Consider the following 144,179-nt stretch of genomic DNA (forward strand, 5'->3'; position numbering starts at 1 on the left):
ATACACCTTCCTATTGCATTGTTGAATTTGATATCACCATCACTTTTCGTGTTCTATTCTACCTGTGTTTCTGATCATCATCAGCCTGACTACTCCCATTGCAGGACAAAGGCCTCTCCCATGTCACTGCAATTAACCCTGTCCTTTGCCAGCTGCGACCACCGTATCCCCGCAAACTTCTTAATCTCATCCGCCACCTAACCTTCTGCCGCCACCTTCTACACTTTCCTTCTCTTAGAATCCACTACGTTACCCTTAAGGACCATCGGTTATCTTCCCTTCGCATTACATGCCCTGCCCAAGCACATTTCTTCTTCTTGATTTCGACAATGTCATTAACCCTTGTTTGATCCCTGACCCGCTCTGCCCTCTTCATGTCTCTTAACGTAGCACCTGTTATTTTTCTTTCCATAGGTCGCTGAGCCGTCCTGAACTCTGTTCTATTCTGTCGTCCTTTCTTGTGCTGTTTTTCGCGTTGTAGCTGTGGGAGATCGTCACCAACTCGCCCAACAACTAGGTTTAGCCTCCACGTTTCTGCCCCATAGGTGAGTACCGGTAAGATACAGCTGTTGTACACTTTTCTTTTGGTAGCTGGAGGTTCTTGAGGAGTTGATATAAGGTAGAAGCCTTCTGGAGGAAGGAGGTGGTCGGAGAGTGGTCGTGGGTATAGTGGGCCCCTGTCAATGGCTTGTACTGGGTGGAGCCATCTGGTAGGTGCAAGTGGGTTTAGTTCGACTGCTGCGTGTGCTTCTGGCAGGTGAAGATGGGTGGAGTCCTTCTGGGAGGTGGAGCGGGGCGAAGAATGGAGGCGGCTGTGTGCGTGCACAGGGGCTCCTCTCATGGGCTTGTGCTGGGCGGACACTTCTGGAGGGTGCAGGTGGGTGAAGGTTCTGAAAGGTGGAGATGGGTGGTGAGTGGGTGTTTGAGTGGGTAGTGGGCATCTCTCGTAGCCTTCTGGTGTGAGAAGGTCTTCTCTAGTGTAGCAGAGTGTGGATGGTAGAGATTGGAGGGGCTTCTGAATGGTAGAGGCTTCATTCATTTACATTCACACGCCAATGTACGCTTCACTGCTTCGCTGTCACACGCCGACGCTTGGATTTTGCGGAATGGCACTACTAGAGCGATCGCAGTAAAAGCACATACCATGACGCTTTGTGTCGCTGTCTAAATTTTTCTTTGCACGTTGTATGCGTAAAACTAGTTCAAAAAAATTGACAGGAACTAAGGGGCTATTTAAGAGCTAAATACAATTTAGAGCATTTCATGTGTTCTGCCATTTTAAGTGCGAGCAAGCGAAAAATATCCGAAAACCAACAAGTGAGAAAATACTAGCTGAATGGTATTTAACCAACGTTTCGAGAACTCGGCATATGACATGAAGGTAGCTACGCACATAACGCTAGCGCAAAAGCAAGACATTAGCTGCGTCACTTTGAGGCCATGTCGCAAAAATGTGTGTGTTGAATTCAGGGCTGTTTAATTCTGGTCATGCGTCCCACACAGCTAAACACATTCCTCTTCAAAACTCTTTTCAAGCCAGAGAGAAGTCGCTCTTCCTCTTTGTTGAACAGCTCTTTGGATACGTAGCGAAGCGACTTGTCGTCGTCTCCGCTGAAAGACCTCGCTTCGAAGGTGGGAATCCCAAGGTTCGGGAGCGTGACGTGGTCAGCGCAGAGCCGAACTCTCCCGTCCCGGCGGTTACGGCGTACAACGAATCGAACGGTGAGGTCGGTTCCTTTCACGACCGTGTCGAATTCTCCGCCTACTTCTGCGAAAAGAAAGAGAAAAAAAAATATTCGTAGAGCTAGGCCTACCGACTCGGCGCATGAATCAGCGAAAGCTGTTATCGTTTTGCTTTAGCCATATAGACTTGCATTTTGGCGTGGGACTACGCTCAGGTTGCGCTTTAGTCCGCCGTCGTCATCCATACCCTCTTCCTTCCACTGTAGCCATCCTCTGGGTTCTTCCAAAGACTGCTACCTTCGCGCCTTCCTCCGCCCTCACCATAACCTAGCAACCTCCCCACCGTGACAAATGGTCACGAAATTATTTCACTAAGTATTGTCTTAGGGTTGGCGCTGTAGATTCCAAGGTATAATGTACAGCCATATGGTTAAGCCAATCTTATAACAGATCTCACTGTGAAAAATTACGGAGAGCACTTCAGACTGTCTAAGCGCAATGAATGCGAAATCTTATATGTGTCATCGTAGGCTACTAGCTATTTTTATTAATTAGTTATTACTAGTTAATAAGTGTTAAAAACGTCTGAAAGACCTTTCGGTTGAAGATCCTTACGGTATAAGCCTTTAGGTTGCAGGCCTTAAGGTCAAAGGCATTTAGAATAAAGGTCAAAGGCCGTCAAAGGCCTTTAGAGTGATGGTCCTCAGGCTGAAGCCGTTTGCGATAGAGGCCTTCAACCTTTAGGCCTTTACCGTAGCCTAAAAGATGTATTTACTCTAAAGGCCTTCACTCTGTAGGCCTTTGACCAAAAGAACACAGGGTGTTTATGTACACATCCAGCCTCTGTTGACTCTCTTACGGTTTCAGTGGAATCTGTGCTGATGACATCTGTGGAGTTTTCGGACAGCGCCACGTTTCGTTACCGATGAGCCATGCAATGCTTTCCCATTAAAATCTCAAGACGGTTACGAGTTTGCAACGCCAAGGACCCGGCGTACTTGGTTCGTCGCGAAGAAATGGAGAAATATGAGAGTTGGTACATTAGAGCGCGTGCTCTAACCGCTAGGTCAACGCAGCAATGGTCTAGTGGTTACAGCATCCGCCTCCTATTAGGAAGCTGCGGGAAATGCTGGGCTCATATGTGTAGGATATGCATTGTTACCGATGGCTGCCCGATGGTTCTGTTCATCCCGTGTGTAGCCGGCGGCGAGCTGGCGGAAGCCGACTTCAGAGGCGCAACATTTCAAAATGAACAAATAGCAGCTAATGCTGCAACCCCAGGCCACCACAGCGGAAGCCTAAGCGTTAAAACATAGGCCTTATATGCGGGAAGAACGGGAGGAGGTGATTGTTGCATTGTTAAGCGGTGGTGCTGTGCACCCACCGACCTCGGCGGGCTACGCGGACGAGCCACCGACGCTAGAATTTTTAGGAACGAGCTAAAAACAGCTAAATCTGTAAAAACATGAAAGTCAGCAGGACACTTTGGTCCGTCTCAATGTCCAAACCACTAGCATTCTTCATTTACTCTGGCCTGCCTTACCTCAAAACTGTCACCTAATGCATCTAGCATGAAGTGTAATAAGCTACAACTGACGCTGTTCACTATTATTGGTTTATTTTAGGCATAATAAATGATTACTCCTATACTCACTGTCCAAAGCGTTGGTTAAAAATTGCGTCTCGTACGCTAGGTAGGAACGTTTTCATTCTTTATTCTATGCCTTGAGTCTTCGAAATTTGTTTCTACTCTCCGCTAAAAACATTTCAGTGCCCTGTTCCACCTGGTACGAAATACGCAACCCACATTTTCTGCAAGGAGGGACGTCTAAAACTTAGAACGGGCAATTGACGAAAACTCAACAGCCTTTAAACGCAAGGTGGACAGAAGAGTGACCAACGCCAGCGCTGGTGTTGTCCATTGTTTTGTTGTCTTGTGCTTAAAGGCTGTGCTGAAGCCAAGTAACGAAAGGCGGATGCTGGGCATTCAGTCTTGGCATGCAGCCCATGTCCAACATTCTTGGACACAAATTTTGAATATTGTAAAACTGTAAGGTACTGATATAGAAATATTGAAGATAATGGTCCACTCTCCCGATATAAATCAAATCTTCGTTTTATAGTGTTTGCATCGCTCGAATAGAGCAGTTAAGACTGCCATAGAAAACCAGTGGGGAATGCTTTTGACGATAGCAAAAACGTTAATAGCAAAAAAAAATCGAAGCCCTGATCTGCGGATATATCGATTTTTACAGTGAAATCCTACAAAAAATTGCGCTCATAAACAGTTTCCCGCTCAAAAATGATTTCGCCCAGAATTAGAGAGTTTTAGAATAACGTATGAGCGCTTACGTACGCTATACGCAAGCATTTAGCGGGAGGTGACTGTGGAAGTCGCAAGAGCAATTTTAGTTTACCGTACAACCCACCGTTGATAGATCCTTTATATACGGTGGTACAACCGCCCGAACGCAACGATAGCCAAGGCTGCTGTGGCGCCATCATCTGGTGTTATAATGTGAAAACATTTTCTGTCGTATTTATCGCGCTTAGCCAAGGCATTGGCCAAGCTGATCCAAGTCGTATCATGTAGATAGCCGGTTGCATGGCGTCCCCGATGAGTCGCGCACTGCGCAGTCGAGGCAGGGCCTAGGTTTTTTTTTTAATTTTTTTAGGTAACCGAACCAAGCAAGGTTTATTTAAGAACGTCATGGTACGTACTGGCATTCTTTCGGACCGCTACTGTCCTACAGCCGGAACGGCTACTTTTGGCAAGGCTTATGACTACCTTGGCATAAAAATCCAAATCAAGCCAATCCACAGTCGGCGGTGTTTTGTTAGGGTTAGGAACGGCGGAATCGTTACACAGAATCCAAAATAGGGCAAGTTTATCACGCATTCGTTCTGCTTTCGGCGAGAGGAGGCAAAGCGAATACCCACGTTCCATTTAAGGGCAATGAATATGCTCAAAAACCCAATAACATGACATTTTCTCTCCGAAGCGGGCGACGTGGGCGCCGCCATGTGGACAACGCTATTTTTTCCTGGCGTACGCAAGAGCACGCACGCTAAATTAGAAAAATAGCGCACGTAACGTTAACGTACGTAAGACATCGATTTCAAATAGCGTTTGGCGCATGCGCTGTACGACTGACGCTATTTTATAGCGTACGCTATGCCTTTGCGTATGTCTACGTACGCTATACTAAAACTCTTTATTGATGGGTACGCTATTTAAAAATGAACAGAGATTTCAGTGGGTTCAGAAAATAAGACTATGAAACGTTTGGTTTGATTTTATAAAATTAACATCCTAAAGCGACCCAGGCTTTGAGCGGCGCCGTAATGGAAAATTTCGACCACCTTCGTTGCTTTAACGTTCACTGATACCGAACAGTGTTAGGACCCCTAGTATCTCACATCCACTGAAATGCGAAAGACGTGGATTCGATCCGAGCTGCGGTGTTAACCGTATGAAACCAAACAAAACGTTCCGTAACCCTATTTGCTGAACCCGTTCAGACATATGGAGGTTACAATAGAGCGATTACCTGCGTTTCCATCATTACCATGGCGGGCGCCGAGCTTCCACCAGAGAGTCGATAGCACGGCGGAGAGGGTGTACCTGGCTTCGACCGTATCCTTTCGGCCATGGAAGCAGTAGCGTTTGAAGCCCTTGGCATCGTGCCGCCCCACCTGGGTTACGTTGAACTTCCAGGCCGTGGTATTGGCGTAATCGTACCCGCTGACTCTGCCGCTCACGCCGGGAAGCAGGATTTTTCCGGGCGACTGTTGTCTGACCATCTCGAGCAAATCCATCACGGTCAGGTCGCCGACTGGTGGCCAGTCTGGGAACGGAGCACAGCCATCATCGCGATTGAACTCAATGTAGAAGAAAGCGCTCACGTTGCGAACTCCGGTTACCATAAACTGAGGTTCTATGCCATCCGTATCCATTCTCAATCTAGGAGACTGATCACTGGCCATCTGTCGTGCTCATAACGGGCCCTGCCTAAGACCTGCATGTCTTGAGATGTTTGCTTGTGTGTTCCAATTTTTTTTATTTTGAAATGAATTAATTCAAGCGCACAAGAACACATACACAAGAAGAGGAAACACACAGGACAGGCGCTAAAGAAGTTTTCGGCCTGCCAAACAGTATCCCCTCGGCCATACAGACTAGGCCAGGGCCAGGCCACTTCCCAGGTGCAAGTCTCTTGCACAAAGTGCTTGGTGGACCCCTCACCAGAGACTGCTCTTGTACCAATTTAGGTTTGGTCATCCTCTGGCTCGAAAGCCCTCCCATCGAGCGTGGTGTACCGGTCAACTACTGCCACCCCGTTGGGCGTGAGTGGGTCCAACCCACACACGACCAACGGTGTGGCAGTAGTTGACCGGTCCGCCACGCTCGATGGGAGGCCAACCCAAACACAGTTCCAACTTCCGCGCTGTTTTATGCGAAGCATACTACTTTAGCTACCACTTCAGCCCTTCACCGTGGTTATGCGCCTCCAAATCACGTGATACATGACGTCACACCACGTGACACGATGACGTCACGACAGTAGAGAAACGGGGGCCCACCTCGCGCCGTCGCTGTGGTTGTGCGCCTCCATCATCATCATCATCAAAACGTTTATTTCCACCGAAATGAGACTCCTTTTTGGACCCCCCGGCACGCAGGCCTAAGGGAGCCCTACTTAGGAGCCTCGCAAACTAAGGTCTGGTGAAGACACATTGTCTCTTCACGGCCTCAGCCGCCAGGCGGATGGCTTGCAATTACGTGACACGATGATGCCACACCACGTGACACGATGACGTCACGACAGTGGAGAAACGGGGCCCACCTCGCGCCGTCGCTGTGGTTGTGCGCCTCCAAATAACGTCATACATGACGTCACACCACGTGACACGATGACGTCACGACAGTGGAGAAACGGGGGCCCACCTCGCGCCGTCGCTGCGGTTGTGCGCCTCCAAATCACGTGATACATGACGTCACGACAGTGGAGAAACGGGGGCCCACCTCGCGCCGTCGCTGTGGTTGTGCGCCTCCAAATTACGCGACACGATGATGCTTCGCATTCTCCAGGCTTAACCAAGTTAAGCCTCAGCCTTTTTTTTCCGAAATTCATTTCTGCCCAAGAAAATTGAGTGACCTTAGTTTGGTGTAAGATGCGGACAAGCGCTTGCTGTCAAAGTCATGTTCTTATCCTTCTGCCTGTTGACGTCACAGCGCGCCTTTTTCTTTCCATCATTCGCGGTGCTCTTCCTAGCTTAGTCGATTTCTACATTTCAGATCGAGCTATAGGAGTACTGAACAGATTTGCCTGTCAGAGAATCATTTATTCTCTAGCACATCGAACTGTCATGCAAGTTCCGGATATGTTCAATCACAGCAGTAATAAAGACATCAGCGTTTACATTTGATGAATGTGAAGTAAAAGAGAAGCGTAATTGACCGCCAAAAGGTACGAAAAAACCTAAGAGCTTAAAGATAACTTGTTTCGTACACTGAAAAAGTGAATGAAGAAATAACGGGACGGTCAAACATCTGATATGGCAATTCTACGAAAGCAGCTGGATTTAGCCTGAATTATTACTTTGATGTTTTTACTCTAATCACTGCTCTTACCCTAAGCCAGTGCTTCGTACACGAGATAGAGGTTTAGTGAAAGGGGAGGGAGTTGGTGGTTGGGTAATGAGTGGTGCTTCTGGATGTTGGAGGCGGAAGTGTGAGCAGCCCCATAGGTGTGGAGGCGGGTGGAACTTCTGGAGGGAAGCTGGCTTTCACAGTCCATCTTCGAATTCGGTTTCGCCGTCGCCTAGATAACGGGGAAAGCCGGGCTAGTTGGTAGTTCGTACTTGCGTGTATACCGTAACCGCGCGAACGGCAAGGACGACGAAGGAAACAAACGGGACGGAGCGCGGAACTTCAACTGAATTTTGCTTCACAGACACGCCACATTCATACATTAGTCGTAAGCACACCTGAAACTAACAAACACCACAAAAAAAATACGATCGATTTGAGTAGTTAGGCCTAATGCGAATTAGGTGCGCTAGCTGTTTGGTTTCCACTTCGATTCCGGCGTTCGGATCCAGTCTTCATGGAAGGCAGTTTGTAAGGGATCGGTAGTGTACGCGGGGTCATCGGAACGCGGCTGGGGGCGCTCAAAGCGAAGCGTCTCCTTTCTTGGAACGCGGCCGCTCGCGAACGCGCCGGGAACTACGGGTGTCCCCCCGCCCAGCGTAACCGATTCGCGCACGTACTGGCACGAATGTGTATTTGTGTTTGTTTTTATTTTTATTTTGTGGTAGAGAGGGTGGTTTACCGTGTAGAAGCGGGAGGGCTCGCCATGCCCTTGAAGAGCCAATCATGTTAAGAGGGCAACATGATTGGAAGCTACCAAATGTGGGCCGGGCCTTTAGGGATTTAAAACCGGGCCCCGGAGCCGGAAGCGGGGTTCTGCGCTAAGGTCAGGTGCTATGCATCTTCGGCTATGCCGAGTAGGGGCCTCCCCTAGTATTTGCCAGTTCCGCCTTTTTGTTGTTTTGCATCTTTTTGCTCTTTAATTTGTCTCAAGTGCCTAAACTTGTATATGCAATGTAAATAGCTGTACATAAATTTCAAGTATTCGCCTCACCCCTGCATCTCAACTCATCGTGAGACCGTCTCTGATGGGGCACCCCTGGTGCGAAGATCAAGCTTCAGCCTTCAAGTTAAACCAACCGTCTCTGGTGGGGCACCTCTGGTGCAAGGAAAGAGAACCTGCGAAATTTACTGGCGCAGTCGACAGGATCCTGCGACGACAAGGCAACAGGTCAGCGTTCGAGAACGGACCTGCAGGGAGAGACAGCGGCAAGAACCACGGCAGTAGTGCAGCGACGCGAGACTGCGTCCGGTGAAGGAAAGCAGCGCGTCGAGAACTCGACGGTCACCGGCGGGTCGCAGCAAGTGACGACAATGTGCACAGGACCAGCGGCGTGCGACAGCTCATCGCAGCGTCCGGTGAAAGTGGCGGTGGACTGCGACGCCAAGGAGCTGGCAATGCGGATCGACACATCGAAACTGTGAGTTTCCTTCGTCGCATTGTTAGCATCTCTGTGCATGTGTGCGAGCCGGTAGGACAGTTGATGGGTACGGAAGGCGGTATGGAGAGTTATCCAAGCCGGCTCTCACTCGATGTGAGGTACCAGGTTGAGTTAGCGAAGGCGCGGTTAGCGGACCTTCAGGCTCAACTTGCGAAAGTAAATGGCGGAAAGGCGCTGCTTCGCGAGGAAGAACCTCAGGATGTTAAGTATGTCTTGAAGGTAATAGAAGCAAGACGCCAGCAGGTAGAGCTCGAGATCTCTAAGATCAAGGAGAGTAGAAGAGCCAGTGAATCAGCCAGGGAGAACTGCTCCAAGTCCCGAGAGGTGAGGCTGCCTGTGCCGGAAGACAAAGGATTATGCTTGTCATGCACAGGTCAGGGAAATAGCAGTGAGGACGCTGAAAGCAATCAGCTGGTATGCGGGACCGCTACTTTGTTAGGAAAGGCCGCAAAAGGTTCAGGAAGTGAAAACAGGATTCCTGAAAGACGCGGAAATATCACAACTTTTCCGCCACCGCGGGCGGCTAGCAAACAACAGGAGCAGCCAAATTCTCATGATCTAGGGCCAATCGAGACCAAGGTGCCCGTTAACAAACAGGACAGCGATATAATTCCTGCAGGCTCTATGAATGAGAGTGTGACCTCCGACACGGGGCTAGTGTCACGACGAAGTCTAACGTTGTCGCAACGGCAGACAGTGTCGGGCAGGCGGCAGGAAGTGCCTCGTAGCATTAGTGATGGCAGGAGCGTTCCATCCGAGGCAGAGAACGGAGGTGGGCCTGTTGCGCCTACCGGGCAGAGCGCCGCGCAGTTGTCGAACGCACCCGATGTATGTCCGATCAGGTCATCAGAGGACGGGGAAATGCGTGGCGACTTGCCAGAAGGCAAATTCAGGTCGAATGACTGCGAGGGGGCTCATGCAGCCTCAAACAATGCCACGAAGCCGGCAAGCGCCGATCAAGCACGGAGCGGCAATTTCAAGGTCTGCCCGTACAGTAAAGGTGAAAATGGCTTCAAGCGAGGCGAAGTAGCAGGAGGCAAGGGCGTGGCTTTCAAATTGAAAGTCGTTGCGAGGAACAGTACGTTCCGGGCTGCAGTACGTCAAATTAGGTGTAACAAAGCCGGCCGCACTGTTACAGTTGGACTGGGCAAGGGATATGTTCCTTATGCAGCACGCGGTCTGTACTGGCGCGCCGACGAGAGCTTGCCCTTAGGGGCGTCGCATGGTCCAGGTTTTGGACCTATCGAAGATCAGGTCGTTTTCGATCCTGGAGGGCAGCAACTTTTTAGTTATCGCCCCGTTGTGGCGCCAGCCTAATGAGCAGAGTGGCCATTAGGCGTTAATCGTGTCGATCGAGACACGTGTTGGCTCGAACGCACACAGGGACGCGCGGTGCGACCAAGGAGGCTCACGTGGCCGCTTACGGACCAATGAACGCTCCGGTTGCAAGTGTCTGTGTGCATGTGTGCCCATTCGCGAGGATGAGTGTGTACTTTGAGGTGGTGAATTGGGTGCAACCCACCAACTTGGACGCCGTGTTACGGCGCACGGTAGGCATGCCACTGTGTGTATTTTAGTGTGCAATTTGCTTATGTTTTCTTGGTGCCTTAAGCATTTTGCGTAATGTTGTGTTGGTGCCCGTGTGCATTATTTTGCTTTTGGTTTTGTTGGTGCCAGTGCTAGTGTAGCTGCGGTATGTCACCCACAGGGTGGTTTTGTGACCCGTACCGATCCCTTTGTTATAATTCTAAAAGTGGCATTTGAGCCCTTTGTAGAATCTTGGGAAGGGCGTGTAAGGGATCGGTAGTGTACGCGGGGTCATCGGAACGCGGCTGGGGGCGCTCAAAGCGAAGCGTCTCCTTTCTTGGAACGCGGCCGCTCGCGAACGCGCCCGGAACTACGGGTGTCACCCCGCCCCGCGTTACCGATTCGCGCACGTACTGGCACGAATGTGTATTTGTGTTTGTTTTTATTTTTATTTTGTGGTAGAGAGGGTGGTTTACCTTGTAGAAGCGGGAGGGCTCGCCATGCCCTTGAAGAGCCAATCATGTTAAGAGGGCAACATGATTGGAAGCTACCAAATGTGGGCCGGGCCTTTAGGGCTTTAAAACCGGGCCCCGGAGCCGGAAGCGGAGTCTGCGCTAAGGTCAGGTGCTTTGCATCTTCGGCTACGCCGAGTAGGGGCCTCCCCTAGTATTAGCCAGTTTCGCCTTTTTGTTGTTTGTCCTTTTGCTGTTTAATATGTCTCCAGTGCCTGAACTTGTATGCAATGTAAATAGCTGTACATAAATTTCAAGTATTCGCCTCACCCCTGCATCTCAACTCATCGTGAGACCGTCTCTGACGGGGCGCCCCTGGTGCGAAGATCAAGCTTCAGTCCAAGTTAAACCAACCGTCTCTGGCGGGGCACCTCTGGTGCAAGGAAAGAGAACCTGTGAAATTTACTCAGTTGTTCCGATAGCGATATTGGGTTAATGTCCATGTTTGCGGTATTCGCCACTCTCTTCATTCATAGATACCGGGGAGTCGTCCTATCATTTCTGGCGCAGTGGTGCAGCGGTCAAGCGATGTGCCACTGCCCTTCTATGGCAGGTGTTGTCGTCGGTGGGACGTGGGTTGCTTGGGTTGGGTTGCGATCCAGGTTTCTCGTGCTGAACAGCCTCTCATGATTAACTGAGCTGCTGCCTGACACACTGATTAGGCTACTATCCTGCCCACCCCTCGGTGAGCAGGTGAGCAGCCTGCCACAAAAACGTATTCAGACAAACAGACCAACCGACTAATCGGCAAACCGACAGACAACGGCTAAATGCAGGGAATGACCACTGCGGGCTGTGCAACAGTTTTTTCTTTCTTTTTCTCTGCCGACACTAACATATGTAAGTGCTAGCGCACTAAAACTGCCATGCCGGCGTGTGTGGAGCAGATTTCCAACTAGACATAGCCAGCATGGCAGTTTTTTGTGATTGTTTTTTGTTTGTTTCCAGGTATAATTACGACGAGTGTATAAAAGAGACGCGTCTGAAGTCAAACTCAGTAGAAGTTCAACGCTCCATCCTATCTGTTTCTTTCTTTGTCCCTTGCCAATCACTCGGTTACAACATGCGTAAAAGTGCGCCGTCGCATTTTCGCTCCGTCGCTGTATGGGCTTGTAGTGAATGGAGACATTGTGAATGGTGAAAAACGTGGATCCAAGTTGGGGGTGGATGAATGGGCAGCACCCTGTCTAAGGGTGCGCGGTGGGAAGGTGACTGATGCTACTCTGGGGTGGTGTCTTCATTCTCCGAAGACAGATAAACGCCACCGTTTTCGCACTGCGACATTGGTACTGCTCGCACGATAAAAAAAGGAAGCAGAAAAAAGTCAGTTCAGTAAGAAAACTGAGGAATATTTTTTGTACAGATATAAAAAGCAATCCACCTAAAACAAAATTTAAAATCCTAGAATCGTAGTAGTACACACATATCGCACAATAAGCTCAACTACACGCGCATTTATGGCAGTACTCACGCCTTTAACTTTTCTCCGCTCCCACGTGCTATACGTCTATGGAATGATCTTCCAAACTGCATTGCATCGCAGCGCAACCACGGCACGTTTCATAATCATCTGGTCAAACATTATATCGATAACACCTAGCACGTTTTCTTCTTTGCCCGAGTCATGCCTTGTTTTTTTTTGTTGTTTTTTTTTTCTTTTTTGTTTTTTTTTTGTCACACCCTGTTTATCAGCCCATTTGCCTTCCTGTGTATTTGCTCACGTTCTTTTTTTTCGTTACTATTATGTCGTATTTATATTCTATTTTTTTTATTCAATGTTTTTCTGCATGTATTTTGTACGGTCGTGATAATTTGTAATCAGCTTTTAGAACGTAACAGTGTTTGTTTCTACGCATTTTTGGTTTCTTCTAGCTACTGTTGCACATGTTTATTGCTCCCCCCTTACTCAATGCCTCCCTGGAGGCCTGTAAGGTACCTGTAAATAAATAAATAAATATCAGAACGTTATGGCGAAATATCCCCTGGTTTGGGCTCGAAAATGCATCACTGATTTAAACAACGAATTCGGGAAGGAATACTCTAGGTCGCAAAAGTCGTAACATAACACTTGTAGAAAAGAAACGAAAAAGCCTTGATAAATTTTGCGCGAGACTTACGAAGACGCATTTTCATTCAGAACGGCCAGATGTCAGCTGAAACTACGCCGTTTATTACAGGGCCTTTAAAAATAAAATGGATTGGCAAAAATCACTTCTGAGCCAGCTGGGAAATATAATTTATCTAAGAGTAAAATTCATCCCATCTGACACAATAAACGCTAAACGTCCCTGACGGGAGCCACAATTTTACATTCACACAGTACGAAGTTGACCACGTGAGTCATGCTACTCGAGCAAACGTTGCACCAAGCCTTGTGTATACAATATCTTTTTATTGATTTTATTAGCGAATTTTGGTATTTTCTTCAATTATGAGGACTTTCTAGTAATCACAGAAACGCCAAACAATTTTAAAGAAAGAAACGTGTGAAGAAGTTTAATTCAGTGACAGTCAGCTTCTCTTTTTTAGGAACGATATCGAAAATAAATTGCTACAAAATAGGACATATCATTTCCGTTAAAGCAACGGACTGCCTCAAAGGCATCATTTCGGGTTCATTCACAGCCCCTTTGCTACTCGGGACAAATGAGAATAAAACAATAATTCTATATGCAAGCTTGGACAAAAAAAAAACTTTACTATCATATCACTAGACTTCAAAATATCTTCAATATAGCTAAGTCAGAATTCATAAGCTTCTTAAAACTGCTCAATGTCCTCTTATTGGGAAGACGTAAGCAGTTATTTTACTTATTAAGAAAATAGTCGCCGATACAGAAGATGCAACAGTTCTTCTTCACTTGCTAGCCACTTCTCAAAGTGACCATTGTCAACTCGTGGAGAATAGCTTAAATTTATAATTTAGAGAATTACACTCCAACGTGAAGTTTGTCAGCCCTTTCAGATGATCTAACACCGACAGTGAAACTAAATTTTAGAAAATAACTTGATAAGAAAAAGCACATTCAGCGCTAAATTCTGTGAAAACACGTGCGGGTCGCAAAAAGCCTTGAATATAGCAAGAAAATGTTGCATCACCTACGTGGCACCACCGTTCAACTTATTCGTGAACACATGGGACGTGGCACACATTTGGCAGATTTTTTTATTATTATAATACCTCCCATACTCATCTTTTTCATTTTATTTATGAGATACGTTTTATCTACTTTGTGCTTTATGTATTTCATTGCGCGTTATAACGAGGCCAACGAGCTCATTTATTTTTTTTTCTTCCTTCATTGAGGCCTTTGCACGTGAGCGCACTTTTGAAGACTTAATGGTATATCACAAATGAAAAACGAAAACAATATCACACTAGTAGATCAGCCGCACAGAAAAGCTTCGACTCCCGGCAATAAACTGTCACACATACAACTCAAATTAACTTGCCCTGTTGAAAGTGAAGAGCCGCGTTTTCCAACTTTATACAGGTGCGATGTGTCAGCTAACAAAGAAGGAACTCGGGGTCCACACAGATATATAAAAATAGTTGCATACCCTATTGAAAATTTTTTTAGAAGTTTGAAAGGGTCAGCAATAAGATTAGGTCACATTTGGTCTTGTTTTATAGCATTAGCGTCCCAAAGTGACTCAGGTACTGAGGGACACCGTAGTGGAGTGCTCCGAGCAATTTCGACCTCCTGGGGTGCTTTAACGTGCACTGACATCATACAGTACAGGAAAGTCAAGGGTTCGATCCCGCCCGCGGCGGTGCATTTAGATGGAGGCGAAATGCTAAAGGCCCATGTACTGCGCGATGTCAGTGCACGTTAAGAACCCTGTAAGGTTAAAATTATCCGGAGCCCTCCACTACGGCGTTCCTCATAGCCTGAGTGAGTCGCCTTGAAACGTTAATGCTATAAAACCAAACCAAATGTGCCATGATCCTGTATGCAGACCCATTCAAACCTATACAGATTTTTCAACAGGGTGACGACAGTCACATATCTGTAAACAGCGTGATTGCGGCAAGCGCATGATGAAGCGGTGGTCCTGGGTTCAAACCCTAGACCGGAACGAATTTTGCATTAACTACGAAGTTTCCGTGGAAGCTGTTAGCTCTCCTTTTTAGCAGTATGGGTGCGTTTGGGTGGGTGCAAATGACTAATTTGCTCCCTCATTACAAATTTACTCCACCTTGGAGGATTCTCTTAGACAAATCACCAATGTACGTGAAATTCAATGTACCAGGAAAGATAAAGGTTGACTCTTTGTGTGCTGAATTACTCACTCCGGCATACTCGGGTCCTGGAGGAAACCACTGAGATGACCAGGCATATTGTCGCCCATGCTGTCGTGCCTCTAGCCATCTCTAAATGGAAAAAAAAAATTAGGGGGATACTTCAGTTTCGCCTCAAAGGTATGACGCAATAGTGTCAACGCAACGATTGCGTTAGCGGGTAAATGCCCATACTATATGCGGAAATGGCGGTAGGCCATGTGGCACTACCTGTTATAACGCTCATTTTCGAAATCGTCTAAAATAAGTTATGTTCAGAGCAGAAAACTGCGGAAAACGGAATCATTTGTCGGACCTAGAATATTTACAGCCTACGGGAAAAGAACCAGGCAGTATTACTTTCCATTTTTTTTCAGTCAGTTTTTATTACATCCAACAACTGTATCTGAAATAAAAGCTAATAAACAAGTAGGTTTAGGTTTATGGGGTTTAACGTCCCAAAGCGACTCAGGCTATGAGGGACGCCGTAGTGGAGGGCTCCGGAAATTTCGACCACCTGGGGTTCCTTAGCGTGCACTGACATCGCACAGTACACGGGCCTCTAGAATTTCTCCTCCAAAGAAATTCGAGCCGCCGCGGTCGGGATCGAACCCGCGTCTCTTGGGTCAGCAGCCGAGCACCATAACCACTGAGCCACCGCGGCGGCTAATAATAAAGAAGTAGATGAATGGATACTCATAATGTGCAATAGATAACTATTTGAACTATTTGGGCTACCTGTCTCGAGGAAAATTTCACCATTTTCCTTTTTAAAAAAATTTGAAAATAATATTTCATTCAACCGTTTTCTTCAATATACGAGTAGTAGTTTCTCCATTGCTTATTCTACTATATAGCTGCTGATTATGTGCATGGAAATTTAGTACGTGATTGAGGATTTGTGTGCATAGTGTAACACGATTACATAAGCGGAACATACCAAGAAGATGTATTAACTGTCGGCGTTGTGTGCGTTTGCAATGACAAGTATATGCTACAGATTTAAGGCGATCGTAATTTTGTAGATGATGTAGAGAAGATTCTGGGATGTTTACAAGAACGATATATAAAACCAATGTTTATGGGTGTGCGTTAATTGACGGAAGATGTAATTATGAGAGCTAAGTAGAGGATATTGACAGTGTCTGGTGTGTACGGCGTGAGATGTTTTTGTTTTTCAATATAATCCGCCTGCACGTACCGCACAAAATCAACATTGCTTTCGCGGGGAAGGTTAAAAATTGTAATGTAAAAGTGTCCGCAGTACATATTTCACAAATCTTACAACTCAGCATTACCAAGAACTGCGTGGGAGTGTTTCAAAGGCATTTAGTAAATCACGCCAAAAAATTTAGACTAGCAAGCAATAAAACACATCCCTCAGTTCTCCGAGACACAAAACTGCACAGGGCACATGGGTCAGTTCGGTAAAGTTGTAGTTTTCGGTTAACCTCATAACGCAAACGCATTGGAAACTTTACCAGTTACAAACTTCGAGGATTTTATTACTATTTGTCCTTTCATAGTAGGAATATAAAAAACAAAGGCTGATTAAGAACAACATGACTGCAGCAAAATTAAATTGGATAATTCTTATAATTTCTGAATGTCTGATAAAAACAAAACCGCTCGTAAATACGCAGACATATGCAATAAATGTACTCACGAATAGCCCAACTAGCCTTGTAATAGTCACCATAGTTGTAATAGTCAACATTCTGTAATAGTCAGCATTGTTTAAGCAGGCTTCGTGCCTGTCTGGCACTTGACAATTACTTTGGTTTGACAAATATATTGGAAACGGCCATTCCTTGAAATGTGTTAACAAGTGTGATGCAGTTTCGCGTGCAGACATGAAAATTATCCTCAGTTTTACGCTCTGCATAGCAAGTCATGCGCCGAATATTGCAAAGTTAAAAGAACTATTACAGCAGCGTTTAGCCATAGGAAAGTACCGCGCACAAGTTTTGGTGTAACATAGCTCTGGGTCAAAAGACTTCTGGACACAAACGGCCTGCTTTTGAAATATACGGTGGAGCACGCACGCTGCTTCTGGAGGCCTAAAGGTTCTGAAAGACGAGATCGAAGGCCCTTGCCTTGTACAAAACTGGAGCTTCACGGCTGTCACAGGTGCTCTACAACGTAAGTGAAGAGAGAGCCATCCCTACTAAAAAAATGTCTATGATGGACTAATCTCATACAGGTTGTGTCATACAGATGTCATAAGTTATCATAAATATTATGCAATATATACGACAATTCATGACATTCGTATATGTGTATAATATTTTATAATTTCTCCTCCAAAGAAATTCTAGCCGCCGCTGACGCGGGTTCGATCCCGGCCGCGGCGGCTAGAATTTCTTTGGAGGAGAAATTCTGGAGGCCCGTGTGCTGTGCGATGTCAGTGCACGTTAAAAAACCCCAGGTGGTCGAAATTTCCGGAGCCTTTCACTACGGCGTCTCTCATAGCCTTAGTCGCTTTGGGACGTTAAACCCCATAAATTAAACCAAACCATAAAGCTTGTATGAGTCTGTTGCATCATACAGCTTTTTGCAGCAGGGTACATGTGATCCGAGAACCTTTGATCTAGGGTGTACAGGCAACTCGGATATCAGAATGAATGAACAATGAATTAACAAACAAGAGCAAATTAAGTCATCACTTTTGAGTCAAAGTTGATAATGCCTCTTTGGCATCATCCACCCAAGGGAAATCTATTGAGAACGGAGGAAAAAGTGTGCGCTTTGAACTCATACTTTGGTGTAATTATCGCTCAACTGCGGATAGTATACTTCTTTTAATACTGACAGCACCTGTACATTCCAAGGGCCAGATTCTGTGGCCTTTCTTTTTTCCTTTGTTTTGGTCCTTTATCATTGGCAGCGGCCTCATGTGACGTCAGGGCCGACAGATGGCAAGCAATACTTCTTTATCGGCTATGTTATTAAAGGCGTACTTGACCAATAGCAAGACGGCAAAGTAAAGAAAAGGAGAAGAAAAGCTTACAAGCTACAGCCACTGATTTCTATACCTATCCACCCTGGCCAATCCTCCACCGTGAGTATGGGTCATTCATCTTAAGGACATCATCATCATCATCCTAAGGACATATACCGAAGCGTGGCCTTGTGGTAGAGCATCCGCCTCGCCTTCGGGAGGTGCTGGGTTCGATCCCCAGTGCCGCCGGGTACCCACCGGTTTCTTTAATGGGTACAAGATTTCCCTTGGCCTGGTGCTCGGCTCTTCTAGGGTGAATTGCTTGGGAAAAGGGTCTTAGACCAAACAGTTGCCTTGGCGGATGAGTGATAAGTTCCCCCGCCAAGCAACCATAAGTCCGCCTCGTGCGGCATAAGCCCAATTTGTGGCCCTTTTTTCGCTTTGTCTACACGACTCTCTGCCCACAGTGACGGGATTTGAAGGCGCAGGCTCCTTTCCCAAGCAATGTAGCCCTAGTAAGCCGAGCACCAGGCCGGGCCATAGCTTGTACCCATTTTGAGAAAACCGGTGGGTACCCGGCCGGTGGCGGGAGTCGAACCTACCACCTCCCGAAGCCGAGGCGGGCGTTCTGCCACGAGGCCACGGCTGCGGTGGATCCACTGGCAATCAAAGTCACTGGGACCCTCTCACCTTGGACACTACGAAACTCCGAACTTCTGTGATGGCAGTCGCAAAAAGAGCGTGCGCTTGGGGCAAGAAAAACAGACGTTGTGCGAGCCGCGGCGGAGCATGCTTTCCGAGTAACGGGAGCCGTTTGCAACAGCGACGCGTGAATAGAAAGGTGCACGCAGATACCCGTCTTACCGGGAATGGCGGGAGCGTCTTTGCGGTCCTAATTGTGATGAGAAAGACATCGATCACCGAACACTTTCAGGTAGAGCGGTGATTATTCACTCACACACAGTCGGCGGCACGTGGTAGGAATTTATTTTTTGAGCGCACTCGGGGAATTCGACGAGCACAAGGTTGCGTATGCACAGCGGCGCCAGCTGCTCGGGCATTTTCAATCTCCGGAGAACACGGCACGCGCCTCGGTATGTCAGAAGAAGACCCAGAGCGGATGCGTGGCTTACGTGTTTGTTTAGCGCTCATTACGGAAGGAAAAGAAGAAAAAGCTCACTGTATGGTTACGAGTGTCGTCAGGCGAATGGTTCAGCGTTATCAGAGACGGAACGTCAGGATGTCCGTGTCCAGAAGCTCCAATGAGGTTACTGCTGCAGTGTAGAGCCGCGGCATTGCGACTATTCTTGAACTACACCCGATCCCATACCGAGCAGTTCAGAAAATGTTTGGTGCATTGGCATCAGCCTCTGTCTCTAATGTTTCGCTGGCTTGCCTATTTCGTCGCCGAGCTTCTGCCTCGGCGGCTCGAACTGCACGGTCCTGGCGTCGATTCCTCTGGACTACCGCGGCTTGAACTGCAGGGTATTCACGTCGAAGTCGCTTTGCTTCCGCTTCCGCAGCCCATACTCATGAGTCTTCTCGTTAACTTCGTTTGTTTCTGCCTCCGTGGCACGTAAGGCAGTACTGTTCAGGCGACTTAGGCATTTCCATTCCCGATGACGATCTCACTGGATCGCTTTCTGGTCGGAATGTCCCACTTACTTCTTGACATTTAAGCAACAGTCATCAGAGGTGCTACAGCAAGGTGGCTTGTTGGTGGGCGAGTTAGGCGTTTTTCATCCACAGGACACTTTTCTCGTCTTATTTTGTGAAAACTCCAGTGTGTTCTTTTGTGCTTTGTGACGCATTGAGTGGTCTCCATGGACTGTCGCCTCGCATGATGTCAGTCCATGCAGATCAATCAGAGTGTTTTTCCGCGTGTTGTAAAGGTAGCCGCACTAGCGCAGGAAAACCACCCCGATGATTCAAAGAACCGTTGTTTATCAAAGTGATCACATGGATCTCAAAGGCGTGGCGCGGACAATGAGACGCTGTAATATATTCGTTTTTTTTTTAGGCGTGGTTTATAGCGCAACAGATAGGAACAAAAACATAAAAGGAAAACGATATATCCGTAGGTTGTGCAACGTCTCACTTGGTTTCGGCAGGAATATTAAGTATACGAACACACTAGCGGAACAACGCGCGGCAAGCCGCTGGCTTCAAAACGCGCGTCTCGAAAGGGACGGCCATAACGGCGGTGAGGACTACGCGGGAAAGCTATCGTGCAAAGCTCCCTGCATGCCAAAGCCCTGTTTCTTTAGTTCTTCCGAGGTCACTGCTTTTGTAGGAGCGCTCGCAGCTCCGCCGCCGCTGGAATGTAACTTTCGTAGGAGCCAAGAAGTGACGGCACTGACGGTTTCCACGTGACTATGTAGGGCGATCGTTTTTGATCGTTCCCGCTCCGCGGCACGCGGCAAGCCGCTGAAAATTGTTTGGTTTATTGGTGTTTAACGTCCCAAAGTGACTGAGGCTATCAGAGACGCCGTAGTGAAGGGCTTCGGAAATTTCGACCACCTGTGGTGCACTGTCATCGCGCAGCACACGGGCCTCTAGAATTTCGCCTCCATCGAAATTCCACCGCCGCGGCCGGGATCGAACCCGCATCTTTCAGGTCAGCAGCCGACCGCCATAACCACTGAGCCATCGAAATGGCTATTCGGCCCAATCGTTGCGCGGCAGATTAATCTGCCGCCGGGACAGGTTTCGCGGCAAGCGTCTTGCCGCTGGCGGTGCGCCGCGCGTGGTTTCTCACTACTGTGTCCGCACCTTTAGAATCCTTTGACGCCTCGCATAAAGGAAGAAACGACTTCCGCACGAAAGCAATTACTTACGACGTGATATCGGGGTATAAAGTTCCACCCTAAAATAACGCTGTTAAGCGAAGGCGCGCAGAACAGTGAATGCGGTGGTACTTGGTTCCCGCTTCTCGATAGTCCTGTCGGTCTTTCGCCATGCCCTGCCGATGCTGGCCCGAGAGCGAAACTGCCACCGACTTCACTGTCATGGCCTTTCGGAACGCGGCGCCCCTCGAATTCACTAAGAGCAGAATACAGCGCACTGTGGGGCGATAGCACGTCACGATCAGCGCAGCCTGACCACTCTTCATAACCGCATCTGGAAGCGCACTGGTTGCCTCAAGGTTACCATGAGAGAAGCGCCACGCCAAGTAATTGGATAAAAAGCCCCTTCGCCTGGACGCCCCTTTTTAGGCTCGGAGACAAGACGATGGCTCGAGCTAACTGACCTTGCCAAAAAAAAATGCGCGAAGACGGGACAAGAAGAGGCACAAAGACGCTTTGTGTGTGCGTCTTTGTTCCTCTTCTTGTCGCGTCGTCTTCGCGCAGTTTTTTTTTGTCAATCACTATGAACCGACTATCCCCACATCATGTCTTATTGTAAATGACCTTTCGTCTTCATGTATCAGGTAACTGTCATTGTTTTTTTTTTCCTAATAGATCGTATTACCGAGGTCTTGATATGCTGACGAGCCCACACGGTCCGTCGCCTCCTCCATCGTCGCCTACCAGTAGTACGCGACGATGAGTAACTTTGTCTGGAGCTTTTTCCAAATCAAGAAAGAGAGCGTCGATTTGCATGTTAAAGCACGAGTGCACTCGTACCTTAAAAAGAATCATAAGTATTCAACTGGATCAGCAAGTACCAAACCAATCGTCTCCAGTCCACTGCGGTCAACTGCTACGCCTCCGTCCTTTCCTATTTTCTTTCAGGTGCTCCCCGAGGCATCGTACAAGGACCTCCTTTTTTTTCTAACCTATATTAATGACCTGCGCCTGAAAGTTACATCTAACAGCCAGCTTTTTTCAGAAATTGTGCAGTTCACCGCCCCGTAACACACCTGTCTGAAGTTACCGCTCTACGCAACGACCTCTTCAAAGTAGTAGTGTGCTGCGATATCTGTATTATGAACCTAAATGTTACTAAACTACATGTCTTTCCATCACCATCGTAACTACCCAACTCCCAGCAAACTGTTTTAGATATGTCCTCCAATCCTAACCGGCACGATCTAGTACCTAAGCACTCACATCTCCCGAGACCTACCTGGGTGCATTGATATTAACGGAACTGCTAACTCCGCAAATCGTACCGTTGGCTACTTAAGCCGTAACCTCCACCTACTGTCAAACTTATCGCCTATTTAGTACAGTCAAGCCCGCTTATAACGAACCTGACGGCTGCATGAATTGCGTTCGTTGCATCCCAGGTTCGTTGTCTTCCCATGATACAGCCAAAACACAAAGTCAGACAGCACATCAGCTTCACGCACATCAGCTTATTCAAACTTGACCCGGCGCTTTTCAAGCTCTCCAGCGCAGTCACGAGCTCCTGTCAGTGCCCATGTCAGTTCTCCACACCCGGCTCAGCCGGTATCTGGAGAATAACAACCTCATGCCTTCGTGCATGTTTGGTTTCCGCCCAAGCTTATCCACCCAGGACGTCTTTCTACAGCTCAAACACCACATCCTTGACTCCCCCGCGTGCGACACCAAGGCTATCGGTGTCGACCTGACAAAAGCTTTCTACAACGTCACCCACGCAGACGTCCTAGACGGCTTCCACGCCCTAGGCGTAGGCCCGCGGATGTACAATTACGTCCGCGACTTCGTCTCCGAACGCACAGCCACACACACCTTGGGCGATCACCAGCTCCCTGGTGTCTCACTGGGAGCACGGGGAACGCCTCAGGGTGCTGTGCTCTCTCCTATTCTCTACAACATAGCCCTTCTCCAACTCCCCCACCAACTCGCCCAAGCTCTCGACATACATTTCAGCTTCTATGCTGACGACATCACTGTCTGGGCCAATCGAGGCAGTGATGGTGACATGGAACACAACCTACAGTCGGCCCTCAACATCATCGATTCGTACGTTCGCGCGCACGGCCTAGCCTGCTACCCTTCCAAATCAGAACTCTTCCTTTACCGCCCCAGGCCGCAAGACCCCGCCAACCCTCCCATCTCACTTACGCTAGGGAACCACCCCCTTCCCCTAGTCCCAAAGATTCGCATCCTGGGTCTCGTCCTTCACTCCCACAGCGCGCACGGCTACACCATCCAAGCTCTCCAGACCCAAACCCAGCAAGTCAACCGTCTCATCCGGCGCGTGGCGAACCGGCGCGCAGGTCTGCGAGAACAGAACACTCTCCGCATCACCCAAGCGTATACATCACGAGTCGCATGGCGTACTCATTCCCCTGCCTACCCCTAAAGCAGAAGGAGCGGGAACGCATCAACGCGCTCCTCAGGAGCTGCACGAAGGTCGCCCTCCACCTACCCCCCAGCCCCTCTACTTTCCGGCTCCTCAACCTCGGTACCCACCACACGTTTGAGGAGCTGGCAGAAGCCACTCTAACAGCAAAGCTGACTCGCCTGTCTGGTACCGCGGCAGGCCGCACTGTGCTCTGTCAGCTAGGCATCGCCTCGATCACCCATCCTAGCGGAGTCTCCCCTATCTCCAGACCTGTGCTCCCATCTCATTATCCTCCCATCCCTAAGAACATGCACCCCGAGCACAATGGAGAACGCAGGGCAGCCCGCGCCAAAGCCCTGCACAAGCTGTGTACGGTGACAGTTCAGAGGTAGCCTACGTGGACGTGGCAGCGCACTCGTCGGGCTCCCGCATGGTTCTCGCCGTCGCTAACAATTAGGCCCGATTACTAGCATCAGGCTCCATCCCTACAGACTCATCAGAAATTGCAGAGGAAGCATCCATTGCGCTCGCTCTCATTTACACCTCTGCCACCAAAATTCTCTCCGACTCAAAATCCGCCTTATCCAATTACGCTGATTTCGCTGAAGCAGCACCGCAGCTCGGCTTATACGCTTCTGGTACCCCATCCGCCCCGTAACACTTATCTGGACCCCCGTACACTCAGGCCTCCAGTGTAACGAGGAGGTCCACTCCCTCGCCCAAGGTCTCGCTTTCCGGGCTGCAGTTGGACCCCTCCGCCATCCCAGGATCGTCTGCTTACCTTCAGAGATATGCTTACCCACTACTAAGATACCCCACGCGTTTGCGCAACGCCGGCTCCCTCCCTAGCCCTAACCCAGGCCTCCCACTGGCGCCGACTCAAGACCCTTACAGCTCCCTACCCTATTCTTCTTCATGCCCGCTCTCCGATCAGTTCCTCTCCTGCTGTGAGCTCTGCGGGAAACCGGGAGACTTTATTCATATCTTTCTCATATGCCCTACCTTCCCACACTCCGATCCTCAACCACAGCGGAGTCATACTGGGAGACTCTCCTGGCGACCTCCGCTGCTGCTGACCAGCGGCGGATAATTACCGACGCCTTGAAGCGGATAGCCCTCCAAGGACTGTCCTTTGCCCTTTAAGGGCAACCCCCTAAGGGTTGCATCGTGCCACGTAAGGGGAGGCAGGGTTTCCCCCTCTGCATTGCTTGGCAATAAATGTTTCCACCACCACCATGTCAGTTGGCTGGTGGGAGAAGAGCATGGTCACCGCAGTGAGGGAAAGCAGCACGGGCTGCGCCGCAGGCTTGTCGAGCACGAGAAGGACCTTCCTATTTTATTTTTCTTCATTTTATGGTCGAATTCAGGAAGCCATTCGGCGAACAAGTGCCTGTATTACACATGCCCCTCTCTAAACGTATACCTAGTGGCACACTCGTCGAATGTAAAAAAAAAATTCAGACCGTTTGTGCATGCAGCATATGAGAACGTACCTTCGAAAGCACTGCGTCTAGCGAGTCTTTTCGATGACGAACGACCGCCGCCGCCGGCGACCGCCGGTCGCTGCCGTTCACGCTCGCGCAAAGAAAAAAGAGAAGCTTATACTGCACTTTCCAAGAGCGCTACGCGTCGTATTTCAAGGGATGCGTTTCTGACGACCGCGTAAGGTAAAATGTTTTGACGGCATTCCATATGGCCCGTATTTCTTATCTGTAATTTATCTTTGTTGTTTTTGGCTTTTTTGGGTCGCCGCATTATTTCCATAGGAAGGGGGGAGGGGTGACACGGAGGTTAGGTGGCACTCGTGCTGCACTCCTGCAAGAATAATCAGTGGTTTTCCACCGCGGGGCCGAGTTTACTCTGCCTCCTCTTTCGCTGAAACCGAGTTGTGTACCAAAGGTGTTCATTGTGTCTGAGACGCGATGCCACTGTCCTAATGCATATTTTGACGGTAGCACCATCTTTGTTTGTAATAAGCGAGAGTTCTTTATAACTGCAGCCGTTATAAATGGCCTCGACTGTTCTTGTAAGACACCGATTAGAGTATGTACTATCGGGGACAAAAGTGATATACTCAACGCGGCGGGAGCCGAAGCAACGGAAAACTGCGCTGCAACGCCATCTACAGGCGGCATCTGGGATCGAGACAGCCAATGCGGGACCTTTATTATCAGCAGGCATGTCGCTTGGCTCGTTTCAATGTTTCGTGCTTTAGCTCGCCAAAATTCCTCAGTTTTCCGTTGCTCCGTCTCCCGACGCGTGGAATATATGACTTTTGTCCCCGACACATTCTATATTCAATCCTCATCATGCTAACCTAAAGCATTTGAATCCATTCGAAATCGCGCAGCTAGATTTATCCTTTCCAATCATTGTTATTGCAGTGTCACCGAATTAAAATCTCACGTTCATTCCTCAGCTTCCCGTCGTAAACTTGCATGTCCCTGCTTTTATTACAGGTTTTAATTCTTTCGCATTAAAACCTGCATTAATGCGAAAGCCCCCTTAAAAGAAAAGCCGCCGGCATGTGACTGTGTATTTGCATATGGTAGAGAAAATGTCAGCGATTGCAAGCAAAAAGGCTGCCGTCATCAAGCGGCCGTATGAAGCACACATTTGTTAGGTTGGGGCAACCAAAAGTAAATAAAAATAATATGCCCCTGCCTGCACCGCGTACGCACAACAGGCTTAACCCAATTGGAAAATAAAAGAATAGGCCCGTAGGCAAAATATATTTTCGCCACCCATGGGTGGAAAAATAAAATAAAAGGGAACATGCTACTGTAGCGACCCACAACCGGGGGAGTGGGCCCGGGGAGACTCCCCTGATCTCCCCTGGGAAGTAGCGGAAGGGATGGGCAAATGGATGGAAAATTGGAAGTTGGTTTCGGTTATGGGATTTAGGTGTGATTGGGGACAGCAGGGATTTTGACCAGATTTGGTTTGATTTGATCCTGAGTTCCTTTTCAGGCCTCCTTGAAGGGCGAGCACTCAGTCCACCAATAGTGGGCCCTCGGCGTCGAGCGTACTCCCACACCACAGAGAACGTTTTGTGGGCAATCTCCGACCGTCTGAGACAGGGAAAACCTACCGGGGCTCGACTAGGATCCCCTCCCCCAAGCCAGGTTCCGCCACCCCGACCGTCCCACAGTACTAAGATGATGAATTTTTCACACCATTTGTTCGGTGCTTCGGCTCTTACTCCACTGGTACTCGCACACGCAACGGTTATCCTTTCACGGTTTTCGCGGCGTTCGTGCCCACCGACGATCGCCCCTGGCATAGTATGTGAAACTCCAGTCCATTCTCCCACACTTTCATGATTGAAGTCTCAATTGATGAGCGCAGTTATCATCACATGCTACCACGAGGTAGCATGTTGGTTCTCTGCGATTTCGCCAGGTCTACTAACCGTTACTCAGACAACCGCCGGGCTTTCCCTCGTTTCGGAGCTTACTGGCCTCCCGAGCGTGCTACTTACTCCATCACTTTTCGTGCTTTCGGGCCAAAGGCGGCTTCCCCAAAACCAAAGCTTGGTTCGCCCAGCCGCATGCCCCCGCGAGGCACCGAGCTCTTCGTGATCGGAAACCAACGCGTCCGCGGCTCGGTGGTACGCCCTCGTACCGAGAGGGAACCGTGTGACTTTCAATTTTGCGAATTTTGGAACGACCGCGTCTACCTGGGCGATCTCGTCGCTCGGAACCGCGTCTACCGAGGCGCGAACACCAACGGCAAAACGACTAAGTCCCGACCGCGTCTACCGGGGCGACCACGCCAAAAGCAAACAAGTCGTTCTAGTCACCAGTTCTGCTTTTGAGCCGGATTCCACGTGCCCAGTCCGTCTCCCTTCTCGGACCTGCCCTCCCACATAGGCAACGGGTATCGTGGGCGCGACACGCTCACAATGTCGCGGAAAGTCTGCTGAACCTTTCCTGGGGATTCGCAACCCCAAGAGTGGGTTCCGGCGGCTCCACTCACCGCTGTGCGTTGCACCAAAACAAAACCTAGCAGCCGAAACCGCACCGGTCCGTATTTGGTGGCGGGGGGGCAGGCCGCACAGTCGGATTTCCCCCCCGTGAGCCGAGCACCGCCGCTTCAGACACTACTATATGCATGTCGTTCATCTATATATACCCGCCACTGGCCGACATCCATGTGGCGCCATTTATGCGGTGACAGTCGATTTCCCCCCCGTGAGCCGAGCACCGCCGCTTCAGACAATACTATATACATGTCGTTCATCTATATATACCCGCCACTGGCCGACATTCATGTGGCGCCATTTATGCGGTGACATTCTGGCATAAATTGTGAGGAAACCGTTTGTCGTACAGCGTTCCTCCAGGTGGTGTCAAACGATTTCTCGTTGCATATAGCTTACATGTTCTAGTTAAGTTTGAGGCTAGCTCGCGACCGGCATTCGAACCGACTACATATGCACCTTCAATTGTATCCCTTCTCAGACTTTGTATCAAAATTTTGATGCAGCTGTTCGTCATACAGCAATTCGGGTAGTGTCAACGCACGTGTGTGTGTGTGGATGGTGTCATAATAAAAAAAAAAAAAGACTGACCGCATGAAATAAACTCAGTTCGCAAACCGCAACGAAGCTCCTACGTCTTGCGTCCATGACCTTCTTTCGCAGTCTTAAGTGTCTTTGCCGATTTTTTTTTCCATACCTTGATTTCGGGCATCTCGGGATTTCGGGCAACGGGGGTAATAAGCGCAGCGAGCCTGGAGGTCAGGCAGAGATAGCGGAGGCGACGCAGTGATCGGTTCTCCATCGTTCGAGGAAGTCCATCACGAGAAGCCGCTCTGCTATCGGCCTCCGTGCCGAACCATTCTTCTGCCATGTAAGTATTGTATACAAAGCCCTTTTCGCTTGCTCCGCCGCTACTTTCTTCGACTGGCCTGCCCCTGCGTGGGAGCCGCGCCGACTGCAAAAAATATCGGACGCACTACCGCGGGACGGCCACAATGTCACAACAGTAGTGGTAACAGCGTTGGGATGCCCAGGCGCAACAGTGAAAGGCAGCTGCGGTAGCGTCCAGCGCCACCTACCTCGACGCGATGAATGCCTACGGTATCTTTCCTCTCAATTCGCCAGCCGACAGGTTGTCGTAGTCTATAAAAGGGCTGTTTGAAGCCCTGGAGAGAGCTTTGGCTGTTTCGAGCCTAGTAGGAGCGCTTTGATACCAAACATGGTGCTGAGGGAGTGAACATGGCATTGTGGAGGATTGTTTGCGCGTGTCATATAGTAGCTCGATAGTAGTGAACGTCAGTTGAATTCTGAAAAGGGAAACGCCAAGAGGCTATTGTGAGCGATGGAGAGCTTCACGTGAAGGAACTCATCGAAATTTGTTAGGTGTTGGGCGTTCACTTGGGCCCCTCATAAAGAAAGAGGGGGTCCCTTGTGGTCATGCGGGCGGAAGAAGCGATGGTTCAGGAAGCCATTCAGGCCAGGGTTGATGTCAACGAACGCCCCGAGCTCGAGAAGGCGGAAAGGAATAATTGGGAGGGGAAATGACGAGAACTTCGCGAGCGCGAGAAAGCCTCGACTGTGAGTGTGAAGAGCTTGAATGGCAGATGCGCATCAAGCGCGATGAGTTTGAATGGCAGCAACGCTATTTGGAAAGACAAAAGCGCCGCCAGCACAAACAGCTTGAAAAGCAGGAACAGCGCGAATGTGAAGAAGCCCAATGCATTGAGCGCGAGTTGGCAAGGAAAAAGGACCGCGAGTGCGAAGGGATTCAAAAGAAAGAGCGCGAATACAGGCACGAGGAACACGAAAAGCGCTTTGCCCGCGCAAAGAAACTTCAGGGAGCTCCAGCTTGAAACCCATCAAATGAGTGTAGAGAGGCGTAGAGCACTAATTGCCAGGTTCCGACTAAGGGTTCGACATTGCGGGGCAATCTTCGGTCGTCGATGAAGATATAGCCAGGTATCTAGCCGAGTTCCAGAGCGTCTGTCAGAAAAGTCACATCAAGCAGGATCGTCGGACACAGAAGTTTAACTACTTTAAGGGTAGTATCAACAATCCGGCCTTCGAAATCCTAAGGAAAGGCCCCACGGCTGACATCGGCGAGCACCATGTTCTCAATAAGAAAATAACGAACCGTGTCTAGACAAAATGGACACAAGAAGATGCACAGAATGTTCACCAGAGGAGAGCAGACGCTAAACATGGCAAGCCCCAACCACGAATGCCTCCCTAAGTAGCCTCCCTTTTGACCTCCGCTCCGCTCTTCGCAACTTGACGTCCCCTTAAACGTGTCCTGACTCCCAATTGCACTTACCCCCTCCCTCAAAATTTTACGAGATAGGACTAGGTGTCCTTTAGAAACATTATAACTCTTCGGTGACGACCCGCTGGAGCTCTCAAGCACAGTCCCTAGCTCATGTCCTAAATGTTCCACACCCGCCGCCCAAGTGGATGTTCGCCACCTGCTGTGGGTGTGTCGCGGAGCAAGAGCATAAAGAACAAGAAGACTATGGGAAGTTGGTCTAACCGCTACTGAGGAGGAAGTTCACCCTGTGACTGATGGACAACACTAAGAGCCGGAGCCTGCTCAGGTTTCTGGATGAAAATAGCCTCCACGAATTCTATAGTACACTGACTGCCCAATCTAATGCCACATGGTACGTCCTCAAAATAAAAAACAGAAGTTAAACGCAGGACACCAGGACACTCGGGCCTGAATGGGAACGGCGCAACGGATACCGTAGCTCAGTGATACATTAACCGAATGGCGGAGGACCCGTTAGAACCCAGACTAGTAGACCAGTAGTTCCGACGTATAGTGGTACCATGGAACAGCACCAATGGTAGAGGATGGCCCTACACCTACCTCAATGCCAGCTCACAAAAGAGCAGGCAACCGTTTGGAGGCGGCTCCAGGAAAACACTAACCCTAAAATCTCATACGAAGCTAAATTCACCCAACAGCCTATTGGGCCGCCTGTAAGCCCGGGGGGGGGGGGGGGGGACAATATACCACACCTCGTGGGGCTGCCAACGCAATACAGTAGTCCCCAATTCACAAAACCCATCACAGGAGCCGTGGGAGGAGGCTTTCTCCAGCTTCCACCTGGAGACCAGCGATGCCTGGTAGACCGGGTGAGAGACGCTGCAGTCCCCGTAGGGGCCCTGGACTAGGGGTTCCACCCGATCGCCAGAGAAGGCTTCGCTCGATCTAATAAACGTTTTTCGTTCGACGTAGTGAGATATGGAAAAAAAAGGGCAACGTTAATTAATAGACAGAAAGAGGGCAGAGGAGGTCAGGGAACAAATGCGGGTCACTGTCATCCTAGTCGAAACCAAGAGGAAGAAACGGTCTTGGGCAAGACATGTGTGTAAACTTAGAGACGCGCACAAATGACGACAACGCGCACAAATGACGACACCATTGTTTCGGGTTATAAGCAACGACTGGTGTTTTTTGCCGTAAGGCTGCTCCTTGTCGAGCGCGTATAGGTTACATAGGTTGCCAGATTACAAGTCAGAAAAAGCTAGAATGAACAGTTTCTTTATACTCCCCCCGGAATGAGCTTCAGATCATTCGTGCGTAGTCTCCATGGGGTACAGCAACTGGATCGGTCTTCTTAGGATGGTCCCACCAGCTAGGCGCACCATGCAGGCTCTAGTGTACCCATCCCGTCCGACGAGCACATCAACCACTTTTCCTGTTTTCCATAGCTGCCTTGGCAGATGAGGCTGGTGAACTAGCACAAGAGTTCCTTTCTTCAAGGCACTAGATGAGCTTGGCACAGCAAAATGAGCGGAGCGAAGACCTGTGAGGTACTCTTTCTGCCACCTGCGCCAGAAGTGATCAGCTAAACTTTGATGATATCGCCAGCGACGAGTTAGTTGACCCGGTGTTGAAGTCGTTGACTCTGTGCTACAGCCCGGGGGCAAGGACGTTAAACGCTTTCCGACGAGAAAATGGGATGGAGTGAGAGGCTCCGGCTCGTGAGCTTCTGCGGATACATAGGTCAGGGGTCTTGAATTGATCACGGCCTCGATTTCGGTCAAGACTGTAGCGAGCTCCTCGAAAGTGCAGAAGCTGTTGCCTAAAACCTTCTTCAGAGAAGTCTTCACTGAACGAACCATTCGCTCCCAGAATCCGCCCCACCAGGCGGCTCTCTCAACGATAAACTTCCATTTTATCTGGTGGTCTAAGAAATAACTTCGGATCTCTGTGCCACGCAGCGTTGTCCACAGCCGTTTCAGGTCTCTCGAAGCGCGCTGAAACGTCTTAGCATTGTTCGAAAATATTACTCGACAGACTCCTCTTCTCGAAATGAACCTCTTGAATGCAATCAGAAAATTGGGCGTAGACATGGCAGTCACCAGTTCTAGGTGCACTGCGCGGGTAACTGCACATGTGAAGATGGCGATGTATGACTTCTTGTTGCCTTGATCCCTTGTGTTCAACGGCCCGGCGAAATCAATGCCTGTAACCTCGAATGGTGGAGCTTGGGTTACCCTGTCACGAGGTAAAGGGGCAACTGGCTCCGTGGCAGGGCGGCTGTTGAAACGTTTGCAAATCAAGCATTTCTTCAAGATCCTTTTCACCATCTGTCTTCCCCGAACTATCCAAAACTGCTCTCTCAGCTCTGTGAGAGTCTCAAGTGCGCCTGCATGTAGAAGGCGGCGATGGTTGGCGATTATTAAAAGTTCGGTGAAATGATGACCGGCAGGCAGGATTATTGGATGCGTAATGTTGTAGGAGAGGCCAGCATTACTCAAACGTCCCCCAACTCTTAGCACTCCGTCCTCATCGCAGTAAGGTTTCAGATCCCGCAACGGAGAGCTACAGGGCAAGCGTGATGCGCGACGTACGCACTGCAGCTCTTCACCGAAGGCCTCTCGCTGCACCTGACTTATGAGACAAGTCTGTGCTTGGGCGACTTCTTCCGTGGTCAGATATCCACTACGTTTCTGGTGAGGGTTCCTTGAGTTGTGCAAGAATCGCTGCATCCACGCAACAACACGAACAAGTTTAGAGAGGGAGCTGTGCCGTTCCAGCGGCAAGACAGTTTCCTCTGTTGCTACGTTGTGTACTTGCACCGATCTTCTCTCCTCATCTGCTGCGGCCATATCAACGTCATTTTCGTGCCTTGGCCAGGCGATGGGCGTTTCTCTAAGCCAAGTAGGTCCATTCCACCAAACGGTGTTTGTCTTGAGGGCTTGTGGACTCACTCCTCGCGTCAGAAAGTCGGCAGGGTTGTCTGCTCCGGGACAGTGATTCCAGGTTTCTGGATCCGTTCTCTGCTGAATTTCCAGCACCCGATTGGCCACAAAAGGCTTCCATTGTTGCGCTGACCCGCGAACCCAATGAAGCGCAATTGTAGAATCACTCCAGAGATGCCATTTGGCAACTGGTAGTTTCAGTGATTGCATCAAGTATTCCTTCAGTCTTGCGCCTATCAGCATTCCCATCAATTCCAACCTGGGAAGAGTGAGCTTCTTAATCGGTGCCACCCGCGATTTGGATAAGATCAGAGTCACGGCTGGGGCCTTGGTTCCCGAGGTACGCATGTATGCAACTGCCCCGTAAGCCTTCGGGCTAGCATCGGCGAAAATGTGAATATCAATCCTGCCGGCATTATGAAGTCCGTCGTATCTCCTGGGTACGGTTACTTCAGTCAAGTGGTGGAGTTGTGAATGCCACTCCTTCCAAGATGACTGTACTTCTTCAGGTAGGGGTGCGTCCCATTCAACTCCCAACTCCCAGAGCTTTTGAAACATCAACTTGGCTGTAACAGTGACTGGGGAGATGAGCCCAAGGGGATCGTATATTCGAGCCGACGCCTGAAGAATAAAGCGTTTTGTGTTGCTGTTTTGGTTCAGGAGGTCCAATACGGCCTCTAACGAAAATCCCAAACAGTCATCGTGCTTGTTCCAGACAAGTCCTAACACTCTCGACACGCTTGCTGTCAGACATTCCACCTGGTCCACGGCACCTCCTGTCCCGTCGTCGTCAAACAGTTGGAGCAATTTCTTGGAATTCGAGTTCCATTTGCGGAGTGACATGCTCGCTAGACTAATAATTTTCAATGCCTCGTGGTAAAAGTCTTCTGCTTCTTGTTCAGAGTCTGCTCCAGTGATTAGATCATCCACGTAGAGGTTTTCTGCAATTATTGCCGTTGTCTTGGGATGAACACCTGTTGTCGCCAAGTGGTGACACAAGGTAGCGGCTAGAAGAAACGGATTGCTCGTCGCTCCAAAGGGCACCCTTGTCATTCTCCAGGTCTCTACGGGCGGCCTTGGGTCTTCTTCTGTCGGCATCTGTTCATACCATAAGAACCTCATTGCATCGCGGTCCTCACGACGGACTGCTATCTGCAGGAAAGCCTTTTCGATGTCTGCAGTAATGCCGATGCAATGAATTCTGAAATTTAACAAGATTTTCAGGAGATCAGGGTTCAAGTTAGGTCCAGCCTCCAGAACCTGATTTAGAGAGACCCCTCCTGGCTCGCTGGATGATGCGTCAAAGACAACCCTGAGCTTGGTGGAAAGGCTGTCAGGCTTAAGAACTGCCCGATGCGGCATGTAATAAATTCTGTTTTCTGAGCTGCTGCTTTCCTCTGCTGGGAGTCGTTCGGCAAAACCTTGATTGAGGTACTGACGTATCGCAGCATCATATTCGTGCATCATTTCCTCGTCCCGCCGTAGCTTCTTTGTCAGGTTGTACAAACGCTTCTCTGCAACTGCCTTGTTATCGCCTAGATTGAGTTTAACCTGCTTCCACGGTAAGGCGACTTCGTAGCGCCTGTCAACAAGCTTGACAGATGAGGCAAATTCTTTGATGATGTCGTTGTCTTCGTTTTGTTGGGCAACAGGCTCAACAATGCCCATGCTCTCGAGCTCCCAAAACGACTTAAGGTCAGCTGAAAGGCACTGGGCCTCGTCACTCATGCTGGCCCGCAGCACAGCCACGGATGAACAGCTAGCGTAGGAACTACGGAAAGGAATAGGACCTTGCAATGTCCAGCCGAATTCCGTCTTCAGTGCCATTAATGAACCTTGCAGTTTTCGCACGTGGCCAGAGGCGAGAGTCCAATAATAATCAGAACCAATAAGGATGTCAATGCTTTTTCTTGTCAGACGACCTGGTGGTACGGTCACATCTGCAAGCTCATTTATCTCTGCTTGAACTCCTTCGATGACCTTTTCGGGAAGAGTCAGCTGGTCAGAACAGATCTCGGGTATCTCCAAAGCTTCGATAGAGTGTTGCTTTCGGTTGTACTGACTTCTCAGCCAAACGCGGACACGCTTCCGTTTATGCTTAATAGCATTTCCGGCTCCTCCAAAGGGGTAAATGGTGATGTCTTCTTCTCCCACAACCTCTAACTGGAGTTGGTGCGAAAGCTCTTCGGTCACAAAACTCCTCTGGCTACCCCCGTCAAACAGGAGACGAGTTAAAGTGCTTCGTTGCGGTCCCTCTGCCCATATTTGGGCAGTCTGGAGCAGCACAGTGGGAGCCCTGTCGCTCTTCTTGCCTGTAGCTGAATGCAGTTCGGTTGCTGAGCTGTTAACTGGTTTCCACGCAGGATCACACATTTGAGTTAAATGCCTTTTGCCACATATCTTGCACTTCACTCCTTTGTTGCGACATTGTTTCGACGTGTGCCCTTTGACAGAGCAGCGGAAGCATCCGCCTGCCTGACGCAATGCCCGTTTCTTTTCTTCCAGAGAAAGCGAGGTCTGGCAGTCTTTGGTCACGTGATCTTTGGCGGCACAAAATGCACAGGGCTCATTCCGCTTCAGATCACTGGCGGAAAAGAGCGATGCCGCTGAAATCTTTGAAGCTCTGGGCTTTTCATTCTCGAATCGTGGTTTTGCATTAATGTTCTTGCTTTCCCGATGACCAACCTGCACCGCCTTCTCCCTGCTCTGAACTTCCTCTTTTAGAAATTCTTGCAGACTTGCAATGCAAAGGATATCCTTCCGCTTTTCTGCTGAACAACGCTTGTGATAATTCATGACAAGGTCGCTTGGCAGCACTCTTAGCAACGCGGAGGCAAGCATTGCGCCGTAGCTGTCTGTTTTGACGCCTAGAGCCGTGAGAGCGGCTATGTTGCGCTGCATGTGGTCATAGAGTCGACGTAGGTCCCTTACCTCCTGCCCGCTTCGTACCGTCGGGAGGTCCAGCAGTTGGGTGAGGTGCTCCTGGATTAGCACATCTGTGCGTCCGAAGCGCTCCTTCAGGAGCTCGATGGCAGTGTTGTAATTGGCTCCTGTAGCTTGAATCCCGGCCACCGCTGCTGCAGCCCTCCCAGTGAGCGCTGACTGCAAATATAAGAACTTCTCGCCGTTGGAAAGGGCATCGTTGCTGTGAATCGCTTGCTGGTACTGCTCCCAGAAGGGCTGCCACTCCGTGGCGGAGCCGCTGAATCGTTGCAGCTCGAGTTTCGGCAACCTGACCTTTGAGCCGGCAGCGCTCCGGTTACCGTCGCGAGGCGCCCCTGTAGCATCCGGTCCTGGACTGGTGTTCGCTCGCTGAGCTTCGGCATGCTGGCTGAGTTTTGCAGCGTAGGTGACGATTCTGTCGTTGTACGCGATTGTACGCGTGAAGTTTTCCTCGGCTTCTTCGTCAGGCACAAGTGGCTCGATAGCAGCGTCCACCTCGTTGAGCTGTATTTGAAGGGCGCTAAGCCTCGCTGACAGTATGTTCAGAGCCTTTTCGTCAGCATGAGCCTCTAAAGATGAATCCACTTCGGAAATCAGTTTTGTCACCTGGGATCTCAAAGCTCCTCGTTTCTTCTTCAGCCGTTCCATTTCAGCCTCGTTGTAGTGTCGGTCGTTGTCGTAGCGCCAAGCTTGGCTTCAGGTGTGACGTCTCCAGGCCTCGTTTTAGAGCGTCGGGCGTGGCTTTCCTAGGCCTCGTTCCTGGAACCTTCAGCCCAAGGTGGTTTCACCTCCAAGGGTCGTTGCGGTGATGGCCCAGAATTCGTTGTCCCGCCGAGAGTTGATGGCCTTGCTGTTTACGGATCGTTGCAGATTCTTTAGTCCCGGGTTTCGGCACCATAAATTTGTGTAAACTTAGAGACGCGCACAAATGACGACAACGCGCACAAATGACGACACCATTGTTTCGGGTTATAAGCAACGACTGGTGTTTATTGCCGTAAGGCTGCTCCTTGTCGAGCGCGTATAGGTTACATAGGTTGCCAGATTACAAGTCAGAAAAAGCTAGAATGAACAGTTTCTTTAACATGTAATGCGAAGGCAAAATAACCGGACTGGATTTCTAGAGAAGGCAAGCGTAGCAGGGGGCGGCAGGAAGTCAGGTGGGCGGATGAGATTAAGAAGTTTGCGGGGATACGGTGGCCGCATCTGGCATAGGACAGTTGTGGAGAGTTATGGGAAAGGTATTTACCCTGCAGTGGGCGTAGTCAGGCTGATGGTGATGAGTACTTTAAGGGACTCAATTACGCCACTAGCGTTTGTGCGTGAAAAACCTCCGCGACTATGCTAAACATCTTCATCGTCTGTGTAGGTCAAAATGTTAAGGCCTTTATAGAAGAGGCGCAGAAAGCTCGTGGCATTGTTTTCACTGCTCTTGACCCAGGTGCAATGCTAAGAGTACAGTGAGCAATATATGGTGACGCCCACGGAGGGCTCTCTGAAGAGGTTTACTATGACCCCGCACGAGACCGGTCACTTTCAAGCCCGCTGGTATCAGACGACCACCAATAGCCCATAATGAAAACAACGTGGTCTGAGTGAACTATTTATTGCTTCTAATTTATCCTTTAGCGCTAATAAAAGAGACGATCTTATACTCAACGCGTTTATTTCATCCCCTTGTCCAAACCGCTGGAGTGAAGCAATCGTCGATCATGCCTGCACAAATAGGCAGGCTCGGTCTTTGCACCCGTCTTTCCTTAGGCGGGAAAACAGTGCCAGCGAGCGAAGCAGTGAGTCTGGTGTACATGAGACTAGAACGAAGTCATATTATCTCGAACCTCAAAGCGAAGATGCGCGCCGTCCGCGTCTGGGTTGTCATCCGGCTTCGACGTATGCGCTCGACAGTCGCTCAAATCTATGGCCGAACTTCTTCGACTAGATTTATTCGCGATGTACCTTCTCCTGGCCGCATTCGCTTTCACATAGGTGCCCGCGTCTCGAACAGGGTCGTGCGCGCTTTTCCAGTCGTCGCCGGCCATCTGCGCAGCACTCCTCCCCTCGCTGGCGTGTTTGGAGTCCAGCTCGATCACGACGTTGCCACCGCGCCTCCTGTTGGTGCGCGGCCGCAGTTGTCCGTCGTTCCCGTCTAGGTGCAGAATGGGCTCGCCCCTGTTATGCATGGCCGCCTCTCCGTCGTCGGGCATCACGCCTTGCGCGCTGCGGGATCGTGTTATGGTCCACGTGAAGGCGAAGGCGAAGGCGCAGCCCAGTGTCGCGCAGGTGACCACAAGAAGCAGGAGGTAGGTCAGGCTGTTGCGCTTGCGAGCGCCGCCGTCCCCTAGGCTGCTTCCGAGCAAAAGCTGGCTCTCTTGGAAGGTGAGGCGGCGGTGCGGATACAGCACCAGGCGTCGCGCCGGGGACCGCATGGGAGGCCCGGGAACCATCCCGGAAGCTAGGAGCAGTTGGTCGTCGAACGCCATGGCAGGGCCTGGGGAAAGATAGCCTAGGCGGTGTCTTGCTGGATTGCGTTGGGGTGGCGAACAGCAGCAGCCTCGCTTTCTTCTTCCTTCTCCTAGCTCTGGCGTATGAATGTCGGGAGGGAAGTGTTCGGCAAGAGAGGGACTGGTGCTATTCTAGATCGGGCAGAACTAAAACAGCGAGAAAATGATATTCAGAATGAAACGAGCCTTCCGGTCTTCTTTTAGTTGTGAGATCAAACTAGACGGTTAATAAAACACGCCTGCGGCAGCTAGTAGGAGCCTGAAATGCAGAGTGACACATCACCTTTAGAGTCACACAATACATGTCACACGATGGACTTAAAGAGACGCTGAGTGCAATTTCATTCAATTATTCGTCAATTCCATTCAATTATTCGTCTTAGTAAAAAAAGCTGATCCTCTAGCTCTTTCTGGCTATGTTGACGCTTGTCCGACAGTAAAAGACGCATTTTGGATTTTAAAATATTCGTGCCAGTCGCTTCGAATTCCTGACGGCCTCACGGAAGAGGACGGATTGCAATCGTTCTGAAAATAACGTCGATGTGGCGTAGCTCCTGCGATCCACGCATGCCGGAAGGAATTCAGGACAGGCCGTTACGCCACATTTTTCGAAGCAGCCGGACGTGGGGGCTCCCTCCTTTGGTTGGCTGCTGTCTCAGAGCGCTTGATGTGCAGCAGACTACTCCACCGATACCTAGAAAGTTTCTTGAAAGCATGGGGAAAAGAAAGAACTCGTGAAAGGCGGTTACGTAACATTTTTTGAAGCCGGACGTGAAGGCTTCCGCCCCCCCCCCCCCCCCCCCCCCCCCCCGTGGATCCAAAGAAAAAGTTGTGTTGAAAAAGCGAGAGTGGTCTCCTTGCGACTACAGCTCGGTATCCTATCAATACAGCCAATATATTAGTCCTCGGTGTCCCTTAAATAGCAATCGCTGCAGAACGCATCCCCAGTTCAGTGAACTTGTTTCGCACCAATACCCCTATCCCAAGATAAAATGTGCTAGTTTCAACGAGTGACAGTCGCCTAGCGCCATCAGTTTTAGCATAACCAGACAGCCGTACGGCAAATACGATAACGCGCTGTCGTGCCTACCATTGCCAGGCTTGCCTAGCCACATTTGTCGTATGGTAGCAATTTCCGTAGTTCGTGTTTCCTTAATGGTGGGGTTAAAGCTCTCTATGCATATAGTTGCTATACAGATTCCCACAGTTGCGCATAGGTGCGCCATATTGCTCTCCCAAGCAACCAAATTATGAGGGAAAGCCGAAACTCTTGCATGTATGAGGCAGACTTGGTGCAGTGGTTACAACGCATGCAGGCTCGATTCAATTGTTTCTGGCTGCTGATCTTGCTTTATTCTAGCCAAATTGCATTGCTGCTGCATTGAACGACACAGCTTCCTAGTAATGTATCAGCTGCACCAAGGCCTATCTCAGTAACAAACAAAATACCCGCCATGCGGATGGGTGGCGCCATCTGCTGTAAGCGCCACAAATCACAAGCTCTTTTTTTTTAGAATTAGTGAGCAGTTGTAACCAAATTGCGTGTTGTTAAGAAAACACCATTTTCAATAAACATGCGCACTAGAACAAAATAAAATGCCGCAAATCACGAGAATAGTACATGCACCAATGAGCTGTCAGCAGCGGTCTAATGCTAAACGACGTGGAGGAGCTGGCTTCTCCGCAACGCATGGATGCCTTTTCAACCATGTGATCGCGTCTGGCCAATAGACCCGCGAGAGGCGAAGAGGAAACAAACACAAAACTCAATGAACCTATACAGTGATTCGATCTAAGGCTATGGTGGTGGTGAAAAACATTTATAGTGCAATAAATATTTACAGAGAGGTGATTGGGGTAGGCCCTATTGGCCCTTTCCCCTAACAATACTAGGTGGAGCCCCTATTCCGGGGCCCCATTGGCAAGCAACGCCGCCCGCGTCCGGTGAACCAAGGCCTTTTGGGTCTTTAGGTCCTGACAGCCGAGCAGGGCCGCCTCCCAGTCCTCTTTGGTGGGGTTGGGGTTGGGGGATAGATGGATTGACACGCCCAAACCATGTGGAAGGTGTCAGCCACCTCCCCACAGAACTGGCACGCGCCATCAAAGGATGCGTTGAAATGTTTAAGTACCGCCGGGCACAGTACAGTGTTAGTAAGAATTTTGATGAGGAGGCGCTCGTCAGCGCGATCCAGTTCCTTACAAGGGGCTGGGTAGCGCCGGTGCTCCTCCTTGTAGTAATCGGTGATGTGTTTGAATGTAAGGGCCAGATTGTCTGATTGGGAGTAGGCTTCCAAGGACAGGGCAGTTAGCCAGGGGAGAGAGTGCGCGGGCGGCCTGATCGGCCTGTTCGTTTCCCTGTAGGCCCTGGTGACCGGGGGCCCAAATCAGGTTGCGTGGAGTTGGATCTTCGCATCGGCAGCTATATTCCAATATGCGCCAGGCAAGCGCATATTGGCCGCGTAGTCGTCGACTAGGGTCGCCGCTGCTTGCAGGCAGGATTCCATGTGGCCCAGGTTACCTTGCGTGGCCCAGATTGTAATGTCATCCACATAAAGAGCGTGATGTATCCCGGGCAAAGAAGACAATTTGGAAGGCTATGCATCTATGCAGTGTCAACTGTGTCACATAATGAATTTTGAGAGTGAGCTTGGCGAACCCGCTACACTCGGCTTAGATACACTTCAGGTGTCCATGCACATGGTCAGTTTCCCTGTGCGACAAGAAAATGGCATCACTTCGGAGCAATAATTATAAGTACTGCTGGCTTCTAATTAACAAAGTAAATGTGAGCGCGACATCTGCGACACACCTGCCACGGTGTACGTTGGCAGCGCAGGACTTAACTCGCTCAATCGCCGGCTCCAGAATGAACCAGACCACACATGCATGGGCTAAGATGCCAGCATAGCACAGCACCTATAGGAGGTATTCACTGAGGCCGCTCTACCAGACGGCGCGAGCATCGTCGCGGCAAACGCGCCATGTTTGCGGTCGTTTCACGCCAGCTCGCGCAGTACGTGTCACGGTACGCCTTGAGGTACCCGGCCTGAACTGTTAGTGACCCGTAACATATTTGCACGTTGTTAAATGCGTCAGCGACCACATATATTTGTGGAACGCTTATTGTGCATTAAGTTTCCAGCAGAATTCTTCTGTGCCGTGATATCTCAACTCGGCAGCAAAACTGGCTGGCTGTACTGCACGCGCGCAAAAATGTAAATGACTTTCAGCTTTTAATATCAGTTGATAACTCAGCCAGATGCAGGGCACATCGTGGATATAAACAGCACGATTAATTGCAGGAAATCCGAAACTGGCGCCGCAGAAACTCATATTTCCAGCGGCTGTAGTCCGCGAACTGCTGAAGCTTCACAGGCGGTGTCTCAGCAGAAAGGCAAAGCGTCATAGTTGCATTATTTACACGACAGAACGGTCAAACAAATACTGTCATGCGCTCGCAGCACGAACGGTAGACTTAGCGAGAATGTTTTGCAGGTTTGATTGTAGCTACGTACGTAGCGCGGCTTCGAATAAGACGTACGTCTAGCGATTTCGCAGCAATGCAGTGCGCAGCCGTTCCGCTAGATTCAGTAGTAACAGCAGATAGAGGTAACAAGTTAAGCTACAGCTAAGCGAACATGCCCTTCGAATTACTCACCTCTCCAAAAACGGCACTTCGGCCGTCGGCAGCTCGGCCGTTGGCACCCTAAGCACGGCTCTTGGACTCACCTGCTTGTCAAGTATAATTGCACCCTCTCATAGGTTTGTATGCTTTAATTCCTTGGCCTGCCATCAAACTTAAGCCGTGCACAAGGTGGGCCTCGATACCGGTGAATTCAACGCGCGGCAGCAGTCCTGTACGTCGCACACCGCGCCGGCGCCTCCACAACCTCCACTTTTCTACGGATCGGCCTTTTCACAAACTGGAACCTTTTAAGCGTGCCCGCTCTTTTCTGTTTCGCGCAGCTCACGGAATATTCACTCAGTCACGCGGTGTTACCGGTCGGACAGATATTATCTGCGGCGAGACGCGAAATACACTCACATTTCGCACATCACCAGCTATTTAAACGTTGCGGCGGGCTGCGGCTAACGCGCGCGCGACCACCAACATTCAGCTCCGCCCACATTCAGCCTCCGCGACGAAAACGTAGTCCGTTGCTGTTGTGTTTTGGGATAACGTAACAGCAATCTTTATTCACATGGGTTACACGTTACACAGGGCCGGCGTCTGGCCGTACCATAGCCTCCTCTATTTTTTCTGTGCCTGGTCAAAGGCTGCTGAAGCGCCGTCTGACTCCGCCGTGTTTCTCCGCGGGGCGGCGCTGCCAGCCCAGGATGGATGGGCGTGCGCGTAGTTGCGGCCGGCTGCAGGGGCTTCGGCGGCCGCGGAATAAATGTGGCCTTTGCCTACTCCACAAACGACCAACTCGTCCTAAGCCATTACCAAAAGTATATAAAAGCAAACATTCGGCAACACAAAAACGACGTCCGCAACTATGCAAGAAAGCGCGCAGTCCTCTAACCGAACATTCCTAAGACACACAATCAACATCGACGAAACCAGCACACTCAGAGCCGGAACAAGTTAGCAAAAACGCGCCTAATCCTTGTGCACTGAAATGCGCAGCAACCCGGAATAAAGCGGCGCTAAAAACAGATTTCGAATTAGCTGAATGAAGCCCGGCCGGCGACAGAAGCAGACGGCCTGCACAAGGCGCCGAAGAAAAACAACACAAGCGCTTGTGATGACGACAAAATCAAACGTTGAATGCGTCAAATACCTCATTGCTAAAGAGGGGTTCAAGTTTGTTCTGACCAGAAAGTTTTCTTCGGACCCCATAGAGTCGTTTTTTGGCTGGTTAAGGCGGTCTGCAGGAAGCAATGATCAGACAGATGCTAGAGCGGTACTCGCTGGCGTAGAAGGCCTTAAAAACTGGGTTAGTGTCTGCTTCCCAATCACAGCAACGTAATAGAAACGGAAAGGCAAGCACATTGGAGCACTGAACAGTGCACAGAAACTTGCAGTCACCCAGCGCGCGGACGACTTTCCACCGGAGGCGAAAAGTCTCCTTGAAGACCTTCTCAGGACACAGAAAACGTTGCTGCCAGCGCCAGACACTGCAGCACTTGCGATGTTAGGAGGTTATTTGGCTCGCGTCGTTCAAGAAAAAATTGATTGCAGCAGCTGCAATGCTCTTCTCACGCGACCAGCCTCATCTGCGCCCAGTGACAGTTTGATCCGTCTTCAGGACAGAGGAGGCCTCCTTTATCCTTCAACGCAGTTTTTGTATGTTCTGTACGCCCTCAATTAAGAGCTACGTCGAGGTGTTGCTCAACAAAAGACGGTTCTTATCAAAACCCCTGCAAGCTGCAGTCAACAATGCAGTTGAGGCTCTTGCAGAACATGGAGCACTGAAATGTGAGCTTGCGTCCAATGACCACCACAGCCAGCTTCTGAAACTCATCTGCGGGAAGTTTTTTCGCCCTGTTTTTGCGAACTATGCCTTATCGGTGACGGACAGGAACGATGTAGTGAAACCGCTGACATCAAAGCCTCTACCTAGAAAGATTTTGAAGTTGTGAAAACATTTTTGCATGTATGTTTTATTCTATATGCGACAGTAAAATTTTTTCCATTCACTCATCGCTCACAAAAATGCTTCCTTAATGTTTCTGCTTATATATTGGGTCAGATACGACCTATGCTAAGAATACGTGTTTTGTACAAAGAGGCACAGTAACAATTACCGTCGATATAGCTGTAAACTTAGGCATTCATCTCGGTACTGGAGCAACGTTCGATATGTATGCCCGGCCGCCGATTTCATATTTTCCTTGATGAGCAGCTTTTACTAAAGTACATGTGCACATGGCTTACAAAAACAATTTAGCACTTTAAAGATCGTGTCCGCACATCAATCTTAGTAAACGGAGAGTAGTATACACAGTAGCAGAATTGCGCGCCGTCTTTTACGCTGCGTGCAACTCCTGCCGCGTCGTCTGCTCCATCCTGGGCTGCGCGCGCCACTCGTCGGCAGCTTCGCGTACTAGCACGAACGGCGCCTAACAACGGCGTTTCCCGCGATTGAGCGGGCATAAAAAAATAGAGGAGGCTATGGCCGTACACACACAGCACTTGCTCGGGCGCTTGGGGCGGTGGCGCCGTCTCGTGCCACGCACTCAATACACACACACACACACACACAGGCGCTGGGATGGTGGCGCCATCTCTTGCCACACACTCAATACACATACACAGCAGTTGCTGAAACGTTTCTATACCTAAATAAGAAGCTTATCACACGAAACAAATGATAAGCTCTAGAGTTTTGATACCTGGCTTGTTTGATATAGTCAAACATTAAAAAGCTGACTTCGTTTTCTGTTCCGATTGGCCAGCGGAGTAATACAGGACGCCGCGGACAGCGGCCCAGTGTTAGCAACTGCTGTTTTCTTAAGTTGTATCCTACTATAGTAGGATACAACTTAAAAAAACAGAAGTTGCTAATACTGGGCTGCGGTCCGCGGCGTCCTGTATTACTCCGCTGGCCAATCACAACAGTAAACAAAATGAGCTTTTTAATATTTGACTACATCAAACAATCCACGCATCAAAATTCTAGAGCTCATAATGCTTTTCTTGTGATAAGCTTCTTGTTTACGTAACAAGACACATTTAAGCAATGGACTACTTTTTTGTCGTGGAGGAATTCTATGGGCGAAGGCTGAATGTGGGCGGAGCTTCACTGCAGACTTAAAGGGACACTGAGGAGAGCACTATTAATATATTTTTTATAGCAAAATCCGATAGTTCGGCATGTCATGGCTTTGTTGCCACTTGGCCGGCAGCGAAAAATGCATTTATTTCTAAGAAATTTGGATTAGAAGTTGAAAAGGTTTTTCCCGCCGCTGTGATTCAAACTTATGATTCGGCTATGACGACAGAGGACTAAGTGACGTGAAACATGACGTGATGCAGACTCCGTGATTTCTGGCTGCCAGCAGTGCGGCCTAGCAGCAGCCGAAAAGAAAGCTACCGCCGGCCGCACGTTGAAGGCATCTATCGGCTATTGCGGCCGTCGCTACAGTCGCTTCGCTTACGTTTGCACCGGCGTTTTGCGAGCGTTACGATGGATCTCGTTCTCGAAGTCGTCAACGAAGTTCTCGCAAATAGACACCTTTAGCATACCGTGTACCTTGACACCGCTAGCGGAATACCGGGAGCCCGCCTAACGCCGGCGAGCAGGCGCTGATTGGTCCCGATGCTTCAGGCGAGCGCGTAGCTGCCCGGCACGTGGCGCCATCTGGCGACGTCAAGGAGATTTGCGCATGCATTGGCTGCGCCTCAGTGATTTGTGCTTCTCGTGTCCTAGCGTTGCTAGAACCATTGGTTCCAGCAACACTGTTTTGTTATATGACGTCATGACGCTTGTACTTGCGAGTTTGGCCTGTGGCGGCGATACCTGTATTTTGGTTCTTGCTCTTTTCTACGTTACAAGAGCTTTGTTGTCAGTATGAGTGGCGTTTTTGTAATCAGGAGCTGGTATTCTGTCGATACAAGCCAACTTCAATTTCTCCTCAGTGTCCCTTTAAGTTGTATCCGACTATATAGCAGTCTACCATCTCCGAGTTCACTGCGTTGTTGCTCGTAGAAACAGTGTTGGTGATGAAGTGCACCGACTCAGCCTTGCAAAAGTGCTAAGTCTGCAGAGAAGCTCCGCCCACATTTAGCCTCCGCACACAGAATTCCTCCACAACGAAAAATAATCTGTTGCTTAAATGCTTCTTGTTGTGTAGACAAGAAGTTCAGAAGAAAAAAATTATGAATTCTAATTTTTGATTTCATTTACACTTGCGATTGGCCAGCAAAGTAATACAAGACGCCGCGGACCGTGGCCCAGTGTTAGCAACTGCTGCTTTTATAAGTTGTATCTAGGTGTATCCCAGTATGTGTTACTATAAAAAGGTCCTGTCTGTAAGGTCACTGCATAGGCTTTTACTTACACAGAAAGGCAAATTTAGGAGCCCCTCAGTGATAAAAAAATAATGGTCGAAAAATCTCTGGCCAGTGTTAAAAAAGTGATGGACGATTCAGCGTGGTTAGGCCAAATAGGAATTAGGTGCTCTCGCACTTCGGTCTTTACCTCAGTTTTGATTCAAGGCTCGGTTTATAAGGGCAATGCGATAGCAGTGTGTTCTGGATACATTCCGCATAGATGGAAGTTGATGAAAACGACATTCAAAGCACAGTGTGAAAGACTGGCAGTTAAACACGTGGAATGTTCGGCTGCAGCGATGATGGTCTAATGCAGTGGCCAGTGACGCTGATGTGCTCACGCCGCCATGGGTTCAAAACCCACTCAAGGCCACTGAGAGTCTTTTACCATAAAATGTTATGCATTGCTGGCCATAAAGTCTGCTGGCAGTTTGCCCACAGCCGAGTAGGAAGGTTGTCACCTGCCAAAGGCTTCGGACAGACAAACATCGGCAAAATCTACGGCAAACATCGGCGAAAGTGCTAGTGCACAAAAATTATGACCATGCATTAGGTTTGCAGACTGTTATTGAAATCAATTCCAAATTGCACTTTTGTTCCCCATGCAGCAGCATGCCGCAAAAGTGACACTTCACGCAGTGCATTTGCTGAAAGTGACACTAAGCTTGCTTGCCTAACGCTCGTATAAGGTTCCCTTTGCAGACATACTTTTGTCTGTTCTCCTTTTCTCTTTCACTTTCCTTTCTTGCCTTTCCCCCTTTCCCATGCATGACACAGAAAACGTGACTGCAGAACAGTTAACCTCCTTGCTTTTCTTGCAATAGAATTATAGCTGTCAAACCAAAGCCCTGCCGATGCCCGAGATGAAATATGCTGGTTGATTGAAAGCGGTCATGTAACTTTGTCACATTAACACAGCCCGTTCTGACTAGTCACGAGCTAGCTCACGTAACTGTGAGATGTCATCACAAACTGCCTGCGGCAGGTGGAAAATAATGATTGGTCGAGAGATGTCAAATGATCTTGTGGCGTCACATTTTGCCCAGCTGGTTGTGAGCTATCTAGTTTTTAGACAGGAGCCTAGACAGATTGAAATAAAAAAATCAGAAAAATATGCGATACAGGCACCGTCATAGCATAGCGGATACCTACTACTGCAGCTAGCAGTCCAAATATGGCGGTTGATGAGCCAAAAATCGCAAAGAAACTGATACAAATGCACACAGAAGTTGCAAAAGAAGCTGCTAAGTGAAATGTAATGATATTGCACTCCACTCTTAAGGTGACTTAAGCAACCCCATAGTTTTATACCTGCTCTGCACACCATTCATCACCAATAAACGGGCTATTGAAAACCCTTTTGCTATAGTAGGATACAACTTAAAAAAAAAACAGCAGTTGCAAACACTGGGCCGCGGTCCGCGGCGTCCTGTATTACTCCGCTGGCCAATCGCAACTGTAAACGAAATCAGCTTTTTAATGTTTGATATATCAAACAATCCATGTATCAAAATTCTACAGCTCATAATTTTTTTTCTTGTGATAAGCTTCTTGTTTACGTAACAAGAAGCGTTTAAGCAGCGGACTACTTTTTTGTCGTGGAGGAATTCTGCGCGCGGAGGCTGAATGTGTGCGGAGCTTCACTGCAGATTTAAGTTGTATCCGACTATAGTTAAAACTTGTACATTATTTAATGCAGAAATACGTGCTTTAGGTGTTCAAAAACAACAACGAAAAAGAACATCTGTGAATAAAGTGCGACACGAAGAAAAAGTGTGAAACAAAAATGCACAAAACAGCTTCTGTGACGTACACCCTGTGCATGGTTTACTTTATTGTGCGTTCTCATTTCAATGTTGAGCAACTAGAACTGAGGCCTTTTCAGAAGAGCCACACGAGGAATTCGTGCACTCCAAACTTCTTCTGTTTCCAGCTACGCAATACTACTCCATGCAAGAATGGCACAATTCTCCGTATCAAAAATGCAAGATCCGTGAAGAAATGCTTCAACTAAGACCACCGCTCATAAATGAACCTCTACGAAAGACGAGCTAGAACAGAAGATATATACAGTTATGAGCAATTCAGAAACAACAAAGTTGGAGCATTCATTTAGTGATTAGTCCATAATTATGTGTGACAAGCACAGTTTTTTTCTGTTTTCTAACTGCTTTTCCTCTTGGTGTTTAATATCCACGAAGTCATTCTCAAATTTAATGGCAAAATAACGATCAAATTCGCAATTTAGTGTGAAAAGTTTGTTCTCGCTCATCCTGTACACAACTGTACAGTCATGGACAGAAGTTTGCACGATGTGGATTTGCGGAAAAAAATTAATTTCTGCGCTGCCTTGCAAGACAGATGGCACTCTCCTACCAGATGGAACACACGTCTTCTCACACTCATATGCTTTCAATGACCTGTTGTGTCTAACCGCTCCACAATAATTTTTTTTCCGTGAATTTGCATCCCGTAAACTTCTGTCCACGAGTGTACATTACTGTGCAATGCTTAAAGGGCAGCTTGAGGCATACTTGAGGGCCTTTCACAGAGTTTGAACCCTTCTCCCCCTTTTGTTTAAAGTTGTTTTCTCTACACCACGCAGAATAAGATTCCAGCATTGTCTGGCTTTCTTGCACGAAAATAAAAAGTGTCTTCGTGAACGCTGTCAGAAAAGCTGACAGGTGTAAGCTGATGACACAAGCAACTCTGAGAGGCAGCAAGGCCCAAAACAGAGGAACAAAAATGGCAACTTAAACAAAAGGAATTTCGGTCGTTTTTGGCAGATACAATAAAAGGTAAATTTAGTTTTTGTGACTGTAATGCTTTCAGTGTCAAACACTTGAAATAAGGCATGAAATGATCGTAACTTTGAAAATAAATGTTTGTTTTCAGTTCATGGCCAATCCCATACCCAGGTAGCCATAGGAAAGCTAATAACGGGTCAATGAAATGTCCCATAACTTTCATACAAGAACTGCACCTTCTGAGGGACTCATTACTGATTCCTGGTAAAAGCTATATGACTGTTCTCCATCAAGGAAAGTTCCTCCCTGTCTCCCAATCACACTGACAGCAAGAACTCAACAGCAAAGCTCTTATCAGTTGGTCATGCCCTGCAAAGTACTAGAGATAATACAGAAGGAAAATTCGACAGAATAACATGACAGATCTCTACAGGCTATCCCTCAAACTTCATTGAACTTGTTCTCTTTGTAACTTTTCTTTGCAACACAGCTGAACATAGCCATCTGGACCCTCCCAACAACACTGTCCCGGCTTAGGTGTTCTCTAACTGTAACCCAGTAGCCGACCGATTTTTTAGACTCCAATAACTCGGACTTGCATGATATTTCAGACTTTAATGCTGGCTTTTCTCGGTACACTGACAGCTTTCAAGTTCACCAATTTTTCAGAATGTTTGATTCTTTGGATCACTTTTCGGGTCCTACCAAACCCGATGAATCAGTCGGCAACTGTATTCCAGCAGAGGTGAGCTCCGTCGTCTACTGCCGTGTGTGATGCCCTCTGACACCACCTGGTCATGCAATATTCAGAGTTCTCCCTTCATATTCTATGACTAGACTTCCAAGACCTGTCACCTAAGGCTCCTTCTAATTTTTCTCAACATATGCAAAAAAGGAGAGGACTTACAAAAGAAGGGGGATGGCATGTTTCAGCAGTGTTATGAAAAAAAGCTACACCTTCACAAATGTGCCTACAGCATTTATCGTGGTTGCTAAATTTATCATGAAGGTTTTGCACTGATGTTACGGCAACCACTACACTAGGGCGCCAAAAATGCAGTGTTAGCCTAGCACCGTTTTTTATCTTAGTCCGAAATAGCACCCGTGGAGCCATTGAGGAGTCTGACAAAGGACATCATGATGATAAGAGCAAGTTGCAAGACATTAACCTTTCGGATGAATGACAGATGAACCTTTAAGGGCTTACACGTAGGCCAGCTGAGATTATTACTTTTATAAAGTCACAAAGTTTCATTCTCATATGACAATGACAGTAGCACTAGTGCCCCAGTGAGTCAATGAAACAAATTACCTAATCTTACTCAATGCAAAAAAGTCAGCAAATCTGCCAGTTTTCAAGGAGCCATTAATGTCAGTAACAAGTATTTAAACACCAAAAGTACATTTGTGCTTCACAGTTTCATGGAATTATTGGCGCAGCATCCGTCTTCATCAATCAACGTTTTTAGGCACTTGTGTCTCATGCTGCGAAACAATGGCAACAAAACAAGAAATCATTTTTTTTGCATCACAAATCAAAAGAATGAACATTCAAGAGCATTATAATTACTCCAACTTCACTTTTGTAAGAAAGGGCCTCCAGTAAAGTTTTGATTCAAAAACATGCACAAGCTTGACGTCACTTGAGTCCTTACACTGTTTAGGCAACTGAAACAACACTTCCATCACACAAAACAATCATGACAACACCATGGAAGTTATACTACACGTGAAATTTTCTTAGCTTACAACCAGTTCTGGTGCAATCATTGAAAACTATTCATTCACAATCCAAACCATTCAAAATCCACGATATCATGATCTGCTTTGCGACTACAGAACAACAGTGCAAAGCTCTTGCATTAAAAAAAATTGCAATTATCGTAATTCATCACACTACAATCATGCCACAAATGGGTGCAGAGTTTGCGTAAAAAGTTCTGCCTACAGTTCACACAGTGGATGACATCGTAACAATTGCACAATGACACAGACACAAAGCTGTCTCTAAGATACAACATTATCACCCTAACAGCATTCATGGTTTTTTGTACAGAACTTAAGAGTGCTAAACCCCAAAAACACACTCAAAGCTTTGAACCACCAAACATTGATATCCTAGAACATAATAACTAAAAATAAAAAACAATGGCAGCGTAATAATCAACAAGTAAAACTCAATATTCACCTCACGGACAGCTCTCCACATTGATCTGAACGTTAACCCTAACTTTCAGGCAATGTTCCACCAGTAGAGACACTTCTGCAGTTGAGAAAACGTAGATGCAACGAGTAATAACAAAACACTGTATATATACGCAACACGCTAACAATTTTTTGCTTGGTAACAGACCAGACCCAAGGCTGCAAGCTTCTTACATTTTATGGCAGACACTACAACAACGGCAAGCACGAAATGAACAAACGCGTCATCCTACTCAGCACCAGCACATTTTCGTTAGATTTTCGCTCGACAAAAGATAGAAACACAAACTTAAAATTCGTCCGCTGTCACATCGCTCAATAAATTTGTAAATTTCCGATGAAAATCATCATTTTTGCGGAGAGCAACAGCAAACTCACTGCAGGACAAATAGCCACTCGATTCATCAGCGAAGAGTGAATAAAAATACAGCAGAACCTCGACGATACGATTCCGGTTCGCACGAATTTGTAAAATTCCCAGGCTGAAGTGCGACTGCGAACAATGTGCAGAATTCGGATGTTCTGAACACTCCCGAGTGCCCGCACACTATGGATGATATGGAAGTGTAAGCCGTGTCCGCACTCTTATAGACCACAAGTAGTTAGTGGCGGTTCACGTATGTAAATGAATCCCGTTAGCCGTGTAAACACATGTACGTGAATGCATCTCCCGTGCTTTCTCTAGTTCGTTTTGGATGATACGAATAATTTTCTCGAGCCCGTGAGATTCGTATCATCGAGATTCCACCGAGTCCTCTTGATTTGTCAGAGCACAGTAAATACAATATCCAGTCAATTCGCTTCTGCAAGGTAATTACAACACCCTCTCGATTCACCCATTCTGGGTAAGCACAATACCCTCTTGATTCATCGCCGCACAGCAAAGACAATACCTGCTTGATTCACCAGCTCACAGCATTGTCATGCATCCCTGATCTTTCATCTTGAGGCCTACAACAGCTGCACAAAATACGAACGAGCACTTCTTTTCAAGAGACCAGCCCAGCATTTGTGGCTACAAGCGATGCAAACCAATTCCGGTATCTGGACAGAAAGACAGCTGACTCGGGCCTAACAACTTGCTGACACTGACCGTACATTGTTCGCTGCTCAAGCTTCAAGCAACCTCAAAGGCATTTTCCCTGTATCGCAGACAAGTGGACAAACGTGCATATCGGCCGTGTCTTCCAGATGCTACGACTTGTCCTTCCTGATCAACTGGTAGGCATCCTTTGTAAACAGGTACGTCAGACCCGACAGCACTGTTGTACTTGCAGTCAGGTACCTGCAAGAAAAAAATTTTAAAAAATGAATTACCGCAGTATGTTCCCATACGGAGGCCTAAAATCAATGAGCCTGCTGTAGCATCAATTAAAGTATATCATTCAAATCGAATTACGAAAAAATCAAGTGGTTACCATTACTTTCTTGCAATGTGTGTATAAGCGCGCTACTATACAATCGCAAAGCCAGCAGCTTGAGGCAAGTGAAGAGAAAAAAAGGCGATAAAACAGTACCCCTGTGTACGACCCACTGACTGGTGACTTTGCGCACACCCGCATGCACACTGGTGGTCTGGCGCAGCCAGGAGAGTAAGATGTGTAAGCAAAGGTTTTTACATATATATATATTATATACACCCAAATAATAAATTAGGGGTGCGCAACATATGCGAGTAATTGCGGTACCTCAAAGTGGAGCTAACTAGCCTATCAATAGCAGCATTCTTTTTCTGCCTTTCAAGTGTGACGTGCACCTTTGAGAAAAAAATAAAACACATGCACCATATTTATCCGAATCTAATGCAACCACGATTGTTACGCGAGGCTTAACTTAGCGGCTTCGAAACAGGAAAAGAAAAATTGTGTGAATGTAATGCAAGAAACAAGAACTGAAAGTTGGGTAGAATTTTGTGAACAAATGTTCCTCAAAAACCGGCTTTTCTGTGGCTCAACTTGGGAAGGCATGGCCCCCTCAGAGCCTTGGCATGATAAGGCAGTTGCTACCGCCATTACTGCATGAAGGTTTCAAGTGCCACTTTCTCAAGAAAGCCAGGAAAAATACTCAGGGATAAGACTGATAAAAAAAAGATAAGCATGGGGTCCAGCAGTGTTATCAACGCATCCACCGCGTTATCACCCGCGTTATCACCCGCGTTATCACCCGCGTTATCACCCGCGTTATCACCCGCGTTATCACCCGCGTTATCACCCGCGTTATCACCCGCGTTATCACCCGCGTTATCACCCGCGTTATCACCCGCGTTATCACCCGCGTTATCACCCGCGTTATCACCCGCGCATCCACTGTGTGGTTTAGGGGCCTGGTCGTGAAAAAGAAACTTCTCTGTCACTCAGCTGCACAGCTAGTCATACCTACGCACAGCCAGCAACTGTTCTAACAGCACTTAAGCAAGCTGTCGTGTTAAAGCACACAGCTGTCGAAAAATTGTGCGGCCGCATGTGAGTTTGACATCATCGAAAAGTTCATCAGATACTGACACCGAGGCAAGCAGCAACAGTGTCTTTATGCATGCAATAGCAAGGTCGAGCTTTCCATACACCCAAAGCAGATTACCGCTGTTAATGCGTGACATCGGTGGTGTTGTGGATGTCGAGGGTGTGTGCCGAATTTGATGAAATGAAATGAGGGCCTTTACACCTTATGTGTTTAATCACACTTTACTCAGGATGAAGTGTGAAATTCACGCTCAATACTTGGTTAAAAAGCTCGCGTTACGTTTCAGTAAATAAGGTATGTGATTCCTTGATTGCTCACAGTCCTCTGGTGCTTCAATAATGGAATCTTCAACTATTGTGCCACTTTTTAATAAACCTTGTAACACGCCTGTAAGAAAAATAGCCATCAGTGTTTAGCATTGCAAACTTCACTAATTGCCTCTCTTGAGGCATGTATACACTACTTAAGAGGAAAAAAAAATATTTTTCCGAAGAGCAATAGCACATGGCGCCTGAACGGTCAAAAGTTGACGCAGAAACGTGCGCCACATCAAGTTAAGCTCCTTGGACTTTCACTGCAGCGAGGTATTATAAGACACTGGGTAGCATGAAAGCGAAACCACTGCTAAAGCGATGGTTTCAGAACATGACCCTGGCTGCCAGCCTTCCAAGCAGCACAGACTCACCAGAAGGCGTGCAAGGCACTGTGGTCCACAAAGCCAAAGACGGGGGCAGCTAAGGTGGCCGCCACTAGACCCAGCTGCACGGCTGTGTTGGCCTGCGTCAGGAACAGCACGAAAACCAGGCCACCATCAGGCGAGAAACAGAGCGCCCACAAGTCAACAACACAACCTCTTGACTCCACTTACCTATCAAACCTGAAAACATTTGGTTATGTTTCACAAATTTCCAGTTCAATACAGTATTTGATACAGTAAGCCTTGTTTGTGCTGAGGCCCAACATTTTATAGTAGTGTGCATACATAGGAACATAGTAAGCCTCGTTTGCGTTTGCTGTTTGTTTGTTGTTTGTGTAGTGCGAATATGTAAGAACGTGTAAGAATTATTGTACAGCACGAGATTTAATGCAATATAGCAAATGAAAACACCGGATTTACTCGCATATAGCTTGACCTAGTTTCCAAAAATAACTCTGTCAAAACCCCGGGGCCGACCAACATGTGAATCAACTTTAAAGATATGTGCGATCCCGGCTAGAAGTGCAGAAAAGAAAGAAGGACAACCAGACATTTGATCCTGCATTCTGCAGAAGCTTCAATTTCTTTTTGAAAGAATCACACTAAAGAGTCTGAGATAAGCCTGATTGGACTATAAGCATGTTCTTCCACAGAGCCGACCATGTGGATTCACACGGTTGTTGCTTTGTTGTTCAATGAATTACTGCGCTGATATATGATGTCAGAGATGCTAAAGACGTTGACATTCTCTGCTAAACTTCAGCAGATCAAAATAAAAATGTGGCACCCTGCTTCTTTCCACACGTGCTCCTCAGAATGAAGCCTCAATGAATTCATGACGCTACCACAGCTGCAATGTGTTATGCATTTCCAGACACCTTACTCATATGTTGGCAGCTCAGAGCCTGCATTAACTCACACTTAATCTGCCTGCACCTGCTAGTGTAAAACTGCAGGGGGCTGGCAGGTGCAAGGAGAGCAACCACAGATTAACTAGTCATGACAATGGATTATTATGACAAAAGGAGCAGATTTTCAGTTCGAAGGCGAACAGGTGTCTGCCAGAAACGCAGCTGAGGCAGCTACGTGGTTTGCCTCATCACGACATTAGAGCAGTTGTAATAAAGGTTGGTTGGTCCAAGTGAGAAGATTCATTTCTTTATCAAAGGAGGAAAATCTAGTGCACATTACAATCAAGTAAAAAATCATTGTACTTTTTTTTCTCAACTTGAAAAACGGATGAGCATTACAATCAAGGGCGCGTTAGAATAGGGTAAATATGGTATACAGTTGAACCTCGATATAACGAACCTCGATAGAACGAAGTTCGCGATGCAACAAACTTTTTTTGTTTCAGTTTCTTGCTTCCATTGAAATGCATGTGTTTTTTCCCTCGATTTAACGAAGTGGTTTCGCGCCGCAGTTTCGATGCAACGAAGTTTTCGGGAGTACAGAAAAACTATTTTGGAAGAACTTTGTAAAATAAATTCAAATTTTATTTCGTAAAAACGTTTTTGTAGAGGAAAATATTTCCCCACTGCGGCGCCCTGGGCGCACAGACGTGTGAATAGTGCCCTTCTATCGTTTCCACGTCTAGAGCAACGTTGTCAATCCAATCCAATCCAAGCCTAGAGCGTCTCGCTGTCGTTGGCACGAGAAGGCACGCTGCCGCAGCGTGGTGCTCTTTTCTGCAACAATGAGTGGTGCGCCCCGGAAGAGAAAAGTGCTTTCTCTTGATCTTAAAGTGAAGATGATCCTGATCCAGACGCGGCGGTTGCGTTTCGACGGAGGCGAAATGCAAGGCGCCTGTGTACAGTAAAAGCTCGGTAATTCGATACTGACGGGACCGCGAAAAATTGTCGAGTTATCCGAATGTTGAATTATCGAATGAACAACAAAAAACAGTTTGCCGCAACAGGACGTCCCTTTATTTGGCAAAGAAATCTGTTCTCTCCGTTTGCTTTTTCGAGCGAATTTGAGCGACTACGATAGCTCTAACAGCTGCCAGCTGCTCCGCGGCACACGCACAGTCAGGGATTTGTTCACAGAAGTCCTCCCGCACGGGCAAGGCTTCTGCGGCTTGTTTCACCGTGCACTTCGGCATTTGGGACAACTGCTCACAATCGTCACCTTCCGACGAATAGTCGTTGTCAGCGCCTGTCACTGCAATTATTTCATCCTCGGTCAGCTGACAGGACACAAAGGCGAGGCGCGCAGGCACTGCGCGCTACCCACTCGAAATCAGCGCGGGGAGGAGGTGAAGCAAGCGCGGCTTCGGCCGCTTATCTTTTTCAGCCAGCGTCCGCTTCGGTGGACGCGGTTGCTGCTGCGACGCGCGTCTTATCTTTTCTCTTTATCTTTCCTCTGATCTTTTAACTCTCCTCTATCTGCACGCGGCAGCGGTGGTGGCTCGGCTGAGCCAGTAGGCAGGCCCGTGCAATTTCCTTTCACCCTTCTCTCAGTCGCAACAAAACAGCAACAAGCAGCGCAGTAAACACGCTGAGAAAGCGTGCAATTACCAAAAAAGGCGCCGCCTTATAACCGCGATCGTAGCAGCAAGAACACGCGGAAACGACGACACACGCCAAAACGAGACTTGCTGTCGATAGGGTTGAGCGGACGACACCAACACGACTGCTGAGACAAAGCAAAGCACGAAAAAAAAAGACGCCAGTCGCTTCGGCCGCCGCTAACCTCGCTTCCCTCGCCCTCACTGCTGACGACGATGACCATACGGATGGCCTATCAGCCGTACAGTAACGCCGCTCGTGGTAGTTTTTTTTTTCTTTTTGCTCTCGGCACATCGGCTTGGCGGGCTGCGGAGTGAAGTCGAATTAACCGACGCACGGCAAAATTTGTTCGAATTAACGAGTTTCGCCCCATAGACTCCTATGTATAATTGTAGGGACCTCGCGTGCGCGTCGAATTATCCGATTTTCCGAATTAACTGGGGTCGAATTAACGAGCTTTCACTGTATTGCGTGACGCAACGCAGGTTAAACCGCATGTGGTCGTAATTTTCAAAGCCCTCCGCTACGCCCTGTTCGGTGAAGTTAGTCGACAGTCAGTAAATCGCGCCCCAAACCACATCCGCTCCGCAAAGCCAGCCTAACCACCTGTGCCATTTTGCGGGGCCTCCTATTTGCACGTCCCATTCCCATCAGCCCCCGCGAGAGCACGTGATGGATCGCAGTGTTGCTTGACGCCAATAATGGATTTCCGCGCCGCTCGGTTTCGTTTTCGGTGATGCCGCACGCTTCGTGGCATGTCTTCGCAGCAACACGCGAAGCTCGCTTTAATTTTTCAATGGCGGCATTTATCTCCATCTCTTAGTCAAGATTTCGCGGTGCCCGCAATTTGCTGAGAAAACAATGCAAGGTAATGGGTAACAAAATGCACGGCTCCGCGGGGAGCTGCTCGGCTCTACAGAAAATTTCAACTGAAGCAATATTTTGAGATTTCCAATTTCGAGGTAACGAAGCTTGATTGAACTACTAATGCTGCTCTATTTGCTTGTCGTTTCTTCTAAAATCGGTTGTAATATCGTCACGAACGCACGTGAGCGGGATAAAACAGAATAACAATGTTATTTGAATGCACAATTTCATTAGCGGCACTGAAGGACAAAAACCTCGATGCAACGAAGTTCGCGATATAACGAAGTTTTCCCCCGAAACGTACTGCTTCGTTATATCGAGGTTCAACTGTACATATATAAAAAACATTTCTACTCATTCTTTCCTGGTTTCTAAAGTTGGAAGGCTAGCCTATTTAATTTAAGGACCAACATGAAAGTAAACATGGCAGACGTTGCCCCATAACACAAGGCCGATACTACGGCCCCAAAACAACACCCAAAGTCCTGCCCACCTGCCCTTGCTGCAGCTGACAGCCACCCACCCAAGCACTACACCCCTCACCAAGCACCACAGGCCACGAGGGACTACAGGGAAACGAGAGGGCACATGCTCGAGCTGGAGGCATCATAATCAGAGCGGGGCCACACATCGTGCCCACTTTTAACCCTCTACCTTCCAGGTATAACGAACGGCTCGAGTTTCAGCGCCTTCAAGTGAGCAGGGTGTGTTGCTGGGAAAGTTGGTTTGACATCCTGAACATGCAGCACTGACAAGCGAGGGACAAAGGAGAGACGACACACACAGGGTGCTGATGACACTTCCCTCCACCCTCTTAGGAAATTGGACACCCCAGGGGCCGTCTCTTGGCCGCAGATACAGAAGAACACATTTTCTCACCTCAACAGACTACATCTTATACACCCAACATTATACACTGACCCATTTCCCTGGTGCCAGGACTGCCCTACACTCTTCCACATTTCTCAGGGATGTGGGGCTAAACAAAACACTCTACAGACAGAAAGTACGTCTTTTGAGCGGTGGGAGGCGCTGCTGCCCAGCGACAGCCTGGAGGACCAGCGGGCCCCCACTCAACAGCTCCACAGGGCAGCTCAAGCCTGTGGAGCCCTGGAATGAGGACCCCACGCATAAGCTCGCACAACTCCCCTGCTCTTTACCGTATTTTCCAGTGTATAAGACGCGGCTTTTTTTCAAAAATCTTGCTGGTGCGTCCTATACAAGGGTGCGTCTTATATCCGAATTTCTCGGCTTTTTTTTGTGAGTTTAGAAATTACTCAGGTTCACGTTGAAGCTTTTTTCACCGGAAAATTATCGCTACCAATAACGCTGTTGTAACACGGCTATAATACGGGGACCGCCATGCGCAACTTTTTTAGGTGAACTTTATCATGAAACGGCAGGGATGATGACTTCCGGGATCATAAACACGCGGCCGTTTCGGAGGCCCCAAGCAAAAGTAATGTGAAATGCCAAAAAGACGGCGACAATCGCGCTTTTCGCCATTGTCAAGACAAGCCGGCATTTTTTTTTAGTCTCCCTTTGCAACTTTGTTTGCTCTGTGTACGTAGTATGTGCATTGTGCCAAGAGAATGTTTCAGCTGCATTGCCTCCAGAAAGGGGCAAACTTTTTGATAGCGCATCCGAAGATGAAGACTTCGAAGTTTTTAAGTGAAAATAAAATGTTGTTATGGACATAAGGAGAGTTCTTTCGTTTTTTTTTTGCTAAAACGTGGGCGTGTATGGCATGAGTGTTGCCTTATCGATCACTTAGCGTTGCTTAAGAACTCACAGGTACGGTGCATTTCACGATGGTCGCACAAGCATGTTTAATTAAGCCTCACTAGCCTAACTGGGTAAATTGGGGTGCGTCTTATACACGGGTGCGTCTTATATGCCAACTTTTCAAATAACAGCCTGCATATATGGCAGGTGCGTCTTATACAAGGGTGCGTCTTATACACCGGAAAATACGGTAATAAAGTTTTCCCTCATCCTCCTCCTCATAGCCTCAGCACTTTTCATCTCGGCCTCTGCCCATCCTTCATTATACATTTCTCACCCTTTTCCCTCTAAGAGGCCATTAGTTACCATCTTAGTGAACCTCAAGACCTGCTCAAGTTCATATTTTCATCTTCACCTCGGATCACACAAACAACTAACACCTGTTCCCTAACCTTCAGCTTTTTCTTCCTCTAACTCCTTTACCGACAATTAAGAATTGGGCTGCGCGTCTTACCAGCATGTGCCAAGATCAGTGTTACTTGTTAAGAGCGCACTCGTGTTATCAACCGCTGACCTTGTCACACAAACACTAAGGAGTTGATTTTTAGATCGAGGGGAATGTTCTCAATGTATAGCTGCCTAATCTTAAGCTCTATCTGTTGGTTAATTACACTGCTCAAGCACTACAATTTCACCTTCCTGACCTATGCTATAAGTTTGTGCAAGCTGATATAACTAAAATTATCTATGCTATAAGTTTGTGCAAGCTGATATAGCTAAAATGATTTCCTCATCGAACTAATTGAAATGGCGTCAGTTCCGCATACAAGAGATCGTCACCATGACACAAAGAGCGCACACAATTCCCGTGGAAGCCAGCCAGAAGGTACCGCTCACTCACCTTGCTGATGGTAGTGGGCGAGAACTTGACCGTCGCCAGAGTGACGTCGAAGAACCTCAGGAACGTTTTCTGTGGAAGGGACAACACCAGTTTAGCAATTCAGCCACCACGAAAAGCCAACGTTCTCCCCACCACTCGTGAAAGCAAATAGCCCAGAAAAAACCTTTCATTTAAACCTCTAGATAGAAAGTACCCAACAATTTGAGGATAACACATGAAACGAAGTACACATTGCATGAAGCTGGTTTTGGCCAAGTTGAATCCTTCGCTGGTAAGCACCAAGAGCACTGGAAAGGCACGGAGAGATCAGTCCTTTCTTCCATGCTTCTCAACCCTTACAGCAATTCAGAATCAGACTTATATGCAATGGTTACAAGTAACTGATTATTTATTTACAGTCAAGCCCACTTATAGCAATATTCAAGTGCCATGGAAATACCATTGTTATAACAGGGTTGTGCCGAAAAAAAAAGAAAGGATGACAAACTTCAGAGCATTTATTGACAGTAAATACCCAGAGGGGTTTGATTGTTCTAATGCCTGTAAAAGCTCGTTAAATCGAACTTCAGGGAACCGGAACAATGTTCACCGTTCACCGATGACCAAAGCACCGCCACCACTGCGCCACCGGGAGCTTTGCGCACCTCCACGTCACAGGAATCAAGCCGGCTTTTTGGAAGCTATTCTTATGGGAAATTCAAGAAGCATGCAGAACCAAGGGTGCGGTGACAGCTGACAAGAGAAAAACCGCGCTGGCTGCATGCACGCGCGCTGCACTGACTGATTAGGGGTACGCATGGCGTGCGTAGCCAATGCAGCAATGCAGCAGCTCTCCTGACGCGATGACGCCTGCCTCTTTTGCTTTCATGGCATTGCTGCGCCAGCTTAGTCCATTGGTCGGCCCCACACATGCACGCTTTTGTGTTGTAAGCATGGTTTTGCTGGTGTGGTTGTAGCATTTCCTTGTATTTTTCTGTAATGGTTGACACTCAATTACCAGATTTAATTGCTATAACCAATAATGTGCCTTGACAGCATTGCTATAAGCAGTTTATTTTACCATAGAACACATGGCAAAGCTGATGGTGCCATGACCGACCATTGTTATATCCGATATATTGTTATAACCAGTATTGTTATAAGTGGACTTGACTGTATTTATTTACACATACCTTACAGGCCTCCAGAGAGGCATTGTGTAAGGGTGGTCAAATACAGAAGTTTGTGTAAAACAGTTAGAAATAAAAAGCCTCGTAAAAGTTCAGCAAAACAGACAAAAACAAGTGAGTACAGGTAACATATCGTAGTTCACAAAAATTGGTTAAGGTACAAGGCTACTATTCGTCATGAAACACAAATGAGTGAAATGCACAAAGAGTTACACAAAAGCAAAAGAAAACATTTCAGGCACACATGAGGATGGCTGAGCAAGAACAGAACCAATGAGGCAAAAGTCTCAAGCAGCTGAAAACGAAGCTATATGAATCGTGGTTATATAAATGATGTGCTAAGCGTTATCAACGAAGTGTCTGAGTAGATGTCTGCCAAAGGTGTCATGATTACGCTGCAGGGCGATGCAATCCGGAAGATCGTTCCAGAGGCAGATTTTCTTCAAATTTTGTAATGCATTGATTACCTTTTGACAAGTGTAACATTCTCTGTATTCCAATTACTTTTTTACGAACTGATTACTACTAATCTGTTACATTTTTTTTCTTAAATAACTTGTAACCTGCGGTGCAGCTTCGAGAACCTGAACTCGATGGCAAAAGCTGGTGTAGCACTGAATTCCCGAGCGCTTGCATGACAGCGGTGGCTGTGGAAAGGCCGAGTGCAAAGGATGTCCACGCATGAAAACTTGAGCAGCCTTCATTTGACTAGCCCCTTATTCAGCGCTCCGCATTTCACTGCAATGGCACAAAGGAATGACATGTTTAAGTGAGCTTGGGATTTTGTCCCCTCAGAGCTTGAACAGTGAAGCATGGCAGTTTAAGTAACTTCGGGGTGGCATGCAAAGTTTTCGCATGTTAAAGCAACGCACTTCCCTCTGGCACATACCTATATCGAGATACTCTTCAGTGTGGCTTCTGATGTGTTCACAAGAAAACGTGGCAAATGGCAAAAAAAACTAGAAATAACTGCAGGTGAAAAGCCAACCTATGTGCAGCAACATACTGCAGATCAAGCAAGCCACACTGGCTCATTCATGTCCATGTATATTTGTGCTATGCTGATAAAAAAACCGGGTGAAAAATAACGTAATAGTAATTGATTACCTCCCCGCAATAGTTCAGTTACCTTTCATGAGGTGTAATTGACCAGTGCAATTGGTAATTCACGTGAAGTAATGCAACACTTGTCATTGGCTACTTTCTTTATGCAACGTGTACAAGACTGTACAGAATGCACCTATATTTTAAACGACATGGCGATGAGCGTGATTCTCAATTATGCCACATCCAAGTTGCACTTCATAAAAATTTCGATTAGCATTTCTGGCACAAGTTCTCAACAGCTCCATATCTAGTGCTCACAGAATTGAGTCCGCATCACATTGCCTCAAGTGGAAAATGAACTTCCCAACATGATCGGTCCTACAGTGGCAATAGCAATGGCAAAAGTAACCGAAATCTTTGTCACATTTCGGATGCTTAAACCACTTGCACCAAAGCAATACAGAGAAGCCACAACGGTGGATGGCTGCTACTGCATTTCAGCCCACGTCGATTATATTGTCGTGCCCTATATTAGGCCCACTTGTATCTTTTCACACGTGCGGCTGGTCACTAAAAGTATTAAACCACTAGAATTTGAGAAAATTTTAAACTTAGTAGCTGGGAAATCGTGTTATCCAGGAAGGTACGGTATTTACTCGCACAATGATCGCACTTTTTTTTTTAAATTGACGCAAATTTAGGGGTGCGATCATTATGCAGAATAAATCTTTTACTAAATATTTTTGAGCTCTGAAAACGCGAACAAGTTGCAGGCAGACAACCCTTGTCACACGGGCGTGCTACCTGCGGTTACTCCGCTAAATGCGGTTACTGCGAATCTGAGCTCGGCGGTCACGGCTTACGTCGTTAACCGAGAAGGTAGAGTGCGAAAAGCACACGAGCTGGCCCGCTTCAAGAACGTACTTTCTTCGCACTAAATCACGTTCCAAGGGCAGTGCATCAAAATAGGCAGTGTGTATAGTGCTTCGCGATGGCGCTTTTATGCAGCCTCCAATTTCGTCCGATGGCGAAGCAACAGCTTATAACAGCAATGTATGCGGGGCTCGAGCTGCGCATTTTACCGCCGTTACGCCGAAAAATGTCCGGTCCCTGCCGCATCATTGATGTACTTAGGTGACGCGTTCGCAGCGCTCGGAGCACTGGATTCAGCCCGCTTACCCCAAAGGTGCCGCCCGCGAACGCGGAGGACGACGGCGCTCTGTGCTCCCTAGTCGTCGCTAGGCCTAACTTGTTTTGTATCGAAGCCGCATTGGATGGCGCTTTTAAATTGACCAACGCTATAATGAATGTTCTACTTGTGCTGCTGCTTTACTGACAACCTAATTGTTTCATATTAAAAGAAATATAAACGTTTGATTTCAGCGACACCTTAGTAGCGGAGCTGGCATGCAAGCAGATCAGGTCACTCACGCTGCAACGGCGGCAGCTGCTACGTGGCTGCGAACTTAAAACTAGCTTGTATCACAGTTATTACTCCTACCAGCAACTCGGTAGAGGCCAGCGATCCTCAAGGAGGATTCATTTTTGACATTCCCATATCCCAGGGCTTATTATTTACGAGAACAAGAAAGTTTAGCCAGATCACCACATCACTTAATTCGTTACACCGCGACCCAGAACGGTAGCGAACCTTCCGACAACGGTGAACCGTGATTCGACATAACCACAGTTAAGTTTGGTATTCGCGATTAAGCATAACTACATTCAGACTGCCCGTGTGACCACAGGTCAACCAACATGCGGCTGCCGCTGTAATGCTGACAGAGCAAGATTGACAGATGGCACGTGCCGATGACCATCTTGCAGATGACAGATAACGTGCAGATGACAAGTACGATTATCATCTGCTAGACTCGACATCGTCAACAAATTGCAGCGGCAAATTCGGGGTGCGATCATTACGCGGGGAATAAAATAAATTGAATTTTGTTAACAAATTTTGGGGGTGCGATCATTACGCACGTGCGATTATTATGCGAGTAGATACGGTATTAACCGGGAGAAAAATAGTGCAATTCTATAGGACATTTTGAACGCCTGTGATTTTGAGCGTATCAACCGAAAAATTGTATGAACCGGGAATGTATCAACTGTATTTCAGAGGGTTTCAGTGATAGTTAACCCAGCTTTCGTGGCTAGTAATAGTGGCAAAGTTTAACAATGCATCCCGTACAGGGTGCAACGTGAGCACTGAACCAGTGCGGCCCTGGTGCAAGCTTTGCACTCACCGGTGCAGGCAGGGAGGTGTACCGGATGTAGCTCGCACAGCCCAAGATGGTGGCGTCCCGGGTGACAATGAGCGCAGTCAGGGGAGCTGCACCACAGAGAGAATAAAGGCAGGTTCAGCGAGAAAGGGCTCCTGCCAGCCTAAGAGTCGTCACATCAATCATAAAGCAGACAAAGACCCAAGTGCAAACTTTACTGTAATTCGAACCATAGCACAAAAGGCCAAACACGTTTAATACATGAACAGGCACCGAAAAATGTCACTGTCAAGCAAAGGAACCAACGCACAGTGGCAAGGTAATACATAGCTCGGCAGCAAAAAAAGCAAAGCTTTGTGAAAGAAGCATGTGCAATGTACATCTGCTGTCAAAAGATTATGGAAAGCAACTTCGGCAAAAAAAAATCTAATTTCTTTGCATTCAAGGTGCATTGCTCAGGATTTAATAGTGCACTCTGTAAATAACTCATTCAAAATTACGCAGTGCCACATGCAAAGGTGGCGATGAAATGCAAAGGATTGATTAGTGCAAAACTTCAAGCGGAAAATGGAAGTTTTTTTCATCACCATTTGATTCAAAGTCGTGGGTGAATGACAGAGATGATTGCATAATCACTGCTTCAAAGTGTATGGTGGTGTTTATGGTTTATAGGGGGTTTAATGTCCCAAAGCGACTGAGGCTATAAAGGACGCCGTAGTGAAGGGCTCCACAAATTTCGACCACCTGGGGGTCTTCGACGTGCACTGACATCGCAGAGTACACGGGCCTCTAGAATTTCGCCTCCATCAAAATTCGACTGCCGCGGCCAGGATCGAACCCATGTCTTTCGGTTCAGCAGCTGAGCACCATAACCACTGAGCCACTGCGGTTTTCTTATACAAAGAGCCCATGGTGGTGATAGCGGTACTTCTTTTTTGCCTTTTTTTCAGCTTATAAAAGCTGCATTATAAGGGGAACTAGATTCTCTGTCCCTACATTGCAGTATTCTATCAGCACATGTCTTAATGACAAAAGGTTTAGATTAGCTGAAGAAATTGAAGTGTGAAAATAGTAAGCATCTTTTTTTTATTTAATATGCACACTGCAACGGGAGTGAATTTACGGGCAACTCAAGTCCCAAACACTGTGCCATCACAAGAAAAGGAAGGTGGGAACAAGTGGACCACAGTTTTGCTCGAAAAAATCCCCCAGAATGTTCTGCTTCACTCGTACAGAACAGAAGGGTGGATGGGTGGACGGGTGGTGGCACTCACTGGGGATGAGTCCGGCCACCGTGAGGCTGAGGAAGAGGGTGGCCACCAGGCACTTGTCCGCCAGTGGGTCCACCACGGTGCCCAGCATGCTCTGCTGGGAAGGGAAGGAACGCGCCACCCAGCCGTCCAGCTGAAAACAGACAACCAAAAAGCACCGTCTACACATCGATTCAAGAGCCAGAAGCCTCACTGATAACACCCTGAATGTCAAACAATGCAAAAACTAGCCTACAGAGAAGTAACATTCCAGCCAAATGCTCCACACACACGCTAATGAGAAGTCACTTGCAACCATATGCAGTGGGTCTCACTCTAATGTCTGTCAGCTCTGCACCAATAACACACAACACACACGACTACTCTGCACTAGGAAGCTGCAGACAGAAGCACCATCAATGAGCTAGCTTGCTTTGCATGCTTTGTCAAGACTGCACAACTGCTCCGTTGTGGCTTTCCGATACCTAAAAGGCTCCTCAAGGGTAAAAAGAGGCAACAGAGAGGCCAGCGAGCTTTCCACATAACGACTCAATTAGTCACCACATTTGCAAGCAATATCTGCCACTACATTTTCAACAAATCACCTACTTCATAAACATCAGACATCTTTGAAAAGTGAGAGCATTTCTTTTCAGTACACCGCACATTAACCCGTAAGAGTGCGGCATGCACAATCGACGTGCAGGGTTCATTTCTTGAAGTGCACTGGACAAAAGGAGTGTCTTAGCAATGTTGCTGCAAGGCACGGCTAATACGGCATTACGCTCACCAGGCTACACGGCTGTGCAGGACAAGGATACCACAAAGGATTTATATTCCAATGTTGCGCACAAACTCACTATGTGGTGTCCGAAGCATTATACAGGAGATTGTTTGTTTGTTTGTTTATGGGGTTTGACGTCCCAAAGCGACTAAGGCTATGAGAGACGCCATAGTGAGGGGCTACGAAATAATTTCGACTACCTGGGGTTCTTTAACGTGCACTGACATCGCACAGTACACGGGCCTCTAGAATTTCTCCTCCAAAGAAATTCAGCCGCCGCGGCCGGGATCGAACCCGCGTCTTTCGGGCCAGCAGCCGAGCACCATAACCACTGAGCCACCGCGGCGGCGTAGCATCAACAATGTTTACTTGCAGCAGAGAAAAGAAACTATAGAGAAACTGCAAAACCACAGCTTCATCACACTGAGCATTTAGGGGCAGTACAACAACACAATCAACTAAATACAAGATATACCGCAACATAAGCAGGAAAAAAAAAACAGCAACAGCAAAATCCCATAAAGAAGTTCTCTCCCAGCTGCAAGACTTGCAGAGATTTTAGACAACTATACAGCAGCGCATCACACGGATGCAGTTGATGTAATACCAGCTGCCACTACTGCTGTGATAATGTCTTTCCACCGGCCATGCGTGTACGTAACTGAGTGACAGAAACCGCAAGACACTTGGCTCACTACACAGTTGCAAGATCATTTCCAATGAACAAAACTGCAGTAGAACCAAAAAGAAACTCCACTACACAACAAATATTCTTGCCCATTCCCTTAGAAAACAGTCAAAAATAACAATGGCACACCATAGTCTAGCCTCAGCGTTGCATGTCTCTGACCATTGAAAAAATGGCCATTATACGCACAACGATAATCAGTACACAGGGCCCTCACTGCAATATACCAGCCAGCAAAGCTCAAGCCCAAAAACCACAGTACTGACAAGCACCCACTAACATGCATGAATGACCTGATTAACGGCAAATTTTCGAGTCACAAAATTTCAGGACTTTGCAGTTTTTCATGCCTCTTAACTAACCAGGTGCTGCATTTTGAAAACCACCTCAAGGTGGATGTTCTAACTTTGGTCCCTCGAAAGACTGATCCCTTGAGGGATTCATGGTGCTCACTGAGTGGTTGAAGCAGTGGAAGTGGTCGGGGCTCTCAGGCGAGCAGCTGCATCATCTGCGCCCGGGGCATCCGTGGGTTAACGTATGGCAAAAAATTGGTAGACTGGTTTTTGAGGAACGGAAATGGCACAGTATCTGTCTCACATATCTCGGTGGACACCTGAACCACGCTGTAAGGGAAAGAAGGTAGGAGTGAAAGAGAGAGAGAGGTGCCGTAGTGGAGGTCTCGGGAGTAATTTCGACCACCTGGGGATCTTTAGCGTGCACTGACATCGCACAGCACATGGGCGCCTCTTGCGTTTCCCCTCCATCGAAACGCGGCCGCCACGGTCGGGTTCGTACCCGGGTACTCCGGCTCGGTAGACGAGCGCCTTAACCACTAAGCCACTGCAGCGGGTTCACGTATAGTGCCATGGGTTTGCAAACTGTTTTTTTTTTAACTGAGGTACATAAAACTGAGAATTTCATGTCCGAATAAAATCATCACCACCCTGATAAAATATGCCAGGTGATATAATGTTGCTCACTGCCAAATAAAATAAAATTTCGGGCCATTGTTTTTGGTTTCTGCTGTTACGCAAGTATGGCAACATTTGAGTGACTAAGACGCAAGTGACTGTTTTGAAAATAGCACATCTCCAAGATCCTTGACATCGCAGCCCGTCTGCTGTGCCAGATGTCATACAGCAAGAAATAGGGTCACCAAATGAATCCCATTTCGACAGTTGCGCGCACCGCTCCACAGCTGGTTTAATGCGGCTTTGCGGTGTAAGTGAGAGCCACATTTTCTTCCACCACTTTGCTGAGTGCTTTGAGGAATCAAACCCTGACAAAATCCAAGTCAGGCTATGTGCCTTCCACAGAGGACTGTACCCCCACTTTGTTTATTCTGCAGTAGAGCTTCCAGAAATCCATGCTGAACTCCAGGGACAACAACAACAACAAAAAAAAGGCTGGGTTGCAACGTGGCTTGAACCTAGTTATACAAGCGAAAGCTCTGTTAAGCATGGTCTCCACTGCCTCAAATCAAATTTCAAGGTCAAAGTCAAGGATCAAAGTCAGTTACCCGATGGTCATAATCATATGATCACGTGGTCACCATAGCTTGGGCCATACCACCACGCAGTTAAGTTCAGTTTGACCTTGCGAGACACTGAAGGTCATTGTCAATGTGGTACCCACTGTCTCAAACCAAATATCAAGGTCAAGGTGAAAGGTAAGGTACCCAATGGTCCTAGCCATATGACCACGTGGTTATACTACCATAGCTTGGGCAGTACCATCACACTTAAAGTTAAGTTTGGTTTGAACTTGTGAGGCACTGAAGGTCACTGCCTCATCCACATCAAAATCAGAAGTTGTACCCCGAGGAGTAGATGTCTCGCTCTTAAATTGGCAGCTATGTGCAACAAATGACTCAGCAAACAAACCAACTCCATGGGTAAATTCACCACAAAGCTCAGAAGCTCAGGAATGCATTTTGCAAATTGCGCAATCTATTTTTTCATCACCCTATGTGAACAACATATGTGCACCAAAACTAAAAATTGTGCACAAACAGGGCTAAAATAAAAAAAGCAACAAATATTTGTTCTGTGCAAGAAAAAGATTGAAAATTGGTTTTTGAGGAAAGGAAATAGTGCAGTACTTGTCTCGCACCTTGGTGGACACCTGGACAGCACCATAATGAAACAGATAAAGAAGGGAGTGAAAGAAGAAAGGAAGAAAATAGTGCTGTAGTGGAGGGCTCAACATACACTGACATCCCACAGCTCAGGGTGCCTTTTGCATTTCCCCTCCATCAAAACCCAAAAGGCGCCCGTGTGCTGTGGGATGTCAGTGCACATTAAAGATCCCCAGGCGGTCGAAATTAGTAAGGAGCAGAAAACTTCCATTTCGCTCCATTAGTTAAGTGGGCTCCTTAATTTTCAAATAATTTTACAAATGGCTCTATTCCAAGGCAAATGCTTCAAAGCTCATCCTGTTTGTCGACAAAACCTTTGAATGTATGCACAGGCATTTTTCATGTCCTGTACGCAGCCGTGCACTGATGACTATTCATTGCAAGGCTACAAAGGATGGCAGTACAAAGAAAATTTTCCGGTGCTCACCACGTCGGTGACTCCAGCAGCGGCGAACAGGACCAGGGCGGCGGTGTAACCCTCGGTGACCACCAGGTACCCCAGGACGGGACTAGAGCAGAGCCGGGCCATCGACAGGGCATTGGGTATCGTCAGGATGTTCTCACGCTGCCATTGTGAATGTTTCATGCAAACAAGGAGATCCAAAGAAAAGAGGGCAATCACAAGAATCGTTAAGACCGGTATGTGTGCTCTCTAAGGTCCAACACATCTGAAACAATGTTCCAAGTTCTCCCATCAAACAGATAACGACATAACGGTGCTGATGTCGCTGAGTAAAACTTGCAGTTGGGCAATTGGTGTACTTCTTGGGGAAAAAAAGAGCGCAACACAGGTCCCACACAAGAAATTTCTTTCGTGTGTTGCATTTTCTTTCAATAAGGGAGCACAGACAAGTACAGCACAGATTTGGACGTAAGTTTCCCGGGATAGGGCCGCTGCATGTGAGGTAATATTCGGGTAGCTGATAATCTGTGGGATAGGGTGGCTGTAGCTGTTGTAATTGTGGTCATAAATGGAAAAGGCTTTTATCCCGCAAAAGACATAACTTAGTTGATAACAGTGATGACGATACCCCACCAATCTGCAGCAGTGCACTGAAAATGCATGCGAACAGTTGCAACCTTGCTCTTGCAGCATTGATTCCTAGTCCCAAATGCAAGACTTCCACTACAATTCAACAAAGCTATGTACTCTGTGAGACATTTGAATACACATCCTATGAATGATACTAGAGACTGGACACGTTAAGACTTCATTGCTATAAGACAACACGAGAACAGCAAATTTAGTTCAGCATGGACTCTGAACACGTATTAAAACCGGCAATATTGCTCTTGGAAGTGTTCGCAGCTTTATAATTACTCTTGAATCTCAGTGCACTGTTGATGAACACGCAGTTGACCACTCTTAGTGTCGTTAAAAATTTTCTTTTTTTCCACTGCCCTTGAGGTGTTAAACACAGCCAAAAGATCAAACAATCACCATTGCAAGTTTCACAGTGGAAACCCAACATTCTTGAAATTTTGAGTCTTCCAGCTAGCTGTGATGAGGTGTTTGCACAAAAGACAACTCACAAGTCTGGCAAACCTTTTTGAGATACTCTGATGTTGATACAACATTAATCACCATCATCAACCCATCTATACCACCTGCGAGACAAAGGGTCTCTCACAATAACTATCAGGCATGTCCCATGGCATCTGCAACTATCCTAATCCTAATTTCCTAATCTCATCTTGTCTGGCTTACTGTCGCCCCTTGCTGCTGCTAAAAGACTGAATGAAAGGCAAAAACATGACAATCAGTTCCACTTGCCAGGTATGAGAAGTGCAGTTCAGTGACAACATGGACTAGTTTGGATGGCTGAAGTAAACCACTGTATTGCATGCGCCTGAGCAGGTTGATACGTATTACAAGAGTAATGTGACGTAACTGGGAAGAACACAAGAGAGATGACATATGCAGGCATTCAGCGAGAGTGTGCATGTTTATAATGTTACCCTTGACCAAGCAGACCAGTTTCCTTGGATGCAAACTTGCACTACAGAATAGAGAATTGCTTGAGGCAGCATTTTGACAGTGAAGAGTCGAGAGATGCAAACATGTACACACTAACAAAGGCCAAACTATTGTGCAGCAAGGCGGGTTCAACATCCATCCTACAAAACAACACTGACAGCCGAGGTTGCCATTGCAATGCTCACTGACAAGTGCCAGCCGTGACCCAATGGCACCTTTATAGTTTCTTACATTCTCCTATTTCCAAGTAAATAGGCATTATACTAAACTTGTCTTTCAGGTGTTTTCAAGTTAATGCTCACGAACTCAGTAATAAAACAGTCAATCTTAGTATAACGGCATCCAAGATATTATCTATTAGCAGTGTTTGAAACATGGTATGTTGGCATCCATCTGTTTTCACTTCCGCCCCTAAGAAACTCCCTGCAATTTTTTTTATCATGCAGCAAACAGTGATATCTATTTCACATTCACTGCTCATCATGAATTGCCTTATTATGATCACAGACACATTTTTAATTATATTATTTAAGCAAGCTTTCAGTTCGCACAATGACTATGCACACTTATTTTCACATACCAAAGTTGTCCTACTAACTATGCACTGTGAAGTCAACATGTTTGACTCCTGTATGCCTTGCAAACGAGGGATTGAACCTCATCAATTAACTTGTTTTTCACTTCTGATTGCACCCCTGCCACTTTGACAGAAATTAACTGTTCTTCTTGTTCCTTTACTGATAGAGGGGCAGACAGGTGGAGCTCGTTCTCTAGTAATTAAAGGATAAAATGACAGTCACTGCCCACGCTGGGTACCAAAAAGATGGCTGTCATACAGTAGACTTCACAGCAAGGCTCTTTGTTGTGGTGTTTGTCCCGTTTCCTACTGTCTTCCGTGTGGTGTCGTGCTTGCTTGCTTTGAATGCTCAAGCTATTCCAACTCGCCATTACTATCAAGTTCTAGTTTGTAGAAGTGACTTCAGTACTCTTTAGTTAGCTCACAATTCCTTGCAGAACTGTTTTGGAGTACTCTCTCAATTGTCTGCTTGATTATGACTGGCAAGCCCACATGCACCACGATAAACTCCGATACATAACTAGACCTCTTCGTAACTTCTTTACAGAGCTTTGTCCCATTCTTATATGGGGTGGCTGCTTTTGACGAGCCTTCCTCACTTGACCTTATCATCAATCCTTTCCCTTCAGAGTTTCTTCACCATTAGATTTTTCTCTACACTGCCTTGGCACCTCTTCCCGAGTTGTCCATTCAGCTCCCATAGAAGAACTAGTTTTGTTTTGTGCAGCAATAAAAAATGTCATTTGTAACTGCGGGTGCTTTATACATGATTAATGTGAGGCATGTAGTTCTTTGCAATTTTACTGCTTCATGCACAGAGCATTTCCCTTAGAGGAAACAAAGCAAAAACATAACAGCAAAGTATTAGATTTCACAGCAAACTTCCCATCCCATTCAAGTAAGTGAAAGCTTAGAGATCATTCATATAGACAAGAGATGCCTTCTAACACAGCAGTACAAGGCATAGAAAAAAAAGGCCGCCGCCGTGTGGAAGATGAAACGAGCGTTAGCTGTTTGGTTTCTAGTTGCTGCCACAGATGGCGCTGTGATCTCAGGGTGGTAGCAGACCCCACAAAATCTCGAAACGTGAGGAGTAAGAGCTCATGCTCTTAAAAAAGTACAGAAAAATTTGGCTGCTAGCAAGAAACTACTGATGCTTTCAAAAGCAATGGCAGTCGAAATAACAATGCTTCGATGCATTTGCCCAGTGTAAGCCAAGCAGCCATCCATCCATGATCGGCATTGACTTGAATGGTCCTGGTTTGCAAAAAGCGTTTAATGAGCATTTATTCATCAACCTCTGCCACCGGGAAGAAATGAAGTAATACACTACCGGATTAAGGGAGACGCAACTTTCAAATCAAGAACATCTAAAAAAAATCAAATTTTAGAAAACACCAGATTTCATATCTATACGGTGTTCCTAATTATATCCCCAAAAGTTTTCCCCGAAAACAGCCCAGAAGTTCCTTTTAAAAATTTTTTTTGTGACTTTGTACCAAAAAAACTAGCTTAAATCTCCATGAAAATGCCACTTTTCTTAAAAGTGTTTTTTGACCGGACTTCTCTGCTAACAGAAAGCATAGCATGACAATGGCTTCATGGATTTTCATGCGGTTTGTTGCATTGCGTTCCTTGATAAATTCTTTATGTAGTGACATTCCATGTCTCTGAATTACTTTCCTGTCTTTTTCACTCTGTCACTAACTTGACACGACAGTAATGAGTACATTACGCAGGACCACCCTGTGTTCTGTGTAGAAAAAAACTCAAGTTGATAAAAAATATTTGGAGACTGTCACTGCATGAACCATTCCTTTGATTAAAATTTATGAGTGACCTTAGGCTCCTACCATGTTTTGTTGTCACGCCAGGCTTTCTGCAAGTTTACTATAGCAATGAAATGGAAAATTGGTCATTTAGGAAAGGAAATGAAGCAGTATGTCTCACATCTCCCTGGACACCTGAAAGCACCTAAGGGAACAGATAAAGGAAAGAGTGAGAAGGAAGAAAGGTGCTGTAGAGGAGGGCTCCGAAATAATTTTGACTACCTGGGGATCTTTAACCTGCACTGACATCGCACAGCACACAGGCGCCTTTTGTGTTATGTTTCCATCGAAACGCAGCCACTGTGGCCGGGTTCGAACCCTGGTACTCCGGCTCAGTAATCAATCTCCCAGCATGCCAAATTTCATCGCTGTATGCCAAAAAATAAAAATTTTCACTTCTGAAAGCAGTGTCCTCCCTTAAAATGCCTGCACCTGATGGGAAATACTACAAAATCTACAGCTGCTATGGGCAACAGTTAGCTTAGACACACTACCGACTGTTGCGCAAATCAGAGAAAATCGAAGAAAAATTCTCTCGGCTTAACCGCGCGTTTGTTCGGGCTCAAATTTCGCACAGAGGTTGCATTTAGTGGTCAGTTTTGTTTTATACTACATTTATGTGGGGTACTTGCCTGATTCGGGCAGAATTATTTGGAAATCCCCATCGTCTGTGGCGACGGAGAACCAAAATCGAAAGACTTTGCAGCAATGGTATGCGTGGCGCCATCTCGCAGCCATCGGAGAAACGAGCTCTCCACTTAGCACAGCTGGGTTTCTCCGGTGGGTGCGAGATGGCGCTACGGGTACCATTGCTGCGATGTCTTTCAGTTTTGGATCGTCGTCGCCACATACGATGGGGATTTCCAAAAAATTCTGCCCGAATCAGGCAAGTACCCCACCTAAATGTAGTATAAAACAAAACTGACCGCCAAATGCAACCTCTGTGCGAAATTTGAGCCCGAACAAACGCGCGGTTAAGCCGAGATAATTTTTTTTCGATTTTCTCTGATTTACACAACACGCGATAGTTGTAACACAGAGGGCATTAAAGGGATCCCGATCCTGAGGAAGTCCCGGCTAATCATAGGAATTTACGTGTAACAGGCAGGGCACCTCTTCAGCAGCGACAACGCAAAATTTTTTTACTGCACATGCAACAAGATAGGACAAATAAAGGCACGGCCTTTACCGACATTGCCTGGCCTACAGGGTTCACAGTTGAGGCAGTAACGGGACATTTACAATGTACCCTTTAAGTTCCAGAGCTCCATAGGTGTGAAGATTAGACATTTGCTCATGCTTAAGAGATAGAGCAGCAAGGGTGCCTACGTGACCTACTGTGTAGATTGACAGCCAAATCCTGCGGGCCAGACACTTCTGACAAGGGCTGTACAATATCTACATTTTGGCCTCTCATTTAACATCAATTCTGTCCTCCATTTTCCCTTCACCTGCGGCTCTGACAGTTGTGCTCTGTCTAGAACAGCTATGTATAGTTTCTCTTGACCATTGTAAATGCGCTCTTGCCCCCTACCTTGAGCCATGATGCTGATGCCATGTGCCATAGAGTTTCTTACTACTACCTAGAGGGAAAGCTGGCGGTGCTGCACTTCAGCCTCCATGGACGCTCAAAGCATCATGGGGCGGTGAGCTACTTGTTGCGGCACAGTCGTAGTTTTTTGGGAACACAGAGTGGCAGTACTAAGGCGTTTCATTCCGAAAACGTAGTTCGTGTGTGCGCAGACGACTTTCGCGCGAACGCAGTGTGCAAAAGCCATAGTAGTGAAAACGCGACGACACACAATGCCAATAAAAGGTTTTACTCTTCCGAAATGCCATTAAAAAACCTCTTAAAGTATCTAAACAACATTTTTTTTTAAAACATATTTACTTTTAAAAGTGCGCCTGTTAATTACGAAATATTAGTTTTTTTAGTGTTCATCACTTGGCCAATAGGAAAGCTAGTCATCTCTTATTTTAGGCAAACTTTGCACTTAAATGCTTTTCTGCTCGGTTGTTGTAATCATTAGACAAGATATTGAATGCTAGGACGTTTGTAGTTATCAAACAGCTTTATTTTTTTATTATTTTTTTGGCCAAAAGTTGCAGTTCCGCAACAAGTAGCTCACCGCCCCATGATGCTTTGAGCGCCCATGGTGGCTGAAGTGGTCTCGAGGGGTCGCCATGCAAACTCCCATAGACGGGCTGCCAGCTTTCCCTCTAGGTAATAGTAAGAAACTCTATGACAAGGACACAATGGCAGCAATAGAGTGACAATGGCAGCCTGTAAGAAACGAAGAAGTGCTTACACTCTGCTTTTCTGAGTTGTAAGCACAGCAAATCCCTCAACCTCAGAGTAGTTTGGTTGAGGCGGCCACAGCAACATGCTCTACCAGCTGGAACTGCCAGGTCACCATGCTCCAAAGGTTGTTCAGGGCCATTTTAAGGGAGGAAGAATGAATTCTGCATGGTTCTCCGTTGAAGTTTCCTTGCATGCCATGCAACAATGGCACCAGCGTGCCAGTGAACAGCGCATGCTCAAGGTGTGCAGCTCTCCCATTCTTCTCTTCTTTGGTAGGAGTTGTACAAGGCTTCCTTCCGAGAAAACATCGTCAGCATAGTAGCATAATGCAACCAAAAAGTCCCTTTTTCAACAGCTTCCCAAGGACAACATTGCCCAGCGAAGAAAGACTAGTAGGCTAGGATGAGCGAGGTCTTGGGAAGGTGCCACACCTCAATCAAGTGACCCGAGTTCACTTAAGAGAGGTAACATTGATGGGATCAGGGAATGGGTTGTGGCTTTTTTTTTTCTTTTGTAGTCTCTAGCCTCACTTACGCCCAGCATCGATGAGCACTGTTCCGATGCCATCACCAGGCATTCGTTTTGGTTGGCTTCCTAAGAGGTACACAGCGAGAGAGTTACCTCGGCAGGCACCACTCATCGTTATAGTACCGGCCCCTTAAATGCTCTACAAGGCGCGCATTGTATCCCCTGACCACACACACGTCCATAGGGTGAAGTCACGTCCGAACGTGGCTGGCTACGAACCGGAATGAGGACTGACAGGAGACCGGCGGTCAGAAATAGGCGGCAGAGAGCAAAACACACCTATGATACATACATGGCACGCTGCAAGAAAGGAGACTAACACGACGAACACTGTCACACACACATACACACACATGAGCACACGCAAGGACACACACACAGACATGTCACCGATGTCCACGCACCAAAAGTCTAGCACGAAACAACGCAAACTAATCACACCCATAGCACGGGAGCCATTACCAGGTGCCCCATGCGTTCGGTGACGATGCGCTTGGTCTGCTCGACGTTCTCGGTGACCCTCTTGCGAGTGGCTCGTAGGGAGTCCCCGGTTTGGGCCAACGACTCCCGCGTCCTCTGCACGCGCGTCTTGGAGCGCAGGAAGACGGGCCGCGGAGCGGTCGCCTGTTCCTCGGCGCCCCGGTCGCCGCCCGCGCCGGTCGAGATGCACGACACCCGCCACACGCACGCCGACGACAGGACAGGCGCCGCGGCGCCCGGCTCCAAGCTCGCCGCCTCGTTGACGGGAAGGCGTCGCAGCAACGTCCGCAGAGGCAGGCTACGCCTCGACCACAGCCGAAGCGCCATACCAAAACAGCACTCGCAACAAACCAGCGAAGGACACGACTCTACTATCCCCGTGGGAACAAGGAGTTGTTGACGGATTAGTCACCGTGCTTTCTTGTCGGTAGCACGGTGGACTTGAACAGCAGCTAGTAGAGAGTATGTAGTGTACTAGCCGGAAGCTCGACGACAGCACTGATGTTGTCTACGAAGCTTTGTCTCGCAGTTATGAAGGAATGGAGCGGTTTCGCTACCGTGATGCTACCAGTCAACACATGCGAGGTCAACACCACAATGCGAGCCTGATGGCCGCCATTGTTGCGGCCTACTGGATTCGGGATCGTCTTGGCTGGCTGCGATATTTTGATTGTTTATACTAATAGACTATTCTTAAGTTATAAATGCATAAACAAACGAAACTACATTAATTATTGATTTAATATAAAATAAAATGTCTTGTTAACATTTTTTGATAATGTATTTTTGCATTTTTGGCAGCAAACAGGAAGCCGGTAGTCGAGCCAGAAGCCAGAAAGCAGCTGTCGAGCCCATAGAGTTTCTTACTAATAGTAAGAAACTCTATGGTCGAGCCCGCACTTCAGCCGTCATCGGTACGGTCGCAACGTCGTCTGCAGTGCGAAGCGCCGGTGTGCCACGCACTTCGTTGAAACCGCATTCCAAACCCGACCGGTGTCGTCGCCGAACACTTCCTGACGCAGTACCGCGCCACGGTAACGTTCTCCACGTCGTCACAGGCGCCCACAGCGTCGGCGCAGCGGCTACATCATGCGAGTAACGGTGCGTACTCCTACGTTCGTCTCCATCCGAGTCTTATGCCGGGGAGAGGACGGGTTCTTGTCCCATTCCCGACCGGAGACCGGCGACGGAGATGCAAATGAGCGTTCGCTCTTGTTCCAGCGGCATCCTTTCTCCGTTCCCGAACCGCGCGAGGTGCGGGGGGCCCGCGTCAGGGGGCTGCTGAGAGCGCGAAATCGCGCGCGCTGAGACGTGTACCGGAAACCTATTTCGCCGACTTTCATTCATTCATTCTTGCGTCGGCTTGATCGGCCGGTGAGGCCAGTTTCGCTTAGCGCGTCGCTGGCGTTGGACCCACGCCGAGTGATATGCACACCGTCTTATCGTTTACAGTGCCTGTGTGTTGGATATGTCTGTAAGCAACTTGACTGGCGGCAGATGACTATATATATAACTAGCAAGATTACTGAAGCCACCGGTCTGTGGAAATTTAGAGTGAATCCATGCATGCAAGGTGATTGATTACACTTAAGAGTAATTAAGACACTAGAGATAACCTATGCGAAGAACTGGGGCTTCTTCCGTTTCGGTGACCGGACGCGGCGTGTGCACTAATACATTAAAGAAACAGTTGCAAGGACCCGAAACACATTTGGAATCAGATCGATTTTTCTTGATTCCACTCGCGATCGTGAACTCTTCCTTTGCATTTTTTTTTTTAACTGGACCTCTGCACTTCTTAATTTAGTTTAGTTTGGTTTATTGGGGTTTAACGTCTCAAAGCAACACAGGCTATGAGGGACGCCGTAGTGAAGGGCTCCGGAAATATCGATTACCTGGAGTTCTTTAACGTGCACTGACATCGCACAGTACACGGGCCTCTAGAATTTCACCTTCATCGAAATTTGGTCGCCGCGGCCGGGATCGAACCCGCGTCTTTCGGGTCAGCAGCCGAGCGCCTTAACCACTGAGCCCCCGCGGCGGGGCGCGCACACTGCACTGCACTACAGTGCATTCTGTGGCCGCTTCAAGATTAATTCGGCTGGATATGATTTTCCCTTACACCCAATCCGCTGATAAGTTAACGATCGGCCTATAGGAATTGATGTCTTATATTCTACACACATTTGTAAGCACAATTCTGTGCTGCAGTCACAATTAGATCGGCCCTAGAAGTAATTCAAGCTAGCTTGAATTCACTACATCTAGCTGTAGTAAAATTCTCGCTTTCCAAGTTTCAACGCCCCTTTGGATTTTCTTTATTTCCCGCTAAAACGAAATACTCGTTGTTATGAACTCGTTTAAGTCGCCCTTGCGTTCCTTCACGACGGTGAGGTTCCTGTCGCGTGCGAATATCTTCCTTACGTGTGCAACTAGACTGGTCACTTTCGCTGCCAAAAGCACGCCTTTGTATCTACCTCGGAGAACCGCATAACTCGAGGAGTTTCTCGAGCCAAGTGCTTATACGCATACAAAAAAGGCGCTGGCGAATTCCGTCTCGTCACATACTTCCGCGTGCGTTCGCGCCGGCATACTTGTTCGGGAGCTAGTGTGAAAGGCCACGCTACGCCTGCTGCAATTTGAAACCGATCGCGCACAAGGCCTGTACTAACGGTCCCCCCGGACTGGCCTTTTGCGAGCTGGGGTGATTCCTCTCGGCCGATTGAGAGTGAGGGCGTTGCTATACATACGGGGACCCGACAGGTTCACCTTGAAAGGGGACTTCGCGCCTCGAAGGGTGATCTTAGCTTGCGGACTCCGCCGTTCGACCCGTTAGAGATCGAACCGTGCGAGCGTGTTTGCGTGGTGTTATTATGGCCAGATCGCGGCATTGAAAAGAGCCCCTGACGGCGGGCTTGTCAGGAAAGTATAAAAGGGAAATGAACAACAAGGCAGGAAAAAACAAAAATAACAGGAAACGGCGAGTGGTATAACGGTAGGATCTTGTGCATATGCACCGCCTCGCGCCTATCGCGTATCTAAGCACAGATAGCACCGGTTGCTTACGTCGTCTCACGACGGTCTTGTGCCTTTCCTATTCCTGTGCTTGCGTGGGCTCAGTGCTATGAGACTCTGTTGCGTCAGCTGCCTGGCCAGAACTGTGAGCATATGATGCGTTTGTTTTCTTTTGTTCTGTTGTCTTTGTTTTGATTGATTGCGCGTTCGCTGCGTTGACGTACTGCGAAGTGTTACGTAATTTAGTTTTTACACTGAATTAATTGAGCTGGTGCACTGTAACCATGACGGTTGAGTAGACGGCAGAGAAAAATTCATGATCACACTGATCCGGAAGTTATTTTGACGTCTCGACAGGAAACCGCATTATACAAAAACCGAAGACTACACACAAAGGCGCTGTCTTCGGCTGTCTTCGTTTTTGTGTGTTTTGCTGTTTCCAGCTGTCACATTGAACCAGGTGTACCCCACCGTCGGTAGTTAACTTGACGCCAATGTTCCTATAAGCAGCGCCGGGCATAGAAACGAGGAAACGTGTGCTCTGGGATCTCGCGAATTCGAACTCGCTTAATCCGAACTTCCGGTTTATGCAAACTGGCGGCTTCGCGGCTCCGTCACCGCGAAATGAAATGTAAAGGAGTTCACACCGGTTTCCTTGAATTCGAACTCCACGTAGTGCGAACGAATTAATTTTCGTTCCCTCTGAACTTTGAATTATCTATGACAGTCTGGAGAGGTTCGAAAGTACCGCATGAACTGTGAGTATGCGAGACGTATTCCATGACTGCCGTAGATCGGGAAACTCGGAAGAGTGGAGAGTTGGGGTTGTTCGTTTACGATCGTATTGGGAACAGCGCTAACACAGGACGGAGCGAGAACACAACACAGGCGCTGATTAGCAACTGGCGTTTATTTCAGAAATACAGATATATATACATACCGCAATCACGATACGCAGATTTAACTTGCTGCGCGAAAAGATGGCGAAGAAAAAAGGCACGTGCTCGGCTAATGACAGAATAACCTTAAATATAAAAAAAAGTCATTCACCGCACCTAATGCAAATGCTCTCCATTGCTTGCCAAAACCCGCATCATCAAGAAATACTTCAGCCAGCATGCTCGAGAAACCTGAGAAGCTTTTACCACCAATAATAAAGATCACAGTTGTGTGAATGCGCCGTCTATCACATTATACTTTCAAAAGAAATCGCTTTTCTTGGGCATCAGTCGTGGTACTCGCCAGACGCCTCCCCGGTGTGTTGGTGTGTTGGGTTGGTTGGAACAACACCAACCCCTGTTGGTGTTGTTCTTGTTCGTTTTCAGCAGTTCATTCCTTTTTTTGTGTGTGTGTCATTTTATCGCCCCTTTTCCTCCATTCAAAATGAGCACGTGCCATTCGCCTCGCCACTTACTTTCATTTTTCCTTCACGCGCGCCTGTAGCAGTTAGAAAATTTTTTACCCTTGTTATTGTTTTTTCTTGTTTGTTTTCACCCGGTCACCCGGTTGTTACCCCCATTCACCTTTTTGCCGGTTCATCTCTAATTAAGGTTGTTTTGTCATGAGCCGAGCACGTGCCTTTTTTCTTCGCCATCTTTTCGCGCAGCAAGATGAATCTGTGTATCGTGATTGCGGGGTTACGGCAGTCTTTGCCAAAAGTAACCGGGCAGCGATAGTTTGTTTCTTAGTCGTATAGCGAAGCACTTATGGCAGCACTTCTTCTGAAGCTCTGAATCTGTGTAGAGTAAGGTCAACCCTTGTCCTCCCGTTTTGACGCCTTTCGGTCTTTAGGGGTGCCGTAAAGACTCCGTTATGGGGCTGAGAAGCAAAAACCAGCTGCTCGGTTACTTTTGGCAAAGGGGGTATATACAGGGTGTTTCACCTAAGACTTTCTGCAATTTTTAAAAATAAGCTATTTGAATTAGATGCGCGCTTTTTCTGGCATAGCATTGTCAGGGGTGTAGTACATCATAATGCAGCTAAGACGTGCTAACCAGCACGCTTGTTAACCAATATTTAATAGTTAGCTTTTAAACTATTACCGTTGGGCTCCTTAATTATAGAGAGGCATGAAGCCCATCAAAAGTAATGTCCATATCCGTTTTTAGAATTTCGATAACGCGATTATCCTCGGCGCTGTGGCCCAACAAATTTCGCCTACATCGCGCCAAAATACATGCGGTTTGAGAAGCTTGCAGGCAAAGCAACCTCTCCAGTGAACCTAACTCATCGAGATAGCCAAAATTTGTTGGGCCACAGCGCCGAGGATAATCGCGTTCTCGAAATTTTAAAAACGGATATGGAGATTACTTACGGTGGGCTACATGCCTCTCAATAATTAAGGAGCCCAGCGGTAATAGTTTAAAAGTTAACTATTAAATATTGGTTAACAAGCCTGCTAGTTAGCACGTCTTAGCTGCATTATGATGTACTACACCACTGACAATGCTATGCCAGAAAAAGCGCACATCTAATTAAAATAGCTTATGTTTAAAAATTGCAGAAAGTCTTAGGTGAAACACCCTGTATATATATATATATATATATATATATATATATATATATATATATATATATATATATATAGCAAGCAAGGAAAGGGGAGTGAGGGGCTCGTTATAAATACGAGAGAAGCCAACAGCCACACAGGGGATTTTTTAATTAATTTTATTTAAAATAAATAAATTAAAAAATCCCCTGTGTCCCTTGGTCCTGTGTTAGCGCTGCTCCCAATAAGATCGGGCAAAGTTTGCCCTGGCCAAGTACCCCAATTTCGACGAGTTCTGTTCTTTTCTCTTTTTTGCGCCTCTCGCAGAGCGCTTGCGCATTAATTAACAGTGCCTCCACCATAAGCCAGTATCTAGAGACGAGGGGCCAACACTGATCACACGTGCATTGTAGCTGTGGTCGCGTCTGCACAGCCTCTCGTTGACAACCCGTAAAAGAAGAAACGAGCGAGTGGCCTGCGTGCCACGACTTAAAGGGCAGCTGCAGCACTTTTTTGAGAATTTCGTGATATTCAAGGATTCAAATCTACATAGGCTGTAGGTAAAGCATGCCAAATGTTTTTGCACTAGCATTTAAAATAGTTACGTAATCGACTATTGAAATTTGCGTTTCTCCTCTATGCACTGGAGGAGTGCAGGAAAACTCAACGTGACGTCATGGAAGGTATGATTTCAAATTACCCCTGTCGTCAGTCACATCCTGCCCTGACGCGTTAGACGCTGCCAAACAACTCTCGGCAGGGTTCGCCTTCGGTGGCATTGGTTTCTTTCCTTCAAAGCAGGCGTTTGTGCGTTGGAAATGTACCGATACCTTCGTTGACGTCATCATGCGTCTCCCACTTGGCGTTGTGCGCTGCGGAGAAGCTTGAAGGGCGTCCGGATTTTAATCGGCGATTACTTCACTATTTCAAGTGCTAGTCCAAGAAGACTTCGCATGCTTTACTTCCAAGTTTCACACATTCGACCCTCTTAAGGTCGTTGATTTCTAAAACCTATGCAGTTTCCCTTTAAAGCCGGGCGTGCATGATATATACATCACGAGCTGACCCAAGATTGGCAGGCAGGTCGCAAGCAGGGAGACGTCATTTGTAGCAGTTAGCCTTTGACTCGCGGTTTCGACACTGTGCGGGTTATCGCTGACGCATCCATAGTACTGTTTATGGCTAACGTGCACTCTAAACACAGAAAGGAGTAAAAAGGAAGTGAGTGGTCCTCTAGCTCAATCCTTTTTATAAAAGGAGTTCGCTTGAGGACAGCTTATACTCCCTGTATACTCTCATATATAGGTGTATAAACTTTGTGTTTAGAGTGTGGGAAGCGTTTCGTTCTATTCTGCTTTATTTCATTTTCCGAGGCGGATGGGGGTTGCGCGTGACAGGGATAACGCGAAAAAAAAAATGGTAAACACTGCATGCAGCTACCACGTTGCTGGCCGGTATACCGGTAGCCGAAGGTTAGTTCCGTGAGCGTCGGAGTGCGCATAATTGTATGCGCAGCTGTAACCTGTAAGCCATTCTTAGGGGTGACTAGAAATCCGTGTATGCCATACACGCTCAAATACAACTGTTGGAGGAAGGCAAGGGGGGGTAAGGGGCAGTGCCTTAAGAATAGCTTAGGAGCTGGGGCAGGGTGACTGCCGCGACATTTCACCGCGAACGGTAAACTCAGCAAACCAATGTCATAAACCACTGTATAAACTACCCGTTATGGAATTCAGGGTATCTTGCTCGAGCAATATACCACCCAATTTGTGTGCTTGGGCAGTCACCGGTAGCGCTTTTTACCTGTCTTTGACATGGCCACGCGAAATAGACTAAAACCGTGGTTGAGACGTTCAAAGTGGATAAAGGGGATTTAACCTACTGCACCGAGGCCGTGCCTTAGGCAGTGATTTGTGGGAAATAGCTAATCGGAGTCTACCGTTTCTAGGGTTTTCTCTCGAATCTTTGCGCCCAACGGTCGTATTTATTTATTCGCGTAATGAACGCACTTATTGTCCGAAAACTTGGTGATAATTTGGGAAGTGTGCATGTATAACACTGGGTGTAAGTTGGTAATGCTGTTAGTTAATTTTTTTTTTCTAAAATCGAATGACTCTTCGAATCGGTGCGTCTATCGTGCGAGTAAATACTGTATACCTGCCTTGAACTCTTGCTTTGAGCTGTTCAATATGCGACCATCTCGTACGCTTTCACCCTCCGACTCTGCGCTGACCCGCGTGGCGTAATCTAGGTCTACCGCATACGTGGTCACTTCAGGGGACATAGTGGGCGTCAGGTAATGCTTATAAGCGGCGAATGCCTATAGAAAGGAGAAGGCCAGCTCCATGCTGGGTCCCTGCCTGTGCATTGCTATACGAATTGCACCGCAAGTCCCGTCTGCCGCGGTCGCGTTGCAGGTAACAGTGAACTCGTATGTACCTAAGTACGAGCACGTATTCGTTTCCGCGTTTCTGTCTCAAGCGTTCTGCGCCTTTAAAATGAAAGCCCGTGGCGAAGACCTCCTTCGTGCGAGATAAAAACAGCATCCATGTCTGATATGCAATGTTTTCAGCTGTGCACCTGTGAGGAAGCAATCATAATTGAACTCGAAACTCTATAGTTCTGAAAAGGGGGGGGGGGGGGGGGGGATTGCAGCGCAGACAGGCAAACTCACGAAGTGACAGAACAGAGCGTTTACAGCGCAGACAAACACAGGAAGAAACGAAGTGACAGAACAGAGCGCTGTTTTGTCACTTCGTTTCTTCCTGTGTTTGTCTGCGCTGTAAACCCCCTCTCAGTATACTCTAACTAGCCTGCAAGAACGTTCTCGCAAGTTCTATAGTTCTGCCCATTTTTCCAGCCCCACTCGAGAGTGTAGAGTATACATGTCTACGATCAGGTGCGAAGCGCGTATACGATGGGCTGTTAAACGACTGACAACCTCTCCTATCAGATAACGCTTGTACGTGGCTGCGCTTCGCCCTCTTGAAAGCGGCATGTACTACTCTTGTTCGTTATACGCTCTGTCTCTAGTGGGCGAGACGTACAGCCAGAGAGGAAATAATTGCTTTGCACCACTTCGGTTCATTTGCTCTACAGGTCGCAGACGCTGCGTCCTTATTCGAATTTCGTTAATATACCTTGATACGCAGAACCGCAGCTCCTAAGTCCTTCTGAATACCATTCGATCATAATCCCCTTTTCTGGCCACACGTCTCATATGAAACGAATTGAGCCCGTTCGTATATCGGTCTGGACCGTTTGCATTACACCTTCTCGCCCCCTAATTACCTCATCACGCTTCGTGTATATATATATATATATATATATATATATATATATATATATATATATATATATATATATATATATATATATATATATATATACAGGGTGTTTTTTTTTAGAAGGTCCAAAATTTTTAAAAAAAGGTAAACTGCTTTAGATTTATTTTAGCACTGGGGCTATACTGGAGGCTACGGCGGGCGCCAGGTAAGGAGAAAACTGTTTTAATTAGTTTGCTGATTAACTAAATATGTTAATTAACTTTTCTAATTTTTGTTTTAGGGGATATGTTGTATTCGCAGAATTGGAGATCGTCCTCTAAACAGTCCAACCAAGAAAAAACAATTTTAATTAAAAATTTTTCACGCACGTTACGAGGCGCGAAAAAGTCACCCTGGTAGGCATCTTCACACCGTAACGCAGCGGCGGGAGCGCCTCTGACGTAGTTCACTCCGCCCTGCGCTTTGCGTCAAGCGTCCCGGACTGGCGGCCTGCGCTATCGCTGCTTATCTCGCTTCGCTCCGCGGCCTCACGGAATGCCGCGCTGGAACAAAAACGCATTGACACAAAGTGCAGGGCGGAGCGAGCGCTCACAGACGCTGTGTTACAGTGTGAAGCTGCCTACCAGGGAGACTTTTTCTCGCTTCGTTACGCGCGCAAAAAATTTTTTCATGAAAATCTTTTTTCTTGGCTGGACTGTTTGGAAGATTATCTCCAATTCTGCTAATACAACATATCCCCTAAAATAAAAATTATAAAAGTTAATTAACGTATTCAGCTAATCAGCGAACTAATTAAAGTAGTTTGCCTCTTACCTGGTGTCCGCCGTAGCCCTCAGTATAGCCCCAGGGTTAAAATAAATCTAAAGGAATTTACCTTTCTTTAAAAATTTTGGACCTTCTAAAAAAAAACACCCTGTATATATATATATACACGCGCGGCTGTGTGCCCAAGTAAGCCATGCACGCCTAATTTGTATGCCTGGTGTACATCCTAAGCGGCACGTGGGATGTGAGACAGGTCGTACTTTTATTCCGATCAATTGCGCCCACCTGGCGTGCTTAATTCAGCTTGCACCACCGTCAACGCGCAGCGCACGAGCGTGTTTGCGTTTCGCCTCTATCGAAATGCTGAATCTCGGGCGGCAGCCGGACGCTTCAGCCACTGCCCCCCCCCCCCCCCCCCAGCGGCGGGCCGTGACGCTTGTGCCTGCAGTAGCAGCGGTATCGGTATGGCCCACGCCACAGTTTAAATATTCAACCCGTCTGCGTGGAGAAATTTGACCGCTGCTTGAAAGAAAATTAGGTATACAGTGTGAGTCATGCTTAGAGGGAACACGGCAGCGCGTGGTCACCGCGCTTCGCGAAGCGCTAGCTGCCACCAAGAGACGGCGGGAAATGGGCGGCACCAGGAGTATGCGCGCATGCGCCTTTGCAGCCAACTCTCGTCGACATGTCGGTGGAAGCGCTTCGCGAAGTGCGGCGACCACGCGTTGTTGTGTTCCCTCTATGCATGACGCATACTGTACATACGTAGATCATGTGCGTCTTCTTTGCTCTTTTTTTGGTGCATATGCTGTAGGAGACCCAGCAGCTGGGGATGCGTGTACAGATAATATGTAAAATATGCAATAAAAACAAACAAAAAGGAATATATGCCTTTGCGCTAGCCGCGTGCCCGAAGATTCGTGAGCACAACAACACGTGCCAAGCTGCAGCATATGATGACTGACAAGTACAGCAGGCGGAACTATGTAGCATTGGGAATGATACGTGCACTCGCGCAAACAACTTCATGAAAAAATAACGACGCCGAAAATAAATAAAAGAAATAAATGTAATTGTATACTTGTGAAGCGTCGGCTACAGTTCGCCTTCGGGTCTTGACGCGAACAATAAGTGTCACAGCTGCATCGTTCGCTCAGGCGGTGGATGGCATGCAGTATAGATTGAAATTCATACTGACGGCGCTTTTTTTCTGTCGGTAGAAAGTACAAAAAGAGCGCAGGTGCCGAGCGCTGTAACTTACGCGTAAAGTATATTTCGGTTATTGGAGGGCTTTTTTCCTTCCTCCTTTTTTTTTTTCCAAAGTACGACTGAGTAGTTCGCAACTGCACATGCACAAAAGAAAACCGTCGTAAAAGTGCGCTTAAATGTAAATAACATGTAATAAGGGAGTAATTACTCATTGACGTCTTTTTCTTTAACTACGAAGTTTCTGAGAGAGCTGTATAGCTTTCCTTTGTAGCCGTATGGCTGCGCTCGGGTGGACGTCAATGAGTAATTACTCCGTTATTACAAATCTACTGCACCTTGGGGAATTCCCGTAAACATTTGGTGAAATGTAAATAACATAAATCAGGGAATAAAATTATGCGGCTCGCACTTTTACTGGACAATCGAACTGTCAACGCGGAATTAGCACAGAGCTGGCAAGCTGTTTCTCAGTTTGGCTTTGAAGCATATAGTTTCTGCGTTCTTGCCCATTATGGCAGTATGTCCACCATGACAGTCACGATAAATGCGTGCGTCTTTGGTGACTTCTGTACAGATTATTTTCGGGGCATGTCAGTGAATATGACATATATATTCAGATATACTTGGTTTATTTGCCCTGTGTATACGCCGCTCTGTTGTTGCTTATTGTAAAAGTTTAAAAAAGATAACGACGAAACAGCGTGCACCCATGATTAGCGACACAGTTGGAGCACTGCCTGGCATAGCGATGCGTTTGTCTGCTAACAAAACACTGCATTTAGGGAAGGCGGTAAATATTTGTGGCAAGGCAGGTTGCTTGTTTGGAAAATGGATTGGGCACGCATGGCGCGCCTTTTGACGCGAGCAGCTCTCGACTGACACAGACGCTGTGGCTCAAAACGACGACGGTGTCTCAATTACGAACAGAAAAGAAGCCACAATGACGTTCGAATTCGCCAACTGTGTTAACGCCCGTGCACTGCAGTCTTTGTCAAAAATACGCAGCCCAACGGGCTCTAGCTGCTAGTCCTTTCAGTGTGGCTTGTTTAGCTATCTCTGGAAGGTGAAACAAAGAATTCATTCTCACCCCTTTGCAGCTGAGCAGCCGCGGTGGCTCAGTGGTTACAGCGCTCGACTGGTGACCCGAAAGACGCGGGTTCGATCCCGGCCGGGGCGGCTGAATTTCTTTGGAGGCGCAATTCTAGAGGCCCGTGTATTGTGCGTTATCAGTGCACGTTAAAGAACCCCGGGTGGTGGAAATTTCCGGAGCCCTTCACTACGGCGTCTCTCATAGCCTGAGTCGCTTTGGGACGTTAAACCCCATAGACAAAATCAACCAGAACTTTGCAGCTGACGTGTTTCAAGTGTACTTCAAGAGCCGCAACACATACTATAGACCAGATTTTTGAGCCTCTCCTGGGCGCGGCCATTTTGCACCGACTGGCGCGCCGCGGTGCGGGCGTTTAGTTGGGGACTGCGGGGCTGCGGCAGTTCCGCGGCCGCGCCTGCATACAGCCGCGCTTCGGGCGCTAAAAAAACATTGTCGAGCATACTTCCGTTGCGTGGCTGTGTTGCAGGAAGTATTTACGTTATCAAAGCGATAACATTGACGCGTTTTAATGACATTTAGTTTGACATTCAAGTTAATTGTGCCGGCGCTTAGAACACGCTCGTGCTTAATCGAATTCCGTCTTGGTGCTCCACCGCAAAGAAACTTTTTATTCAATATCAAGAATTAGGTGTGCGGCTAGTATGCAGTTCCAATTCCCATGCACTCTTATTCCTTCCTGCCGGCCATAAAGCCCCCCCCCCCCTTCCACAAACGGCTTTCTTGTCGCCGCGCCAGTTTATCAACAAATTACCGCTGTGAGCTCAACTGAGTCGCAGCGCCAACAGAAAACAAATTTTGTCATGGTTTATGCAACCTGGTGCATAAAAACGTACTTCCGCTTAATTTATGAAAGCTTGAATAGATATGAGCAGCTAATCCAGCTTTCACTAATTCTGAGGTCCGAAGTCGCGTTATTTTATTCAAGAGCTCTCGCGGCGTGTGAGAGCGTTGCGTAGGCGTTTGGCTAAGTGTGGAAAATGTAATGAAATCGCGCATATTTTCCTATGAATAATGTAGATACCGCACGGCTGCGGTGGCTCAGTGGTTACGGCTCTCTGCTCTGGCCCAAAAGACGCGGGTTCGATCCCGGCCGCGGCGGCCGAATTTCGAAGGAGGCGAAATTCTAGAGGCCCGTGTACTGTGCGATGTCAGTGCACGTTAAAGAACCCCAGGTGGTCGAAATTTCCGGAGCCCTCATAGCCTGAGTCGCTTTGGGACGTAAAACCTTAATAAACCAAACCAAGCTAAGGTAGATACCAACAGCAGAAAGATACTATAGATAAACCTTTCCCCAGATACCTCTAACATGCGTGCGGAAAAAGCAGCTGAAATCGGTAGCGGTCGTGCTTACAATCCTCTGCATGAAATGTGTTTAATGGGAACAAGAGCAAGCTCAGCGCAAGGGTGCCGAACACGTACATGGTGATCGAAAACACGCGCTCCGTCGGGACAACCTTCAGTCTGCAGCTCGCCTATCCAGTTACTACTCCACTGAGTCAAATCAATAGATCTACATTCTGATGCATAAAATTATCATAGATGACATCGCACGTAAAAGGCGACGACAAACGACACGACAGCGCAGAAATCTGCTTAGAAGTGCCGGTTTCCAGTCCGTACACTACTTGGTCGACTACACTCGGATGTCACGTTAACGAGTAACTGCGCACAAGATAACCGCAGCACTGTCTGGAAGAGGGCAAATGTGAGTAGTGACGCACAGCACACACCCTCATACGTTAGCTGATGGAGCACAAAACGGCAGAAGCGAACACGTAAACATGCGTTCTATGCGCGGCGCCGGCGCGACCCGCAGTCCCTCGGGCCGCGCGCGCCGACAGATGGCGACTGGCGTCGAGAGTAGGCGCGCGTCCGCAGCCTGCGTGCGAGGGTAAAAAAATCTGGTCTATAGACCAGGGTGTGTGCTGTGCGTCACTACTCACATTTGCCCTCTTCCAGACAGTGCTGCGGTTATCTTGTGCGCAGTTACTCGTTAACGTGACATCCGAGGGTAGTCGACCAGGTAGTGTACGGACTGGAAACCGGCACTTCGAAGCAGATTTCTGCGCTGTCGTGTCGTTTGTTGTCGCCTTTTACGTGCGATATCATCTATGATAATATTATGCATTAGAATGTAGATCTATTGACTTGACTCAGTGGAGTAGTAACTGGATAGGCGAGCTGCAGACTGAAGGTTGTCCCGACGGAGCGCGTGTTTTCGATCACTAGTACGTGTTCAGCATCCTTGCGCTGAGCTTGCTCTTGTTCCCATTCAGAACATTTCATGCACAGGATTGTAAGCACGACCGCTACCGATTTCAGCTGCTTTTTCCGCACACATGTCAGAGGTATCGGGGGGTAAAGGTTTATCTATAGTATCTTTCTGCTGTTGGTATCTACCTTAGCTTGGTTTGGTTTATTAAGGTTTTACGTTCCAAAGCGACTCAGGCTATGAGGGACGCCGTAGTGAAGGGCTCCGGAAATTTCGACCACCTGGGGTTCTTTAACGTGCACTGACATCGCACAGTACACGGGCCTCTAGAATTTCGCCTCTTTCGAAATTCGGCCGCCGCGGCCGGGATCGAACCCGCGTCTTTTGGGCCAGAGCAGAGAGCTGTAACCACTGAGCCACCGCAGCGGTGCGGTATCTACATTATTCATAGGAAAATATGCGCGATTTCATTACATTTTCCACACTTAGCCAAACGCCTACGCAACGCTCTCACACGCGGCGAGAGCTCCTGAGTAACATAACGCGACTTCGGACCTCAGAATTAGTGAAAGCTGGATTAGCTGCTCATATCTATTCAAGCTTTTATAAATTAAGCGAAAGTACGTTTTTATGCACCAGGTTGCATAAACCATGACAAAATTTGTTTTCTGTTGGCGCTGCGACTCAGTTGAGCTCACAGCGGTAATTTGTTGATAAACTGGCGCGGCGACAAGAAAGCCGTTTGTGGAAGGGGGGGGAGGGGGGGGGCTTTATGGCCGGCAGGAAGGAATAAGAGTGCATGGGAATTGGAACTGCATACTAGCCGCAAACCTAATTCTTGATATTGAATAAAAAGTTTCTTTGCGGTGGAGCACCAAGATGGAATTCGATATAAGCACGAGCGCGTTCTAAGCGCCGGCACAATTAACCTGAATGTCAAACTAAATGTCATTAAAACGCGTCAATGTTATCGCTTTGATAAAGTAAATACTTCCTGCAACACAGCCACGCAGCGGAAGTATGCTCGACAATGTTTTTTTAGCGCCCGAAGCGCGGCTATATGCAGGCGCGGCCGCGGAACTGCCGCAGCCCCGCAGTCCCCAAAGAAACGCCCGCACCGCGGCGCGCCAGTCGGTGCAAAATGGCCGCGCCCAGGAGAGGCTCAAAAATCTGGTCTATAGAAGAAAGCGAGCCGTTGCACAACTCGAATGCGCCTCTCTGTGAGTAACAAGGTAGTAAAGCACTTCCTTCTGTAAAAGGAAGTGCGCTAGAGGACAGCTTACTCCCCCTTTACTATTTCCTGTTTAGTGTGTAGGCTGTACTGAGATTCGAGTGGAAGATACCAGAATTAACCCTTTGACACTCTATGCATGCACAGTTGGGTACAACGCTAACTCACGTCTTTGTCTTAGAGTGGAGGTCACCTAGCAGTGATTTCTTTGTTTCAGGTGAATTTCGCAACCTTCATCTCGCAAATAAGCTGTTTTTTTTTTGTGCCATGTAGCGGACGCAGTAAATATTATTTACCGAAACAGTGAGCGGGGTAGGACATCGTCCGCCAGTTTTGTGCGCACATTTTTTTTTTTTCGCCACTAGTAACGTCTTTTTTTTTTCGCAATTTCAAGCGTGATGTGGAGTTTCGAAATAGAAATTATTTTTACGATCCTTCGCGTGCTTGCTTGCTCACTCGCGGAACTTCGATGTTGCTAATTTAATCACTTACGACACACTATACGAAGTTTTTCAGGTGCCCTAAAAAAATCAACTCCTTCAGTATTTTGCGCTGGAAAACTAACAAATTGTCTTTCTTCAGGCCTGGATGTACTAATTAGGCGCAGAAATATATCGTTTCGATAGAAAGGAAAAATGGCAAAGTTTTAAAGGGAGACTGAGAACCCCTTCCTGTATTCCGTCATGCACCCAGGTGGCTTTCATCCGTCCTGCGAATTGTGCCAGCACCCTAAGGCGGATATTTATCACATACTTAGGGCCTGCCCTAATACTCCAACTCCCCCTTTTCTGAGACTCGACGACCAGGAGAGAGGGGAGGCCGTGCTGCACAGCTCACAGCCGGAAGTTCAGCTCCGGATGGTGACTTGGGCCAACGCTCCTCGTCTTGTTTTTCTTTGTTTTTGTTTCTCGCTACCTTTAAATTAAACGATTTCGTTAATAACAGCTGCGCCACGCGCCAAGAAGCATAAGATGTTGTTCCCTTCCGGAACACAAAAGTTTCCAGCGCGTCGTTTCTTGCCGTCGTGCCCAAGCTGCTGTAGCGGGTTTCCATGGCCTAGCGTACAAATCAGTGCGCGAACCAGCAGAACTTTTCATCCAAGCAGTTGGCCTTTTTGCTGAGCCACAGGCTTGCCACCCCCCTCCCCTAGCACTTCCTCTTCGTCAAGCCAACAACCGCTCCAGCCATTGCCGCTTTCTCTTGTGCTTAATCTTAAACAAGCCCGACTTTTCAAGTCATTGCGACCAACCTTCCGCGTGTATGCGCATCTCTGTCTGTGTGTGTGTTTCGGGAGAGGGTGTCGCTTGCGCGTTGTTTTCTCTTCAGTGATTTGCGCTTCTTCTTTGTGCCTGAGCGTATAGTAGTACACATCCAAACGGAAATATGTTGCATCCTTGTAATAAGGGAGTAATTACTCATTGACGTCCACCCGAGCGCAGCCATACGGCCACAAAGGAAAGCTATACAGCTTTCACAGAAACTTCGTAGTTAAAGAAAAATTCGTCCTGGTCCGGGGTTCGAACCCGGGACCACCGCTACACCGGAGCAGTCGCTCTACCAATTGAGCTAACCGGGACGGCAAGCTTATGGTAGGGCGAGAGCGAATTGATCTAGAACTAGAAGTGGGAATCTACTCCACCTTGGGGGATTCCCCTAAAATCTTTGGTTAACGCATCCTTCTGTAGAGCGGACCCTATCTGGGCCACTGTAGATAACGCCCTGTCTGGGAAGTTGTGCACCTTATCTCAGTACCTTCAGGGCAATGTTTTACTCCGCTGTCCAGACGAGGAGGCGCTTCTTTACGCTTTCTTCGCGTGCTGTCGCTTGCCTTGCCAGCTTGCGTCAGAGACGTCGTCACGTTCGTAATCACCGTTCCCGGTGTCACTGAATCCACCGATGGCCTTGATAATCCATGACACATTCTGCTGCTATACGTTCAGGACATCCAAAACTACAACTTAGGCGCTGCACGTGTCGCTCTATTCGTGACCGCTCGTTCCCTCTGGTTCCGGTCGCTCGGACCATGAAGAGCGGTAGCTGCTATGCACACGTTTCTTCAGCCTAGAAGTACTAAAAGAAGAACAGGCGCTTGTCCTGTTGCTTCACGTTCCTTTTTTTATCTCGTCACCTTTGCGCCTTTCTGTTTCAAGCATGGTTTCTTCGGTCATTGGTGACTTTCCTTATCGGTGCACTGGCCGACATTGAGTCATGCTCGCGTCTCTGAAGAGTTCCTGGTGTATACCTTATCACCGAAGTCATTGTCTGTAAAGGTGCCAGCCACGGACCTGAAACAGGCGTCTGCGATCGAAAAGGTCTGTATCGTGTCATAGGACTCCCGCACTGGCCAGACGTTGTTGTGATTCAGTTTATACGAAGAGCGGTTGGCCTGCTTCATCTTGATGCTCCCGCAGTGGCCGATTAAGACTAGCGTGCAGACGCGCGCGCTGCCATTGACGTCGGCAGAGCAGGAAACGCTCGTGCCTCGCGACGTGCGTTAATAGGTGGCACTGATACACTTGCAGTGCTGTCATTGTTCGCGCTGCTGGTATTGTTGAAGAAAAGCTTGCTCTGTTTACTTGCGTAATGAACGCACCCCCATACTTTGGCTGCCAAAAGGTACAGTCTTTGTCAAAAGTAACCAGGCTGCACGTTTTCCTTCTCAGTCGTATACTAAAGCTACTAGGCCAGCCCTCAAGCTCCCTATCTCTGTATGGTAAGAAGAACCCCTGTTCTCACCTTCGAAGAGTTTTTGATCTTTAGGGAAGCTGTGAGGGCTCTGTTATACGAATGAGAAGCAAACCATGCAGCCTGGTTACTTTTGACAAAGACTGTACATAGTTTTAACGCAGTAGCGTTTAGGTTGTCGTCTCTCGAAAACCGCCCGGTTTCTCTGTAACGACATTCTCTGACTGCTGAGTTGGGAGGTGACGTCATTAGCGTCACGTGAACCCACACGAACCAATCGGAGAGCAATGCCAAGGTTTAAATATTGAAAGAACCCCAAAATTTGGCAGTTGGCCCATCTGACATGGGTTAAGTTGGCATAGTGAGTGGATTTGCAGTTTGGGCGCGAAAAGGTGGCGTGATGTGAAAAGGGCGGGAAAATCTGGCTTCAATCGGTTTTGGTGGGAAAATGTGGCGTGATTTTAAAAATGGCGGGAAAATCTGGTTTCAAGCTCTTCTTTAATGGAAACGGTGGTATATTTGCGGCGGTGGGGCGCCGAGCTTCCGTATATGCCAGGAGCGACAGGGAGGCCGCATGTCGGCGTCTCTCTAAAGTAGTTCTTTGTGTTTGTGTCTACATAACATAGCGATGGCGAAGGGTACAAGATTCAGTCGCAGAAAAGATATGGGAATTGCTGCGTAGACGGCAAAATTGACAAACTAAATAATATCGCATTTCCTTCGTTAAGGATTCGTTACGAAGGCTCCTAATCTTTTTCCCTTTCTTTTAGCGCTTAGTCTGCTGCTAAGGATACTGAAAGCTAGCAGGAGCCCATTTTGGAATGCCGAAGGAACTACTTAATACTGTAACACGCTCTCTGTCGAATGTCGATACCTATACACCTCGCCCTACCTGACAAGAGGTAATAAGAATGTTCCGCGTAGAAATCGAGATCAAATACAGACCAGGTTTCATCTGCCGTATCAGATATTATAGCAACTTGTTGCGGCTGGGTTTCGAGTTGGATGCTGCGGAGTGAAATCCAACCGTGCCCTCTTTGGACTGCATTATGGGCCGGTGCATGAATTGTGTGCGCACGTTTAAGAAAAAAAAAAAGAAAGTTGTTGCATGTGCTCTCGAGCTTGAAACCTGTGCTGATGAATGCGTTTTATTTTATTCGGTAGGTTAGTCGTACCGGGCGAAGCATTTATTTCGCGAGCCTATACTTCTTGTTGCGTTTTTACCAGTGCACATTAAAGAACCCCAAGTGGTCGAAATTTCCGGAGCCCTTAAACTACGGCGTCTCTCATAGCCCGAGTTGCTTTGGGACGTTAAACCCCATAAACCAAACCAAACCAAACCACTTCACATTTTTTTTTTCTGGATATTCCATCCCGCGTATTGAACACCCCCCCTTAAATTTCTAGAGGCTTTGTAGGGAAAAAAGCGTGTTCATTACTCGAGTAAATACGGTAGTCATTGGTCGACAAATTAAGCGAGTTGCTGAAAGCGTATCGCAGCCTCATTGTTCAACGGCTTCTGCGGCATCGTCGTCACATCGCATTAATGTCCTTCTGTTGATGGCCTGTACTTTTGCCTACAGAATGGAGGCGAGCCGGAGGACACGCTACTCTTCGACCCCAAGCTCCTGGAGAGCCTGGACACAGTGGAAGGCGTCAGCATCGACCTGCCTGCAGCCGAACCACCGCTCAGGGTCCGACCTCTCAGCTCCGGGGACTATGACCGAGGTTGGTATACTCTGGCTGGATCTGTAACCTTGCAGACCTTGCAGGTACGTGGGCAAGGTGCATGCTAATTTTATGTGTGGAGCATGGTAGCCTAACCGCTTATGCGCCTTAGCACCCAACAAAATGGCAAGTCTGCGTACTGTGTTTCACTGTGTAGTCAGGTACAAGTCAACAAAAAAGCGACTTTTCCCCGTCAGAGGACCCGCTTCCAGCTAATGACGTCAGCCGATTCTCATGAAGCTGCTATAGTGAGTAGCATGACAATGCAGAGAGTGGCACTGACACTCTCTGCAAGGAGTGGGCTGTCCCCGACAATGCAGGGAGGAAGGCTGTCCCCTTTAATCTGCCGCTCCCTGCATCGTCACGCTAATAGGTCCATGAGAATCAGCCGACGCCATTGGCTGGAAGAGGGTTCTTTGACGGGGAAAAGCCGTGTTTTTCTTGACCTGTATCCGACTAAGGTATATGCTGATTTTGTGATACTCTAGACTAGTGCAAGTAGTGAATCGCTTTGTAGCGAAGATGACAGGGGCCCAGAGGCAATGCTACAACGATACCCGCACATATCGTCTCATTGTAAGGCTCGCGATACCGTATTGATTTTCCTAATGTAGAGCGGAAAAAGCCGACCGGAGCTAGCTTGTGATCACATCCGGCCGTTTTTGATTGCTGGCTAAGACATTCCGTATACTATTTTACTGCTTCTTTTTGTGGATTTTTACTTTCGCGCTCGTCGCGCCTTGTCTTAGTATTTTCACGCTTAGGGGTACGCGCGCGTCGCCTCTTGTTGTTTGCATGTCGTGGCAAACAGAGCGTGCGAAGCACAATGCCGACTATGTGAAATAAATCAGTTCATGCTCTCTGATTTTGCGCAGGTTTCCTGGAACTCCTCACTCAGCTGACAGTAGGGGGAGACGTCTCCAGGGAACAGTTCCTCGGTAGGTGTCTTCTCTCAGACGGTGCGATTGATCAACTAGATTAAATGTCCATAGCGTTCTACGCAATACAGTTGCGTAGTGCGCCCCGTCCATGGAATCGTATGCGTGACATGATGTGCGTCTGTTGTGGTATGCAGTGAGTGCTCCGCGGACGCTGGTAAAACATTTTCGGATTGTTCATCCGGCAACGTTTAATCGCACAGCTGGCATTGCAGTTCCATGAGACGCCTGACATCGGAGTCTTACTTCCAGTCGTACGATGGATGGAAAAACTTTATTTTCGTCAGAGAGCATGTGTGGACGATTCCGTGTTAGATGGCCATCAACCCGTGGCTGACGGCGACCTGGGTGGCCCACTCCACGGCCCTGGTCTGGACGACCGGGTCTGAGCTGGCCAGCACGGCCTCCCACTGCTCGAGGGAAGGATCACGCATAATGTCCGCCGGTGGCGGTGCTATGCTACAGCTCCATAATACGTGGTCATAGGTTGCCAATTCGTGACACCATTTGCACTCCGGCTGAATGTCCGGGTAGATTTTGCTCAACACGTATGGGTTGAAGAAACATCTGGTCTGCAATCGGCGCCAGACGCATTCCTGCGCCTTCACCAATTGCTTGTCCGGGGGTGGGTAAATCCTCCGGTTAAGTCTGAAATGAGTAGTAATGTCATGAAAGGATACCAGCCCATCTCTCGTGGACCTTCCCGGGACGTCCGGCTCACCTACTCGGCTGACGAAACCTCGAGCATTCATGTGAGCCGTCTCGTTCCCAGGGTTCCCAGAGTGTGCAGGTACCCAGACAATTTCCGCCTCCGTAATCCCTTGCTCCGTGGCCCGATTCAACAACCGCGCCGCTGTGACAGATATTCTGCCCCTCGCCAAATTTCGGATGGCTGTTTTTGAATCGCTGAAGATCAGGTCAGCATTACTACTAGTCATAGCTAGTGCTATTGCCGCTTCCTCTGCAGTTTCTGGGGAGCGGGTTTTGACTGATCCAGAGGCGATCAAGTGGCCCCGCCCGTCCACCACCGCAATTGCAAATGCATCCTTGTTCTTATACTCGGCGACATCTACATAGACTGCCCCGTTGTACTTCCCGTACTTAGCATGTAAAGCTTTGGCTCTTGCCTTCCTGCGGTCCTCGTGATGTATTGGATGCATGTTCTTGGGCAAAGGTTTTATGTACAAGCCCTTGTGCATTTCCCGCCTCACCTGAATTTTCGTGTCACCGGCTGGAACGTCAACTCCAATGCCGATCCTTTCCAATATGTCCCTCCCTGCTTTTGTTTTTGAAAGCCTACCGAGCTGCATAACCAAGTGCGCCTCCCGTAGTTCTTCTAGGGTGTTGTGCACCCCTAATCCCAGCAGCCTTTCGGTAGACGCATTCTGAGGCAACCCAAGGGCCGCTTTATACGCCTGCCTAATCATAGCCTCCACCTTTCCTTTTTCCGCCGCGTCCAGCTTCAAATAAGGCGTCGCATACACTATTCTACTGAGCACAAATGCCTGCACTAGCTTACACAAGTCTTTTTCCTTAACACCTCTCTTACGATTGGCGATTCTCCTGATTAGCCGCACGGTAGCATTGACCGTATTTTTAAGCCTTTGCAAGGACTCGCTATTCTTCCTTAACGTGTCGGCAATACATACCCCGTTTCCCACCAAGTCTTGAAATTTCTTTGCGTGATCGGGCACCAGCAGCTTACATTTTATCGTACCACCCGGTCTGCCGCCAACGCCTCCCCTCAACATTTTAGCCCGAATATTCGGAGCCCATATTCGAGGGTAACTCCTTTAATCACATTGAAAATTGCAGCGAAATGCGGAAACGAAAATGAGAGGTTTGGGTAGGACACGTATTGCAAAGAACAGGTGACTAGCTTGGTCGGTTAGGCCTACAAGGTGGACTAGGGTAAGGGAAACGCGGTTGCGAGCAGCAGGGAGTCAGGTGGGCAGAGGAGGTCAGGAAATTCTCAACGATCTGGGTGGTCCTGTATGTCGTAAAACAGGCCCGTTGAGGGAGGTCAGCGCTTGTCCTGGAGTGGACCTATATAGCGTGGCTCGTGATGCACGGCAGGCTAATCAAAGCAAATATAAGAAAGCGTTCGTTTGCGAAATCAGTTAATTGCAACATGTTCATCGTGCAGTTAGCTCAAGGCTTACTTTTGAAGCGAAAAGCTTCACTACGCTAGTCAACACCGCGCTTCGCGTGAGCCGGCGTATGTCGCAGAACGAGTGACGCCACGCACGGCGCCGGCTACTGCGCATGTGCGCCGCCGCTTCTCCTCGCCACCATTCGACCTTTCGCCGCAGCCGTGCGCATTTGAAAGGAGGGGTATTGAGGCGCGCTTGCCCATAGAACAGGCGCACGCTGCCGCGCGCTATGCGTCATCGTTTGACGTTCGCCGCAAGCGCGTGTTCATCGCGGATCACCGCAGCTTTTCGCTTCGAGATATCCAGGCTTAACCTTAGCTCAGCCCCAACCATTTTTTTTATATTGACATTCCTCATGCATTGCGCAATAAAAAAAAGCCTCGGGTAAAACGAAGCAGCGAATGCAGTTACCTAATTCCGAAAAAAAAAGGAACTATATACAAAAATAAAGGAAGTTGACGCCTGAAAACAGCGCGAGAGAAACACAGACGGAGACAAAGAATTCGTTCCAGAAAAGACCACCACTGATTTTTAAAATTAGGTTTTTTGAGGCAAAGGCGGTTTTAGCAGCACAATAATACCTGCGTTGGCGGACGTTTGAAAACAGGTGATCAAATTACTAGCGCGAACTAGCCCCTACCAAGCTTTTTTCTGTAATATCTCTTCCACTTCTGCGTGCGTCTCCATCCGTGTTTTTTTTTTTTTTTAGCTGTTTTTAAAGTGAGTGCCGGCCTTCGGATGGAAGCGACAGTGTTTCGTAATGGGCACTTTTCTGTTGGGAAAGTTTCTGGGGCCCAGAGATCTCTTACACTTCCGCTCGTTCTAGGAATTGGTCTCCGACACGCCAATCCCTCACGAAATTAACAAATCGCCGTAACTGAACAGCTAAACATCCATGTGGTCGCTACATCGATCGTCGAAACGTAGTTGTTCGTTCACGTACTATTAGCGCCTCAAAAGGCCCTTGCTACATTGTTCCGGCCAATGAATACGTCTTGGCCACGCCCACATTCCACAGTTGGAGTGGTAGTACTTGCATTGAATTTGTGGATAGCGGCGATGTTGCTTCCACCGTTCATCTCTCAGTGAGTTGGTTAGCATGAACTTGAGATTAATGGTTTGCGGTTTATGGGGGTTTAGCGTCCCAAAGCGACTCAGGCTATGAGAGACGCCGTAGTGAAGGGCTCCGGAAATTTCGACCACCTGGGGTTCTTTAACGTGCACTGACATCGCACAGTACACGGGCCTCTAGAATTTCTCCTCCATCGAAATTCGACCGCCGCAGGCGGGACCGAACCCGCGTCTTTCGGGTCAGCAGCCGAGTGAAACTTGAGATTAATGAGTGGTGACTCTGGGGGTGAACAGCTGTGTGTGGTAGCTGTCGCCTCGGTGTTAAAAGCTGCGGTGAAGTCGGTACGCGTTGCTGTAAAATTCCGCTATTCGATATTTCGAAAGAAAAGACGCTCGCGTATATAGGTTTTCTTCGTTTTCGTGTGAAACCCGCTTTCATCAGATTCTTTCAGTCCGGGCAGATTCTTAAGTATCTGCTTGCACCTAGTTTCTGCCTGAAAATTCGCCTCGAAGAAAATGTCGTCTGCCAGTGCAAAAAAAGACTGGAAGCACTGTACGAAAACCAGCTGATATTTTCTGCTTAATATATAATACTGTTGCTGCTTAATTGTTTATCCTTATTATGCCCTTTTAAGCCTTGTTTACATATATGGCATAAATTAATGTGAGGGTAAGTTCGTAAAGCACGTTTTAAAAGCTTCAGATTAGACCGAATTCTTATAGTGGCATCACTGTACAGCACTATCGATGCTAACGATTACCTGCTCTAAAGAAGTTGCGCGTATCGAACCGCCGCTGTGGTTTTGAACGTTTGCGAAATTGCGAGTGACCACACAGGGGTGGACAAGTCTTGCAAAGACGCGCCAGTGTGGTCCACATGATGGCAATAGAAATGTTTGAGATGAAATGATTGTAACGCTTGAGAGAAAAAAACTTTTTGTGGTAAACGGTTTCTTCTTGTATCTGCCATTTCTAGATTGTTTGTGAAAATGGTGAGCAAATAAACAAAGCGTTGCATGTCTCGCACAAAACTAAGCGCTGATAATGAATTATTTTTGCTACAGAAAATTCTCTAAAAAAGGCCCGAATCACGGGAATTCTTTTTTTATTAATGCGATTTGTGCCCGAATCTAACCCAAAGAAATGGCGCATGAATTTCACCCCCCCCCCCCCCCCAAATTCCGCAAAAAAAACAACATAAATCCCGATAACGAAGGGCCATTTTTGTATTCCTGCTTGCAAATGAAAGCGCTGACATGCGCCATGCATTCGTTCACGGTTCTTTTGGGTTCACAGTTATTCTTGGTGCAGTTGCCCTGTGTCTCTGTTGTAAAGTTGATCACAGGTCTTCTTGGAGCGCTTTCTCACGATGGCACTGGCGAACGGGAAGCTTCGCTCAGTTGCCTAAAGATCACGACGGGGTTCTTAGCGTCATAGTCGACTACGTTGCAGCTTTCCCCGAGCCGTTCAGATGCTCTTCTCTGTCCTAACTGACACGCTAAGCGCCAGCGTTGAAGGATTGGTTCTTTGTTCTCGGTACAACCTCCCCCATCGAAACTGTATACGCTCCTTGTTGATTTCTAAGGCTTGGAAACACTTGAGCCCTATTGAGCTGCTTTCGTCATGGCATCTCTGGATCCATTGCTTTGTCGCCTGTGAACGTTGTTTCCGGCAGTCTCTCGCTATGGAAACAGGCGTGCCGCACGTTATAGAGGGTCTACAGGTCACACATTTCCTGAAAGAACGCCTCCATTAGCATTCGCTGGCGTTACATTGTGGTCGGGGACAAATGTCTGCAGGACACCCGAATTCGATCCGTATAGGCGAGTGGTGTGTGCCAACGGTCACCTGACTCCATGTGTAACAACACGTTGGTAAAGGATCCGACTCACAACCAAAGAACTGTCGCCTCGAGGCTTCAGCTGCAGCTCGTGTGTCGTAGAGTCTTTGGCTCTGATATTACACCACAGACGCGGTTTGGTGCGAACTTCTGCCAGCGCTCAGTGTCTCGTAGGTTGGGCTGAGTGGAGAGGTATATACACTCAAGCCCACTTATAACGAAGCTGACGGTCACGCGGATGGTGGTCGCTGTATCCGACGGTCGTACTAACTGGACTACCCGTATTACAGCCACAAATACGCCAAAAAAGAGGCGTTTTTATTCCTTAAAAACTGTGTCACGCGCGTCTGTTTCTTCAAAGCAAAACTATACTGTGTCACATTGTATGCCCTCTAGGGCGGTCACATTCTCCAGGCTGAGATACTTGCTTCCAACAGTGATTTAGGAACGGGATATAATCATATAAATAACCGTAACTGAAGCGTCCACAGCAGCTGGTAGAAGGTCGGCCGCAATAATCAGATTCATAACGGTGTAGTGGAGTGCTCGTACTATGCGTATACAACGGCTTCGTCAGTGCACGGCTCTGCGATGTTTTCGTCCGCGCGAACGTATATTCATAAGAGGCAGCATCGGGCCAGCTATGCATCAGCGCTGTGTTGCCACAAACCTACATGCGTCCGAACATGTGTGTCTCCTACATCGTTATCTATAGTTCCTTGACCCATGCAGCGACGAAAGTAGCGCAGCGCAAGTGCACAAAGAATGTAACAGCTGCACTGTCTGCTACCTGGCTCTGCCTGCACGCGATAGCAGCGCAAGAGGGGAAACTAGCTGGGAAGGCATTCCACGTGACCAGCGGGACCAGCATGGCATTCAAACATTTAAAATTGGTTGGTTGGTTTATGGTTTATTGGGGGTTTAACGTCTGTCACCTACACTTCGCGCACTTTTACGTGGGAAGTTCCCAGACACCCTTAGAGCGTGTGGGGGTAGCGGTCTCGGACTCAAAGGAGATGCCCTCGACTCAGCGTGGCAAACTCAGCGGAGACCAGCTACCAAGACAAGAGGTTTTTGGGCGTTCGGTGCCCAGCTTTCGCTGGTCGCAAGCCAGAGAATGGGTCGGAGCCAAAGGTTCACAAACAAAACAAAGTTTATACAGCTAAGAGACGATACAGAGGATTTCACAATCACTAGTACAAACATATACAAGTGATTATCAGAACAATGCAACTCGTGCAAAGTTAAACTCGAGAAAGAATGCAATACAAAGGCAATATTGCACCTAAAGTGCACTAACACAAGAGAGAGAGGTAAACAAACAAAACACAATTTGTTCAGCGGGCACTGCGACAGTCCGACGACCAGAGGTCCACGACGATGCCGTCCCGCAGACTGGCGAATGTTGCCTCGTTGGTCCGTGGCTGGCCGAGTGGTGTTTTCCCCGGGAGTCGAACGGGCGCGCTTCGATGAAGCTTAAACGGCGGTCCGGACTGACTTGACAGCGGTCAGCGTCCTTCTTTTATAGGCTCGCTCTCCCGTCTGTTTGTTGTACGCGCCAAAGTAGGCGCGCACATACACGCAGTATCTCCCGTATAGTTTCCCTTCCTTTCTCTCGCCGGCCGCGCGTCCCCATTGGTCAGAGTGCGGGGGTCGCGTCTCGAAGATTCGAGCGTGTACTGTCGTGGCGCCGTCGCCGATGGGCGAGGGGGACGTGTCTTAGTGCACGCAAGGCTACGCCCTTTTCCCCCCGTCAGCTGTAGAAGCAACTCGGATGTTCTAGATTGGATTGGGATTGGAGTAAACTTTATTTGTGCCTGCAGTTGGACGCTCGCGCGCCCCGACGAGGGCCTACGTCGTCTACGAGGAATCGGCGTAGATGATTCATGCCCTCCGCGCACGCCGCGTTGGTGAGCGGTGGTGGAGGGGAGAGAGAGCACACGCACACAGGCTAGGCGCCCAGCGGGGGTTTCCTTTCCCCCTTTCGGCAACGCCGGCGAGACGCGTCCGCGCGGCGCTGTTTTTGTTTCTTTGTTCCCAAAATTGCGCCGAATTTTGTGACAACGTCCCAAAGCGACCGAGGCTGCGAGGGACGCCGTAGTGGAGGGCTGCGGAAATTTCGACCACTTGGGGTTCTTTAACGTGCACTGACATCGCACAGCACACGGGCCTCTAGAATTGCGCCTCCAAAGAAATTCAAGCCGCCGCGGCCGGGATCGAACCCGCGTCTTTCGGGTCAGCAACCGAGCACCATAACCACTGAGCAACCGCGGCGGCCAAAAAAAAACATTTCAAATTGCTTCACTTCGTTGATCTGAGACCATGAACAATATCGCTTTCGACGTTGCCATTGTGTCGCGCGCACCGCGCTTCGGCTTCCGTTTGGTATGCTTCGCCCTGTCGGCGCCCACGCAGGCAATTACTGACCTTATAGGCCATCGGCGTGCTCTTGGCCGGCGGATGCCTATAGTTTCAATGCCGCCTTTTTCTTGATTTCTTGGGTCGACATGTTCTTTCCTGGTTGGTGTCACGGGTCCTGGGAGGCGCGCCTTGGCCTCCTCGATATAGCTGGATGCGCAAGTGTTTCAACTTCGAAGACGAGTTTACGGCGCCTCCTCGTTCGTTATAATCAAGTGATGCAACCTCAGTTGTTCGTTGTATCTGAGGAGAACTGCCGTTTCCTTAACGCATATTTTCGCCGCCGCGGTGGCTCAGTGGTTATGGTGCTTGGCTGCTGGCCCGAAAGACGCGGGTTCGATCCCGGCCGCGGCGGTTGAATTTCTTTGGAGGAGAAATTCGAGGCCCGTGTACTGTGCGATGTCAGTGCACGTTAAAGAACCCCAGGTGGTCGAAATTTCCGGAGCCCTCCACTACGGCGTCTCTCATAGCCTTAGTCGCTTTGGGACGTTAAACCCCGTAAACCAAACCTTAACGCATATTTTGATGGTATAGCACCGCGCCGCCCTCGTTCGTAATAAGCGAACGTTCATTATATCTGCGGCGATTATAAGTGGGTTCGACTGTAGTTGAGTTAGATAAAGAAAAGGTCCGCTAGGATTCGTTCATATCAGATCGATGTGCACTGTTGAATCCCCCCTCGAAAGCATACAACCCAAGGGGTTTGCTTGCGAGGTCTTCAGCGTGCATGGTTATGCATACTCAGAGACCGTAATCTCTCGAACGATAAATGGCTTCGAGTCCCCAGCCCTCCCAAGCTTTGAATTGATAGATGTCCTATGGAGCTCCGTTAAACAGCTTAGAAGCGAACTCCTCTGCTGTATACTTTTGACGGGGGCTGTAGATTCTTTGACTGGCTCATGATGGCTCTGATGTCATCAACTCCTCTCATGCGGAGTGGCAGGTGAATATCCCATAGGCTGCGAGGCTGGCGTCCACATCGTCTGCTATAGGGTGCGACTCTCTTCTTCGGCGTCGTAGTTCCTCGAACAGGATTTTAGCCTGGACGATAGAAGACGGTCGACAGTCACCCCAGTAGGCCACCGTACGGTGTATAGCTCACGACAGTGAGCGTCTAAAGTGTCTCAGTCTTCAGCTTTAGAACTGTCTGCGCAAAAAGCGAACCTCATAAAGACGATCCACAGCGCAAACTCGTTGGTAAGGTATGCGGGGTTTAACGTCCTGCTACTGCAGCTGGCCCACGACGGGCGCCGTAGTGGAGGGCTCCGGATTAGTTTCCACCACCTGGGGTTCTTTGGCGTGCACCGACCTCGCACAATACACGGGTGTTTTTGCACTCCGTCCGCATCGAAATGGGGCCGGATTTCGATCATGTGGCCTTGCACTAAGGAGTAGGACGCCTTAAACAAGGAATCTATAGGGTGGGAGCTCAAGTGAGCCCCAGAGCCTTCAGCGGAGACACCAAACGTTTGGCTTTCGCGGAAGTCTCGATCAAAATGAAGGCAAAGAAAGCAGGGGATGGACGCCTGAGCACCCTTGTCTCTGTACCCAATGGAGATCGCTTACCTGTTAAAGCGACACCGTCTTCTTCATTTGCTCCTACCCTTTTACCTTGCTGTTTTTCTTCGATCCTCTTCCATGATATCCATGTTTTCTTTTTCTTGAAACTGTTGGTTATTTGTGCGCGCGAGTGTTGCCTCCCTTTCACCGTCCCGTTTTTTCTTGCCCTTTCTTGTTCGTGAAAACATGCGTGCCAGCCAGCCACACTTCTCAGGAATATGTCAGCGGACGGAGTTCGGAGCCTCAGTCGTATCGGATACCGACAAACTTCAGTAAAATTGCATCCAAATGTTCTCGTCACAGCGTAGAACTTGTTCCACGGGTTCAAATGTTAAATGTGAACCTCATACGATCTACAGTGTGAACTCGGTGGTAGTTTGGGCTAAACGAACCCCACTTTTGCGTGTCGGGCGCCCTGAGGTTATTGATGGGCCGCAAGCTCCGAGAAAAGCGCAATGTGGCGAACAGTGCGTCAGCTCTGTTGAGCCGTGTAAGGAGTTGGAAGCGAGGGCAGCCCGCGCAAAATTCTAACCCCCTCCTCTGTTTTTTCGCTCGCCCAGACAGGTTCCGGGCGATGAAGGCCGCAGCGGGCACCTACTACGTCACGGTGATCGAGGACGCCGACCGGGGCAAAGTGGTCGCTTCGGCGACACTCTTCACCGAGCTCAAGTTCATCCGGGGGCTGGCCACGGTGAGCGGACTGCCGCGGAGTCACGTGACACGGAACTTTTCAGTAGCAGTGCGATATGTGCAGGCCACAGCGGGCGTACGTGACTGCTGAAGGCAACCAAAGAATGAGATGTCAGTCAAGTGAGGCAGGTCGGGAGTTTAGCAGGCTGAATCCATCATACCTAGGGTTGTTCGTTTTCGGGTAAAACCCGATTTTGCCCGATTTTTCCACCCCGAACATGTTCCTAAAATACCGGGTAAAACCCGATTTTTCCCGGTTTCTGAAACAATTGTGCCCACAGAATTGCTGTGCCTCCAGTTCGCGCAGGATAGAGACGGCCAAGGCGGCCGACAAGGCGCCTAGCAAATGCAGTGTTGTCATTGTTGTGCCTAGCTAATGGCAGCTGTGACGTTGAGCGAACGTTCTCTCAGCTAAGGTACCTGCAGAGACCAGACAGGTCTCGGATGGAAACCAGATGATTAGGGAGATGGAGACCAGACGGAGAGCAGATGATTGTGTATGTTAATAAGGACGTGTAGAACGTCGATGACCAGCCCTTGTGAATAAAATGTTTCTTTTCTCAAAACCTACCGTTGCCTCTCACTGCGAGTAACAATTAATTACCAAAGAAACGCCAAATTTTGCAGTACTTTCTTGAAGGCAGCCCAAAATATAGCCCTAAATATTACCCACCGGTTAGAGCAAATCGAATAAATTCTTAGTTTGCAAATTCAACCCGATGAAACCCGAACTTCCGAGTTTTTCCACGAAAAACCCGATTTCTCCCCTATTATCAAGCCGAAAAATAACGCCCGATTTTTACCCCCCGAATTCGAAAAAAATATAAAACCCGAAAACGAATAACCCTAATCATACCCTGCACCTATAGCACCGGATGCGTAACAAAAGTTCCCCAACGACTCCAATAGCCAAGGGTGTCATGTCTTGGCCATATCTGGCGAAAACCTCCTATTGGAAGCGAGCTCAAGTTCATCCGGGGACTGGCCATGGTCATCCGGGGACCTTCCCGCCGATCCACGTGACACTCATGGCTGTTGGAATCGGGCAGCTTTTGTTTGCTATGCCCCCGGTAGTTTCGTGCTCGAATTAATAAACATCTCCATTATAGATAAAAGAAAGCTGTTAAATGAATTGCGCACACCAGCGTAGAAGCGCACCTCCAATGTCGATTTTCGGCACAACTTGCAGGGAAACATCCGCGTCGCCGCTCGCCGAAGCACGGGCCATTTTGTTCACAGTTGCTCAGTGCATACAGTGCAACACTTTGCAGGTCAAAATAATGCAAAAATCAGCACTCGTATAAGGCTGAACAGCGCGGCGAGTACTCGCTGCCTGTATTGCAGCGGCGGCCACCCAAGCCAACATGGCGGAGAAATCGCCCAGGCGCAAGACGGCGCTGCTGTCGAAAGATGGCCGCGCGCACCTGAAAAAGGTCTATAGCTCTGGCGCTTTAGTGTACACGCCGCTCATTGACTTGCTGGTTTTGTTCATGCTGCGCTTTGCAATTTTTCGTTCATGATGTCTTTCCTGTCATGCCTCTCTCTGGGTCTGCGGTGTTTCACATAAATAAATATAAGCGTGGCGAACACACTGGGTCATGACGCCTCAGTTTGCGTCGGTGCCCCCCCCCCCTTCCTATCTGGCCTGAAACCTGACGAAGGATGCACGTCTGTTTCAGAGAGGTCACGTGGAGGACGTGGTCGTCTCCAGCGACTACCGGGGTCGTAACCTGGGCAAGCTGTGAGTAGTACCCGCTGCTGCCTGTTATGCATCAGCGCAACTTTTTTTTTTGCTTTCGATTACGGACACCATTTTTTTTTTGTTAAAGGCGCGCGGGGCTTTAGAAGTGACAGAACTAGGGAAGGTACATGCTGGTGTGGTTTAGACAAATTTTTAGGCCACTTTTCTTTAAAACTATAGTTTCGATTTCCTCTGGCTGTGACGTTAAAGGAGAACATAGAACCGCCACAACCTCACCTGTCCTTAGCACCTTTTGAAAGCCATTGGGCTTCCCCTGATGCTAAAAAGAGGCAAAATTCATATGCAAATGCTGGCTATAATTGCCTTACAACCTTTTACAGAAATGCCTTGACTACAACTTTCTAACACGATTACTGATGACAGGCTGTAGCTTTGCACATAACTGAGGCCTAAACGTGAGTGGCTAATTGGTTCGCAAAAAACACGGTGGAAGGGCGTAAGGCAGTCGAGGAAAGAGAAAACCATTTTTTCTCGTTCTTATCAGAGAACCACACGTTCCAGGAATATCTTTCTAGCGAGGGCTTATGTACCTCCAGATAGCAGCAACATTCGGTCCTAAGAATAATTACTGTTCTCTGCATGCTTTCTGAATTTTGAGAGTCCACCAGTACCGCGCACAGGAAAAGCGTTGCAGCTATCACTCCATGCCAGACCTGCAGCTTCCATTCGAAACCGAGAACAAAATTAAGAGCGCTGTAGGACGCCCGAAAAGGCAAGGGAGTTGGTAGGTCAGGAGATAAGTCATTGTACTCCACACCACTCCTGTCTGCATCACAAACACTAAGGAAAAAAAAAATTGAATTTCGTATAATGTTTCCGCTCACCTAGTGCCTCTTAAGAGATATCGTAAAAACCCGCGCATAGTACGGACCCGCATATAATACTAGATGTAATTTAGCAAGCTCGAAGGCGTACCAGAAGTCGCGGAAGCCGAACGCCCTCCGATTATTTGTGTACGCTGGCGCGCCGGATACGACACGTGTAGCGCGAGCGGCATGTATGGAGGCGCCGCGCTTGCGCCCACTCGCGTCCTGCGTCTCAAGTATGCACAGACCGGTTCCGGCATACGCGCTGGCGCCACGTCACGCTTAGGAAGTGTCCGTAGTCGGAGCTTTGGTGATCGTCATCGCCTGGTGTACGGGTACCGTGGAGCGAGTTAGATATCCCGCATTTCCTGAAATAACAACCGGCGAGCTCCTCGGAAACGCTGGCCCAAGCGTCCGCGATCCGAATACACAGCGTAGTTGAAAGAGGCCCATGTCCGGCGAGAGTAACATATGCAGGCTCTGCCTACCTCATACTGACAATGTAGCAGCGCTTGACGCGGTAGCGATGCTTTCGCGGTCCGGATGTCATGCGAGGTGAGATCGTCGTCCTTGGCGTCGCGATGTCAGGACAGCGTAGTGAAGTGGCGTCGAAATCGAAACTATACCGACCTACGCCACCGCTAGAGGGCGCCTCCTCTCGCTGAAAGCGTGATGGCACTCGCAGAGCGGGTTTGTGCACCCGTTCCGCTCAGCGAGCGAGCGGTAGCGCTTCTGCGCATGCGCGAAACGCTCAGACGGGGGCGCGCGATTGGAACGGCCTCTCGGTGTCGCTCCCGGAGCGGAGCGGCGCGACGAGCGGGATTCTCAAAACCTGCTCGTCTCGCGAGGATTCTGACTGAAACTTGTTTGGATCTACGTATAATACGAGGCGGAAATCTGACATGCTAAAATTTGAAAAAAAGAAAGCCTCGTATTATAAGGGGTTTTTTACAGTATTTGATGTGTACAGTAAATAAACGAATAATTGAATAAATAAAAATAGCGAGACACCCCTTAAAACGATAGAATGCATTCTCACTGCAGTGTCTGCTGCACAAGCTGTGGCATTTTAGCGAATATATGCCGTGGTGTAATAGCCGACTCATGAATGTAATGAATGAATGTATTCATTTATCCTCAAGGACATTTGCATGTTTAAATGATGCAAACATGCTATCTGACTGCCATCATTAATTTGAAATGGTAGAGGAAGCAAACGGGACAGTCTCATTTAAAGCTCACTCTCAAAAAGTAGATGTTTGAAGACAGATCTCTATGACCGTATGCTCTTATTTCACTGGCAGGCTGATCCAAACGTTGGTGCGGCTTGGCAAGCGGCTCGGCTGCTATCGGCTGACGCTCGACTGCAAGGACACCGTGGTCAAGTTCTATGCCAACAACGGGTTTGCCCTCGAGCCTGGAAGTGCCAACAGCATGAGCCTGCGCTTTGCTCCCCAGCTTCCACAGACCGATGGTGCTGCCGCCCAATGACAGGGAGCGGCAACTGGCACCTCGGGGGATGAGGGGGTTGGGGGGTGTTGGGGGGGTGGGAGAAAGAAAGGGAGCCCTTTATTTGGCCACGTTGATTGTAGAAGGCCAGACTGCAAACCGGTGAAGACGTGGTAGTGATGATGAGGGTGAATACCATACTGTGACGCATATTAGCACCTGGGTAAACTGGAGACATTTGATGTGTAGCTTGAGAAAGCAATCAGTTACAGGTGTAGCCTGCCAGGATGGTTGTTGTTGCTGTCAACTTTTGCATTTTAGCGCAGTTTTTGCGCTTTTGTTCAGAATGCGAGTGGCCATGGAGGCCAGATGTTTTCAAGTTGCTTGTATCTCTGTTATTGTACTTAATAGGACGGAAAAAGATAAAGATGGTGTGTCTAGTGCACTGAAAAGCGTGCTGATTTTAAAGATGGATCTTTTTTTTTTTTTAATAAGGGCTCTGGAGCTGTAACATGCCCAGTCAAAGATTGATCCAGTGATCAGAGAATAATGTTGTGACCTCATTTTACCCTGCAAGAAGGGATCTTACGCTTTTGCCAATCACTGCGATGCCGTAACACAGTCTCGTGCTAGCGTAGGCAAGTGTTCCTTCAGGTATTTTCATTTTTTTTTATTGCAAACAATCCTCAAGTGAAGTCATGTTTAAGACAGCGATAGAATAGGTACGAGTCCTCCTTTTACTACACCTCATAAACACAACCCACAGTATGTATTTATGTCCAAAATATGCAAAATTAACATGATAATGGTTTAAGTAAAGGTATGCCCCTCTGATAAGGCACTGCAAACTGTAGAATAGTGTAGGAAATTAAAATCTCTGCGTTCATGATTTATGGTGAGAGTTAAGTTCAGTAATGTAGTGTAAAATGCCTTGAAGCTAATGCTACCGAGAAAAACGTGAAAAGAACAGTGGCAGAAAAAAAAACAGTGCCGTGGCCAAAGAATGTTATGCAGCTAAGATAATGTTATAAACTGGCAGAGACTGTGTCACTTCAAATGCAAAACACAAACCTAGCCTAGATACTCTACTGCTAGCTTTGTGAATGACATGCCCCCAACCATCAAGAGGAGAGCAAACTGGGGTACTTGTCAGAGTACATGGCTAATTTCTAGCTTAAAAACATGCACAGCAAAGACGTGACTTGTTTTTAATCTCTTTCTTATGACCGTGTGTTTTTCTGCTAAAAGTCTGATACCCACAAAAACCCACTTTTGGACAACAACCTCTCTTCGACAAGCACTACTTGCGAGCAGGTAAAAAGGTGATGAAGAATTGTGCAGTTCTGGCAGATCCAAGCATGCTACTCACTTCTACCATGCCTGCACGTAGCTGCAAACAAGTACTGTGCTGTTGTCCATAATCTTGCGGAGCATGTAAAAAAAGCTCCAAAGTAAGGGTTGAAAAAATACATGAACAAAAAGTGTCAGCCTCCGACTCAAAAGCAAAACAAAACACCTTAGAACATGATAAAATTCCGTATTTTACTGATCAATAAGCCTTTTTTTGACAACACTTTAGAAGTGAAATGTCATGTTATAAATGAATTCAACAATACCAAATAATTCAGTCCCTTTTTCCTTTCCCCTGCTGGCAATAGCAAGTCTTGCATTAAAATCATAGTCAGGTAAATACAATATCTTGCTGCCCATTGGCAAATACTCTGGTGCCTTGTGTTCCCGCCTTGGTTGTGATTGTATTACGCTAGCTTCGTGTATATATATTTCTGACCTTGTAGTAAATTCTAGGCGAAGGCCAGGGCCTCATGTTGGTGCACATGTAATCGCCACTACTGCTTCTGGGGGTTTTTGCACTCTGTAAAACTTCAAAGTGGATTACTACCTGGCCCAAGCCCAAATTTTTTTTATTATATGTTTATTGGTAGAAAAAAAAACGTCCTATTCTACTGGTGCTGCCATTATTTGTATGTCCGTTTCCTGCTCGCATTCTCGAAAAACTGGCTTCCATTTCCGATCGATGCGATGGTTCAGAACTGGCACGTCGATCATGGAAGAGCGCAGTCTGTTATTGTTGGAGAATTTCTATGTTGGTTGTGTTGGCATCTTCCGATGAAATGTCAGATACTGCTGTGTTAGTCTTTCCACATGCTCCATACTGGTGTTTATTTTTTTGTTTATCAATTTCCGGAGTACAAATAAACAAGAATGTTGGTTACTTTTGTTTCCTCTATTCATCTTGCCTTCTTGTCTGAGTGAGCGGAAATATTTTACGAAAGTCTTCGTGCCGCAAAAACTTCTTTCGGGAACAGACAGATCATAACACTATGGACGCATTTGCACTGGTGAGGTGTGGATGTCGCGTAACTGATTTCAGTTTCAACAAAGGGAACAAGGGTAGACAGAAGTGGACAATATAGGGTAAGCGCTTGTTCTGTTCACTTCTTTGTCCCTTTTCTGTTTTTTTTTCACCTTTTTCGAAACTTTTCTTCCCAAGCAAGGCAGTAAGCCATGAGAAACATCGTAAATTATTTGACACGTGCAAAGCACTGTCTTTAGTGCACAAAAACAGCAACTTTCCCCCTCCCTAACTCTGCCTTCAGCAAGGCATTCCTCATTGACGGAATACATGACAATTAGTGAAGAGTAAAAATTACGGAGGGCACTTAACCCTAGCTTCCAGGCGCTATTTTTTTGTTCTGATCGAAAACAATTATTTTTCCGCCTAAACAATATATTCAGGCATTGAAAAAAGGGCAGTTTTTTAGTTTTCTAGTGCAAAAGCCCAGCAGGCAAGTTATAATTTATAAGGAAGTGTGGAATTCCGCACTAAGTGTCAGACTGGTTAGAAATGTAATAACATCGAAATGCCCGAATTTGTCAAGTAAGCACTCGAAAGATCGTGGAACCATCATGTCTTAATGGTGCTCATTACGCTTGTCATTGAGCAAAAACAATGTTTGTCTTCATGGTGCTCATTACGCTCATCATTGAGCAATAACAATCAATGTTATGACTGACAGCAAAATCTTTCTGGAATAAAATGGCAGAAGACTGGCCACTCAGGTCGCTGTTCAGAGAAATATTAGTTACTGTATTCACAAAAAACCAGCCTATTCATGACTAGAAGGATGCTAAATTTGACTAAAACGTGAAATCATTCCTAGGTGCAGCACACCCTCAGAAAAAGCTGCGTGTTTGTTGTGTGCAGAATTGTGTACAATGCATCTCAAAGTGTTACGGCTACTTACGTGCTTTTAATGCAAAAGCATTGTTTTATTTTATTTCCTCTATTTTATTTTTTTTTTCTCTTGCTTTCTAATGAAGCACCAGTCGTAAGACTGCCTGTACCAGGCTCACCTTTGTTCGCCAAGAAGCAATGTAGTTTTGTGGCCTGTTGGTTGCGTGCTTGATTTGCAATCTTAACTCGACGTGCCACGTCGTTTTAGAGCCAAACAAGCTAGATTCGAACACTTTGTTTCACGAGTGTTCGTGAATGTACACGCAAAACGCAATACCTCCTGATTTGCGTGAAACGCACGTATTCGTGCTTAACTCGACGTTCCACGTCGTTCTAGAGCTAAACAAGCTAGATTCGAACACTTTGTTTCACGAGTGTTCGTGAATGTACACTCAAAACGCAATACCTCCCGATCTGGGTGAAACGCACGTATTCGTGCTTAAAGGGGCCCAGAAACACAATCTTAGTTAACGGTTTTGCCTGTTGATTGCACGCAGAGAGTTATAATGGTGCTATTAGCGTCGGTAATACCGCGTATATTCCGTTTTTTAATATTTTAATGTCCTCCCAAAAACAACTTCATGGCTCTGATAGTGTCGCCACACAGTGGCGGATTTTTAGCAGCGGATATGACATCACCTGGCGCGAGCTTGATGATCGGACAAACAGTAAATATACTGCAAATTGCGTGAATAAATAGAGACACATTTTGTCACCTGTCTGCATTTTATATTAGATCAACAAAAACAACTTGTTTGTCTTAGATAAAAGCCCTGCAAAGCAAGTAAAATAAAAATACACCACCAGGGGCGCTCTGGCATGGAAACAACGCTGCCAGTCTCAGCAAGAACGAGTTACAGAGAGCAGGCAACCATGGAGTACAAACTTCCGCGACGTGGTCTGGCTGGCTGTTTTGATTGGTTGCGCCAGGTGCCGTCATTGGGAGAGCGAAATAGGAGTGGGAAGCCCCGCCAAAATCGAGTTGAGGGCAGCGTTTTGTTTGCTTGTATTTTGAAATTTCTTCACTGAAGAACTCCCGTTCCTGTGCATCGATTCCTGTAATTCTTTTTAAGTCAGCATCTGTGTGACATAAAGAACCCACCTGAAGTATAGCCGGTATTCCCCCAGGCAGTGTTTCGCAGCCCCTTTAACTCGACGTGCCATGACGTGCCAAGTCCTGGGTTCAGTTCCCTGCACCTTGGGAAGACATTTTTCCTTGATACTACAGTGACGTCATTTGGGATTTCTGGGACCACTGCTGCTGGTCAGCACTGACACCAGGTGTCGTTGTCAGCGCACCCTATTATCACGGACCAGAAGACCGCAAACCCGATTTGTTAAATCGTCACCCAGCCATCATGACGATTGTAAATCAATCACCGTCCATAGGGGTTTTCAAAAAGAAGTTGAATGCCTACTTAATGTCATAGTAGAAAGGACATGACTTCGTACATTTCTTGCTTTTTGAGTGCTAGTTTCTTACCTTTGCATCACGTTTTGTATCGCTGCATGTTTTTTTTTGGTTTTTTTTCCTGTTTTCTCACCTATAATTCAGTGCCTGCAACCGTTTTCATGCCCACATTTTCCTTTCTTTTTCTTCACCGTATGCTGAGGTGCTGTGTGTATTGAGAGGCTGACACTCGTCAGGCATCTGTGCCTTTTTGTCAGCCTCTTAGACAGACCTGTACATTTGTATCACGTCTGCCTGAAATAAATAAACTTCAAAGTGGGCAGTGGCATGGCGCATAGGACTTGCGCTAGGCCCTACACCAGTAAATCATGCCTCTACAATCAGTCATGTCATTCTCTCTTTATCGGCCTGCCGTCACGTAACATTATAATGCTTTCGCATTAAAATTAGTTTCTTCCGTATTTGACATGATGGTAGTTATGCATGACACAAAATGTTATATTAAGAAGTGCTCAAAACTGTAAAGATCTCTGCACGGGGTGAGAAAGAAAAACATTGAGGTAGCAGGTTGGGTAAGCTGGTGGCGTGAAGTATTTTGAAGTGAACAACATGAAACGAATGATGGACAAGAATATGGAAAACAGCAGACAGCGCATGACCTGTACTTGCTGTTCTCCCCCACCATCTGTTTCGCACTGTTCACATCATGAAAACTTCAGGACAAAGCATGCCAGAACTTCAGAATTATGTTTAGAATTTACAAAAATCTGCAGATCTGTTGCAGCGAATACTTAGAGACCAATGAATTTCAAGCACCCAATATTTGTCACCACAACGGAAAGTTTGATGTCTAAGGTGCTCGATTCCACAACGGTTTTGAAAGAAACGCAGATTTTTGCAGAGAATTTTTTCATCAATGCATGCGCCCGTTTTTATGTATCCCGATCCTGGAAACCATGATCAGCAAGTGAGATGGGGATTGCAAGTTGGCAAAAGCGATGTACCAAGAACAAATATAAATCTCACCTTGTGTGTTGTGTTGTGTTGGGTTTATTGGCGCATAAGCAGCTAAGGCTATCATGCGCCAAGAACAAGGTATGGAAAAGATATGCTTGAGCAGAGTTTGAAAACAAAGTGGATAAAAACGGTGGTGTAAAGGGCCTAAAAGTTATTTTTACTAACTAGCTGAAGAAAGACAAGAATTTTAAAAATGTCTGATAGCAGAAATTTTTGAACGTTGGGTTACCTCCGCAGACATCCTTGGCTCGGCAAGGATTTTGAGGCTCCCAACAACTCAGATAAAGACCTCAGCCTCCTTCTCGTGATTGAGAAAGTGGCTGAGGTGTATAATTGTATGTAGCGAAGCACAGGGTGAGTAGATTAGAGTTGATGAAGAATACTGGCTTCCCTTAAAAAGCTAAAAACACAGGGTATACTGACAAGTGCATCTTTGCCTAATATCAATGCTGGATGAAAAGGAATGTGTTCTTTGTAAAAGGTAGTAAAATGTTTTTTTCTTAGTGATTCGAGTTCTGTACATGAGTATAATATGTGGTTTATTGTTAGATCATCTCCGCACTTTTCACAAACAGGTTTGTCTTCTTTTGTAAGTAGGAAGTTGTGTGTGAGATGTGTGTGACCAATACGGAGGCGGCATAAAATAACTTCGATGAAACGTTTTTGGTGGGAGCATGACTTCCATTCTTCTATAAATGGTTTTACTAAGTGGAGCTTATTATTTCGTTCAATATTCCATTGCGACTGCCATTTATTTCTTAGCTTGCACTGTACCAACTTCATACAGTCATTGTAGGGGATGTTCACTTTCTTTATTTCTTTGTTGCGAGCTTTCGCAGCACATTCATCCGCCTTCTCATTGCCAGTGATTCCAATGTGGCTGGGAACCCAGCAAAATTTTATGTCTTGTCCCTGTATTGTGGCGCTCGTTATGTTGTGTATGATATTACCAATTAGTGGTGTCACTGCATTTCTATGGTGAAGTGAGGTTAGTATGCTCAGAGAATCAGTGTAAATGATACTGTTCTGAATGTTCTCATTTATTATTTTTTCTACAGCCACCAAGACTGCGTAACCCTCGGCGGTGAAAATGGATGTACACTCAGGTAGCCGTACTATTTTTTCCCAATTATTCTGAACTACAGCACTTCCCACGTAGTGCGCCGATTTTGATCCATCGGTATAAAATGCTTCGTATTCTCTGTATTTTTCCTTGAGTGCTAAATATTCTTGTAATATCTGTTCATGTGGTGTATGTTTTTTCCGAAATTGTGTTAATGTGAAGTCGCACACAGACGGTAGGCAGTACCAAGGCGGGAGTGGATCAGGTTTGCGGGCAATATTAGGTAATATGTTCATTATGTCTAGTTCTTGGCATTTCTCTTCAAAGCGGAGAAGAAGTGGTCTGATTGCTAGAGGTTTGTTGGTAAATAGTGTTCGAGATGGACACTTTGTAACGAGCGGGTAACAGATGTGTTTAGGCTGGGAACGGATCTTTAAGATGTATGAGCATGTGAGCATTGTTCGTCTGTCTGCAAGTGGTGGTTCATTGGTTTCTACGTAAAGGCTTTTTATGGGTGATGTCCTGTAAGCACCAGTTGAAAGACGCAAACCCATATTGTGCACAGGGTCCAGTCGCTTCAAGTACGACGGCCTTGCTGATCCATACACTATGCAGGCATAATCTAAAACGGAACGTACTACAGAGCGATAAATCTGTAGAAGGCATACCCGATCAGAACCCCAGTGTTTGCGTGAAAGGACTTTAAGTATGTTCAGTGATAGCAACGCTTTCTTCTTTAGTGCGTTCATGTGAGGCAGGAAAGTAAGCTTTTTATCGAAGGTGATGCCTATAAATTTGTGTTCTTTTTTTAAAGGCAGTTTGGTTTGGTTTAGGTGTAATGTGGGATCTGTGTGCAAGCCTCGTTTGAGTGAAAAAAGTAAGGCTACTGTTTTCTGTGGTGAGAACTGGAAACCATTCTTGTCTGCCCATGTTGCCAGTTTGTTGATTGTAAGTTGTACTTGTCTTTCACATGTGGATATATTGGAAGATGTGCACGCTATCTGAAGATCGTCGACATAGACTGAATATGTTATGGACCTTGGTATAATTTTGTTAAGAGAATTCATTTTTACAATAAAAAGAGTTGTGCTTAAAATACACCCTTGAGGCACTCCATTTTCCTGAATAAAATCCCTTGAAAGGGTTGAGCCTAGACGGACATTAAATGAACGGTTAGATAAAAAGTCTTTAATGGAGTTCAGCATTCTGCCACGGATGCCAAGTTCAGCTAAGTCCTGGAGGATCCCGAACCTCCAGGTAGTATCATATGCTTTTTCTAAATCAAAAAAGACGCTAAGACAGTGTTGCTTGTGTATAAAAGCTTCTCTGACTGTATTTTCAAGGCGGACTAGGTGGTCTGCAGTGCAGCATCCCTTTTTAAATCCACACTGATGGATATCAAGAAGTTCACAAGATTGAAGAACAAAGGTTAGTCTTATATTTAGGACACTTTCGAAGGATTTGGCAAGGCAACTAGTCAGGGCTATGGGTCTATAACTGCTAGGAGAAGTTGGGGGTTTACTAGGCTTAAGAAGCGGTACAATAATAGCTTTCTTCCAGACTTCCGGTATTTTCCCAGACATGAATATTGTGTTAAAGAATCTTAAAAGTGCGTTCACGGCTGGCTCGGAAAGATGCGCAAGCATTTCATAGTGTATTTCGTCGGGTCCTGGAGCAGTTTTTTTGCCGGCAGATAGTACTTTATTGATTTCTTGGAGGGTAATTAGGCAATTGTATTTTTCATTTGTGCCTCCACTTGTTGGGAGCCTCTGTTTTTCCGCTGTGTTTTTGTATTTTAAAAAAGACTGTGTATAGTGAGATGAACTTGAAACTGCAGCGAAATGTTCCCCTAGTATGTCTGCCTGTTCCTCTATGCTTGTTTGTGTGCCGGGTGTTGTTAAAAAAGGAATTGTGAAGGGTGAAAAGTTTCCATTTAATTTGCGAACCTGCTCCCACATTTTTTTAGATGTCATCTGATTGTTAATGGATGAAACATAACTCTGCCATGATGCTTTCTCGGCACTCCGACGGACGTACCGAGCTTTAGCTCTTGCCTTCTTAAAATTAACGAGATTTTCATGTGTCGGATACCGGCGAAATTTACCCCAAGCTCTGTTTTGTACTTTTTTTGCTTCCTTGCACTCTTTTGTCCACCATATTTTATGATTTTGTTGCACCATTCCCGACGACTGTGGAATAGCTGTGAGTGCGGCAGTTATGATACAATTAGTGAACTTTTCATTTATCTGGTCGATGGAGAGATTATCTAAAAGTATATTTTCTAAATTTGCCTTTGCTCTAAAAAGTGACCAGTCGGCGAGGTGAAGCTTCCAGCGCCGTGGCCTTGTGGGGATTATTTCGGGTGGGGATGTTAAAGTGATTAGTATAGGGAGGTGATCGCTGCCATATGGGTTGTCAATGACATCCCATTTAAAATCATTAAAAACAGAAGGTGAGCTAAAAGACAAATCTAAAAAGGTCATTTTCCCCGAGGCAGGGGAGCAGTAGGTGGCTTTTCCTGTATTTAAAAGACATACATTGTTTGTGAGGATAAAATCTTCGATTATTTGACCCCTAGAGTCACAGTGCTCGCTTCCCCAAAAGGGGGAGTGAGCGTTAAAGTCCCCAACTACTAGATACGGTTCTGGAAGTTCATTGATAAGTTCTTGTAAATCGGCGACTGTTAATGTAGAATGTGGAGGAATATATACAGAACAGAGAGAAATTGTTTTATGGCTGACGACACTGACCGCAACACCTTCAAGCTTCGTTTTGAGTGCGATTTCTCGAGCAGGGACGCCGCTTTGCACGACAATCGCGACGCCTCCAGAGAGTCTATTTGCCTGTTCACGATCTCGTCTAAAAGTTTTATAATGCTTCAGGATGTTCATATGTTGCGGACCTAGATTGGTTTCCTGGAGACATAAGGCTACGGGTGACATTGACCCTAAAATGTTTTTTATGTCATCGTAATTTCTCAATATTCCTCTACAGTTCCACTGAACTAGAAAAGCCATGTTTATGTTTTGGGGTAGGAGCAACGAGAGGTTTATTTATGTTCTGGGGCCGTTATGGTAGCCCTGCCTTTTTTTCGCTCAAGAGAGCTGTTCCGCCGCTGTAGAGCAGGCGGGCTGGGAGTTTGGTCCATCACCTCGGAAGAGGTGCTGGACGACCGCGAAGAAGCCGCGGGTGTGTGGGTGTCAGGCCTCCCCCGACGGGGGGAAGTCCTGCGGGATGCTGACTTGTGGGCCGGCACTCCCTGGCTTGTAGTTGGCAGAGCAGCTTTCGCTGTCTCTGCCTGGGGCGTGGATGGCACTGCCACAGGCGCGGTGGAAGTGGCCGCGGCAGGTGCCAGAGCGCTGTGTGGTGCTACGCCCCCGCGCACCACATCAGCGAAGTTAGGTTTCGCTGTGAAGGAGAATGTGTTGGTAAGCGCAAAACGCCTCCTCGCTTCTTTGAATGAAATGTTTTCTTTGGTCTTAATGGTGATGATTTCTTTTTCCTTTTTCCAGGACGGACACGCCCTGGAGTATGCAGCGTGATCTCCTTCACAATTCGCGCAGCGTAGGGCTGCGTCGCATTCCTCAGAAGGGTGGTCCTTCGAAGCGCATTTCGCGCAGGTTTTGCGGCCGCGGCAGCTCTGCGAGCCGTGGCCAAACTTCTGACAGTTAAAACAGCGGCGGGGATTGGGTATGTAGTGCCTGACGGTGATTTTCAGGTATCCAACATCGATTGTTTCGGGCAAACTGCTGGTGTTAAACGTGAGGACCATGTGTTTGGTGTCTATTTCTTTGTTGTCTTTGCGGATTTTGATTCTGTGCACGTCAATTACATTTTGATCAGAAAGTCCTTCAAGCATTTCGGTTTCTGTTAGATGGATGAAGTCAGCTTCTGAGATAACGCCTTTAACTGTGTTAAGAGATCGGTGGGGAGTCACGGAGACAGAGATGTCCCCTATGGAAGCAATGTTTGAGAGTTTCGAGCATTGGATGCTCTCACGGAGTTCGAGGAGTAGGTCGCCGCTGGACATTTTGGATACCTTGTAGCCAGGCCCTAAGGTATCTGTTAAACATTTGGTTACAAGAAATGGGGATATTATTCGAGCTTGCTTTTGGTCACTGTTGCTATGTATCACATGAAACTTTGAGAATGTAGGTTTCTTTTTCGAAAAAAAGTCTGATGCTTCGTTCCGCACTCTTTTGAGAGAGCGATCAAGTTTGGAAAGGGGGGGAGCCATAAAAAATTGATGTTTTTCGGTCATGGTGCCAGCCACCCACCACGGAGTCCAACAAGGGGACGCGACAGGAACTTGAAAGAAAGTCCTGCCCACGCCAGCTGTACACCTTAACTATAACCTAATATGACTCAACCCAGGGTAGTTGGTCACACACGGTTAACCCTCGCCACCAGGAAAAAGAGGAAAAAATGAAGAAGAGAGGAGGATACAGGAAAGTTGTAAGAAAGGAGATAGGACAGTGAAAGATGGAGAGGAGAACAGGAAAAGGTGACTGCCGATTTCCCCCGGTCGGGTCAGGCCGGAGGTGCCGTCTACAGGAAGCTGGGGCCAAAGTGGTGTGTTGCCTCCGCCGAGGGGCCTTAAGGGTCCAAACGCTCGGCATCGGCTCAACCACCAGGATTCCCTTTTCCCCGGACACGGCGATGCCACGCACGGCTAAGCGCGGATGCTCGGGTCCGTGGTGACGCATTGTTCACCATCATCCCCCTGCGGGGATGTCCCTGCGGATGCTCGGGTTAACCCCGTGGTGGCGCCACTCACCAACGTCTGCATGCTGCAGACGCCTCCCTGCGGGGGAAATCTCACCTTCCAGACAGTATATATAGTTAGACATTTTGTTACGACATGCTGCTGCGACACAGGGATGTACACCTTGTCAATGCAAATTTTAGTGAACCGTGGTTGCTGCTTCATATGCAAAACACTGCAGCACCATACAGTTGCAAAAGCTAGAAGCATGTTGTCAGGAATGCAAAGGGAGCATTGCTTTTCATCTAAGGGCGCACTGCAGAGAGTGTAAACTATTATTAAACATGACGAACACCTCTGAAAGAACAAAAAAAAATCGTGTTTAGAACAAACCAGCAATATCTTGCCAAGATGTGGTCATGTGGTGGGATACACTGATAATGGCAGGGTTTAGCTGCAAGGTTACACTTGTTTGTTGTATGTGATTTTCGAAGTCAAGTTAAAATTATTAAATCCATATTTCTCAAAAATTGCATGGCTCAGTTCTTACAGTATAGGGCACAATCTTTTTGTTTCCGCCATAATCTCATGACAAGTTCTGGTCAGTGGTCGGTCCTTCTAATGAATGGGCCTCTTCCAGAATGGTGGTGATACATTGGGTTGATTTAGATGGCACAACTGAAACTCTTAGCCCCACAGTAAACATTAACTCGGTAGGGTCAACAAACCCAAGGTTAATGATTCGCAGTGTGAATGTATTGTTTGCATGTCAAACAGGCAGAAGCCTTTAAGCAGTAAAACAGCAAACAGCACTTCTGTGTGAAATGCTTGCAAAAAAAACTAAAGAAAAGGATGAACATATCATGACTGCATACGGCGTAGTCTGAACTTATGGGCCCTACAGATTCCATAGGGTGTGGGTAAGCGCAATACATAACATTCATGATGTGGGCGACAAAACAAATCCACACAATATGCTCTACAAGGACAACCCCAATGCCATTGCTAATGTACCCATCATTAAGTGATGATGTGACTGCACAATAACTTTTTCAATTTTAATTCAATTTCAATTTTATTTCCCATGTACACTTGGTGAGGGCCGAGGGAAAAAAGCCAGAAATTGTGGCTTGACGTGCCCCACGGCCCCTACATTGCAGGGCAGCAGGTAGCATATAAATGTTCTAGACAAGTAGCATGCCAAAATGCAAACAATAATTATCAAAAATAGTTTGGCGCATTATTAGAAAAAATGACAAGGAATGAAGTGTATCAGCATCAGCATCAGTAGAAATGCAGTTTTATTCAAAGTTCAAGCAAAGTCTTGTACATATTGTTGCTTGTACAATATGCTAGCACAAATCACAGCGAGTTTGCTTGTATTTGAAGACGTCTTCTCTCCAATCACCGAAGTTAAAGCATATGAGACATTGCGTCCATCACATAAACACGGCCAAACGAAACATGCACTTCACGCACGACTAATCAAAACTATGGACAGTAGTTCCAGGATCTAAGGGTCATATTCAAGACAAGAACTTCACACTGAGGTCTATCAGCGTGATGGGCGTCATTTCTCTGGTTGGCACTTTCTCACAAACACTCGCCAACATATAACACACGCATACGTAATCTGTTCAGCACAAACACTTGAGCTGCGCTCCAAGGCACTATTATCTTGTTGAGTTGAAAATGCCTCAGCAAGAATCCAATCCAGATCAAAACTTCTTGGCCGGAACGAATGGTATTACTCCGATAGGCAGTGAAATCACCTGGTCATGATGATGACAAGACTTCGGCTCCCACAGGCCCGAAAAGGTGTGAGCCCATTGCAGTCTGATGAGATGTCAAGGTCAGTATGGCATTGTCCTGAAAAAAAAAGGAAAAAAAAAAGAGAAGGACAAATTAAATTACTGGCCTATCCCGTCGCTGAAGCAGGTCAACACCACAGAACACTTTCTCTGTGTTGCATATAGACAATGAGCTGAAGTGTATGCTTCCTTGTCCCTTCTCTTGTCTGCTACACACACACACACACACACACACACGAGTGCACGCACGCACATATATTGAAAAGAAAAAACTTTCTTGACTGCTGTATATAAGTAAAAGGAGGAACATCGCTTGATATCGTAACATTTATTAGGTCGACGTTTCGGCCAGAAGGCCAGCTTCTGGCTGAAACGTCGACCTAATAAATGTTTTGATACGAAGCGATGTTCCTCCTTTTACTTTACTTATATATAAGTGCCAAATGACTTGTTTCACATAAAATTAAACAACATATTTGGAATCAGCACACATAAATACATGTTTTTTGAAGATTCGATCATTGTGACTTCATTAACAAAATTTTTTTTCTAAGACCGGCTCCCCCCCCACTAAAGGCCCAACTCCATTGACGCTTTTCAGTGTGCGCGCAGAGCGCCCGCGCGACCAGCACGCGCCGCGACGAGTGTCGGAAAGTGGCATGCATCTCCATGCTCCTGGCGCTGGCTCGCTCCCCCTCGCGAACCAACTGAAAAAATGTCAAGCCGTGAACAAAAGATGGTTGAGGAGCTGCAAGGATTCCGAGAAAATTTGAAGGAACCTGAAAGAGCTTTCGGCCGTGAAGAAAAGACTCCCCGAGCGCCCCGCGGTCCTGTCATTGTAGAAAACCGGACCCTGCTTCCGACGTGCGCGCTAGCACTTGTGCGCAGGCGCCGATATCTGGCACTGTTGGATGCAAGCGTCGTGGACGCGCTGGGCGGCGGCGCATGCGCAGACCTGTTCTGGCCGACGCGTGGGCCCCCAAGCACGCAGGACGCGCGCCGAAAAGTGCCGATGGAGTTGGGCCTTAACATCTTCCAACTGGTTCCAGCCCGTGCAGGCACACTCGTCGCTGGCTCCATCATTTACCTGGCCCTCACTGGGTGAGGGAGGCCAGCTGGCGGTCGCTGCAGTGGCTCTTCAGCTCCAGCCGGGGGATGATGTTCATGGAGAGCAGCTCCTGGAAGAGCAGCTTGCATGCGTACGGGATGCGCAGCGTGGCGATGGCGCTGGACGAGCGGCAGAAGTGGCACCAGCGCGAGTAGCCCAGCAGGCCACAGGTCCGGCACACGTCCACCTGAGGGGAAGGGATCGACAATCACTCGTCGTGATCGGACGGCAGGGAGCTGAAGCAAGAGGCTTTGCTAACAGGACAAGGACAGAGCTTTACACGGTTTACATGCCAAAAATGGCATCTAATACACTCTACTCTCAATCATTACAAATAAAAATGTGATCAAACTAAGGCTCCCCTGAGGTTAAAATAAGGGAAACCAAACTGAGCTTGCATTGGTTTGGTTTGGTTTATTGGGGTTTAATGTCCCAAAGCAACTCAGGCTATGAGAGACGCCGTAGTGGAGGGCTCCGGAAATTTTGACCACCTGGGGTTCTTCAACGTGCACTGACATCGCACAGCACACGGCCCTCTAGAATTTCGCCTTCATCGAAATTCAGCCGCCGCGGCCGGGATCAAACCCGCTTCTTTTGGGGTCAGCAGCCGAGCGCCGTAATCACTGAGCCACCGCAGTGGGGCTGAGCTTGCATTAACTTCGGCACTAAATAAATCTGGCCAGTCATAAGCACATCTGTGTGAATGCATTCTGCATGCTTCTGGGTACAAATTTTGTTCGTTTGGATGGTACAAAATTTCGGATGATATGAATTTTCTCGTGACCCCGTGAGATTCGTATCACCAAGATTCTACTGTATTCAATGTTTTGAACATTCGTACACCACTAGTAAAAACCATTACTATTAAACAAAAGATGAATGCTGATCAGCGACCCCATGAGATCCGTATAACTGGTATTCAAATGTACCGTATAAACGCGTGTAAGGGCCGCACTTTTTTTTGCAGATTCGAGCGCCGATTTTCAGGGTGCAGCCCATACAGACAAGGTACAAAAAATTTTTTTTTAAAGTAAAAACACACCAATCAGGGAATGAGCGCCATTTATTCTGCGTCCAATCGTTTTTCGTAGAGTATTTCAACTCTGAGCTGGTGCACGCTCATCCCAAAAGAAGCCGCGCAGAATGTCCGCTGCCAACGTGTAGCCGTTGTTCCGCACTTCCATCACATAGCAGAGGAGCTCTTCTTCCAGTTCGGGGAACTCGCACGGCTTGCCTTGGAAAGTGGGCTTTTTGCAGCTTGTGTTTCTCAATGCATCCTTTTGGTTGCACCAACATCGGACGCACTCCTCGGCCGCGTAGAATTTCCTGCCCGCCGCACGCTTGCTGTGTTCGAGAGCTAACTCCCAGCCGTGTAGCTGTTAGGGTGCTTGCCCATCGTGCTAAAACTACAAAGCTCGGTGGCAGCACGCAAAACCCACAACTACGGCGAGCACGCTAAGACGCCACAAAATAACAAAAGGCTGAAGCTGGCGATACTGATGCCGATGTGGATAGCGAGAAGTCGCGGCCATAGGTAATAGTAAGAAACTCTATGGTCACGGCCAGCGTTACTAGTTTGTTCTAGTAACGTTGGGTGCAGTGGAAAAAAAAGTTGACGATGATGATGATGGATAGATAGATGGGAGCGCCCCCTTTGAAATGAGGTGGTGGCAATTGCCACCATGCTCAGTTTTTTTCTTTATTTTTGTTCAACTGTGTTGTTAATTCTCATTAAGATTCACCATCTTCTTTCACTATGGTTTCCTAAACTTCTAACCTGATGTCACCTCTCTGCTTTTCAGTCATGATGACTGTAAGCCCCCTGATGTTGACAGGGGCTTTAGCTGACCGCTGCTTCGGGCGCCATCCATGGACGGCACTTGGAAGCTCCTGTGTGCGTGCGTGGCCTCCGCGATCAATTGCACCGTTCTCGCAGCCGGAGCCGATCGCGGAGGCCACGGCGCGTGCATTTAGTAGGCTATTCTCGCCGGGTCATGGAAAGTTCGGGTGCAGCCTTTGCACAGATTTTTTTTTTAAACATTCCCTTCGGGAAAATGGGGTGCGGCCCATACACGAGTTTATACGGTATTCTATGTTTCGAATATTTGCACACCCCTAGCAAAAACCATTACTATTAAGCAAAAGATGAATGGAGACCAGCACCAGAGGAGGCGGTTTCCACTTCCAACGACTTGCGCTCACCTCGCAGGCGTCACTGGAGAGCATGAGTCGTTCGAGCAGCAGCATGCTGGCACCGTGACCAATGAGGCAGTCTCGCTCCATCTCGCCCAACCGGAGTCCACCCTCGCGTGAGCGCCCCTCGGTGGGCTGTCGGGTGAGCACCGCCCGGGGACCCCGTGCACGGGCGTGGACCTTGTCCATGACCATGTGCTTGAGCTTCTGGTAGTAGATGGGCCCCATGTAGATGTAGGCCGACAGGGGCTCGCCCGTGATGCCCGACGTCAGGCAGTCCTTGCCCTGGTAGTTGAAGCCCCGCCGGATCAGCTCCTCCCCAACGTCCTGCACCTGCACGCAGCACAGCCGGTCACTAGTCTGCGGCACGTCTCAGTCAATGACACGGTTACGTGGCTCATAGAGCATTACGAGCAAGCAGCTGAAACACTGTGGCAGACAAACGAAATGGACTGCTGCTTGAAGATAGACAGATAGATAGATACGGGGGAAAGGCAGGGATGTAAACCAGACAGGTTTCCGGTTGGCTACCCTGCACAGGGGAAGGGAATGATGGGATTAAAGAGGGTAGAGAGAGGGAACGGGAAACACAGTCACAATCTGTCAATCAAGGCAGTCTTTGGCAAAAAACAAAACAATGCCTTGTAAGCCTTGATGGCAGTCGACTGTTGTGGCCACGGACCGAAGACCTTGGCCTCTGTGAAAGGGCGAGGATCAAGGCGGTCCAGAGCACAATGCATCTTACGTCTTTCGGTCACAAAGACAGGGCACTCACACGAGAGATGACTGATTGTCTCTTCACAGACACAGTTTACACAAGAAGGGCTGTCGGCCATCACGATCCGGAAAGCATACTGATTTGTGAAGGCAACACCGATCCATAGACGGCACAGTAATGTTGCTATGTGACGTGCTACATCACATGGAAGCCTCATGTACCAATGCTGTGTGTGGGCGTTTCATTGCTCCAGTGAAACTGGATATTCGTATTTGTCTATACTATGCATGTGCTATGGTTCGACAATCTTGGCAATGCTGTCTTCTGCTTTATCAAGCTGCATATCAAAGCAACTTTTTCGCACCTACTACTTTTCCTGCAGTAAAGCAGAATAAACTCTACATTATTATTGTTATTATTACTATCATTATTGAGCTCAGGCAGAAATGATGATGATGATGATCAGAGCTCATGGCAGCAGTCAATCATTTTGACAAATGAGTATACCAAAGTCAATGCAGCATCAGCATTTGAACACTATCAAAACAGAGATGCCAGGATCTTTCATCATTAAAGGTGAAGGTTTAGAGTGAGTGCTGCCAAATAGCTTTCAGAGTTGTACACAAAGACAAAACATCTTCTGAAAACTTCTCTCATTGGCAATACAGCATGACGCATACAAAACATGTTCTCATGGCTCCAGTTTGCTATAGCAGCTCTGGGGCAAACAACCACAAGAGGGAAAATAAGCTACATACCATTAGTACATAAGATTAAGTGTCATTAATGTTATCATTAATGACATCATTCGTGCGTACTTGACAGTGCTCAAAGGCAAAGCAGTTCGCTGCTCATTCTCACTACAGAGGGCATTTTCAGGCCATTGCTGCTCAGTGTGACACTTATGTACAATGCTGGCGTTGCACTACGTACAACCCCTTCGGTTACAGTGTCACCGCATGTACAAAGAACTTGTCTGGTGTTACTTTCGGTTACAGCAAGAATGTTATGCGCCGTGAATAGCTAGAGCCTATGTTTGGAAACCTTTGCGACAAGCTGCGGAGCAGCACCTCAAGGCGGGCATGCGAAATTAATGAAAAACCTCACATTTAACAGGAAAACCTCAGTGTGTTATGGCAGATCTGAATAGCTCCACTGAGAGCGTGTCCTCTTTTGCTTGTTTTGCAAGCGTCAAGCGTCAGATCAGAAGGCATAATATTGCCAACCTGTTTATATGATGGATTTTTTTAATGAAACATGTTAAAAAATTCAACTGTGACCCCAACAGAAAGTGCATAATAAATTATCTGGAGGCTAGGAAGTTTTTCTGCACAATGTTGGCATATTCCTCACAAAAATATGAAAATTTGCCCTCCACTGCGTAATAATACGTGACTGAAGGCGATAACGATGAAATGGTTCTTGACTTAGGGACCGTTGCACAAGAGAATATACAAGAAAGGAAGGAAGGAAGTTTTGGAGTCCACACGGCTACTGTTAAGAGCAATCATGCTGGACAATCACTTCAGGTGCTACCATAATATCCATAGAAAGCACACATGACCAGTGTCACAACTGGCAATTTGATGAGCTTTGCAATGATTGTCAGATTCCCTGTTTGAACATTTGCAGCTATAGTTGGATACAACTGAAGTCTGCAGCGATCGCTGATCACAGCACAAAAGTCCTCCATGTCAAAAAGTATTCCTCTGTTGAAGCTCTTCTTGCTATTCAAACAAAAAGCTAACCATGAGATGAAATTATATCCTGATGAATTTTGATGCCCCTGCCTTGTTTGATATTTAGTGAAACAGCACACAGCTGATTCCGTTTTTAGTGTTGTGAACGGTCAGCGGAGTACTACAGGATGCCATGGACCATGGCCCATGCTTACCAACTATTGTTCTTTTTTTAAGTTTTATCCACTATAATATGCGCAGCGCTCAATAAAGAAACTGAACAATACTTCGTACCTGGTAATGTGGAACACATCAGTGCTAGCTGATATGCAAGAAAGATGCAGCCGATGCGGACTCCTGCCAACACCCCCCTCTGTACCTCTCCCCCATGTCATGCTCAGGTACAGGCACGGACAAAAGTACACGGAGCACGCAACTGTCCTCGAATATTTTTCACGCGTCACCTAATTGAAATTTCCAGCAGTGGTGCGCGCATGCTGGTGGCGGAGGTTGGTGGGCTTTCTTGTAGACAAACAATGCTTCTTCATTGCCGACGGAGAAAGCGTGATTGCACTTCGAACGCAATAGCGTGCTCCGTTTACTTATGGCCGCGCCTGTACATTGACATGAAATAGCAAACCCTCCAACCTTCCTCCCAAACCCCACATTCTTCCAACCCCTCACACTACTTCACAGTAGTACAGATATCTTCGTTAGTGTCGCAGACCTGCTTTGTGCCAGTAACAGCTACATTGCTGCAAAACATGCAACAAAGTGAGCAATACCTTGGAACCCCCAAAGGCCGTGCCGTAGTGGAACTTCCCGTTGAGGACGCCCGCCTTGCCCGCCAGCAGCTCTATGAGCTTGCCCACCGTCATGCGGGAGGGGAATCCGTGCGGGTTCATGATGAGGTCGGGGCAGATGCCCTGGTCGTTGAAGGGCAGGTCTTCCTGCTGGGCGATGAGCCCCACGACGCCCTTCTGGCCGTGACGGCTACTAAACTTGTCACCGATCTCGGGTCGACGCGTCTGCCGCAGCAGCAGCTTCATGAGAAACGACTCCTCCGTGTTGGACGTGATGAGCACCTTCTCCACGTACACGGGCTCCAGGCCCTTGTACGACACCGGCACCTGTGACAACCACCGGCAACCCCGGTTCCATCCACTTGGAGCCCACAGAAAAATCATCATTATACCAGTATCAGCATCAGAGCCCAACTACATTCACTGCAGGGTAATGGCTTCTCCCACCGATGTCAAATTAACCCTGTCTTGTGCAAGCTGTGCCTGATCTTAGCCACACACTCAGCTCTCTGCAACCCCATGATATGCCTGCCTTCTTGCATCTAATCTGTTATTTGACGAAGCATCAGTTATCTACCCTGAGCACTGCATACCCTACCCTTGACTATCTATTCTTCTTGATCTGATGCCATAGCATAACTACCCAGCGTATCTTCCTTAAGCCACTCTGCACTCTCCCTCTGTTTCTCAAGAAATAGTGTACCCAGATATAACTTGAGAACAGAACCAAGCTGACCCCTATCTGCTTCACCACTATGTTCACCTGTTTGTCCACAGCAACATATAGTTCATTAACTATGTTTCTTTTCACACGTTAACCAAAAAGATAATACACGCTATGAATGTGGCTTTTGTATGTTTCCAGCGATTGAATCGTCCAGTGACCTCCGACTACCTGCGCTTTGCACCCGCTGTAGCCGAGACATTCCAGGGAACTACTTACAATGGAAATTTCACTGCTTTAAACTACATTTTCCATCCCCTTACAATTGTGCGACTAGATACGAAGGAAAGCATTAGGTATGGAGAAAGGAAGCAATTGGATCCCCAACAAGTCCCTTTAAAGGGCCATTTATTCAGGCCTTAAGGAAGACAATTTGCTAGTTTTCCAGCACTAAATACTAGCGGTTGACTTCTTGCAGGGATGTGCCAAATTTTGCACGAAGTGCCATAATTCACGAAAGTAGCAACACCGAAATACTGTGATTTATCAAGTAAACACCCAAACGATCGTGGAAATAATTTCTACATTTTTATGGTGAACATTGAGCTTTAAATAGTGAAAAAAAAAAAAAAAAATTATGTTAATTCTGGTGGCAAAATACATGTACACAAAGATATGGCTGACGACGTGCTACCGCATTCGATGTTTCGCAAAATATCATTTAATCATTTACTGCGTTCGCTATATGGCATGAAAAGCATCTTGCAAAATTCACCTGAAACAAAAAATTCACTGTTAGATGTAGCCCACAGTCAGAAAAAGCTGCTGTGAGTTTGCCTTGTACACAACTGCGTACTATCACGATGGAAAGAAATGCAAACAATGCAGTGCCTACCCGCTCCGCCGTTCAAATTCCCTTTTATCGCCCTTTCGCCTGGGTGGTATGAAAAAGACGTTCAAGTTGTCCTAGACTGTATCATGAACAACTCTAGCATCTTTTCGCTATCACCGAACTAAAAGCGTGATGAAAATAAATGCAAACTGTGGAGTGCCTAGGCTCAGCTTTGTTTGCATTTCTTTCTATCGCCCTTGTACACAGCGTGTGAAATGGTTAAGACAGGGGAAAAAAAAAGACAAACCTCCTTGTGCTCTGGTTGTGCTGGCTGTCCAGGCTGCACGACTGTGGATGACGCGGCGGGGACCCACTTGTTGATGAGAACCTGCCGGTTCTCAATGCGAGAGCCCGGACGTGCAATGCCATCCGAGTCGAGGGCTTCGTGCTTCCATACCGGCTTCATGGTCGTACTGTCGACAAGCGGTCCCATGACTTTGTCACTAGTCTGGTTGGCATACTTCTTGACAATGCACTTCTGGTTCCTGTACACCTGGCAGCGGCCAAAGCCACGGTCGATGGACGACCGGTTCATGACTATGGCATCCTCTATGTCGTACCCGCTGTAGCTGACAACGGCCACGGTCGCATTCTGACCAGCGGGGAGCTCCTCAAAGTTGATGAGCTCGATGGTCTTGGTCTTGACCATCGGCCGGTGAGGGTAGACCAGCAGGTAGAGGAGCGAATCGATCCTGTTCCGCTGGTTCAGACCAATCGTCCCCATCGCCTGCTTTCCCATGGCGCATTGGTATGTGTTCCGCGGTGACTGGTTGTGGTGCGGGTATGGGATGATTCCGGCGCAGACTCCAAGCAGACTGTACGCCTCAATCTCGAGGTGCGTCGTCTGTGCAGTGATGTCCTGCTCGCGGAGCGCAATGTGGCTGTCGTTTTCCTCGTTGACATCCAGGAACTCGACGACCCCCATACGGACCAAATCGTTGAAGAAGAGGAGGCCTCGGGTGAGGTCTTCAAGGTGGGCATTGGTCAGCTTGGGACGGCCTTTCTCGACGATGATGTAAGGCCGGCACATGCGACCGCCGTCAGCCGAGATGTAGACGCAGCGTTGCACGTTGCTTGTGTGCAGGGAGACAAACTCCGAGAGGTAGCCGGACCGACGCAGGAGACGAAGGGTCTTCAACAGGCGGACGTGGTTTTTGACCACACCCTGTATGTTTCCGTTGAGAAAGACCAGGTACACAGAAGGGTCGGACAGTTCTTCCCCGTTCAGCAGCTGCAAGTCTTCAACACCGAGGTTCCGCAGTAGCCGCACGATGAACGATTCCTCTATGTCAGTTGTGATGTGGGTCATGAGAGCAAGGTTCTTGACGAGACCGCAGGCTTCGCCTTCGGGTGTGTCGCTTGGGCAGAGCATGCCAAACTGGGATGGCTGTAGAGACCTGGGACCAGAGACCTTCCGGGTCTTCTCGAACTGGCTGTTGACCCTCGTCATCATGCCAAGGGCTGAGATGTAGGACAACCGTGTGAGCACCTGAATAAGAAGACAAAAAGTTGTGAACACCCTTACTTCAATACCCTTGGCACTTTGGCATACATTCCTGTTATGCAGTTTGCCACCCTGACATTTTATCACAACTCAACTACCTAAACTTGAAAAGCGCAAGTGCTAGAGCCAGTTGCTGAAAAAAAAAGTCTGAAAAAAAAAGGGGAGAACTCTTTCACATGTTCTTAACACGTAGAGCTAAACACAACTCAGTTACTTAACCAATCAGATAACTGCGTCAAATTCTTACTTTACACAACGCTATAAAACTGTAGAAATAGTCACCAAAAAACAGGACTTGTATCTTTCACACAACTAAGAACAGTAATGTTAGGTGCCTAATGCCTCACGGTTCAATGCAACTACAGCACAAGTTACACACATACTTGACTGCATTCCTGCTAAAGCCATTTACATTATAATCGCTTTTCCTTAGTTCACTCAGTTATGATATGCTTACTTTCAAGCCTGTTGCTCATACAAAACGCATTTACATTACATTAGAAATATTGTTCCACTGGCAGTTTACTTGATGCTTCCAATCAGGCAACCCCTATGCTGCAATCGGGGGCATTTTTACCAAAACATTATCTGGCTAATCTGCTGAGATGTGCCAATTGGCAACCTGTTCAACTGAAAACGAAGTAGACAAAACACCCCATTTGTTGTGTTTGATTTGGTGATGTGATTGATTTTAATGACACAAGGGCACGTGTGGCCAATGAGTGCCATGACACAAGGAGTGTTTTGTCTACAAAATGTGGGGTCGACTCATTTTCCACGCATTTCACCCAAGAGAAGCAAAGCACGAGGTCATGGGAAAGTTCATACCCACTGGAAACAAGAAAAAACTCGGGATAGAACCATTACTTCCCGCATCTGAGGCAGATGCTCGAACCAATTGGTCATTTCTGAGCACGATTTCTGCATTCGAGTTCTGCGTCCAAGACTATAATAGTGTCTTAAATTATCGTCCTGTCACTGTAGTTCTGACTCACCAAACAAGAGTGACACTGGTCTCCGCAAGATGATTTTGATATCAGACATCAACAATAAAGAGGAGGTATATTATGCTTATGAAAAGAGCACCAAGCTCAGGCGAACATTTTTGAATTCCCCACGCATTATCATCACAGCATGCCGTGACATTGAATGCAAGCACATGCTCCAAAAATAATGGCATTAACAAACCTAAGCCACTACTGAAAATCTAATGTATTTTCTTTTAACCATGTGGAATGAGTTGTAACCATGGAATGAGTTGTACCAAATTCACAGCAAATAACTCTAACTAATGACAGCTAATTTATTACTCAACTACCTTCACTTCTGAAGACTGCAATATTCCTGCATGCTTTCCTTGGATTCAAAGACTTGGCTTTTTTCATATCAACCCCAATAATCCTATTGTGCCCCTCAATTTCTTTAACTCTATCCTCACCTGTGTCACTCCAATGCGCTCCATCTTGAATCGCTTGACTGTCCAGTTTCCCGTCGCAATGGCCACAACCAGTCCGTGGGTGATGAGGTCTTGTCGGACGTACTTGACAACATCGAACTGCGTCGCCCGAACCTTTGGAATGCACTTATCAGCTACGAGCTTGAGTTCCGTGTTGAAGCGCTTGAACAAATCTTCAAAGAGCAATGAGAGCAGCGAGCCTGCCAGCTCAAGCCTCTTGTTGCCGTAGTAGTCACGGTCGTCGAGTAGCGCCTTGTTCGACTGGGCTTCAATAATCCTCCGCACCATGGTGGCGAGGTAGAAGCACTTGATGCGGAAGTTGAAGTCCTCGACGGGAACGTGGGCCAGTACGGTAGTGGCCAGGATGTCTCTTGCGTCGTCCACGGGACTCTTGCGGTGGCCACCACCACCTCCCGCAAAGAACATGCGCCGATGCTTGAGCTTGCTCCCGATGAACCGCAGGGCTTGCGTCTGTGTGAACACCTGTGAGCGGTGGCACTCTTCTAACGAGGAAGCAATAGCCGCCTGGACTGCCTCGGAGGTGCCGATCATCTGCACGATGGCCTGGTCACACTCAAGACCCATGGCCTTGAAGATGATAACCACTGGAATGTCCTCGGTGAGGCTGTTGTGCTTGAGGAAGTAGCGGCCATGCTTGACGCCGACCACTGTGCGACTCTTCCGTTCGTGCGTGGAACTGGTGACCTGCGGTTAAGGCAATTGATAGACCACTGTGAATGGCAGTGCCGACAGTTCCTTTTAAAAGGCAGCGTTAACTACAACCCAGCAACTACACGACAACTGCTGCAAGCTGAACCACCACAGTAATTTTCAAACGTGTCAAGTGCAGAATTATTAAGTATAAGTGACTATTTCGTGAGTACCGAATATTATAGGGTCATAACGTGTGGTGGTGCTTTCAGGAATAGTTTATGGTTTGGTTTAGTTTATTGAGGTTTAACGTCCGAAAGCAACTCAGGCTATGAGGGACGCCGTAGTTTCCGGAAATTTCGACCACCTGGGGTTCTTTAACGTGCACTGACATCGCACAGTACACGGGCCTCTAGAATTTCGCCTCCATAGAAATTCGGCCGCCGCGGCCGGGATCGAACTCGCGTCTTTCGGGTCAGCAGCGATACCTCTACAGTAGGAAACGGGAATAATTCACCTAAGGTAATGATTCGAGCTTGAATCAAGCACTGAGAACGTTCTCTGCCGAGTATCCTTTCAAGTGCTTCATTTCGTCGCACACTGTAAGTCGCGTGAGATATTATTAGAGCCGCCGCGGTGGCTCAGTGGTTATGGTGCTCGGCTGCTGACCCGAAAGACGCGGGTTCGAACCCTGCCATGGCAGCTGAATTTCTTTGGAGGAGAAATTCTAGAGGCCCGTGTACTGTGCGATGTCAGTGCACGTTAAAGAACCCCAGGTGGTCGAAATTTCCGGAGCCCTCCACTACGGCGTCTCTCATAGCCTGAGTCGCTTTGGGACGTTAAACCCCATAAACCGAACCAAACCAGATATTATTAGAACCTCCAGGAACAAGCGGCAGGCAAGTCGTCACTAACCTGGCACATGACTCCGTTCTTGCGGTCCTCCTCGACGATCATGCGGTTCTTGGAGAGCTGCTCCTGCATCAGAATGACGCGCTCGACGCCGTTGACGACGAAGTAGCCTCCGGGGTCGTAGGGGCATTCGTTCAGCTGGGCCATCTCGAAGTGCGTCTTGTTGGCTAGCACGCAGTTTGCGCTGCGAAGCATGATGGGCATGCGGCCGATGGGGAATCCCGAACGCATCACCCGCTCCTGCCCGCGCGTGTACTCGATGTCGACCGTGATGGGCGCAGAATAAGTCATGTCCCGCAACCGGCACTCGTGCGGCGTCGTGGACCGACCCACCGTGAAGTCCTCCTCGATGTTCGGCGTACCCACGTGGATGTCCAGGTACTTGAGGTAGAACTGCGGGTCGGCGTCGCTGGTGATGCGCTCATTGGCGCGCATGATCTCCTTAATCTCGACATTGATGAAATGGTTGAAGGAGTCGATGTGGTGTCGCACCAAGCCGTGCATGCTGAGGAAAGCGGGCAGCAGCTTCCACTTCTCTGAGATGTCTTTTATCGGCTCGTTGAGCTTGCCGTCAGGCAGGCTCTGGCCGCCTTCCTGCTCTAACGGCCACGCCATCGCCGCTTTTGCAGTGATACGGCCTACGCCGAGCTTACGCGGTTCATACTTTCGTTCACAAAATTCGTCACAGCGACGCACGAGGAGCGCACTGCGAGAGAACCGGCACAACAATCCAGCTTACTGGATTTGAATTCGGCTCAGCGGCTTGGCTTAAATTGGACAGATTGCATTTGTCTCCGTTTTGTAAGTTCTGGTTTCGTTTTTTCGACGCTTCATCCAGCTTGCAGGGTATTTTCCTAGACCACGCAGTATGCCTTGTTTAGCATCTACAGCGTTTCTGCGTTCATTCTGCCAGAAAAGCGACAGTCGCAGGACGGTCGCACGCTGCTCGACTTTTCAATCTAGCCAGGCTGTGGAACCAATTTGCGATGCCGCGAGAGTGAGCGCTTTGATTCGGTTGTTTGTTCTCAGAAGCACCATATTTACGAATCACCACAGCGACAACAACAAAGAGGTTATTAAAACTACTGAAGTCGCAATCACCTATGGACGCCATCGCTAACGATTGAAGCCGCTTGCAGCCCTGGCACAAGCGTATTCCGCAGGCTTGCCGGTGCTTATGCGCGTCTACATTTGAAAGTACCATGATTAAAAGACCTCGTTGTTATAAATCTTTCGCGGGAGCCAAGAATGTATGCTTCACGTGTCTAATACTGGTGGCTGGGTATAACAGGCGGTGATCCAGTCGTTCTATACAGACTTTTGCTCCGCTAAACGCGAAAGCTATCGGTCGCCAGTACTGCATACGATGCGAATTTTAATCAATTCTGATTAAATCAAGTAAGTATATCACGTAAACTCAGTATTGATAAATCAAAACTGTCGTATATCTCTACATCAAATTCCAGCGCGAATAAGTGAGCGATTTAACCTGGAGAAGCATTTTATGGGGCGCCTTTAGCGTTGCACAGTCTACAGATCAACACTGTCTTTACAAACAAACCAGAATATTTTGGCAAAGAGTTCCGCCTAATGTGTAAAGTAGGATTAGTGCCCATTGGAATACGTATATGGAAGCAAAAGATTTCAAAGCAACTTTCCGATTTCACGTATCAATGATGTCGTCTCATGCAGAACAACCAAAGTCTTCCTCGAACAGGCTCTGGAAGTATATGTTTAAGGCTCCTATACGCATGGGAGAGGCTCCCGGCTGCGGGTACGGAACGGGATCGAGTGTGGCTCATAAAAACACATGCAAACAATACTTTCAGAAATATTTTTCTCGGTTTACACAGTACTCATGGAGATGGCTGTAAGTGCACGCTATAAAGAACCCCAGGTGGTCGAAATTTCCGGAGCCCTTCACTACGGCGTCTCTCATAGCCTTAGTCGCTTTGGGACGCTGAACCCCCCCAAACCAGTGCTTGTTAATAGTTGTCGAGTGCTTTGAAGAGTGTGACAAAGTGTTCTGCTTCATCTTTGCAAGCAGTCTTTGTAAAACACAACAATAGCTTTATAAAGCCAGGCATACCCCAAAAGGCGCTCTATGGGTGTTTCCCCGAATCGCACAAGCTTCTAGTGAGTCTGACAGGCTGCCTCTTCAAATATCCGTGGGAAGTACAAAAATGGTACCAGGGATGTCCCACTAACTTTGAGGCCGCTTGTTGCGTGACCTCGGGAGATCCCTTCAATCTCCGCACGGGTGAGCGTGCATCCGCGCGACAGAATCAGCATTTATCAATAGATTCCGAATGGGAAATTTAGCCGCTCGAGTCATAATATTGCTTTTTCTCCTGCATCACTCGTCTGCATCAGATGCTGGTGAACTGATTTTTTTAGGTACGATATTTTTTCCCTGCAACCCCATGAGCATCCGATGTTGCTTGTGCCACTTGTTATGGATGTGATCTTTATTCATTACGATAAAGAGCACTATTCTGATATTGTTGCGTTTCAATTACGGGAAACAGCAGCACCTGAATAAAGCATCGTGAATAGCAAAACCGCAAAACAGGACGGGACAGAGGCAGGCGACAGCACAAGGCGACAACACAAGACAACAACCAACTTGTGTTTGTGTTTTGCGGTTTTGCTCTTCACGATGTCTTTCCTACCAACTGGCCTACTACAACCACGTCCTTCAAAGACTACAACATCAAGCTGCCGCGTGTAGCTTAGCTGTTGTACAGTGCACCGTGCAATTGAGCTTGATGTGGGAACACAGTGCTGTTGAACAAAACGAACGAAACTCACGGGTACCAAATGGATGCCAGAAATCGAATTACAAACGTCTTCTGAACTATCTGCATTCATAGAGTCAAGGTCTTGCTGTTCGTCGTTTCTAGACGTTTATTTTACGTCTAGAAGAGGTTGTGTTGTGGCGTATCTTTAGAAGTTTCTCGACAATGTCAAGATTATGGATTCTGCAGTGTGTTTCGACCTGGATATTAAACGTGCTAAATGACCGAGTGTACACGCCTAGCCGCCGCACACGGATTTTCCCCAGACGTTTTTTAGTCGTTTGTTTCATTGCGGATACAGTAGCTTTCAAAACGTCTTCGAGCTGGGTTAAATATATCTTGCATTGCAAACTTTGCGAACATTTGGCGGAAATACTTCGCTAAAAGTAGTTCCAAATACTTTGTATACCGCTGAGGCATTGAACACGTCAGTATCTCGCGCTTTCGCAAGTCTTAAGAGGCGTTCTCCACCGGTGCGCTTCCTTGAGAGCCTGCTTTAGAGTTCTCCTTTTTGCTAATGCGGCTTCGGTGTACCTCTTCAGACAGTAGAGGACGATGAGCAGCTCCCCGGAGGGTTGCAAACGTCCTCCCCTGTCTTGAGGTAATTTAACCAAATTTATTTAACCCTATAGGTCTATTACATACATGACCAACGTTACTAGAGCAGTTTGTTCTAATAACGTTGCACATGCCTAGTGCCCATTAATTGGGCGGCTGCAGAATGATGTTCAGAATTTGCTTACCAGATTACTTTACTCCTGACACCAATTATACATGTGCATCCCCTATGATGGCAACAAATTATGTGACAAGTTGTGCTCACGTTAGACTAGTGCCTTTGGAACAGCTGGCTGAATCACACGCCCCCTCTAACCCACCGAGTAAAAAAATCAAGCCCCCCCCCCCCCCCCCCCCCCGGGCTTTTTGAAGGTTGAAGGTTTATTTCCCCAACTATGTGTTACGAGGACAGCCAGGGAAAAAGCTGTATAGACAGCTTGAGAGGTCCTGGCTTCCTCTTCAGCGCAGCATTGACGGCGGCGGAGTACGACATCAAACAAAATGTAAGGAGAAAAAACACGTATGTCCGGTACAGCTAGAGAATGAGACATGTACGTTCAATACGCAGTACATTGTGCTTGTAAAAGAAAAAAGAACTACATTAGATCAAAGAGCCTATAAAGGCAAACACAAGGACGAGAAAATAAAGGACAGCAAAATTGACAGGTGCACTCAAAATGATAATAGCAAGAAAAAAAAAACTACACGAACATTTGGGGCAATTCTTTCAGAGAAATATTGGATACATCAAGATTCTTGCGGCAGTACAACTGGTTCAGAAGTGTCGGTAAGGTATACTGCAACATTTGTTCGCCATAGTTTGTGCGACATTTCTTAACAATCCAAGGCTCTGCTGCGCGGGTATCATACACAGTTTTGCTATGCTCTAGCCCAGCAAGTGTAAGTATCATTTTTCATTATGGCGACTTTATATTTATAGCACAGCCTATAGTTATACATGGACTACATTGGTATAACGTTGTGTCGATGGAAAAGGCTCGCAATGTGGAAGAAATATGCCACTTTACATGCAATGCGTATAATACGTTTTTGTAAGACTGTGAGTTTGTTAATATTGTTGCGGGAAAGAATATATTTACAGATATTTACAAATAGACAAGAACAGCTGCGAGCGGCACCGAGAACGCAGTCCGAACTTCGTTGTCCTCTTCTACTCTTCCCCCTTGTGCCATCGCTCTTTGTCGTCGTCGTCTACCCGCATCAGGACCCCCGGCTGCTCGAACGCCGTCTCGGCGTTAGGGCGGCGACGTATGGGCGTCGTGATAAGGTTTAAGGCGACAGACGTGGACGATGTCGGTGGTGGCGCCAGAGGACGATGGCGAGGTTTCAAGGGGAGCAATTTCATAGTTCACGTCGGTAACACGGCGCACGACACGGTAAGGGCCACGGTAGTGCGAAAGGAGCTTCTCGGAGAGACCGACGCTGCGAGAGGGCGTCCAGAGAAGGACGAGTGATCCCGGGGTAAATTCGACGGCCTGGTGACGGCGGTCGTAGGCTGACTTCTGAGAAACTTGAGATGCTTGGAGCCTACTACGTGCTATTTGGCGCGCCAGCGTGGCCTGGGAGATGGCGTCCCGAGCGTAAGCAGAGGTGGGGGCTGAAGAAGGCGGCAAGAGTGTGTCCAAAGGCAAGGTGGGATGCCTACCAAACAAAAGGTAGAAAGGAGAATAGCCTGTTCTGTCATGAAGGGAAGAGTTATATGCAAATGTCACATAAGGCAAGGCTGCGTCCCAATCTCGGTGGTCTGGCGATACGTACATGGCTAACATGTCGGTGAGCGTGCGGTTGAACCTTTCCGTAAGCCCATTGGTTTGTGGGTGGTAAGCTGTCGCGAGCTGGTGCTGCGTGTCACACGAACGAAGAATGTCGTGAACTACTCTGGATAGAAAATAACGACCGCGGTCGGTGAGCAGTTGACGAGGGGCGCCGTGGTGAAGGATGACGTCTTGCAGAAGAAAATCGGCAACATCGGTAGCGCAGCTGGACGGCAAAGCACGCGTGATGGCGTACCGAGTCGTATAATCAGTTGCGACAGCGATCCATTTGTTGCCGGAGAGGGACGTCGGAAAAGGGCCAAGAAGGTCGAGGCCAACACGGTGAAAAGGTTCCGGAGGTATGTCGATGGGTTGCAGAAGACCGGCAGGCAAAGTGGAGGGCCTTTTCCGACGTTGACACAGGTCGCAAGCGGCCACGTAACGCTTGACGGAACGATAGAGACCAGGCCAAAAGAAGCGATGCCGCACCCGAGCGTACGTGCGGGACACGCCAAGGTGACCGGCTGTCGGCAGGTCGTGCAGTTCTTCAAGGACAGAAGAGCGTAGATGTTGGGGTATCACGAGCAGGAGCGGAGGGCCATCGGAGCGTAGGTTTCGGCGATACAAAATGCCGTTCTGGAGCACGTAAAGGTTCAGAGACGGAGATCGGTTTGCAGAACGGATGCCATCAAAGATAGGACGTAAAGATGAGTCGTGGCGCTGTTCGTTGGCAATATAGGCAAGATCGGAGATAGCTAAGGGGCAGGGCAGGGTCTCAGCGTACTCTAGGTCAGGTGGTTGGTTCCACAGGGTATCGGGATAAACAGTCAGCGTCCTGGTGATGGCGCCCTGACTTGTACACGACGGAGTATGAGTATTCTTGGAGGCGCAATGCCCAGCGACCAAGGCGACCGGTGGGATCTTTTAGTGAAGACAGCCAACAGAGAGCGTGGTGATCAGTGACAACAGCGAATGAACGGCCGAACAGGTAGGGTCTGAATTTAGCCACTGCCCAGACAAGGGCAAGACACTCGCGCTCAGTAATGGTGTAATTTTGCTCTGCGGCTGAAAGTAGGCGGCTGGCATAAGCGATGACTCGATCTTGACCCTGTTGACGTTGGGCAAGTACGGCGCCGATGCCATATCCGGAGGCGTCCGTGCGAACCTCTGTGGGAGACGACGGGTCAAAATGTGCTAAGATGGGCGGAGTAGTCAGCAAATGGACGAGGGATGAAAATGAGTTCTCTTGAGCAGGGCCCCAGGTAAAGGGGGTGTCGTTCTTAGAAGATCGGTGAGGGGACGAGCGATGCCGGCGAAATCTTTGATAAAACGGCGAAAATACGAGCACAAGCCGACAAAGCTGCGCACATCTTTCGACGACCTTGGAAGAGGAAAGTCCTTCACAGCTTGAATTTTGATGGGATCTGGGCGTACACCAGAAGCGTCAACGAGGTGTCCGAGAATAGTGAGTTGGCGACGACCGAACTTGCATTTCGATGAGTTCAGCTGAAGGCCGGCGTTACGAAACACTGTCAGAATATTGGAGAGGCGTTCGAGGTGTGTGGCAAAAGTAGGCGAGAAAACCACAACATCGTCTAGGTAACAGAGGCAAGTGGACCATTTAAAGCCACGAAGAAGGGAGTCCATCATTCGTTCGAAGGTAGCCGGGGCGTTACAGAGGCCGAACGGCATGACTTTAAACTGGTATAAGCCATCAGGCGTCACGAAGGCGGTCTTCTCGCGGTCCTTTTCATCAACGGCAATTTGCCAGTACCCCGATCGAAGATC

At 47.7% G+C, this 144,179-nt stretch overlaps 4 protein-coding genes across 4 annotated transcripts; 1 reads left to right on the plus strand and 3 right to left on the minus strand.

Annotated features, from left to right (window-relative positions):
* Positions 1-1,466: 1,466 nt before the first annotated feature.
* LOC149333214 (uncharacterized) lies at positions 1,467-15,190 on the minus strand. Its single transcript, XM_089556003.1, has 3 exons — positions 15,112-15,190; positions 5,235-5,531; positions 1,467-1,768 (listed from the first exon to the last, which is right to left on the minus strand). The coding sequence occupies exons 1-3, from the start codon at positions 15,188-15,190 to the stop codon at positions 1,467-1,469; spliced, it is 678 nt and encodes a 225-aa protein (XP_089412129.1).
* Positions 15,191-47,667: 32,477 nt separating this feature from the next.
* On the minus strand, positions 47,668-77,621 carry CLS (cardiolipin synthase). The gene is made up of 7 exons (XM_089558589.1): positions 76,982-77,621; positions 69,733-69,870; positions 65,721-65,850; positions 64,471-64,556; positions 60,006-60,074; positions 53,991-54,082; positions 47,668-52,130 (listed from the first exon to the last, which is right to left on the minus strand). Exons 1-7 carry the CDS (start codon positions 77,324-77,326, stop codon positions 52,040-52,042), a joined length of 951 nt encoding a protein of 316 aa, XP_089414715.1. The 5' UTR covers positions 77,327-77,621; the 3' UTR covers positions 47,668-52,039.
* Positions 77,622-77,851: 230 nt separating this feature from the next.
* Gnpnat (glucosamine 6-phosphate N-acetyltransferase) lies at positions 77,852-113,650 on the plus strand. The gene is made up of 6 exons (XM_089558590.1): positions 77,852-78,100; positions 96,586-96,730; positions 97,606-97,668; positions 107,271-107,401; positions 109,080-109,141; positions 111,273-113,650. The coding sequence occupies exons 1-6, from the start codon at positions 78,089-78,091 to the stop codon at positions 111,457-111,459; spliced, it is 600 nt and encodes a 199-aa protein (XP_089414716.1). The 5' UTR covers positions 77,852-78,088; the 3' UTR covers positions 111,460-113,650.
* Positions 113,651-124,137: 10,487 nt separating this feature from the next.
* On the minus strand, positions 124,138-137,991 carry Polr3B (RNA polymerase III subunit RpIII128). The gene is made up of 7 exons (XM_089558591.1): positions 137,264-137,991; positions 135,680-136,402; positions 132,985-134,226; positions 131,164-131,508; positions 127,991-128,314; positions 125,768-125,975; positions 124,138-124,738 (listed from the first exon to the last, which is right to left on the minus strand). The coding sequence occupies exons 1-6, from the start codon at positions 137,873-137,875 to the stop codon at positions 125,775-125,777; spliced, it is 3,447 nt and encodes a 1,148-aa protein (XP_089414717.1). The 5' UTR covers positions 137,876-137,991; the 3' UTR covers positions 124,138-124,738; positions 125,768-125,774.
* Positions 137,992-144,179: the final 6,188 nt, after the last annotated feature.

The sequence above is a fragment of the Amblyomma mixtum genome, chromosome 8, assembly GCF_055824585.1.
Source record: "Amblyomma mixtum isolate Tamu chromosome 8, ASM5582458v1, whole genome shotgun sequence".
NCBI classification, from domain to species: Eukaryota; Metazoa; Arthropoda; class Arachnida; order Ixodida; family Ixodidae; genus Amblyomma; species Amblyomma mixtum.

Coding starts and splice junctions, on each gene's coding strand:
- LOC149333214 (XM_089556003.1), bottom strand. CDS start 15,190: ATGGCTAGAGGCACGACAGCATGGGCGACAATATGCCTGGTCATCTCA. Junction 5,532..15,111: donor CAGGACCCGAGTATGCCGGA/GTGAGTAATTCA, acceptor CTCCGTTCCCAG/ACTGGCCACCAGTCGGCGAC. Junction 1,769..5,234: donor TGGTAATGATGGAAACGCAG/GTAATCGCTCTA, acceptor TTCTTTTCGCAG/AAGTAGGCGGAGAATTCGAC.
- CLS (XM_089558589.1), bottom strand. CDS start 77,326: ATGGCGCTTCGGCTGTGGTCGAGGCGTAGCCTGCCTCTGCGGACGTTG. Junction 69,871..76,981: donor CCGAACGCATGGGGCACCTG/GTAATGGCTCCC, acceptor TCACAATGGCAG/CGTGAGAACATCCTGACGAT. Junction 64,557..65,720: donor GGTGGCCGGACTCATCCCCA/GTGAGTGCCACC, acceptor TCTGTGGTGCAG/CTCCCCTGACTGCGCTCATT.
- Gnpnat (XM_089558590.1), top strand. Junction 97,669..107,270: donor CTCCAGGGAACAGTTCCTCG/GTAGGTGTCTTC, acceptor TCGCTCGCCCAG/ACAGGTTCCGGGCGATGAAG. Junction 107,402..109,079: donor TCATCCGGGGGCTGGCCACG/GTGAGCGGACTG, acceptor CGTCTGTTTCAG/AGAGGTCACGTGGAGGACGT.
- Polr3B (XM_089558591.1), bottom strand. CDS start 137,875: ATGGCGTGGCCGTTAGAGCAGGAAGGCGGCCAGAGCCTGCCTGACGGC. Junction 136,403..137,263: donor AGAACGGAGTCATGTGCCAG/GTTAGTGACGAC, acceptor CCTTAACCGCAG/GTCACCAGTTCCACGCACGA. Junction 131,509..132,984: donor CACAACCAGAGCACAAGGAG/GTTTGTCTTTTT, acceptor TGGTTGTCACAG/GTGCCGGTGTCGTACAAGGG.